At 38.4% G+C, this 121,896-nt stretch overlaps 3 protein-coding genes across 3 annotated transcripts in view; 1 reads left to right on the forward strand and 2 right to left on the reverse strand.

Moving 5' to 3' along the window:
• p2ry12 (purinergic receptor P2Y12) overlaps positions 1-6,917 on the reverse strand; it is an 8,136-nt gene extending 1,219 nt beyond the window's left edge. The window contains exons 1-2 of the mRNA XM_079885065.1: positions 6,807-6,917; positions 1-672 (exon numbers count right to left, since the gene is read on the reverse strand). The exon at positions 1-672 is cut by the window's left edge and continues 1,219 nt beyond it. Of these exons, the coding sequence (XP_079741191.1) occupies positions 1-672; positions 6,807-6,814 (680 nt within the window). The 5' untranslated portion in view covers positions 6,815-6,917. The remainder of the gene's footprint in view (positions 673-6,806) is intronic.
• Positions 6,918-20,221: 13,304 nt separating this feature from the next.
• LOC307167400 (uncharacterized protein) lies at positions 20,222-20,974 on the forward strand. Its single transcript, XM_079886463.1, has 3 exons — positions 20,222-20,455; positions 20,592-20,810; positions 20,899-20,974. The coding sequence occupies exons 1-3, from the start codon at positions 20,343-20,345 to the stop codon at positions 20,933-20,935; spliced, it is 369 nt and encodes a 122-aa protein (XP_079742589.1). The 5' UTR covers positions 20,222-20,342; the 3' UTR covers positions 20,936-20,974.
• Positions 20,975-48,184: 27,210 nt separating this feature from the next.
• igsf10 (immunoglobulin superfamily, member 10) lies at positions 48,185-110,455 on the reverse strand. The gene is made up of 7 exons (XM_079885710.1): positions 110,219-110,455; positions 109,307-109,575; positions 109,100-109,229; positions 57,699-58,089; positions 52,675-56,433; positions 51,596-52,496; positions 48,185-50,250 (listed from the first exon to the last, which is right to left on the reverse strand). The coding sequence occupies exons 2-7, from the start codon at positions 109,507-109,509 to the stop codon at positions 48,336-48,338; spliced, it is 7,299 nt and encodes a 2,432-aa protein (XP_079741836.1). The 5' UTR covers positions 109,510-109,575; positions 110,219-110,455; the 3' UTR covers positions 48,185-48,335.
• Positions 110,456-121,896: the final 11,441 nt, after the last annotated feature.

A 121,896-nucleotide genomic window follows, 5' to 3' on the forward strand; every position in this document is an offset into this window, starting at 1 on the left:
AGCGTGTAACATATTATCACGGTTACAAGGTTCCCCCAGAAGATCACCTGGCACACGTGGTTGACCACCTCATGCCACTTCAGTCCCAGCTCGGTCTTGAGGTCGCTGCATTTAATGCGGCCCGAAGTTTTGAGACGGCTCGTCAGGATTACGTTGGGCAGCACAAGAGCCACCAGAGAGATCCATATGACGGCCGAGAGGATCTTTCTGTGGAGCAGGCGTGTCCGGCTGGTGCCGACAAAGGGCCACATGGTCTTTCTGCAGCGATCGATGCTGATCAGGCCGAAGAACAAGATGCTGATATACATGGTGAGGTAGAACAGCACGGATGACACGCGGCACACAAACACACGCACGCCGACAGTTGCCAAGTTTGCATCGGCGAGGATCTTAAAGGGGAAGGTGAGGGTCATGATAATATCAGCCACGACGATGTTCTTCAGATAGATGATGAAGTGAGATTTACTGGGGATTCGGAGGAACACCCACGCTGCCAGGCCGTTGAGAGACGAGCCCAGGATGAAGAGGACGGTGTAGAGGACAGGGAACACGGTTGTCTTCAGAGCGCCCTCGCGTGAACAGGCCTCCAGAGACTGGTTCCCGCCGCTCTGGTTGGAGTAAGCGTCCGTGACTTCTGCCAGCGCTGTCGGGAGATCCATGGGTGTGTAATTCCTGTCACATAAAACACACACCGGCTAGATTTAGAATAGCAGACTACCATTATATTTGTGATTAAAGAATTGCAACATAGGCCACAATTTATTTGTATTTTTTCTTCTTGACTCATAAGTGTATAATACAAATGACAGATCATAGAATTATTTTTATATTAAGTGTCTTTAGCTACTATATACGACATTTAACCCTTGAAAACCCTGTAACACCTTTTGTGTTCCTTTTGAAAAATTGCTTGTAAATCAGTTATGCTATATTAATCACCAAATATTGGATTCAATCTTTTTGTCAACTTGTTTTCTTTCATTTAGGACAGGTTTGGTATTTCTTTTTGAAACTCATTGATCGTAGGCCTCATTGATCTGAGGATAAAGTTCATCTCTGTGAAAAAGAAAGCCTGTAATACTTAAAATAGTTTGTTTGTGTACATGAATGTGTGTGTGTGTGTGTGTGTATTTGATTTGATTTGATAAACTTTATTAATCCCCTGGGGGAAATTTACATGTCACAGCAGCACAAAAATACAATGAATAAATAGAAAACATACAACAACATTCACAACAGCAACAAATCTTGTTCTCCAGTATCAATTTCTCAAAGCATTGTGATTATATACTACCAAGTAAAAAGAAAATAATCTATCATCTTGTATAACACTGGTTGTAAAATCTAATTGCGGTTGGGAAAAAAGACCTTCTAAAACGCTCCTTGTAACAGCGGGGATGAATTAATCTTTAAGCTGTAATAATTCGTTACATTTATATAGCGCTTTTTCTGAGACCTCAAAGCGCTTTACACAGATGGGGGAATCTCCTCAACCACCACCAATGTGCAGCATCCACTTGGATGATGCGACGGCAGCCATATTGCGCCAGAACGCCCACCACACACCAGCTTATTGGTGGAGAGGAGAACTATTGAACTAGAACTAGGAGCCAACTATTGCAGAATCATCAGAAAATTAGGGACTGTAAGCTTGAGCTATTTCATTAAGAGGATGACAATCATGATTCATCATAAGAGAAAGTTTCCTGATCATTTTCTCCTGTAAGGTGGGTAACACACTCCCCACAACAGAGCCTACATCTTTATACGTTTATTTATCTTACACTTCTCCTTTTCCAACAGTGACAGAGTACAAGACCACAGATGAGACTACAGAGTCATAGAAGGTCTTAAATAGACATAACAAACCCCAAAATGAACACGACTTTGACCCTTCTTACAAACTTGCATCGTATTGTCAGACCAGTTGAGCTTGTTGTTCAAATATACACCCAGATACTTGTAAGTTATTACAATCGCAACTTCTGACCGTCTTAAATTTAGTGGTACCGCTTGCTGAGGAAGTGCTAAAATCAACCACAATTTCCTTCGTCTAACTAGCGTTTAGCCTGAGAACGTTTCTCTCACACCAGTCCACAAAACTCTTTATTAGCTCCCTATATTCACTCTCATCGTGGTCCGTTATACAGCCAACTATTGCAGAATCATCAGAACATTTCTGGAGATGACAAGATTTAGAGTTATACTGAAAATTCCATTGAAAATCTGATGTATAAAAAGTGAACAAAAATGGAGCTAAAACGGTTCCTTGAGGGACTCCAGTGCTGCACTTCACTACCCGAGACACACAGTCCTGCGTCCTCACACACTGGGGTCTATTAGAGAGATCATCAGTTATCCAGTTGACCATACCATGATGTACTCCAACATTTTCCATAGTGAAGGCTGAATAGTGTTAAATGCACTAGAGAAGTCAAAGAATGTAATTCAGACTGTGCTGTCCGGGGTCTCTAAGTGACTTGAGGATTTATGCAGGAGGAAAATAAGTGCATCATCTCCCCAACACCAGTTTTATAAGCAAACTGTAGTTTATCCTCCGCACCACACAATACTGACTAAGTGGTTTAATACCAGTCTCTCAAAAACCTTCATTAACTATGCTGTTAAAGCACTTGGCCTATAGTGCGAGAACTCCATGGGGTTTGTTAACTCAGGTACACTGTAAAAAGTGAACAGTTGGATCAACTTAAAAAAATTACTTCAATTGGTAACACCTAAAGAAATTAAGTTTTCTCAACTTACATGAAAAACGTGATAATGTGTCAAACTCCATGGGCACTACACATGATGTCTTCCATAAAACAGGTCATTTTTCTAAACGCAAACTCAAATTAGTTTAGTTTAGTTTAGTTTAGTTTATTTATTTATCTGAGCAGTAACAATTCTGTTCAAAAGGAGTGGGCCGAAGCAAAAGAGCTTATAAGCGCCCACCCCCAAAATTAATACAATAAAAATTCTCATTTCACAATTGTACAAAGGAACATAGTGCAAAAGCAACAAAACAACAACAAGGAAACAACAGCAAAAAAACAAACAAAAACAAAACAAAACAAAAACAAAACAAAAAATGGATTATATACACTTGCAGTATCTGATCATGGTAGAAATACCCCTAGTGGCAAATCATTTATTCTTCTCTATACTTTTCAAAAATCTTTTGTTTGTATTTATATTTGAACAGGTTGATGTTTGGACATCGTTTCATCTCCATCTCCAAATTATTCCACAATTGTACCCCATTAACTGTAGGGCTAAAACTTTTCAAGGTTGTTTCTGCGTCCTAAAGTTTAATTCATTACGTAATTCATAACAACCAGTACGTTCTTGGAACCTTCTTTGTATTTGGCTTGGTAACAATTTGTGCTTTGCTTTGTATAGCATCTGTACTGATTGGAACTCAACAATGTCATAAAACTTCATGATCTTTGATTTTAAAAATAATGAGTTTGTGTGGTCCAAAAACCCAACTTTATGAATTAGTCGGATAACTCTTTTTTGCAGCATTACTATTGGTTTTAATGTGCTTCTTTTTTTTTTTTTTTTTAAGTACTACCCCATACCACAGAACAATAATGTAAATAGGGCAAAATAAGAGAACAGTATAAAGTATGCAGAGCTTTGATGTTTAAAATATGCTTTACTTTTGCAATTACTAAAATGCTTCTTGAAATTTTAGTGATTATATATTTAATATGAGAGTTCCAAGTAATTCTATCATCTATAATAACTCCAAGGAATTTGATTTCATGCACCCGCTCTATAACAACACCTTCTCTCTGAATTGCTTCCTGAGCATTAGAATTACCATTGCCAAATATCATCATTTTGCATTTACTCAGATTTAGTGATAATTTATTTTGTTTGAATCACTTATTAACACGTTTGAGTTCCAAGGTAACAATTTGACACAGTTGTTGTAAATCGTCTCCAGATGCGGAAATATTTGTATCGTCTGCAAACAAGATATTTATTTATTTATTTAAGTATTTGAGATGTTTACAAATATCGTTTATATACATGTTAAACAATTTTGGGCCCAGAATGGAACCTTGAGGTAAGCCACACACAATTTCTTGACATCTCGACTGATAATCTCCTATTATCACACATTGTTTTCTATTTTTTAAACAACTGGTAACCCACTGTAGTGCTACCCCTCTAATCCCATACTGTTCTAGCTTATTTATTAATATATCATAATTGATTGTGTCAAATGCTTTACTTAGGTCAATAAATAACCCTATTGCATTTTTCTTGTTGTCTACAGCATTAGTTATTTCGTCAATTATATCAAAGAGTGCATGCGAAGTTGAACAATTATTCCTAAAAATATATTAATTAAAAATATAATGAACCACCCTGCAAATCTGATCAGCACAGGTGTTAAGAACTCTAGGATTAATACCATCCGGACCTGGAGATTTCTTCATCTTAATTCTCCTTAACCCACTTCTTACTTGTTAAATGGATATCAAAAAACCAGGAACATACTCACAAATGGGAGAAAAGGATGAATCCAAATCCATAGAGTCAATTTTAGCTATAACTGTAGTAATAAATTTTCACAAAATGTGTAGTTACTTTGTTTTGCCTAAGCAAGGCAGTGTAGACATAAAACACATAATGAATATGTAATGGGAAAAAAACAAAACAATTTTCATAACTTATTCCAGTCATGTGTTTCCCTCTGAAGCCTCCTTGAAACTCTCTGCTTCATTCACTCTCAACTCTAAATTCACTTCTGGCTCTGTCTATTGACAATAAAGAAATGTTTGAAATATGCAGATACTTCAGACTTTCTGGTTAGGCTTTTTCCAAGACAACTTAAAGTTTGTCTACAAAATGTTGTATCTAATTGTAAAGTGTTACCAAATTATATATGGTGAACATCATGTACACGTTACAACGCTGCCTGATTCAAGCAGATATATAGTGGCTGTTAATGCATGAAAATCCAAATTCAGCATTAACAATCACCATCTATATTCTAATTTGAAGGGTTTTGATAACATATCTGTGAAAATAAAAGACATTGCGAATAAAAAGAAAATAAGTGCACGTTTGTGCGGGTAGTGAATATTTTTAATTTCCAACAAAACTTGACCATGACCTGAACACAACATTAAATAAAAAAAATGATAAAAGTCGATTTTTGTGTACATACATGTTTCAACATTGTACTTGTACTATTTAAAAAAAAAAAAAATACTTGCACATAATTAAAGCTAATAGATTTCTGTAATTACATATATAATGATTAATGATATTTCTTCCTATCTTCCCTTACACCGTAACCCACTCATTCCTCTAAACCTGTCCGAGCCCGTATCTCATCTCAATAACAGCACAGTTTGCAGAGGAAAGCAATAAATACATTGCAGGGGAGAGCCAGGATGATTGAAACGCGGGACGGATGAAACACTGAGAGTTCCTTGAAAACCACTCACGTCATGTACGTCAAATTTCGTTAGCACGTACAGCACGCAATGCCTTCTAGACCCAAGAAAACATTTCTTCTTTACGTCGTGCCGTTTTGGAGTTAAAGCCGCAAAGCTGTTTTTGAGTGCGGTACTTTTTTTTGACTGCCAAGTATGGACTGTATTTATTGTTTCATGTGCCATTGGAATGATAATACGGCAGGAGTATTAGTACTGAAACACACCCTTAAGTGTGCATTATCAGAGTTTTTTTTTTTTTTTTAGTTTAAGGGCAAAAGAGATTTAAATGACAGGAGGCGCTGTCGGGACGTCCCGACAGTTAAACCTGGTCATAGCCTATACTGTTCATAGATTCATATACTGTTCCTAGACTTGTGTTTCTTTTCATGAAAATTCATTTTCAATTACGCAACACGTTATCTCTTTAATAATCATCAATTGCCCAATCTTCAGTACATTTAATTTATCGTCTTCTGGTTGACCTCATTTTCTTCATAATTACAGCTATTCAACTAGCAAACACTCAATATGCCTCAAGGAAGAAATGTAAGAAAATGAATTGTAAGCGGATGTGTCTATCTTCATCAAAATAGCCCATTAGAAAGATTACAAAATGCACATAGGCTTATCGCCTATTGTTTATTGGGCAGCAGAACAAAAATGGTTAATATGAACCTTTAAATTAAAATAAATTACAAAATATGTTTGTAACAATATGTACATAGGTTACTTGTCAGGTATTGTTGACAAAAACAAGCATTAGATGAATAGTTGCTGTTTAAACTGTTATGTTTCATCCGTGTTGCAATCGTCCCGCCTGAAGCACAACTGCCGTTCAAAGTCAAATTTGACTTAAATCATTCTATATTTGTACCGAATAACACATGATACTAAGAGAACACGTATGTGAGTTGTTGATCACAAAAAAATAAAAAATCTATCTGTAACCTTAACTTAGAAAACGATATTTATCTGAAAAGTGTTTCAACTGTCCCGGCTCTCCCCTACTTAAGATTTTTTTTTCATAGTAGTTAAAGACACCTAATATGAAGTGTGACTGATTTTTTTTATATAATTTTTTTTTTTTTTTTTATGAATTATTTAAAATATAACTTTCAATATTAACATTTAAGGTAACCAATAATTATAATGATTTCCTTTAAAAAACATCAACATTTAGAGTAGTGGAGAGTGAGAGATAGATTAATACATGTATTAATAAGTAAAGATAGCAAAACTCAATTGCACAATGTAAGACATTCTGTGATGGTTGACATAATTTAATATTATTTGCTTGTTTTGTAAATCACTTAAGTGTCAAAGTATTATGCAAAATGTAACACTTACCTCAACATGCCTCCGATGTGTTGAGTTTTCCTTGAGAAGAGTCACTTCATGGTTTTAGCAAGCAAGCTTTCTTTTGGACCTTTCTGAAAGGAAATGAATCTTACTCTCTCCCTTCTGCTTTTTACTTCCTGACATGCCATGCAGACACAAGAGGAAGTTTAAAGCTGTCTGAAATCTGCTATTATGTCAACTATGTTTTAGTTCAACACTGTTTGTGCTGACCAAGCCAAAAAGATCATGCATCAGAGTTTGTGACCCTAAAACCACTGAAAATACAAAGGTGAAACACGTTAGACCTTGAATTTAATGCATTTAAATAGTGTCGATGTTCATTTTCAAACATGTAGTGTTTTTCTCAATCCATGTTGTTTCAAAGCAGCTTTACAGAAGATTCTGCCTTAAAACACCCAGTGAGGAACCAGACTCTTCTAATATTATACACAGAATGTGGTACACAAGTCATGTTACTAGATTAAATTATCAGTTCTCACTGCACAAATTGGGTGCTATGGTTAGTTCACCCAAAAAATATTTTAATTATCCCATAATTTATCACCATCAAGCCATCCTAGGCGAACAGGAGACTACAGCAAATGTGTTTTTTTGTGATACTATTTGCTCCAATATCAAAATAAATTAAATCACAGCATTTCTATATTTACAGATGTGTATTTAGAATTCAGCTATACATAAACTCAGTAAATAAAAAAAGAAAAAAAAAAGCATAGTACCAACAAAATGTTTTAACGTGTAAGTATTTGCATGACCATTAAAAGTACGGTGGCCAAGAGAGCTCAATGTGCTGCAACTGAAGAAAATGCAGTAAATTAAGAAAACATCTTCATCAGTTTGACAACACATGTGCTGCAAATACTCACAACGCAACCAAATGTGGCAGAGCTGAAGAATTGAAGCCCAACTACTGTACTACTACTAGAATACAGTTCAGCTTTAAGAGAGTCATCACTCTGACATCACAGAGAGAATGACTGAAACTAAATTTGCACTGGTAAGGAATAGAAACATGAGTACCGTACAAAATGGTTAATCTTTATTAATTCAATTAATCACTTAAAAACCAAGCATACCAGGAAGAAACACCTTAAGCTCTGACCATAAAATGTTTCACACAAAAAAAGCAATGACACAGTCACTCGTCAGTAATAATCAATCAGCGGAGATAATAACAAAAATACAATGACATGACACTTTAAATAGAGCAATATGTAGGGATGAGGGCTGAAGGACAAGGAATACAACCAGTCAGTTCTGGGGAAAAGCTTCTAGTGTGATAGCCATGATGTGAATAAAAGCTTTATAACTTTTTTGGACTGGAAGAAGTGTCTTGGATTTGTTTCCTTAAAGTATATTTTTTAAAGCCACCCGAAGAGCACTTCTGGGATGAGTTCACAAGGCACTTCCAGCAAGTAGCGTTCCAAGATGCTTTCTTTGATCTGGGTCCTTTCTCTTGAAGGCAAGGCAAGTTTATTTATAAAGCACATTTGTCAGAGAGCTTCGGTTCACGAGACACACCAGTTGCAGCTTCCTTGTGACTCTCCTACCCCTCAATGTGGTTGAGTAATGTGATGGCCAATGATGTGGCCACACAAAAGGACGGTAAATTAATTGCATGTTTGTTTGTTTATTATAATCCTATTTATATTTTGTTGACTATAATTATTTGGGTAAATTACTTTGTTTATGACCCATTTCTTCAAGTTAATTACTTGTTTGTGGTGTTCCCCGTGTATGTGTAATGGACTAGTCCTTTGTGTAGATAAGTTCCCAGTGTGTGTCATTTGGGAGGTAATGTTGTTTTGTTTTGTTTCGTTTGGTTTGATTACTGTTAAGTTTGGTTCTGTTCAGTTGACCCTTTTTATGGGCCCAGACCTGACTTTATCTTGTTCAGTTTTCAAATTCTTTAATTTGTAACTTTGTTTGGCATTTAATAAATAGTTTTCTTTGTTTGGAAATTCTGCATTCTTTGCCCTTGACTGCTTGGTCCCTCACAAGTATAAAGATCACTGTCACACATACTGTCAAAAAAAGAAGAAAAAGCTGCAATGCAGAACACACAGAATGAATGCAGCGACACCACAACACATCCACGATTGAGAACCAATGCAAAAATGCTAAACACTTACATTTTTATTGTTATAATAATGATTTTATAATGTCTATAGATAAATGGAATGGCGTGTGAAAAGATGTGTACATATATGGAAAAGGCACCGAGCCGTTGAGTGATGCTCTGCAGACATTTCTCAATACCAAGTACACAAACTTCAGACTTGAGTCCTTGGTAGTTCGGACTTGACAAGTTCGACTCAGGAGAACAAACTCCCGAGGACGGGAGGACGCAAGTCCGATAATTCTGCAAATGAGACAGCGGCGTCCTTGATAGCATCACTCAGCTCGCTCTGGCTACTCCGGTTATCTCTTTATGTATATCTAGGCTACAATAAAACAAAATATGTTATAAAACACCACTCTGCCTCTTTTCATTTTCATTAAAAAAAATCTTAAACATATTAATGGCCACACAAATGTGGTTCAGGCAACGCAATTGATTATCTTCACTGCATATATTTATAACAACTCGAAATATAAAACACAACCCCGACTCTTTTTGTTTTCATTTTAAAAATATGATACATAAAAAACATTATAATATTGATCATTAAAACTGACATTTAGCAAAAAGAGACAGGGTTGTGTTATTTTATTTTATTATATATGTACATACAGTGAAGAGAATGTAGGCAACATGTATAATAAAATATTTTATGTTTTAAATATATAAAATAAAATGACATAACCTTTTTTGTTTTAATGATCAATAATAGCCATTATAAAAGTATAAGTAGCCTAAAAGGTATAAGAAGCTATACAATAATAAAGCAAACGATTCAGTCAAACATATACTGTAAGTCAGCTCTCTAGGCTACAACGTTAAAGTTAAATAGACTAAATAAAGCTATGAAACTTAACTTTGCCCTCAGCCAAAACGTTTTGCCAGGGAACAAATTATAGATTAATGAATAAATAAATAAATAAATAGCCCGTTAGATATACACAAGACGATTTATATCTCATGTTTAACCACTAGACTAGAGACATCGGAGCCAGCGGCAAACGTCAGCAGCACTAGCCGAGGAAAGGCTGTTCTCGGCGGGGTACATGAGTGCTGAGCGCCCGGAGATCGCCTGGATCTCACATCTCCGAAAACGTCAGATCAAATTTTCAAATAGATTTGAGCTTTAAACAATTACATTCTCACCTGAAAAACTCTTAAAACTACATTTCGTGGCACAATAACAGTAGCATTTTTAAATTACGCGGGTTTTCTAATCTGCTATTGACGCTTGCTGGTTGGTGTGAGATGCATTCTGGGATACCTGTCTGTCTCAAGTCCGCACAAGTCAGCTCTCGATGCATCCTCGGTAAAAGGGGCGGATCAAGAACACATCCGGGGATTTGAACTGGACTTAGCTAGATGTGAACTTTGATTTGGAACAGTACTTAGGCAGCGACTGATGATGTTTCACAAGTCCAGACAAGAACACATACTGAGAAACGGCCATAGTCCAAACACATCTGAACACTGGTTGAACAGACTTCCGGCGGAGAGGACACTGGCACATTTGGTTGCCGCTTCTTCACTCTGTATTTTTAATTCTCTATTGTTTACTTACTACTATACGTTATTGTTGGATTCCTTGTTATTTGGTCGTGTTTCTACATTCATGGACTGGATCTGACAACACTCTTTGCTGTGCCGTAATGCCGCTTTGACTGTTGGTAAGAAGTCTGCTGCGGAGTCCACATCAGTGTGGGCTCGGCAAAAGTGCGCATCGAGGGCACATATCGACCACAAAGGGGGCGCTCGCGAGCACCCTTCTGAGGCCTAAAATGACAAATCAGACACATCTACGGTCTCACGGACTTAACGGACATGCGCACGTGGCAGCAATTGTAAGTCCACAAGACCGAAAGTGCATATGAAGTGTGCCATTTGGGACAGGGCCTATGCGTCAAAATAGTCAGAGAGATTGAGAAGAAATGCAAGGAATGTGCAGAGAAATAGTGTGAAAAATAGATACAAGCAGAAGCTGTAAAATGTGTCAAAATATGTTTTCTGCAGCAGCAGGACCTTCATCAGCTCCAGTGATGATGATGATAGTGCGGAGGATCAGGAGAGATAAGTGAGTGTAGAGTCTGTGGTAAGCAGAACTACTTTCAAAAGACTTAGGCTATGTCATGAGTGTAGGAACCCATTACCCAGTTACGCATTATTTCCACATCTGCATAGATGACGATTACTGCAGTTTACTAGAAATTTAACGAGACGCGTTTGTAAACCATGTTTTCCACCAAAATAAAAGCTTGATGCAGTTTCTGTCAAAATAAAAGATCATGTGTTTATCTCTTTCAAGTATAGAAATTAGTACAAAACTAATTATGAAAGTTTCCTTTATTTTTCAGTGCATATGTTTTACAATATATGGCTATTACTGTCATAGGATTAATATTATAACTATTATTATGTAGTAGTGTAATGTAGACAGACACTGTAACTAAAAGAGGTTTGAATTTTTGGTAACACTTTATTTTGATAGTCCGTTTGTTGAGACTTTACTAGTTATTAGTAGCCATTCAGTAGCTTGTCAACAGTGCATCAGTTGACATTCAACAACACTGTTTCAACAGACAAGTAACATACGTTCAACTGACTGCCTATAGACTATAAGGTACAATTCAAGTGTTAATCTACAGATTTTACAAAAAAGTGCCTGTTGACTGTCAATGTTATTTTGCAACAGGTTATTAACCAATTGGTGACTAACTTTCAATTGTCAACTAACTTTCTGTAGATTGAGTACCAACAACTCAAGATCAATCTGTCAGTTAAAAGTCAACAGTCATGTCAGCATATGAAGTATATGATACTGTATATCCTACTCAAGGGGTCTCATATGCATCAAATTTATGATTATTTTAGCTGATTTAAACTGTTTTTAAAAATGTTTTAACCATTTGTAGATAATCTGTTGATAGTCAACTAAAGATTAGATATGTTGCTTGTCAACAAATAAATTGTTTATGATCAGTAGACTATTAATAGACATTATCCACCAAGTGTTAGTAGATACATTTTAGGACTATCTAATTAAAGTGAAAAACAGTTTATATCAGTAGAAAGTCTATAACCTATCAACAGATTGAAATATACTTTTTTGTACGTTTGGATTGATGCTGAAACGTATGATACAGACATGTCTGCAACGTAGAAATATTACGAATTCACAGCTACAAAACGTTTACGAATCATAAAGATATCTGTATCATTTCCCTTATACTGTTTTATAGATAAATGTAAGTTCCCTTAACCCGACTCCCAAACCTAAATATAAATTACTCATTTTATACAGAATATAAAAAGAATACAACACTTTATGGACAGAGATGTGTAGGGAAATGCCAGTTTTATTAATAGCATTAAAATATATTTTGAGCCACTAACATTAATCCTACTCCTGCCCCTAAACCTACCCATAACCATTTCTTAAAACTATGCAGGCTAAAATTATGAAGAAAAACAACAGATGTGTAATCATAATAATTTATTGCGAAAATGTAAATCGGTACCAAAAGGCGCTCAAATGACGATGTGTTGCAGTCCTCTCTGGCAGTATATAATAGTTTTGTATAAGGGACAGAGCGGAATTTAAGTTATTAAATCCATGAAAATGTTAACCCAGCTTCCCTCTGCGTGAAGACGGCGCGGGCGCGCTTCTGCATTTCAATGTTGTTTCAACTGAAACACGACATGCTGCAATCTGTGACGAAGCAGGCGAGAGCCAATGAGCGTTTGATATCACTGCCGTAAAACATGTCGTAACGCTTCTTGAGGGCGCGATTTTTGAATTTAAATTCATCACGAGCGCGAGATTTGACATTTACGGTCGCTGCTGAATGGAGATGGAAATCGCTGGATGTGGATGAAGGGCTGAATTTGGATCTGTTTCTTGCTTGCGTATGGATTATAAAGATTTGGATTACATCTAACGTTACGTTAGCTAATAAAAATTATGTATTTTGTTAATTTATATTGTGTTTTGGTGTATTTTGGTTCTATAGGAGAAAACGCCTTTTGTGTCTCACCGTAACGTTAAATAAACTAAATGTTACAAAATGGTTAAAACGATTAAAGAAGGTATTGTTAAGGGTTTAAACTATAGTCTTGTCTGTTAATCCTCCGAAGCGAGTTTGCAGCAGGAACAGAGATTATTTCTTAAATGTGTAACTGTTATAACGTTAAACTGCATTTAATAAATGCGATTTTCTGTAAAACTTACTGTCATGAAAGGCTAAATGTATTAATTAATAATTATTGTTATTTGTTGTTTATAACTTTTGATCTTGGCCTCGGGCATTTGAAATGATGTAGACTATTGAGAGTTTTCTCATTTGGAATGCTCAATATAATTTTTTTCACATAATCAGATGGTTCAGATGTGATCGTGATATCCTAGTAAATAATGGGTTGTATTATTTATTTTTTATTTAATAAAAGTGATTTTTTTTTTCTCTGATGTGCTGGCCATAGTGTTTGTTCTACTTCAGTCAGGTTAGGTATGCAATCTGTTGATAGGTTATAGACTTTCTACTGATATCAACTGTCTTTCACTTTAATTAGATAGTCCTAAAAGATATCTACTAACACTTAGTGGATAATGTCTACTAATAGTCAACTGATCATAAACAATATATTAATCTGTTGATAGGTTATAGACTTTCTACTGATATAAACTCTTTTTCACTTTAATTAGATAGTCCTAAAATATATCTACTAACGCTTAGTTGAGAATGTCTATTAATAGTCTACTGATCATAAACAATTTATTTGTTGACAAGCAACAAATAAGCAACTACATGTAATCTTTAGTTGACTATCAACAGATTATATACACATGGTTAAAACATTTTTAAAAACAGTTTTAAATCAGCTAAAATAATCATTAATTTGATGCATATGAGACCCCTTGAGTAGGATATACAGTATCATATACTTCATATGCTGACATGACTGTTGACTTTTAACTGACAGATTGATCTTGAGTTGTTGGTACTCAATCTACAGAAAGTTAGTTGACAATTGAAAGTTAGTCGCCAATTGGTTAATAACCTGTTGCAAAATAACATTGACAGTCAACAATCACTTTTTCGTAAAATCTGTAGATTAACACTTGAATTGTACCTTATAGTCTATAGGCAGTCAGCTGAACGTATGTTACTTGTCAGTTGAAACAGTGTTGTTGAATGTCAACTGATGCACTGTTGACAAGCTACTGAATGGCTACTAATAACTAGTATAGTCTCAACAAACGGACTATCAAAATAAAGTGTTACCGAATTTTTCTTTGTTTAATTTGCACACTGAATATGGGTTGGAGCTTTTAATTTTGAACTCTCAAAGTGCACCAGATTGATGAATTTAACATTAAAATGCACAAATTTTTCTTACCCCCCTACCCCCCTAGAAGGCCCGGGGTCCACCCACCAGTTTTACCAAACATCCTGTGAGAAACACTGGTATTGCTATGCCAATGCAGTTTATAGCTTGTTTTAGGATTCATCACTGTGGAGTATAGTTCAATTGTATTAATAAATGACAATTTTGTACTTATTTCATCTGTTAACTATCGCTCGTTCCTACTCACTCATTACATGGCATTAGTGGTTTTAAGGAGTTGGTATACATATTCAAGGGTGTGCAAAGATGGGTGGTGTTTATGATCATATGTAGTGGGCCGGTCTGGGCCAAAATGCCTGGGCCGATTTTTTGTCCCAGTCCAGTCCTGTCTGTGCCTGTGTACTCAAGTGGTGTGCCTGGATTTCTCACTCACTTGTGCTCTCCCTGTTCCCGTACAACAGCGTGTCAGAAGTTCTGTTTTATCATAAAACTGTGGATTTTCCCTGGACACTTTGGATTGAATCTAACCGTGTCTCGTGCAGCAGTGTGTGTAGCAGCCCTAGGCTCCTTAATAATGGCAGCGAGTCTCTAACGGGTGCAATTGTTTTTATTCTTCTAGATTCAGCATGAAAACTAGAAGTAAACACACAAATAGCTTGTTAATGAACCTTTGGCATGACACAAATTTACAAATAAAACCTCACCTCTTTTACAGTGCATCATTATGCATTTGTGGATATGTGCAATGCACAATAAAAGTAACAACACATAAAACAATAATTTGCTCACTCAACACATGCAGCTTTCCTGGTACAAGATACACAACAAAACAATTTCCAGTAACAGTCAATATAGACATTATACATCCTTAGAGCCTTTCCGTCTCTTATACATGGAGCCAAATAATACACACCTCGCTCCGCTCACCAAGGGTGCAAACTCTAGACTTGCTGCTTTCCTGAATTAGCCGCTATCTTGAAGGTCTCTGAACTGGAACAGCACACAAATGTGTGGACATAAGACAAAGCAACTTCACAAAAAAACATCATGAAAACGGAATTACATAACTAATAATATTGTAGAGTGAACAGCACAAGGAGTTAACTTACATATGTCCCTGAGCTTCTGAGATGAGAGAAATCAGGGGGGAGCAAAGCTGTTGATCGGCTCTACAGGTTCCTGGGCTCACAGCCTCATACATTGGTTGCAACTCATATTTAAATGTATACATTTTAGCTATCCTCAATATCTACAACAGCTTCTGGTGCTGTATTCTTCAATTCATAACCTTAGGCATTCTACACAGTATTTTTTTTTTCACTCCTATATTCTTATTCTATATTCTATATTCACTCCTATATTCTTCTTATTTTGAGCTAAATTGTTCTTGTTTCAGATGATGATATACCTGTATATAATTTACAAGTCACTATATTTTTTATCTATGTTATGTTTTTTTGTTGGCAAGTATTTGTTCACAGCCTCTGTGTGGCTATCAAGTGGTTGTATTCACCTAAATACTTATCTTTTTGATGTTTTGTTTTGTTGTTGTTGTTTTTATTGTAGTGTGTTGATTGTGGTATTGTTTATGTCTTATTATTCTATTGTAATGTGTTTGATTTGTCCCTTGTTCTGTATTGTATTGTAAATTAGGACCCCTCGAAAACTAGATGGTTCATCTCAAGGGGTTTTTCCTATTCAATAAACTTATATACAAACCCAGTCACATGATTGACCTGACTGTGAATGCAGTACCTCTAGCGGCCTCCAGTGGCCACTCACAGTGTGTCTCATCTTCGTCTCATCATAACGCCTTGGCTCTTATTTGGACTTTACTATGTGGGTTAGATTGCTGTTTGCTGTCACTGCCGATCACTTCACCTTCTACGTCGGTCTAAATATGTTCATAGGGGATCACAGTGGAACTTTAACATCACAGGGAGTGATATTAAGGTCTAATGTTCCCGTCCCACGTGTACTGATATTAAACAAAATATCTCTCGTGGTGTTTGCCCTGCGAACTTGTGCTAGCCACAAGTGTCTACTATACACTCTGACAAAGTATGTCCTGAATTCATCAGGTTCGCGCACCTCAATGTATGGTCATTAAACAAAAAGACTGATTTACTCTATGACATCATCTTGGACAAAAAAAGTTATGTCTTTTGTATTTCTGAAACTTGGCACCAACAAAATGTCTTTTTAAATCTCAATCTGTGTGGACTCCACCGGGATTTACATATCTTGACAAACCCAGAGCATCGGGTAAAGGGGGTGTCCTGCTGTTGTGTACAGTGCAGACATCTCTGTTTCTGAAATTGCTGTTCCTTCTGTTTTATCACTTGAGAGTATTGTTTTTAAAGTGAAAGGTTTTTCTCCTGTTCTGATCTTGTTTATCTATCGACCACCGAAACCTAACCCTCTGTTTTTTGATGAACTCACAGAGCTACTTGCATTTGTAAATTCCCTCTGTCCATCTATGATTCTTATTGGAGATATTAATATTCATGTTGATAATCCTAGTTGTAATCATACTGCAAATTTCACTGTCCATAAACTTATGTATGATGAGCATTTGGTTCAGTACAGAGATGCCCTCAAAATAGCAAGAACTGAATACTACTCTCAAAGTCATTAATGATGGTACTGCAAATCCAAATGAGATGTTTAAGGTAATCAACAAACTCCTTAAACCTTCCAATTCACTTATTTGTTCCTCTGTGCAGCAGTGCAATAAGTTTATGAAATTCTTTGCTGAAAAAATTGAGAATATTTATCAGTCTATTACTTCTGTCTCTTTGTGTGCACTTCCTGAGATTCATCTCTTAAATTGTACGCTAAATTGGTTTTCTAGTTTTAAAACGGTCACCATTGATTACATTTCTAAATTAATTATGACGATGAATTCCACTACCTGTACTTTGGACCCTATTCCAACGTATGTTCTCCTGAGTTAACTTACATATTCGCTTACATACACACTGAACATTGTCATCTATCAGTCCTCATTTTGAACAATGTTAACGCTTCCCTTATTACTGGACTTGTTCCCCAAGCCCTTAAGGTTGCTGCCATCACACCAGTTCTTTAAAAGCCTGGGTGTGATGTGTCTGATCGGTCTAACTACAGGCCTATATCTATATCCTATATAGACCAATATCTTCCTTTTATGGCGAAGGTTCTGGAAAGTGTTGTCGTGTCACAACTTCATTCTCACTTGTCCTTGAGCGAGCTTTTAGAACCTTTTCAATCTGGGTTTCGATCAGGACATAGTACTGAGACTGCATTGGTCCGAGTTATGAACAATCTCCTTGTCTCTGCTGACTCTGATGCCTTTACTATCTTGGTGCTGTTAGATTTGAGTGCAGCCTTTGACACGGTGTGAGACTTGGCTTGGTATTTCCTGTACAGTGTTGGAGTGTTTTAAATCTTACCTTACTGATCGTACACAGTTTGTTGTTTTAGAAAACAATAAATCTAACGTTGGACAGGTATGTCATGGTGTGTGCCATACCCATATGCTTAGGACCCTGCATTGGCTTCCGGCCCATGCCCGGATTGATTTTAAAATTCTTATTTTAACATATAAAGCCGTACTGCACCATCATGTATATGTGATTTAATTGCGCTATATATGCCCTCTCGATCTCTCCGCTCTGCCAACTCTTTTCTCCTTAAACAGCCTTCTTGCAGACTAAAACTATGGGTGAAAGAGCCTTCTCTGTGGCAGCCCCTGGGTTGTGGAATGCACTCCCTTTAACTGTTAGGAATGCCCCAATATTAAAGGAGAACTCTGGTCAATTTTAACATTGAGCTCATTTTTTTTGTAAATTTGGAGTGCTGTCAGTACAGAGAACAACGACAAAAATCGGTGTTGCCTACATCATGTTATCCTCTTTTTAAAATTGCAACCTGTTGACTTCAATGAGGCAAGTTTTAAACCTGCTTTTAGCCTCTTAACATCCTTGATGTGTCATTACAAGTGCACAGCCATGTGAGTGATTCCTTCAGAGTGATCACGGGTGAATCTGACTGCAGTAGATGTGAAAGATATGAATAAAAATGATGTTATTTCAGCCAGCGCTCATACCTGTATTTACATCCTGTTTTCGGTCGAAGGCCATAGTAATCGATTGTCGAGTTCACGCGCGTGATCATTGGTAACTAAACCTATGCGCGTGAACTCGACAATCGATTACTATGGCCTTCAACCGAAAACAGGATGAGAAACAGTTAAAAACCCATCTATTTAAGAAATGGTGGTACTGCAAAAAACACAGCCACAGCTGAGGAGCGAAGAGAACCAGCTGTCAAAAGGCCAGGTACCAGTCTGGACAGTGTTTTTGAAGAAATTGTAGATGCATCTCCATCTACGAGCAGATCTCCAACAGCTGCTACCATACAGCTGGAAGCAGACCTTGGAGAGACCACTGTGCATCGTTCAGACAAACCCTTCAAGTACTGGGCAGTTAATAATCTGCGATTTCCGGCTCTGGCTCAAATGGCACAAAAATATCTTTCAGCCCCTTGCAGTAGTGTGGAAAGTGAAAGATTGTTTAGCTCTGTGTCACACAGTCTGAATGAAAGCAGAAGCAGGCTTGTTGCTGAACATGCAGAGATGCTTCTGTTCCTCAAAAATAACCTGACACTTACTTTTGAAAAATAATCCTAATGGATTTACTGCCTTCTTCAAAAACAAAGTGTACAAATGCTGTGAGGAACATCCTTAGCTTATATTTCTTAATTCTTATGAACACTCTTCCTGCAGATATAGATTTAACAGTACATTATAATATTTCACGGCTGTGATTACATTGTTACACAGTGTTATTATGCTATTAACATTTGTTCTGTGATATTTCTTTGGCACTTTATGACAACTTTGTGACAGGCAGGTAAAAATGACATTTATTATGTTCTTGGTTATGCCCTTTGGAGGTTATTGGACACTGTGAAATTTGTGCTATTAAAATTTGTGATAAGCACATAAGAATGATTTATTTTTTCATAATATGAGTTGAAGTTGTTCGTAATAAAGATGCTGTCCTATATCCATTAGTCTCATTGTGTTGTTCTTAGAAAATTGCCACAAAAAACAACAACAAAAAAAAATATCGGTACTTGTACTCGATCCTTAAAAAGTCGTATCAGTGCATGCCTAATTATTACAAATATAGTTTGAGGCAAATACATTTAAAAATACCATAAATCTCCCCCAAAACACGCAACTGTACAGTAAAAACATTATTGAAGTGAGTGATATTATGTTTGTAAAATATATATATATATATATATATATATATATATTAATAATAATATCATTATTATGTTATAAAATCACATTTTACTGTCTAGGGCAGCAGTGGGCAATTAATTTTCCCAAGGGGCCACATGAGAAACTGGGGCGGTTGTAGCGGGCCGGACCAATACACTTAACTCAGTTCTGCCCAATATATCATTTCTCTTTTTAAAAATACAGTAAATGAAACATTACAATGGTACAATGAAAATGTGGAGAACACAATTATATCACTATTTATTACATGGCTTGGTTGAATTCTAATGTAGAATGCGGTGTGTTATTTCTTGATATCAGACCGCTGCGAAGTGTAACACACCGTTGCCATGAAAAACAGAGCGTTGCTATGGACGCAGGATTCTAACCGTAGAGATGGAATGGACTATTTAGCAGAAGCAATACAATTGTTTTTAAATCAATAAACTCCTTTTTAAATCAATATTTTGTGTCAAATTATTGATTTATTTAGTATTTAGTAGTAGGTAGCTATGTAATAAGCGGGATAATGTAGAGCGAGGCGGTTGTTATAGCGAATACAACCCCTTCAGGCTGAAGTGCTTAGTGGAGATCGTCCTCAACAAGCGCTGGCAGAAGGATCCCCACAAGTATCTGCGCTTCAGTCAAAGTGTGGGCACATGACAATTAAACAGAAATGTCACAGAACCGTAAGTCATGTGTGGGTGTGTGTATTTGGGTCTAATTTATTTTTTATTCATCCAGATCAACAGCACATCTCTAGTCATTTCAGAATCACATTCTGATGAATGTCAGCAAGCGCCAGGCCTTCACTCCCCAAGTGTATGACTCAAGAGTTGTGATCGCAGCTTTCCACCGCGAGCGGCCAACATACAGGACGGCTGAGGGCCAACAAGTGTATGTCAAACTCTCATCAAAAGATCTGTTGTATTCAAATAGTTGCATATTCACATTCTCTTACAAGAATGACAGTTTAGTTTACATAATAACGAAATGACTTATAATTATATATAATTGTCATTTTTTTATTTAGTCTTCGGAAGAAGTACAACAAAAATGCAAGAAGATATAGCCTTCACGCCAGAAAGTGTGATAAATCATATGGTTACGTCCCTGAGTTGCAAGCACGCATCTTCACACAAGCGGAGTTGGGATGCTGCGAAAGAGGACCCAAAGCGGCTTGGTGTTGTGCCCCCGATACCTCCACCACCGACATCAGAGTCGGTACAGACACAGGTCAGCAGAGGTCTGGGTAAGTGACAAACATTAGCTCATTACCTTTGCCTCTAACTGATACTGAATTGTGTGCACTTGACTAATGGCACTCATGTCTTTCACAGGATCAGCCGTCCATGCTGCTACCAACTGGCAGATTGAGCTGTTGTTTTGCTGGTATTTGAGGCGTAAATACATGAGCAAAAATGTTTGTAAATATGAATAAATCTACATTTGTGTTTTCAAACAACCTTCATTTCAATCTTTTTGTGTATCAAATTGTTATTGCACCTAATTTTGACATTTTTCTCAATCCCTAGTGTAACAAATACAGCACAGAGTCAAATAACAAATCTTTTATCCTTTGTAACAAAGTTAGAAGTCAACAGAACTCCAAAGAATACAAAATACATAAATAGATATAAATATAACTATTTACAATATTAACTACTCATGGCAATCTCTTAGATCCCTGGAATGTAGCCGGTGTCCCTGAGGGTCTGGGAATGTTTCCCTAATCCTGCAAACACAGCAGCTGGGAATGACTCTCCTGTTCCCCTGTCCTGATGCGCCATGCTGCCAGAAAATAATGTGTCTGTAAGCTGCATGCCTGTATTCACGGTTGTCATCACCGGGCTCCCTTACATTTCCAAATGCTGTGAGATCCTCCCGGTTCTGCCTATGTATCCGCAGATAACCCTCATCCAGCCAGTATTGTGTGAAATGTGGCAGGAGGGTCTCGTCCACAGCGTTTCCGCTGCCTGTCCGTCGGCATGTCTCTGCAGTGGCTACAGGCACACCAAGGTATCCCCGGTTCCTCCGCAGATGTAGGGCACCATGTCTTTGCTGATGCTCCATCAATAGATCAAAGATCAGACCCGGCTGCCTCTCCAACAGTCCAGCTGTGCATATCCTGCAGATATAACCTAGGGGCGGCAGTGGCTCAGTGGTTCATGTAGATTGTCTACAAACCGAAAGGTTGGTGGTTCAATCCCCGGTTCCACCTGACCAAGTGTCGAGGTGTCCATGAGCAAGACACCTAACCCCAGCTGCTCCTGACGAGCTGGATGGCGCCTTGCATGGCTGACACCGCCGTCAGTGTATGAATGAATGGGTGAATGTGAGGCTATATGTACAGCGCTTTGGTGGCCATAGGTCTGTGAAAGCGCTATATAAATGCAGTCCATTTACCATTTACCAGAAGTCTCTGAAGAAATTAAAGGAAATAATATAGTGATAGGCCATTAGATATACAGCTAGGTATTAGGAAGACCTCTATAGCCAACAGGTTGAACAACATGTTTTGCAGGATAGTGCACTGGAGGCAATGCAGGGATCTCATATATCAATGTTGACAAAAGAAAACTTTATTGGTGTGCAAAAGAAAACATTGCTCTCTATAACATTGTCTATAGGCCTTTTGTTTTCAAAAACAATCAAGTAGCTCACGTTGTGACTATTTCACTACGTGCACAGGATTGGGCTGAGAATGAAAATTCACAGCTTCTGCTAGCCACATAAATTGTACAAACCTCTGTCGCTTCTCTTCTCTGTCTTTGGAAACCTTCAATTCTTTCAAGATCATCTCTTGTAGCTGCCGGGCGTCTTTGTCGTCGTGGTTTTGACTCTCGCTCTCGCTCTCCTTCTCCTCTTCCTCGTCCTTGTCCTCCTCGCCGCGCTCCCACCGATCCACTGCCTCTCTGTCCTTTCGCTCTACCTCTATTTCTTCCTCTCCCTACCGTTGAATTACCTGATGATGATATCTAACAATGCACGAATATCAAAAAATAAACAAGTAAAGATTTTTTTTTTTTAAATATCAAAAAATAAACAAGTAAAGTTTGTTGTGTGTCAAGTTGCACTTTGTTTGAAATAACGAACCTCATCACCCGAAAGTAGTTGCAACACGCATTTGAAAAAGCGAGGCGCTAGAGAGCACTATTTGTTTGAATGCAAAATACAATTTCACCGCTAGACTGGAGAAGTTCCTACACAGTGTACCTTTAAAACAGGGTTGCGTCGAGTTTAGCGTTTATTCCCTTTGCGATGCAAAATAAGAAATACAGAATCTTATTCTTGCGACATTTTAAATTTGTATTGACAAAGAAATTGCAGCTTTGCTGTGTACAATTAAAACAGTACAAAATGAAAATAGTGCAACAGAAATTAAGATCGGGCATTTTTCTTTGCCTCTCTCTCGAAGACGCGCTGGATCTCTTTTTAGCAAGTTTCTTTGGTCTCCCTCACTACGCGCGCCGGGTCTCTGTTGAAATTAAATGTTACAGTGTAGAAACGGATCATACATCTAATAATACTGTATTTGTCGCTGCGTGTCATCAACACCAGTTACAAAAAACAACGTGAACGTTGGCATGAACGAGTTTCATCAACAGTTCATGTTTAGATAATGCCAGATTGTTGACAATAAGATAGGGCCTACATTTGGACAAATCGAGAGATTTATTGTGAAAGGAACTTTGCCTTTGCCTGCTCTGTATCATCAGGCTGGCTATCCGACACTCTCCATATGAAAGACGGGACATTAACACCTTTATTGTCCTGCGCCACTGAACTGCCCCTCCAAACCCCCCACAGGCTCTCTGAGAGGAGAGGAGCGTCTGAGACTGACATCTTTGTGACGCGCAGTTCCTGGAGAAAGAAACGACAGAAAAACTTTTGTCGTTAGCCTATTGTGAATGTACATGAATAAAGTTTACAGTTTTGAACGATGTACTCTAATCTGTATGACCAAAAAATTGCGGAGTATATTAAGTTCTTTTAGCTGTTATGAGAAAAATTAATCCAAATGAACGCGCCGCCGCGTCTGTCGAACACTAATTCAACATTCCAGAATTAAACCCAATTTTAGAACAATGCGTGGTGTGCCAAAATACTTAATTATAAACTTCAATATTTAATTCAAAACAATCCCAAAACGCTTTGTGACATTTTGAAAAGCCGTGCATGCATTAAGGCCACTGGAACCAGGATCGTAACAGAAAGGCACTGCGTGTTATTATCTCTCAACACAGGAGCAGAAGCGCTGGTTCTGTTTTTATTATTTGCTGTTTAAACGTGCGTGTTGCATATCTATATCTTATATGGTCTATTGGTGAAGTAGCATTGATTACTGTGGGGGATGGGGGATAATGTAGACCAGAAGGAAATCCCCGTCCCCCCAGCAAATCACACCTTGCTTACAATCATGTTTTTAAAAACTCTTTTTGTATAGGGAACCCCATAAAGGTTTTTTTTTTTTTTTTTTTTTTTCTGTTTATAACAGAACTGCTTTTGAAATTACGATTGGAATGATTGTACAGACGTAAATTCAGTCACTCTGTTGGAATTGTTTCTTAGTGTAAAATCGAAATGCATGGTAATTTTATTTTATAAATATAAGCAAAAAAAAAAAAAAAAGTGGTGTAACAGAGTTTTAGAACTAGACATTAATAATAATAAAAACTTACAGTAGCCCATGTTTGTTCGGGATTTTAACCTGTGTCATCTAAATGTAAATGATTGAAACGTAAGTTCTACCACTCGACCACGCATTTACTTGCTGACAACTGCTCAGATGTTGGGTTGTCCAGCAGTCAGTGTGTGCGCGCACACGAGATAGAAGCTCTCCTCATTTGTCTCATTCCGCAATAGAATAGTAACAATAATCAGAGTCATTCTGTTCTTCATTCTGTTCATCTTTTCTTCTGTTGCAAAACCTCTGACAGACTTGCTTAGTCCCGTAAAATAATTAGTTTGGTCAGCCGAGAGTCAGTGTGCTTTTGAAACCATTAAGTATTTGTTATGTAGCTCTCCTGTGTTGTCTGCCCCTAATTTTTCTGTACCCTTCAAGATAGAGTTGAACGCAAGCGCAGTTGGAGCAGGCGCTGTGCTGTTGCAAGAGGACGAGGAAGGGATCGATCACCCAGTTTCTTTTCTAAGAAATTTAACAAACATCAGTGTAACTACTCCACAATTGAGAAAGAGGCTTTGGCTTTGTTGTTGTCATTACACCATTTCGAAGTGTATGTTGGGTCGACCTCATATCCTGTAGTTGTGTACACAGATCACAACCCTCTTACATTCCTGTGTCGAATGTACAATCAAAACCAGAGGCTAATGCGATGGGCTCTTGTGGTTTAAAATTATATTATTGCGATTCGGCACAAAAAGGGAGTGGATAATGTGGTCGCGGATACCCTTTCTAGAGCGTAACTCCGGTGATGGGGTTGTTTTGTGTACATTATAAATATTATATGTATAATGTTCAGTGTTGTATAAAGTACTAGAAAGCAATACTTGAGTAAAAGTACAAGTATCATACTAGAAAAAGACTTTGGTAGAAGTGAAAGTTACCTTTTAGAATATTACTTAAGTAAAAGTCTTAAAGTATCTGATATATACTGTACTTAAGTATCAAAAGTAATTTTCTGATATTTAATGTACTTAAGTAATTGAAGTATAAGTAAAAGTTTTTTTTTTTTTTTTTTAAAAAGCAAACAGTTAGAACTTTGTGAACTTTATTGTGGCTTTATTGTGGGGTGGGTGGGGAGGTTGTTGGGATGTAAAAAAAAATAATCTTGCATCATAATATGCAATATTGACTAATTTGGATAAATATTAGGTGATAGAATAAATAGAGGTGATAGATAAAAGTGATAGAATCTGAGAGCTGAGGTTTTTTTCTATCATAACTAACCTGCTTGGTCTAGTCTGTCGGTCTCCGTGTCCTCTTTGCTTCGCGATTTTTCTGTGCGTGAGAAAATGGATGTGTGGCGTGAAAGCGTGTGAAAAGTGTCTATTGCGTGTGTCTCACGGTGAATGCGTGAGAGTTGGCAGCTCTGTGTCAGGGTGGTCGTCTACGATAACGGGAGGTCCTCCAGTAGGTGCTTGTGCTCACTGCTTCCATGGCGGTTTCAGTTGTGCTTCCTCCTCCTTTGGCATGGCAACAAACAACCATTACGCTGAAATAGAGCGCGCGCTGTGCGTAATGCAATCTAGGAGCAGTGATTCGCCAAACCTCCCTTATTACAGTCGCACACATTTCTTCTGATTTTATTTTGTAGTAATGAGTAACGAAGATGCTTTGTGGAAATATATCGGAGTAAAAGTATACATTTTATCTAGGAAATGTAGTGGAGTAAAAGTGAAAGTTGAAATAAATTTAAATAGCTACGTAAAGTACAGATACGTGAAATTTCTAGTTAAAGGAGACATATCATGTTTTTAAATTGTTCCTTTTTACATATAAATCATACATTTGTGGTCTATATAAAGCGGAACTGCAATGCTTGGGTCTGAATTCCTCATTATTATAGCTCCACAAGCCCCCTTTCTACCCCTTTTCTGATGTGCTTCTGAGAACAACTCGTTTTGGTGCGGTCTCTTTAAATACAATTGAGACACTTCATACCCCGCCCCCTCTCCAGGTTGCAGAGGTTCAACTCCACCCCGTTCGGCCATTTTTGTAGTCTGATAGCACAGATAGCATTATCTAGTGGCACAGAAACTTTTTATTCACACGTTATTAACAAAATGTCAACAACGGAAGACTTGTCCAGCCAGCCTTACATGTTCAAGCCAGAGTTGGAGCCGGAGCGAAATGAAAATGAAGACGACGAACCTGCAGAACAACGTCTTCATATGGATGTATCGCAATGGTGTGTTACTGTATTTACACATGAAACTTTGGTCTTCCGACCTTTTACCACCGTGTCGATTTATTTTGATTAATATGTGCGAGGGAGAGAGAGCAAGACAGCGTCTAGTTTGGAGACGGTGAAGTCTTGTTTACACTTTCGCCGGGCTCTGAAGAGAGAGAGTGAGCGTGCGCGCAACCGGGTCTCTCTCTCTCTGCTCGTTCTTTCAGTTAAACATGCGTCCTGTCACAAGCGAGGCAGTTCATCTACATTAGACGGTGTAATGAAGCGTGTGGGTTACTACATCCAACAACCGAACATTTTAACTTACCCTCATAACTTCTGCACCCTTTAGCTTGGACTACAAAATTGCAGCGAGAAATAATAATGGCGGATTGCTCGAAGTGTTGGGCTGGAAGTCGATGTCCTTATTTGGCAGTTCCGCTGCAAATACTGTGACGTAATAGTTCAAAAAACGTCATAGATAACAGAAAAATCTGAACCGGTTGAAAAATATGACCAAAACAGAATATAAAGATATCAACAAAGCACCTAAAGAGAATAATTTCATCTTTTCTGTACTTCTAAACACTCCAAATATACAACAAAATGCATTTAAGGGCTAAAAAAGTGCATTTAGCATGATATGTCCCCTTTAAGTACAGTAACGAAGTATTTGTACTCCGTTACATTACAACACTGATAATGTTTGATTTTAAGGGTGGGGGTGTTACGTGCTAGCATTTTTGTTCCCTCCCCTTTTTGTTATTGGTTGCTGTGTTTCTCCCCTCTGCTGTTGGTTTCTTCCTGTTTTCCCGCTCTCTGCTGTCTTCAAGTTTGTAGGTGCTGCTATTGGTCGGAGACAACCAATCATCGGCTGTGGTCCAGGATATAAGGCATTCTGGAGAACGGAAGAGGAGGAGCTTGGAGTGTTTGTTGACTGTACTGTTGTTGTTGTTGTTGTTGTTGTTGTTGAAAAGTACTGACTTTGTGGTGGTTCGCTTTGCTTATTTGATTGTGTTCAGAGGATTTCTTACCTGATCTAAACAGTACCAGTCCGGAGAGAAGAGAAAAAGAAAGTACGTCACGTAAGTTTGTTTGTTTTCATTTATGTAAATTATAATGTTCGTATTGTAAATAAAGCGAACCACCTGCTTGAAGTAATTTGTTTTCTTTGAGTCATTCGCCCACAGTACTTCCCAGAGACCAAAACTATAGGAGTGTGTTTCAATTTTATTATGTACGTCTTCCTCATACCTCTAGACCAGTGGTTCTCAAACCTGTCCTGGAGGACCCCCAACACTGCACGTTTTCTTTGTCTCCCTAATCAAACACACCTGATTCAACTCATCAGCTCATTATCACATGGGTTAATGAGCTGATGAGTTGAATCAGGTGCGTTTGATTAGGGAGACAAAGAAAACGTGCAGTCCTCCAGGAGCAGGGTTGAGAACCACTGCTCTAGACCAGTGGTTCTCAATCCTGGTCCTGGGGACCCACAGCTCTGCACATTTTATATGTCTCCTTTATCTGACACTCACAGTTCAGTTCATAGAGCTCTTTCCTAACGAGATGATGATCTGAATCAGGTGTGTTAAATGAGGGAGACATACAAACTGTGCAGAGCTGTGGGTCCCCAGGACCAGGATTGAGAACCACTGCTCTAGACCATCAGGGGACGTAACACTCCTCAACTTCCATTATGCAAGATATCAAGCGAGCAGTCCATTCCTCCAATAACTTTCTGACTAATGCCATTTCTCCTCAAACTGTCAAAATACACCAGTCAACATATTCACCATGTGGAGACGGATTACTGCTTGGCTCTTGTGCATGCAGTTGTTTTGCCATTTAATGAAGAAAATCCTATAATAGTGTGTATGCCATCTGGCAAAAGCAAAAAACCTGGGCAGATCTAAAATCAGCAACAGTTTTGCAGCTCACATCATTAAAGCTGTGTCTTCAGCTTTCAAAGGAATACAGAGGAGAACGGATTGCAAAATGTGGCAACATATGTTTTTTGCCAGGATGCAAAACACTGTTAAGCTGGATGATGCCCCTGCCATTTTTAGGCAATGTTAGTAAAAATGTTACAGACAGTCTTGAATATTTGAAGGGCCTCATTACAAAACAAGATGCTATTCTTCAAGACAGATCAGAAGATGTCTCAGAAAAGCTGGAGATGGATGAAAATTCATCGAAAACAATTGCTGGTGGTTCTCCATATTCCAAACTTTTCAGAAAGATCTGTGATGTCATGGCTGTCTTGGAAGATGAACAACATCATCAGAGTGCTGAAAGTCCTTATTATTGTCCATATATAATCACGTTCCTTCTGAATCTGGACAGTTACATGGGGATCTATCCACTTTGGAGCAGGGTTCTACTAGGAGATCTTAAAAGATTTGCATGTGACATGAGAGTCACTACTTCCTTCAGTAGAAAACTCCAAAACAAGAGACACGCACTCATGTGGAAAAATGGTTTGGTATTGTAAAAACATAAATTCTTTAAAAAAAAAACAACAACCAAAAACCTCCTCCGGCCAGCGCACTTCATTCAGAAAATGCACACATCCTTGAAGGGTCGTTACAGGGAATACATCATGAGGAACAATCTTCCAGAAGATATCCTCATTAGACCTCATAAGCCATCAGGTCATGTGGCTTCTGCGGAGGAGAGGTGGGGAAAACGGGCAACAACAAAAAAATAAACGTGCTGGTAAATCACACTTTTACAGAGCTCCACCTCAAATGCCCACACATGGGGTCCAAAAGAACAGCACAAACAACTTTTACTGACCCTGTAATACAGACATTACATGTAGAACTAAGCCTAAAAAATTGGTAGCAATGTGCAAAAAAAAAAAAAAAAAAAAAAATATATATATACAGTTGCAATCAAAATTATTCATCACCCATTTAAATTCAGGTTTATTTGCAAAATGTACAGACTTTCAGCTGTTTGCAATAAACAAATCAAACAAAGTGATTGAAATAGCTCAACAGAACAAATGCTTCAAGTGTTTTCCCCAAGTTCAACTGAAAATGCAACTTTTAATGACTTCTGCAGTCTCAAAATTATTCAACCCCTTCATTGCAAGCATTTTTAGCACTTAGTAGAGCACCCTTGCTTTTATGACCTGCTGCAAACAAGATGTATAACCAGACAGCAGCTTCTGGCAGCGTTTCTGAGGAATCTGAGCCCATTCCCAGAGCCGACCCTGACCTCCCTGGGGCCCTAAGCAATATTATGTTAAGGGGCCCTCCTACCTGACCCGTGAGCCATGTAAACCATTTGCCATTGCCACACAGTCGCACCTGAAACCCCAGGGCTCCCACTACAATGCCTGCTTTAACTAGTACTAATGGAAGTGTAAATCCTGATATCAGAAATAGACATTGTTACTAGAAAAAGTATATCCTTAATATCAAGAATTCACAATTTAAATTATTGATATCAAAAATGCATCCTGTGAATGAATAAAAGCTAAAATGGCTTGCCATAGCATGTCACTGTGTTTTAAATGATAAAAGCAATACTTGATGGTTATTATTTACTGAGGGATGTGCATCCATATTGACCAGTATGTCCAATCAACATTTTAAATGCAATATAGCCTATAAATCAATAGTCAATGTCAATACATTGCTTTCCATCTTGCTCTATTGCAGAGTTGTAACTAAACTCACTTGGAGAATAGATAATCATTGTATTGTTTTAAAAGTATGTGTGCCTATAATGAGGAGTGCCATCACGCCCATATTGTACTGGTCCCCACAGATGTTTTGCTGGAAATTGCACGTTTTATATCGTGCACATGCATATGAACACTCGACGCGGTTTTCTTTTCCGAGCTGCAGTTTATAAACAAACACGTTGCCCTTCGTCGTTTATCAAACGTAATAAATTGTTGTATTTCACTCTCACTTTTTTTGTCAGGCACAAAGTCACAGAACACAGCCCTGGAAGTGGCCGGCGTTAGCAAGCAGGACACAGAAAGACCAAAAGATGCCCAGCTAGGTTAGACAGACAGACCAGAGAGAGATCAACTTAACTTCACTGTTCTTTGCTGACATCAAACTTGGAGAGGAGAGAACAAGTCTGCCTGATTGCTGTTCCTGCAATTCACTCTCATGGTGTTTTTTTTCTCTCTTTTCGTGACCAGAAGGTTATTTCCGCTTAATTTTCTCATCGATGTTGTAAACTTTGATTGATGTGCTTTGACACGAGGGGGAGGTGGGGCCTTGAGTAATTGCATCTTGCGTAGTGTGCGTATAGGGCTGATCGGCTCTGCCCGTTCCTCATGATCAATGGCCTCTAGTTCAGGAATATTCTTGGGTTTGCATTCTGCAACCGCCTTCTTCAAATCCCACCAGAGATTTTCTATGGGGTTCAAGTCAGGTGACTGTGATGGCCACTGTAGACTCTTCCAGGACTTCTTCTGTGTTTAATACGCGCCTTACTGTGCAAGCTGAAACCTCAGTGCCTGTTGCCACCAAGTCTTGCTGCAGGTATTTTGCAGTCTCTCGAGGGTTTTTCTGAACCTGTCTTCTCAGAAATCTGGTTGCAACCGTTGATAGCTTCCTTTTCTGCCCCGTCCAGCTAGAGGAACCACTGTTCCTTTAACTTTGAACTTGCAAACTATGCTTCCAACTCTGTCTCTAGGAATATTTAGTGCCTTCCCTATCTTTTTGTATCATGTTCCTTGTTTGTGAAGGGCGATTCAGCCTATATGCAGCCATTGAGTACTATAGCCATCTAGTGGCTATTGATATTATTGCTTTTTGTTCATTTTATACCAACATAAGACACCAGGGGTGCGTTCTCCGAAACTACCTTAACGCTACGTCGTTCTTAAGTTGTACCTTAAGAAGTACCTTATCGTTAATACGTGGTTTCCGAAACCTTCTTAGTTAAGTATACCTTCTGTAAGTCATACGTTCGTAAGGTTGGTCTGGAGCGCTCTTAGCTATACCTTATCGCTGCTGACGGTTCATACCGCTAGTGGCCACCACTACGCAAAAAGCTTTTTTACATCGCAGTTTAATTACACATAGAAAATTGATTATGAACATTTAATATAAAATCTGATTTAGTATTAAAATTACATTTTTACTTTACTTTAAAATTTTACACATAAAATACTTGTTGTTATAGCCTACACCTAGTGTATAGTGTTTTCATTAATAAAGTTTCCATACACTAATGGTTGTTAGTTTTTTTAATTACTATCCTAAGGCACATCAGCTGGCGAACCATTTGACAGAAAAGGCTTAGGAGTCTATATAAAGAAAGATGAGTTGCACAAACTTTATAGCTATGGCAGCGAGACAGCGAGTACTTGTTTTAAATCAAAGACGGCGCCGTCCGCGGAGCCAGTTAGTGTATGTCAACTACATGGCTGGTGGATAATCAGCATACGTTGTGGAGAACATTAACACACTTATGGCCGTGAGGGTTTGGGATTGCACACTTGCTAAATTATAAACACATAGGACTACTCATATTTATTTCTGCATGTACATATTTCAATGAGCCCGATAAATGCAGTTTGTACTATTTCTAAAACGCTTCTTTATAAAGAACATTGTTTTCTCAATACTTTCCCTATACCGCTGTGAAGGAAAGAGCGCACAATCGATCATCGAGGCATCGATATCAACCTATTCAGCGCCTCCACCATGGACAGCGCCTGCTAAGGTCGAACTTAAGAAGGTTTACCTTAAGCAACATCCTAAGGTATAGTTCGGAGAACACACGTAGGAAAGGTATACCTGTAGTTAAGGTGTACCTTTTGAGTCTTCGTAGCGCGCTAAGAGACAACGTTATCGGAGAACGCACCCCAGATGACACCAAAGTCACCACATTTTTAGGTTTTGTCTATCTGAAATTACTGAAATGATTTATTTTATTTTATTGAAGTTAAAGAAATATTAAATATAACATAAAAATAAGCATAATTTACATAGAAAATAAGGTACTTTTAGAGGTAAATAAATTCAAAAATACCCCCCAAAAAAACACCATAAATTGATAGTTTTTATTTTATCGAAGACAGTGATATAACATTTATTTAAAAAACACATTTGTCCACGAATACGGAATTAAGGGCTGCAATGTGAATGCGGCTTGATAAGGTAGATCGCAATCCCACGGAGTGAAACTATATGTAAAATAAGATACAGCCGTGTTTTTGTCAAATGAGAAGTTTAATCTATGTATCAGCTTTTTTACTACTTTAATTCATTTTACTCTATTTCAATTTATAACTGTATCATTTATCTTTTTTCATTTCCTTTTATACAATTTTTAATTCTCCTTGCTTTTTATTTAGTGATTATTTGTATACCTTTCTATGTGAAGCACTTTGGATTGCCACAGTATATGTAATGTACTTTATAAATAAACTTGTTATGCATTGGTCTGCCTATATGACACAGACAAAGTTATATTTAATTTTCACACCAAAGACTTTTAAGCATATCATCTCTAGCACAGTTAGTTCCCAACACACAAACACACACACACACACACACACACACACACACAGTTTAACTGTAGCTGTCTGGGACCATTGTCATTATTCATCATCTGAGTTTGTGGACATTCTTACACTAGAAGTCTCATCAAAATTATTTATTTGGTTTCTAATTTTTATTATGTGCACAACCTAGTCATTGTTTGACATCTAGTGACTACATGGAATGCATTACTGAATACTAACGGCAACAAAAGGTTAATTTACTAATTGTTCACACATGCTTTTCCACTCTCTCTTAAATCGCAATGTTACTTAAAAATAAAGGTAGCCAAATCATTAAACTGCTGACTAAGCAGTAAACAGTCCGATTTTGCTAGGAAACCAGTTTCCTAATGGTTCTCAGACTTCCCAAGACAGTATTACCATCCCACACATGTGCAGTTTCTATTTGAACCAATGTCATTGTCGCAAATCTGTATTATAAAGTCATAATAAAATAATATCCCTCACAAATTTGATTGATCAATCTTTCCAAAATCTTGAATTTTGTTCATGAAAATTGAGCTGCATTTTTTTTTATTTTTTTTTATTGCGTGCACACACCAGTGTGAAACCAACACAACAAATGTCACAAAGAGAAAATAATAATACTTACCTAGATTTTTTGATTTTCTGAAGAAAATGTGAGTGGCCTGTGCAAAGTATAACATGGACTGACAGCTTATGCTCTTGGACACAATAAACAAGCTAAAAAGCTCTATATTATTCATTCACTTTGAATATAGAAACATTTCATTCTGTATATTTTAGGGTGTCAACAATCATTGTGGTGTTTGAAGTGCACAAGGGACCACAGAGTACACTGCAATAAAATGCTTTTCTCACTCAGTATTTTTGTCTTTCCAGTCCAAATATCTAAAAATTCTTAAATCAAGATGCGTTTACTAAAGTAGTAAAATGCCATAAGATATTATGTCTTGTTTTCTGAGGAAATAGACCAAAATTAAGTGAGTTTTTGCTTAAAACATGCACTATTATCTACGGAAGCCCTGAACCGCAACAAAAAAAAAAAAAAAAAAAAATTCTATAAAAAAAAAAAAAATTCTGAAAAAAAAAAAAAGCTATCATTTCGAGATTAAAGTCGAACCGCACCGTAAAAAAAAAAAAAATCTGTAAAAAAAAAAAAAAAAATTCTGAAAAAAAAAAAAAAATTCTGAGATTAAAGTAGAAATGTTTCGAGATTAAAGCCGAAACATTACGAGAATAAAATCGTAATTTTTTTTTAGGAAAGATCTGCGCTCGTGAAGTCGAACTGCTTCTGACATGGATCTAAACATAGCTTTTTTCTTTTATCTGGGCTTTCAACAAAAGGACATTCTACAGGTGCTAATCTACCAACATGCATTACCATTTGTCTTAGGACGTTACAAAATATACTGCGCCGGAATAGACTTTACAGGCGAAAACACTTTTCAGACTGGATGGAGGTAGCCAGCTTTATATCTGAGGAAACAATGGGATCCGGCCACATGATTGGATACAGAATGATGCACTTAAAATGTATCCAGAACGGTGAAGAGGGAATCAGTGCGGTTACTGTTAAGTGTTCTCGACCCAGATAGTGTTGCCTATTATAGACGAGCACGAAAACACGTCAAAAACACTGCCACATAAAGTTTCGATCAGATTGTGAACCTACTCCGGCGGATTCTGTGTGCTCGTCTATAGGCAACGCCATGGTAATGCATGTTGGTAGATTGGCACCTCGAATTTTCTTTTTGTTGAAAGCCCAGATAAAAGTAAAAAGCTACTATTTTGTGTAGATCCATGTCCGAGGCAGTTCGACTTCACAAGTGCATTTCTTTACACAGACACACACACACACACACACACACACACACAGACACACACAAAATTCAGAATTGGAAACACGCCCTATGCACCAGTGGACACGCACCGTTATGAATGCACACACACGCAACTTCTACAGAAGACTGTATTCTCTAAAAACGTTTCGACTTTATTCTCGAAACGTTTCGACTTTATTCTCGAAACGTTTCGACTTTAATCTCGAAATACTAGAAATACTTTTTTTTTTTGACAGATTTTTTTTTTTTTTTTTACGTACTAGATTATTTATTTTTTTGACAGATTTTTTTAAAAATTTTTTAAGGTACTAGAATTTATTTATTTTTTTACGGATTTTTTTTTTTTAAACGTTGCGTTTCAGGGCTTCCGTAATTATCTGCCAATGGGGTAAGAAAATAATCTTGTTTCTGTTTGAATTAATTATTTTTCTCACCTCATTGGCAGATAATTTTGCTTTTTTTAAGCAACAACTCACTTAATTTTGATTTATTACCTCAGAAAACAAGAGGCAGTATCTTATGGCATTTTACTCATCTAGTAAATGCATCTTGATTTAAGAATTTTTAGATATTTGGACTGGAAACAAGACAAGCATTTTTTTGCAGTGTATGACGTAAGAGGAAACTTGCGGTTAATCAAACATCAAATCAATCAAAATGATGGGGAGTAAAAGTAATGAAGTACTCCTCAGATGCCATGTTTGTTACAGCAGCATCACTGTGGACAGAAACAGCAGCCGACTGAACGAACTGAGATAATGTTCCTACGATCTCAGGAAACAGGCTTGACTATTTCTCCACAGATGTTTAATACTACAGTGGTTAAGCAGCGAGTTGCATCACTGTACGGGAAACACAGCCCTGGGTAGTTGCTAGACTGTGGCAACATATGGGTCTCTAGATATGGATATTTTGTCACCCATTTCATCATCCAACAGGGCAAAATTGTGTTATTACTACTAGCACATTTCTGGAGCATGTGCACTGACTAGGGCCTTGTCCACACTAATACGTTTTCGTTTGAAAACATATTTTTCTCTCAGTTTTGGCCTATTTTGCTAAATAAAATGATCCTGCCAGAAGAATTGCACACTAACTTTTTAATTTATTTTTCCGTCTGTATCAGTTCAGTGAGCTTTTATGCATGCGCAGGTAGGGGAATTTAGCATTTTCCAACGTTTCAGCATGTATGAGAAACTTCTGGAAAACGCCTGAAAACACTAGTGTGGACGAAGAGCGTTTTTAAACGATCACAATCTGCCAGATTAATTGTTTTAAAGTTTCTACAGAAAGGAAAGGAAACATTCAGACGGTGAGGAATGGAGGGTGAGTTTTGGAGGCGGAGCAATGAAGGCAGGGGTGTGTTTGTCTGGGTTGATTTCAGACATCAACAATGTTCGAGAATTAACACAGTGCAGCTTTAAGAGCACATTTTCTCTGGCAGACACTAGACTAGTAAAGGCACATGGAAAGCTGAATGAGTACGCAGGTCTGTGTTTGTTCAGTGTAGGGTTACTACTTCTGCAAAAATGTTGGCAGCTCACTCTATGAACAGATTTATTTTTCCAGAGACGCTTTTCTTTGCTCAACACAGACTGGGGTGTTGTGCTACAGATATTATTGAAGAAGAGTCTCAGTCCAACTAAAAACAGAAGGTAGAGCTCAAAATAAATCTTTACAACTTTACATTTATGAAACCCACCGAACCTCATTTTGGCTGAAATCCATACATATGGTCGTTCAGACTACTTGTAGACTTATGTAGAGTTGAGCTGACCACAGTGACAGCACATGAAGCTCAGAGCATATACACTGACTTCATTCCTCACTTCTATGGCAATTATATTATATTGCATATTATCTGGCTTATTTAACAGTATAAGTTCTATGACAAACACCAGTGTTTCCCAGTCCTGTTCCTGAAGGCACACCAAACACTCTTCCTAATCAAACACATCTGATTCAGCTCGTCAGCTTGTTAGTAGAGACTCAAGGCTATGTTCAGTCTGTCAGTCCAAATCTGATTTTTGTGCATATCCGATTGAAATCCGATCAGATTTAAGTGTAAACGGCAAAACATCACATGAAATGCCATTAGACACGCTGACTGAAAGTGCACATTCACTCTCTGACAGTAGATGACACTGAAGGAACAGCAGGAATTCAGCCATTACCCCACTAACCCATCAACCAAGCAGATGTGCTACTCTCTGTTTATGAACAGTAGGCTATGCCAATGTTTCAAACAGCTATTCAGTCATTTGATCAGTCACATACAGCTATGCATGTCAGATTTGAACTTTTACTAAGCACTGTTTCATGTTTTAAGATGTGACATGTTGTCATGTGTTTGCTAGTTTTATATTTTTAATATGAAGTACTGAGTTGAATACTGTTTACATGTTGCGTATAATACAGTGCATTTTGAGAATGGGTTTATTCTTTATGTGCATACGGTACTAATTTTCCTTTCTTTGGGTCTTAAAAAAAGTCTTTAAAAGTCTTAAATTTGATTTTTTTAAATGTACAACCCTGGTAGGCATAACCACGTATGTGACGAGGCTTTCAAAACGATGCAGGAGTAATGGAGGTGCATCCTCTCGCTCTTCTATAAGTAAAACAAGCGCCCTGTCGAGTTGTGGTGCAGAACACCTCAATCACACAGGAAAAAGCTCAAATCTTTGGACATACCATTTGAACACCTTATATGAATACTTCCGGCATGGATGGCCGGGCTAAATACACATACATAAATACAGAATAGTAAATAAAAATAAAGTGAGACTTATTAAAGTGTGACTTATTCATGTTTCTTTTTATTATTATTACAAATTTTATTACCTAAAGAGAAACCCGGCTCAATCGTGCCGCTGGGATTTAATGTGCGGATGAGTAACGTCATCTTCCCACCGTGTCTGATTTTAAAATCTGTGTGACACATTTTGCAAAAGGCGTGGGCATTGTTGTTATGGCTTCAAGATATGAAACGACATTCTTCCGTCCAGCTGTTGTTTAATTTATGAATAGTATTTTCGCCAGAGTACCACCTGAGTCTTCTCCAGTGATGCTTGATTCAACTGCTTGATCCCGCCTCTACCCCCTGTGCAGATATCAAGGGGATATGCGTGTGAAATACGGGAGTGTTGACCAGTCTGGAGGTCACAGCTCACTAGTGTGCGCTCATACTGTCAGACCACTGTGATATCATTGTTAAACTCTCATTCTGTTAGTTTAGTGTGAGTTCACTGTGATCTAACATTTCTCTAATATCGGTCAGTTATATCACAAACATGTTGAAGTTCACATTTTATTTCCATCAACCAAGTATTTCAAAAATGTAGTTTCCTTGTTTTGTTTTGCATTCTTTTCAGTCTGGTGTTGGCATTTGACACAACTATTTCTATTTGACAGATGCATTCAGATTCTGGTGTTGTTTTGGTGACTCCTTTTCGCTTCTAAACCTCGATTTATTTTTCCCCTGGAAAAGACTTGACACATCCTGAAACACAGAGAGCAGTTTGTCAATGCAATCAGTTTGATTACTGGTGTGATTCCTGAAGCCAGGTGATTCTGGTTCACAAATGCCAGTACTCTGCTAACACAGGCCAGGACACAGTGCATACTGGCATTATAATATCATATGAGCACATGTGAAGAGCAATTAAAGAGACTCACCATTTCTCCAGTGTAACAGTTCCACACTGAGTCCAAAGCACAAGTGCACAGCACAAACGGTTTGCTAACAAATCCTGCAGTTTCCACATTTTTCCAGTGTTGAGAAACAGGAGGTATAATGTCCCCCTGGTGACCGACATTTAAACGGCCTCCTCTCAACATTATGAGTTCACGATGAGCTCATTTATTACTCATGAGAATGGTGTTATGTCACTGTGATCATCAAATGATCTCACGTGTTGACTGGGAAGCAATGTCAGGAAAATACATTTAAACCAAGGGTCTCAAGAAGCTTTCTGAAATTTTTTTAAACCTCTTTTTTTTTTTAAATAATGCATTGTTCATTTGCAATTTGCAAACACAAAGGGCAGTTTGAGAGAAAATTCAGGGTAGTTCTCTTGCACCACAGGTCTAACAAAAAGATTCCAAAGAGTGTATGAAACTCAGAAGACTCGGTTGTTTCTTCAGCAGGACTCTTTATTGAGAACACAAGCTGTCGAGAGCTGCAGTCATCAAGTCTGTCTAAGGCAGTGTACATTGTAGTTTATATAGATTTTAGTGGGCAGTGCTTAGACACAGAGACAAAGCGCCTGGGTGACGACCTTAAACAAAGCATGCAAATGAAGTATACAGGTTTAGGAACCCGTGCTAGACTCTAGAGTTTTACCAATCCTAATCCAGTCAGCATAACTCTATAAAGGGTGAGAGTCTCAGTAATCTGACTCATTTGACTTACAATAAAGAGAACAGGACTGGCAGAAATTTCTTGCTGGAAACTTTAAGAGAATTATTCATCTGATGTCATCATCATAACCTTAAATGCTAAATTCAAAGCACTCTACCTTAGTTTTTCATGTTATGTAAGGACATAAAATCAGCAGATGTTAAACAGATTCTGAAATTTGTATTCCCACAAGAGCCTACGTCATATTCCACTCTGTTCCCATTTTGAGATCCTTTTTGGCTACTTTTTTTTACATCGGTAATGATTTTCTCACAAATGGACTCAGTAAATTTTCTCTTCCAAAACAGTAAGTGGCGCTACAGGTCAAATTATCCAAGCCTCCTCTTATTTGCCCTTCAGGCAGCTGGACATCACAGTAAATCATACTCGAGTTGTGTGGGGCAGGTAAAGCGTATGATAGAAGAGTTATATTCAGATTATTATTATTATTATTATTAGACTTTATTTTCCACCTTAATGGAAATTTGTCTTTGACTTCTCCGAACAGAAATACATCAGTGACACCACATTTAGACTTACATTAAAATACACACAGTTAAGAGTACAATACTACCACCATCCACATACAACAACAGAAAATGGAAAGCAGCGCAACCGATTAAACTAAGGTAGGTTTCAACCTACAATAACCACATTTTTAAAAACAATTTCAGTTTAAATTAAGTTTCTGTATGGCATGGGGAATAAAATATCTCTTATAGATGTTCCTGCTCGCCCTTGGGACCCTGAATCTACGGCCAGATGGAAGCAATTCAAACTCTAAGTTTAGTGGGTGTAGGGTGTCTGTTGATATCTGTCGGGCCTTCCTGAGTACCGCCTTATCAAATACATCCCCAAGCTGCCTTTGTGACTTGCCAATCACCTTCCCTGCCGTATTAACAATTTTAGAAAGCTTGTTTTTATCTTTCACATTCAGGTTACCATACCAAGCTGTTATATTAAACTGTAAAATACTTTCTACAAGGCCCCTATATGCCATCTCAAGAATATGCTGACTGACCCTGAAACTCCTCAATTTTCTAATTAAAAACAATCGCTGGTTAGCTCTCTTAAAAATACTCTCTGAGTTAACATTAAAACTTAAAGTGCGATCAATGATTGTACCCAAGTACTTAAAATTTTCAACTACTTCCACAGGCCGGCTGTTAAGTACAACAGGATTGATGTTACTGGCCCCTCTTGGTTTCGTTTGTATTATAAGTTCTTTTGTTTTAGTCACATTAATTTCCAATTTAACAGTCTGACACCAGTCCTGCAATAAAGTGACTTGGCTAAAATAAGCTTCCTCATGTGCTGCATTATTTTCTGTGAGAAGTCCTACCAAGGCCATGTCATCAGCATATTTAAGTAAACTAACATTGGTGCTGTGCACAGTCATATCATTTATATAAATTGAAAACAACAAAGGTGACAACACACAGCCTTGTGGTGCTCCAGTATTTATAACAATCTCATCTGAGTAGACCCCATTCATTAAGACTCTCTGAGGGCGGTCAGTTAAGAAACTTCTAATCCAGTGAATGAGCCCCCACCATTTACATTCATCCTAAGAAGTTGTTCTAAAAGAATGTCAATTTGCATAGTATTAAAAGTAGAAGTAAAATCAATAAAAAGAACCCGAGCAAGTGATTTTGGTTGTTGCAAATGTTTAGCTATTTGATTTACAAGAGTAAGAGTTGCGTCCTCTGTGCCCCTGTGTGACCTATAGGCAAATTGAAGGGGGTCAAGTTGATTCCCAACAGAAGACATAAGATGGGTGCTGACCACTCTCTCCATACACTTGGCTAAGAGTGGAGTGAGTGCCACTGGTCTAAAGTCTCCAAGGGCTATAGCCTTAGAGACTTTAGGCACAGGTATTATTGTGGATTTCTTCCATGAATTTGGAAAAACACCACAATTCAGCAAAATTTGAAACAGCTGAGTGAGAACACCTTTAAGCTGTTGAGAACATACCTTTAACACCCTTCCTTGGAGGCCATCAGGCCCAGGTGCTTTGTTTGGTCTAATTTTAGAGAGACACATGGCTACTTTTTCTTCAGAAAGCTGTATGTTCATAGCTACCAATCTGATCACAGGTAATACTACAGCCTATTTTTGGGTCTCTCACATCATATCTTCCATAGAAGATGTTTAAATCATTAACAAATTTACCACAATCTGCCACGTTTACACTTTGTTTTTTTCCTTCCCTACCCATTATTGTGTTTAATCCCTCCCATGCTTGTTTTGCATTGCCTGTACAGAATCTTTGTTCAACCTTATTCTTAAAGGTCCCATGACATGAAATTTTCACTTTCTGAGGTTTTTTAACATTAATATGAGTTCCCCTAGCCTGTATATGGTCCCCAAGTTTATAGAAATTTCAATCGGTGTAAATCGAGCTTTTGCTATCTTTCTCTGCCTTTGAGAAAATGGAAGCTCAATCGCGCTGATCTCGAATCTCCTCCTTGTGACGTTACAATGAGGAATGTTACCTCCCCTGTCTCTGCTTTGCCCGCCCAGAGAATATTTTCCACCCATGAGAAAATGAGCTAGGAAGTAGGAACGCGCGCGCGCGCGATTTTAGTTTGTCCACGAGAGATATCATGGCTTTTGAGCGAGCGAAGCATAACAATTGCTCAATAATTGGATGTACAAATGAACACCGAAGGGTTAATACAGAGCTGGGCTTGCTGAACGTCTGAAACTAAAGTCTGGATCACTCTCTTTGGCTCAGCTACACACCTCGGAACAGTAAGTCAACTAATGATATATAAGTGTGTTGCTTTACTGTTTATGGTTGCCTAGACTGTTACACGTAGAATGTGGCTGTCACATTAGCTATGCAGTTTATGTGTGTGAATACACACACTGTAACGCGAGTGTTGTACACTTCTTTGTTATTTGGATAACCGTTTTCCTGTTGGTTATACGGCGCGCGCGATATCCGCATTTCAAGATCGCAGAGCTTGATGATGTAATTGTAATAAGATAATTACAGACGTTACAGATCTCTCATGAAAAGGCAACAGTAGGTTAGCGTTAGCTACATGATAATAACTGTAAACCATCCGAATAAAGTACCGTATCCAGACATAATATTTTAAACTAACCATTCGGAAACGTCCTGCTGGAACCGCTGAGTTGTTGCTTCTCCATCCGGATCAGATTCTGGGTCAAACTGAAATGCTTGAACGACTGCGTGTCCTCGTGCCATTGCTATATCCAACGTAAACATGCACGCCACGGTACCGTCGCGCAAGATGGTCAAGGCCACACCCACCCTCCACCCTGCGCCGCCTTTCTCCTCCTCATTAGTATTTAAAGCTACAGACACCGAAACGGCCCGTCTGAAGGAAGCTCATTCTGGGACTGGCTTGTAGTGGCTATAATTCTGCACCGAGGCTGAATTTTTGAAAAGAGATTTCAGATACAGTACTAGGGACCACTAAGGCCTATATTAAAGCCTACAAAAAGTAGCATGTCATGGGACCTTTAAAATCTATTTTTGCTGTAAAAACCTTACGCTTAAATTTCTTCTCTTTCTCCTTTACTACATCATTTTCTCCTCTCAAAAATGCAGCCCTTTTCTCATTCAGACACGTTTTAAGATCCTTTGAGAGCCATGGCTTGTTATTACTAATCACCTGAACTATCTTAGAGGTGATAACAGATTTAACCGCATAATACATGTCGCTACCTCAATCTGTTTTCTTACACAGTTTATTGTATTATCATTGTCAGTTGTCTAAATCAGTGTTCTCCACACTAGTGTGCCGTGACAGGTTGTCAGGTGTGCCGTGGAAAATGGAAATTCCAAAAGATAAATAATTTGTTTGTTTTTTAATGAATGCTATTGGTCATCCTTTACTTCTGTATCTGGGTTTTGCAAATATTTAACTAATGAAAACCATGGTTGTGACTAAACATTTTTGCTCGATTGGATCAAACCTCATAAGTTGATGAAAGCGTAATGCGATGCACTGGCTGCCTGTCCTAGTGACGGACAAAATATCTCTATCAGTCACTGGTCACAAACCTCAACTCCATTTGAGCTTGATTTTCAAACACTTTTATTATTATGATGACACATGCAAGTGTCTGACCATATATAAATCCACAATAGCGGCGATATGTTGTGTTATCATCACCAGCATCATACCTACCCTTACCTTATTATGTCCCTACCCGACTCAACTTTCACATTAAATGTGAGTGCTACTTTTAATATTATATCCAGTTTTAATATGCCATTTGAAGCAATACATGTTTGTGCAATTTTGTTATATTTTAGTGCTTAGTGGTGTCCCGTGGGATTTTATACTTATCAAAACTGTGCTGTGGCAAAAAAAAGAAAAGAAAAAAGAGGTTGGGAAACACTGGTCCAAATGCAGGTTTCTGTGTTAACGTGAAATAATTTTTATTTTACTAAGGCTGAGCAATATTGGTAAATAATTTGGTTAATATTGATTTACATATCGGCATTTCCAAAAATGCCCTCAAGGTCCAACACTGGACGTGTGTGAACAGAGAGTATGTGTTTCCCTTTTCAGTCACAATGTGAAACACATGCATGTAAGATTAATGTGTTGGGGTTAGAAGGTTGAATGCATTCGTGATTTTATGTGTTATTATTGAAGCTTTAGGAAATGATGACAGGATGATGATACTCTTGTGGTTGTTCACGTTGGCCTTGTTTTCAATATTACTTGCTCATGCTAGTATTGCCAGAGGAAGATGAATGATAACACGACTTGAAACTGCTATATCGAGCAGAGTCTGCTGTTGGTCACACCTGTAGCTCTGCTGCTTTCTTTCACTTTGTGCACTACAATAAACACTCAGTAAACAGTTTACAGAAAATTCATGTCGTCACTCTATCATATGGACAAAGCACTGAATTTATAAGTAAGTGAAAGTTTAAGATATCGGTAAAGAAATCAGCTCTACAGTGAGAAGACTCTGCTCGAGTCGTGTAATCATTCAGCTTCCTCTGGTAATACTAGCATGAGTAAGTAATTAGTATTGAAGCTTATCCAGTGCATGGTTCTACAAGAGGTTTACTGACACACAAACACAGAGACTGCACACGCCATCGCAAAATACATTCTGTGAATTTTTTGACTCTTACTTCTTTGAGAAGCTTCAATGGTCAAATGTCCAGTACAGAGCACATCTAGTCAAGACATGCAAGGAACCTAACAAGCGTAAGTGGGGTGGTTAACATCTGCCTGATAGATGGAGTGAAAACATGACCTCCAACCACTGTAAACACGTACTGTGACCAAAGACAAACCTCACTGGAGATGGCAAGTTACACATACTCAGAGCTATACCCATGAAACAAAGATAGGCCTACTTCATCACTCAAATGAACCCGCAACTACAAAATTTTCAAGCTCTAAAAGCGCTACATTATCAGAGCTAGTAACATAGAGGATATAACAAAATTAATGGAATGTATTTAAAAATAATCGTATAAATCGCTGTAGTCTAACTAGATTTTTACATTTTCTGAAGAACATGTGAGTGATGCTTTACTGCTTACCCATGCAACTGTCCAATTTCCAGACAGTCACGACTCCAGTTCCCTTGGCAGGCAATAAATCTACACTTCACCACTTTAGTCCAACCACAAAGCCTGAGCGACCCACTGCGGCTCTAGAGGTGACCGGGTCACTCCAACAGTGAAGTCTGTCATGGACACATGTTTGTTGACTGTCTGTTATAGAATAATTGCTTGTGGTTTTTGAGAACTTTTTTGGAAGTTTAAGATTCAGCTCTTGATGGGAAAGAAATTTTTAGGATAAATTTATACATTTATAATTTACAGCACCTCATCCAAATCATAACAACTGGACTGGCAGGTTTAATCCCTAATAGGAACATCACATAGACTACACACTGAATCAGCATAATTACTGTAGCTCATCCTAGTGTGAATGTCTGTATTAGACTGCTGGAGTAGTCTGTACTCTACAAACAGGTTTTCAGTTTGGTAACACTTTAGAATACTGTTCCGTCCTTAATGAATAACTACACAAGAACAAATGAGTAATGCAATGTTAACATTCTAGTAACTACTATTAACTAACAAGATACTCTGATTACGAAATTAGTAAGTAATAGCGCTCAGTTGAATGAGGTGGTTCACTGTTAGCTAATCAACAACTACTAAGAACTACTAGGGTCTATATACAGGGTTATAATTAATGTGAATAATGCATAATGTATAATTAATTCTAAAGTGAAGATCATGGTAGCCCACTAGTAATGACTCAATTATTCCCGAATCCTTCAGAAGGAATTACTAATACTTTGGATCAGTATTCTAAAATGAAAAGCATGATAACTTTCTAATATCGACTGAAGTCATTGTGAGCTTTTGAGGTTTTTTGTAAGGTTTTAGATAGTAATGACTCAAGTGTTTCTACATACTTCTAAAGGAACTAGGGTCAGTTCAGGCTGAATGGGACATCTCAGTCCCAGTCATCTCAATGGCAAAAAGCGTCCCACTCAACCTGAATTCACCCCTACTAATTATTTGGATCAGTATTCAAAAATGAAGATCATGGTAACCCACTAGTAATTACTTGTTACCAAATCCATCGGAAGGAATTACTATCCAAAATTGACTTCAGTAATTAAGTAAGGGATAATGTACATCCAGCCGGTTGTTATCTCACACACACACACCAGAAGGGGTTTAATCTGAGATAACACACACACACACACACACACACACCTGAAGGGGTTTATTCTGAGATAACACACACACACACACACACACACACACACACCTGAAGGGGGTTTATTCTGAGATAACACACACACACACACACACACACACACACACACACACACACACACACACCTGAAGGGGTTTTTATTCTGAGAGAACAACCGCCTGGATGTACATTATTCTGCTTATTACACAGCTACTTCCCACATATGTAAATAATTAGGCATGAAATATGGACTCGAGTCGAAGTATTTTATTAGGTCATTAAACACAAAGCTTCCGCGGAGAGAGCAGTTGCTAGCAAGTGGCAAATTCAAACTAGACGGACATTTAAGGGATACGGTATACAGTCATACCATTTATAACAGCATTTCGCCTCATAAATAAATATGGGGATAAGAGATATTGATCTGAGATTAAACTGTTTTAAAATCTTACCTGTTTGTTATCTTATAATCCATTACAGTGCACAAAACAATTGTTGCAAAATGGCAGCAGATGCATTTTTATGAAACAAGAGAGCGAGTCAGCGATACCTGGATGACATAATTAAATATTTTGTACACAAAATATTGATTTGAGGTTTAATATTTTATTAGCTCACCAAACACAAAACTTCCACGAAGAAAAACCATTCCTAGCAAGCGTCCAGCGCTGCTGACTTCAGTAACTCGGATGAGCCGGTGTTATCAGTTTTTACAGGCTGTTATCCCGCTGGAGGGTGCGATTGACCAATCAGAATCAAGTATTCCACAGAGCCATGTAATAATAGAGTTACCATTATCTTCACTTTAGAATTAATTATAGGCTACATTATGCATTATTCACATTAATTATGAACCTCTATATAGTAGTTCTTAGTAATCCTCTAGGAGATGAGAAAAAAAAATAGTTGCTGATAATATCTCATTCAACTGAGCACTATTACTTACTAATTCATTAATCAGAGTTAATGTTAGTTAATAGCAGTTACTAGAATGTTAACAGTGTGTTACTCATTTGTTCCTGAGTAGTTATTCATTAATGAAGGAACAGTAATTGTGTTGGTGGCTTGACATGAAAATCTATCTACACGCCTGAAAACAATTCATTCAAAATGGATGTTAGTCCATAGTCAAAAAAAAGTGACCTGACTCGTCTAAGATTTAACTTACTTAATTACATGAACAAAATTATAATTTAAAGCTTATTCCCTTGTGTATCCTTATTAAGTCAACTCTAACATGTATATAAGACCTTAGACTTCATGAAGTAGGAAGAATTAGGTACTGAGTTAAAGATGAATCCATCCCTTGTGCCTGAAGAACAGAGGTGTGGATTTTAAAATCCTATCGTGAAATTCCAGGGGTGGTGGTGAAATGTGTTGATCTAAGCAAAGGTTGAAAAGTGGGAAGCCATGGAATGTTTTCTCGGGGAGAGGAAAACCTGGAGAGCCTTTAGTTTACACCAGAGTTTGGGCTTCATTCCTGCTCTTGGAATCATTCTCCTTCTGTCTGTGTGTGTGTGTGTGTGTGTGTGTGTGTGTGTGTGTGTGTGTGTGTGTGTGAATATGCGTATGTGTATGTGTATGCACGCATCCATCTGTTTTACATAACTGAACCTTTTGGTGAGAACACAAACTTTATAAATGTTTCTAAACTTAAAAGCAAGAGAGGAAAACTCAGTCATTAAGTTTCAACTCAACACTACTTGGCAGAACAAATTAATCTACAGAAATGAAGAAATAATATTAGTCAAAAGGAAAGCAGTTCAAGCTAACCCAAGAGGGCCATCATACACATTTTTCTGTGACAAGCCTGGCTGTTTGACCCCAGGACTCTTCTCAAAAGGGTAATAGGATCATTGCATGTTGAGGTCCCATTGTAAATAAACCTCAAAGCTGTGAACAGAAGCTTGTGTTTTCACAAATATGTTCCACATCCACAGTAAGGCATGCTTAATAATCTTGCCAACAATAACACTAAAACTACATAGAAAAAGAACAACATTATTATATTGTTACACTTATTGGCACATGAATAAACGTCCCAATACAATTGTACTAAATGGCATAGAACTTTCAATAAAAAGCGTAGTCATTTACTTATTACTTTTATACACTTTTATTTTATTTTAGTTTTAGTTAGTTAAAAAAACATGTCAATTAGGCAAAACATAATAATTTGATAACATTCACTCTGATATATTCTTCTACATGTTCATGACATACAATTACATTTTAATAATTCAATATGGATGTAATGTGTGTATATATATATATATATATATATATATATATATATATATATATATATAATGGAATCGTCAGAGTTCTTTGTTTTCCTCCCATACAGCATAATTACCCATGTTTTGTCAACCTTCACACAACCCATTCACACGGCTATTCCTTTTGAATAGTCACAGTGGTAAAGTCATGAAGTCATGACCCTCTACTTATCTTATTGTTATGTATGTTGTTCTGGTGTGTCTGCCCAGGTAATTAAAGGCTATACACTTGTAATTACCAGAATGTGCTCTTGTGGGATTTCGAATTATAAGTGTCCCTTGTGCATGGAGAAGCTCACCGCCTACAGGTCGCTCCTTTCCAGTCGTAGAAAGAACAGACCCATCTGGCAGCTCCCAGGTTATCTCTGGTGTAGGTATTCCATTAGCAATGCATTTAAGATGAACAGGAACTCCAGCCACTCCTCTCATAGTTGGTGGTGGTCCATTAGTGATTCGGGGTTGATATGCAATAATTATGACAGGCACAGCAAGAACTGCCTCACCAGCATCATTCTTTGCTCGGCACACATAATTCCCGCGATCATTCATGGTTGTATCATGTACAACAAGTGTCCCATTGTCCATTAAATGGTAGCGTCCACTCACCTGTGGACGTGCAAGAACAAAACCTCCTGGTGTGGTCCAAGAAACACTAGGCCGGATTTCATCTGTCAGGCAATGTAGGAAGAGGGTCTCTCCAGAAATACCTTGAATAACCCCCTTTGGCCGTGTTAGGATATAAGGCTGCTGAATCACCTCAAAAACAACCAGCTTCTCAATATAGCCCATTTTGTTTTTTGCAGCACAACGGTATTTACCTGTGTCCTCTATGCTGGAGTTATAAATAACAAACGTGCCATCCTTACCCAGATGATACCGTGAGCCCTCAAACCCAGGTCCTCCACTGAACCGAGTTCTATTGGGTAGTGTCCATATGATCTCAGGTGTGGGTTGCCCATCAGCAGAACAGTTTAGCATTGCAGTTCTCCCTACCCGAGTCACCACTCTCTCATTAAATGGGTTCTTAAAAATGGGCCTCCTGAGCTTGTCGGTCACTTCCAGTTGAACCACCATGACTGCTTCACCTCCATTATTCTGAGCCATACAAATAAATTCTGCTGTATCCGACGGCCGAACATTACGGATCTCTAGTGTACCATTGTGATGGACATTAATCCTGCTCCCATAATATGGAGCAGTAAGAAATATATTGTCAGGCATGATCCATGTGATCTTTGGTGCTGGATTCCCTTCAGCCTTGCAGTCTATTATCTTTCTAGTATGTTTGATCGCTGTATCTTTCATCACAGTTCTATTTTGTTTGAAGCCATTGATGATGGGTGGGTTACCATCAATATCCAGCTTGTATACTTTATTCTCCTCACCTGCAGCATTCCGAGCCATGCAGATATACTCCCCAGAATCAACTAATTTAACATTTCGTATATCAAGGGACCCATTAGCATGCACTAAGTAACGCTCATTTGATGCAGCAATCATGTCTTTGGAAGGCAGCATCCAAAGGACCTTTGGCTTGGGCTCACCTATAGCCTTACAGTCAAACAGAACGTTTCCACCTGGCTTCACTTTGGCATAGGAGAGCTTAGGGTGTTCAATGCGAGGCACTGCAGTTACCACACTTATGTGAACATGCATTTTGTCCTTACCCAGTTTGTTTTCAGCATAACAGGTATAGTCACCTTCCTCATCAGTACCCACTTTATTCAGGTACAGTGTTCCATTATTAAACAAGATGTAGCGTTTAAACTGATCCCCTTCTGTTCCATCTGCTTGCAGGGCACTATTCACCAAGGTACCATCAGGAAGTCCCCAAGATATCTCTGGCATGGGGACACCAGCAGCCATACAGTCCACTTTTAGGTCATTGCCATAAAGCACTTGCTTCCTACTAAAGATGTTTGGATCAATCCGAGCTGGCTTCATAGAAACTGACACCCCCATTAGCTGTGCATCATCCCCAACTTTGTTGCGTGCAACACAAAGGAAGTCCCCAGCATCTTTTTCATTGACTGATTCAATGATGAGGGTACCATTTTCCAGGACTTTGATACGACTGCCCATTCTGAAATGAGAATGTGATATTTTTAAATGCATGTTTACATCATGAATTTGGTTTGAGAACATTTACAGAATTGTTGATATAGGATATGCATTTATATACTCATATTTCATTATTTTATCATAATTGAGATGCAATCTAATCGTTAATTCCAGGGTTAAATTAGTTATGCAAAACATAAAATAAAATTAATAATAGTCATTGCATTAAAAAAAAAATCATTGTCCAGTACTCACAAATAAGTCAAACTCAAAAGTTGTGGGGAATCTCTTCCAGTGGCTATGTTTACATGCACAACTTTTTTTCAATCGGAATTAAATCATTCTGATCGATTCATTTTTTTTGACATGCGCACACTGCACAAATATACAGAGTTTCCCGCTGTTTGCACATACTATTCTCCTACATTGCCTCTTTTCCTTGTTTTAAAAAGCACACTTAATATTGATCTATTTTGGGTCCTGATTAGGAGACGACAAGCACATGAACCATTGTGCTGTGCTGCTTATATTTATCAATCAATAAAAACACCCCTTTCTGCGGCCAAAATAAAGTGTCTGTGGGTGAGACTATGTGTCACGATCAGGTTCAGATGAAGATGATGAAAAAGGTTCAAACAGGTTTCTACAAACAAAAAGTTCTTTAAAAAAAAAAAAAAAAAAAAAAAAAAACTCAGAGAAGGCAAAACCATCAAGTGCAGGTGAAGGAACAACTTAGGGAACACAAACCAGGATAATTAATCACATACACATATGAACAAATGATAACGGTAACCAAGGAGACAAATGAGTGGTGGGAATCTCAACAAATAAAAGAAAACTGAAAGTTCATAAAAACAAAACTAAACAACGGTGACAGTATGAAGTGAGGACTGATGGGACATAGTTCTGCTCCACTTCACAGATGATGAGTGGTAGGAGAATTTTAGAATAACACGACAGTCATTTTTATGACATTTTATTTAACAACGACTGCAGCGCGTTCCGAGTGTCATACGTCATTAAGCCATTTCTACGTCATTGCACAAGTGCAGTCCTTTCCAGTTTCGGTTTTCAATTCGATCAAGTGTTTACATGTCCCTTCGATCGGATTAGAAAAGGAATAAACCACCCCTTCCAATCCGATCGAAATTTCATTTGGATCAAGCTCGAATTGATTAAGGTGTCTACATGTAGGCTTTTCAGTCCGATTGAGCCGTCAATCCCATTACTAACGGATTATTTGTTTGCATATAAACTTAGCCATTCAGAGATAGTAAAGAGTATTTTGCAATTACAACATTACAAACTTCAGCTTTGTTTTTGCATTCAAACAATTGTTTTTAATGATAAAGTCTGTTATAGTCTACCTGTGCGATTGATCCACAAGAGCCTTGGAAGGAAGCCTCCAAATAATTTGAGGTTTTGGGTTCCCAACCGCAGAGCAGTTCAGATGAAGAAGATCACCATATATCACATCATTTCGCATTTGTGATGTCTCAATGATCTGAGGGGCAGTTTCTGTTGTCTTCACAGAAAGTGTGACAACACGCCGTTCTGATCCTGTAGAGCTTGTTGCAATACACTCATATTTTCCACTTTCAGTTATTTCTACGTTCCTGAGGTAAAGTGTTCCATTAACAAAAACTGAAACTTTGCTGAGTGAGTAAGTTAGAGGCCATACTATCCTGCCATCATGTAAGACCCAGTGTGTTGTGGGTTGCGGGTCACCATAAGTGGTACATGGAATAAGGAGATTCTGCCCAGTATCAGCTTTCACCAGCTGTCGCTTCTCTTCCAGTATTACTGGCGGTGCTGCTACCACCTGTAGATGCACAGTGGCAGTGGCAGTACCAGCTGGATTACTTGCAATACACTTATAATGTCCACGATCTAAAACCGACACCTTTTGAATGGTTAGTGTCCCCATTGTGGTTACTGTTATTCTGTCATGCTCAGTGTTCAGACCTTTAACTTCAGTGTGGTTAGGTAGAATCCATGACACAGTGGGCACTGGTCTGCCTTCTGTCCTGCAATCCATGTGTACAGTTTTCCCAGCAAGAATCTTGATTTCTCTCATCTTTTTCTCCAATATCCGGGTGGGATAGGCCACAACTGACAATGTAACTACAAGCTTGTCAGAACCATACTCGTTCTGGGCAAAACATATGTACTGTCCATGGTCTTTAATGTTTGTTCTTTGGATGAGCAATGTTCCATTCTTCAAAACTTCAAATTTACCCATTTTCCCCTTGATGGTCAACATATTACCTGATGATATAAAGGAGACAAAAAATGATCACCAAACATAAAAAGCCTTATTTTATTTTATGTTGTGACATACCAAAATGTAAAATAAAATAAATATGAAAATGTTCATGGTATAACAATAGAATCCTTTAAAAAAAAATCCTCTGTCAGGGTAGGCTTTGTGGTTTTAATTTTGTACCTGTGGTAGATAAGAATCGGTTCCAGCTGATGATGGGCTCAGGGTTGCCAGTGGCCTTGCAGGGGAGAAACGCATCAGAGTTGGACAGAACAGTAAAACTGGCAGCATTTCCACCATTAATCCTTGGCTTGGAGGTAATATCCCTAATAGATGAGGTGTCATACCTTGTGTTATCATGTGCATTTTCAGTACTACTGCTGTATGGAAATGGAGTGAACATGTTGGCTGTTGAATCAGTCATTGTGTCTGAAGTAACTGTTCTGCTCAGAGGAATACCAGAGGCATTTGGCTGAGGACACTCTAAACAATCCTTGTATTTCTGTTCATGTATGGTTGACTGAACTCTGATCATGGGGCTCTGTGTGGTATATCTCCAACCTCTTTCTGAGGCATTCCTCATATTTGTGTTTACTCTGGTTGTGGCCAATTTGTCAGCGGTTTTAGTCACTTTGATAATTGGGGGTTTTGTGGTTTCTTTTTTTATGGGCTTTCTCCTTCTGGAGCCTCGTCTGTGATAACCAGGCTTTTGGTTTCCCCACAATCCAGTTTGAGAACCTGAGAAGTTATTCTGACCAGTGTTTTGCTTTAGTGCAGTCCTCATTGTTGGTGGGACTGCTAGAGTGTGAGAAACCCATATTGACTCTGTGGTTGTGGACAGGTCATGGAAGGCTGGAAAACTGAAAAACTCAGGTGTTGTAGATGGTGTTACGATATTGTCAGGGAAATGTGTTTCTGTAAAAGAGGAAGAACCTGATGAGTCATCAAATGATGTCTCTGGAGTATTGATATTGTGTCTTGTCGCTGGAGGAGAGGCTATAATATGTGTAGGATGCACTTCTGTAGTAGGTGCTGCAGTTATTGCCTTGTAAGGTTCTGCTTTGGATGCTGAGGTCATCTGCTCCACATTAGTGGACAACGTAAATGGGTTTTGATGCTTGCTGAGGGTTTCTTTTAGTTCCCCCTTGTGTCCAAATGGTCTATGCCATGGAATCTTCCCATGTGTAATTTTAGAAGACATCACGGATGGGGATGTGGTTGTAGTTGTGAAAATTAGTTCTTTCTCTATTGAATTGAAATAACTTTTATAATCACTGGATTCTTCAGAAATGGTGTGCATTTGTGAATCAGTAACAGTGAAAGTCTTTCCAGAGACTGACAAATCAGTTGCCATGGCAGGTTTTTCTGTCACTCTCAAAGAGGAAGTTGGCATGTGATGCCTAGATGTAGGGTTGACAAGGCTTTGATCCACGGATGTTTTGCATTTATCTGTTGACACTCCAGATGTAACTCTTTTCCCATAGCCACAATTTGTGATTTTGTCCACAGCGTGTGAAAATGTGAGATTGTATTCCTTGTTTATAGAAAGATGTTTAAATTTATCAAGTAAATATTGTATGTCTGTAATTTTGCTGGGCCGAATGATCCTACGTCTTCCATGAAATTTACGTCTCTTTCCTGATTGCATCTTTTTGGATGGAACAATTTGGATCTGGTGTTTGGAAATGATGGTGGACCCAGGAAGGAGCTCTGACTTGATTCTTTGAGTGGTCTGAAATGTGATCTTTTCTCTGTCTTCTTCGGTTGTGGTGACTGCTGTTAATATGGCATGACTCTTTGGTTCAAAATAGGTGACATTTGGGCCCTGGAAGTTGTAAAGTGGTGTAGCTCTGGTAGTAACATCTTCTGAGTCCCCAGAGAACAGAAGCTCTGTAACTTCTGTCAGAAAAGGTTTGAGAGTAATGAGTTTCCCTAAGGGTCTATTTGTTGCTCTCTCATATATGAGGGTTTTACCATCAATATTACTTAACATATAATCTGACTTGGTTGTATTCAGGGTTGTCTCATCTTTTTGAGTCCCATAATTACTCAAAGTGTAACTTGCTGTAATCAGGGTGGCAGGTGTCTGAGTCTGAGTGTGTGATGTTGCTGTGACCAAATTCGTTTTTTCTTTTGCTCTTAAGATGTTTCTAGTTTTATTAGATATTACTTCAATGAAAGTACTGTTGACAGTTTTGTAAGTTTCTGTGATTTTAATATCTGTGGTTGTAATGGTGCTAACTGGTTTATGCTCAAGTGTTTGAGTAGTTGTCATTACAATAAATTCATCTTCAGATATACCATCCCCTGAGGTTGTGTCAATGTCATCAGAGGATTCTTTAAGTGTTTTAGACACATCTAAACTGGCTGTCTTTATAATTCCTCCTTTAATTTGAGAATTATCAATGAAAGTGGCACCTTCTTTCTTGTACTTTTTATTAAAAAATCTTCTAGAGTTCCCTCCTTTCCCTATTCTAACAGTGGGAATCTTATTAAATCTGGACCTTAGCCAAGTGTATGGTCTCCCTGAGGTAATTCTCCTTGACTCCTCACCAACCCTTTGTGAGAGATACATACTTCCAAGTTTCTGGCTATCATCAATTTGTACAACATGATCAACAGATTCCTTTACATAAGTTGGCCTTGTGCTATTTGACACATCATCAAGAATAGTTACTTGAGAAACTGTCATATCTACCCCTAGAAAATTTCCAGCTAAACATCTGTAAAACCCTGTGTCTCTGGATGTCAGTCCATGTATTACCAAAGTTCCATTTTTGTGGAGCTCTTTGTTGCCATAGGATTTGTCTAAAATTGTGTGGTCAGGAAGTATCCACTGAATGGAAGCCTGTGGATTACTGGCTGATGTACAATCAAGAAGTAGGTTCTGACCAAGGGTATGTGAGACTCTGATACCATTAATCTCTTCTTCTTCAGGATCCAGGGGCAGCACAGTTACCCTGAAGGCAAGAACATCTGCTTCCTGGTAGTTAGTTGTAATGCACTGATAGACACCTGTATCTGAGATTTCAACCGATTTTAAAGTAAGCCTTCCTTCATAAGTTACTACGAGCCTTTGATCCTCACTGTTGTATGGTGCACGTAATTTACTTCCATCTGGAAGAATCCATTCAACAATGGGTTTAGGATCCCCAACAGTCTGGCAATTCAATTCAGTCACACCACCAGCAAGGACTATGTGTTCAGTTCTGGTCTGGTTGTCCCTTCTTATCATTGCCCAGCTAGACTGGACTCTACTATCCTTGCTGCTGTCAACATCTACTTGAACATTGGATAAATACTTCATAGTAAGGGTTGGGAATGTTGTTTTAACACGGTCCAGCTGTAGCAGGACTGTGCCTTGCATTAACCATTCAGGATTGGCTTTGATTTTTGCTTCAACTTCTGTAAAAATATCATCTGCAGTGGGTTGTACTTGTTTGTATGTGTAAACTGTATCTGGTTTAAAAGAAAGTAATAATCCTCGCTCAAGTCTCATCGGGGAGTCGCTATAGGTAGCCAAAATGTTCCAAATCTGGCGTATATTGTCATAGTCAATGTTGCAGATCAGCGATGTAGAAACAATTGCACTCAGGGCAGTTAAATCTTTGCCATTCTGTCGAAAGGTTGCAGTCAAGTTTTCCATTCCTGTAGGTCTCTGCACAACACATGCTATCCTAGCATCATTGTGGAATTGATCTGTGATGTTCATTTCCAACATCCCAATGGGTGCAACAAAATCCTTAGGAGAGACTAAGGTATAGTCACCATCACCCAAGGTAAAATTCCTCTGTTTTAAGTGAGGATGAATCCATGGTCTGGTGCATGTGTAGCTATCACTTTGCAAATGCACAATGCTGCTTCCTCTGGAGGAAATTGGGAATTCACAGACGGGACACTGTTCTTTTATAAACTTCCTGTCTCTTTTGCATTTTAGAACACCTGCAAAAGTAAAATTAATTATCAGTATAACTATATGCATATATATATATATATATATATATATATATATATATATATATATATAATGCCATTTATTGGAAAAAGTCCAGTTCCTGATTTTTTTACACTTATGTTTGTCCTGCTTTTTAAAGTGCCCCTATTATGCAATTTTAAAGGCTCCTAACTTGTTTCGGGGGTCTCCTACAACAGGTTTACAAACAAACAGTTTTTTTTTATTTTATCATAAAATACATTGCACTTCACCACATTTTTCAATGATTCTCAAACGACTAGATGGATGAATCAGCTGCTGATTGGTCAAATGGCCCAGTCTGTTGTCATCAGTCTACCGCGTACAGCTCATGTTTCGGAAGCTAAACGGCCATTACCATAACTGTACTTCAGCTCCATCTGGAGGCGTCCTAAAGCTCAGCGATTGTACACACTGTACACACTGTAACGATGACGTTGATTTTAACATATTAATCCAAGCACGAGTCCGACGATGAAACATTGGAAGAACTAGTTATTCAACCTGATCCTCCATCGCAAGGACAACTCAAGCAGGACGTTTCTCAGTGATGCGCTATTCATTTTGAGGTACATTATGAGATGTTTCAACTGTAATTCCTCACCATCAGCATTAACAGGAGTATGTCCATTAAAAAAACAATGTTTATATTTCTAATTTTTTGCAGTGAACTGTATCAATAACAGTGCATTCGTTAGCCCAGCACTAATGTGAATGACTAATGAAACAAACGTTTGTAAAACAAATCTTGCTCCTTTATCTTTACTCAAAGTAGTAAGAACAACAGACAATCTGCATTAATAGACTCAGTTGGTAATAGTGGCCCACAACTGATTAGCAGAAGTATTTCAGTTAGACAGTAATAATGTGAATTAGCTGGAAACTTATACAATATAAAACACATATCTATGTATTTTGAACACCCGGTAGAAAATCTATATACATCAATAATTATTCATACTTACAGGTTGTGATTCTGAGGAGCAAGCTGGTCCAAAAAAAAGGGCATCTTTCAAGGGCAACTCAGAGATTTGAGAAGCAGTCATCAGTAAAATGACGTTTGAGGGCTGGTCAGGTTGTTTGCGGGCGGATATTTTTCATGCAATTTCGACTTTACAACTTTGCAGAACGTTTACATTCACATACAGCTATATTACACACTGCATGCAAGGGAATATTCGGAAAAAAAACATAATGGGGCACTTTAAAAAAGTTCAATATAGACCAATCTCACCTGGGTGTTTCTCTATCCAATGGACAAGCCAACCCATCCGACAATCACATGACCAGGGGTTTCCACTAAGGAAGAGATTCTCAATATTGTAGCAGCCAGCAAATATAGTTGCAGGCAATGTGGTTAAAGCATTGTCTGACAAGTAAATGGTCTTGAGAGATGACCATTTCAAAATCTGGCTGAACTGCAGTGATATAAATGTATCTGGATGAAGCTGTTGGAGTTGGTTTCCCTCAAGGTTGATCAACTGCAGCATTTTCAATCCATAAAAACTTTCTGGGTGTATGAAGTTAATGTGATTATGGTCCATATGAAGACGTAAAAGATTGTTCAGGCCTCTAAATGTGTTCTTGTCAAGCTTCTCAACTCTGTTATAACTCATTTTCAGAACCTAGACATGCAAATAAAAACAAATCGTTAAGACATGAAAATAAAGTGACTGTATATTATTTTTTAAATTGACTCCATTTCAGAGAGGCTTCAGACCTTTTCAATGGCCTCAGCTAAAAACACAAATTATAGAAACAAAACAACTTCAGTTATATCACAATTCCTATAAAATACACATTTTTTAATAAGTATCAAGTCCAGCACACAATTATAACAAATGTAATGTTAAAGTTATGTTAATGTAAATTTGGAAAAGTGCTCTTGAAATCATAAAACAATATATGTGACCCTGGACCACAAATATAGTTACTGGTCTGGAGAGACTGGATAAAAAGCTGTGGCCAGACCTGGAAAGACTGAGCGTGACCATTCTAAACCCCGATCTTCTGAATTATTGGAGTTATTTAATTGTGCAGAGCACATTTTTGAGTTTTGAATAAAAGTCTATTACATTGATTCACCAACCCTGTCCTTCCCCCAAACTTGAACCTTGTAACAAAGGCAATGTAGATATTAAGTGGCTCTAGTACCATTTAACATTTAATCATTTAGCAGACACTTTTATCTAAAGCTGCTTACAAATTGAGGAGAACAATAGAAGCAATCAAACCAACAATAGGGCAATAATCAGAGATGGGGACTCGAGTCACATGGCTTGACTCGAGTCGCAAATTTAAGGACTTGAGACTTGCTTGACTAAATTAAAGGGGGGGTGAATTGCTGTTTCATGCATACTGAGTTTTTTACACTGTTAAAGAGTTGGATTCCCATGCTAAACATGGACAAAGTTTCAAAAGTTAAGTTGTACGTTTGAAGGAGTATTTTTGTTCCAAAAATACTCCTTCCGGTTTGTCACAAGTTTCGGAAAGTTTTTTTCGAGTATGGCTCTGTCTTACGTAAGATAGAGCGGAATTTCCTTATATGGGTCCTAAGGGCACTTCTCCGCGGCCGCGCGCGCACTCGCAGACCAGAGAGAGAAGAGAGCGAAAGCAGTACGTTACCTCAAAGCGCTATGCTCGGCTTTTAGGGAAGTCAATGTCACCAAAGAAGTGGGTTTTTGGTTGGCAGGGCAAGACAACCCTGCACAGATTCCCAAAGAACCCAGCGTTAAGGGAATAGTGGATGGAGTTTGTTTTTTTCGAAGCATCAACGGAGGTTGTGCACGACTCTTTGTTCCCTGCATTTCGACGATGATTGTTTTATAAACAAAGCCCAGATCGACTTATTTGCAGATCGTCTAATGCTTAAGGATCGAGCAGTCACGGTGAGTAAACTACTTCAAATGTCTCTCTGTGTTGTTGTTAGATCAGTTAGCACAGCTATAGCACACCGCCCACACGGCCCGCCCCCAGCCGCTCGGTTTTTTCCGGAAAGACTCGGTACAGTCAATCTTTCACTTATAAATATAATAAAACTTATCATTGCAACGCAGTTTCTGCACTCTCACTAATGATTTCACCAATGCAAACATGAGGTAAGTACAGTAAGAGCTTCGTTGTGCAGTGTAACAGCGTCATTGATTTCAGAACGAGTTTTGGCAAGTGTCCAGATAAACTCGCGCTGTGTGATTGACAGTTTGGGCGATTGGAAAGGGATTGTTCTTTGATGGCTTTCTGTATATATTTTAATCACAGTTTAAATAAGATTATTTTCATCCTACCAAGAGAAACGATGTGAAGTTGATCGTTTAGTCACTGGCTTGATTTACTGATGCATAAACAGTATTGAACGATTTTGAGAGAAAGATTATCTGTCTGAACTTGAACAATTACACATCAGAAATTCACGTAACCCACTGGTTCTTCAGAGGCTCGGATGAAGGAACTAAAAAAATACTTTTGTGTTCATTTGTACATCCAAACACTGAGCAACTGCCATGATTCACTCGTTTGCAAGCCATGATGTCTCTTGAGGAAAAACCAATATCGCGTTTGCGCCGCTCATTTTCTCATGGGTGGCCAAATTCTCTTTGCATCAAAGAAGAGAAAGGGGAGGTGACCTTTCCCCTTATGACGACATAAAGGGAAGATTCTAGATTCGCCCGTCTGAGCTTTTATTTTCTCAAAAATACCCATGGCTTGGTTTACACCTATCAAAATATCTAGCCACTGGGGGACCATAGGCAGGCTAAGGGAATTCATATTAATGTTAAAAAAATGTCATGTCATGGGATCTTTAACCTGTTTGTTATAGAATTTGACTAATGTTAAATCTAGAGAGAATAGTGGTCAAAACAGCATGCCTGTAAAGTGATCCACTAGAGGCAAGTGTAAATGAGAACCCAAGTGCAGTTTATTATAAACAAAACCAAACATGAAACAAAAACATGGCATGGCATGACAAGACAACTCAAAACATGAACATGAACATGAACTCACAAACAATGGTTACAGGGAACAATACTAGACAAAGACACATGGCAAACATAAGGGCTTAACTACACACAAGACTAATGACAAGACAAGGGACACCTGTGAACAATGAAACAATGAACCAATGACAACATGACACATCAGACAAGGGAACACATGGCAGGATCACATGACTTACAAGGGATCACATGACAGACAAGGAAACATGACGTGAACAAACCCAAAAACAAAACCGTGACAATGCCTCTTTATACAAAATTGTGTTTTCATATGTAGCTTAAGGCTGTCAATAGATTAAAATGATAATTAGCCTAATGATGGCATATGTTTTGTAGCATTTATGTATGTTGCATAAATTCGCAGACATTTGCCACAGTTTCTTTCAAATCATAGTGCTTTACTGCCAAATATGTCACTCTTTCAAATGGCGAAAAATAACATACAAAACTGTTAATGTTTTGTTGTGTTTTATGCTTCTCTTAAAGCAGGGTCAGACGTTATCAGGGGGTTGGGGGGCAAAATGCCAGTAGAATTAATACAATGCACCCAAAATTCAAGATATGGTGGAAAAAATGGCCCTAGTATGAGTTATTGTTTACAACATATGATATTAATCAATATTTCTAGAATATTGAAGCGATAGCAAATGTGATAATGATTTTATACAACTGTTCAGTAAACATAGAGTCAATATTGTGATAATTGACATTTTAGACATGATATTGTCATTATTCTCTGTTTTTGCTTTATTTCTCCAATGACAATAATTCCAAACAAGTCACAGAAAAAGAGTTAGGAGTTACGTGTCTCTGAACGAATCCGGGGCTTTGTGATTCAGTGACCTATTTGCTTAGTTCCAGAATGAATCTGCCGTTTTGAACGAATCAGTTGAATGAATGCTTCTATGACTCGTTTATTAAGACGGTGATTTGCCGCCACCTACTGGCTGTTTTAATTTCATAATTAAAAATAATTTATAATTTTTTAGCATCTAATTAATTCTATATTAAAATTATTATATTTAAATAATTAATCTCATACAATTATGCTGTTGTAATTGCAGTGTAAATGCATGGTTAGAAAAAAATAGTAAGAACATAGAAAAAGAAATGCCCTTGGAAATCAATTTAAGGGGTCAATGTCATGGAGCCACCAGATCAGCACGCTCCGCCCACTCGTTCACTCTCCCCGGAATTCTATTTCACCGAACCTGCACTTCATCATCAACACACACTATAAAGATATACTTCTCCTTCACTTCCCTGTCTGGTCTCGTCCTTACGTGAACATATAGACTCTATTCGCATAATTACCGATTCCTACCTACCTCGAAGACTCCTCGCCTGAACTTTGTCTCCGATCATTCCGTCTTCCGTCTTCTGTCATCTGTCTCCTGCCATCAGCCTGCCGAATCCTCTTCCATCCCCTGCAAACTAGACATCAAGATTAAGTTCCTCATCAAGTTCTGATTCTCCAATACAGACTCACCAGTCTCCTCTGCTGTTCCACTCTGTGCCTCTGTTCAATAAAACTCTGTTTTGAACTCTTTACCTGTGTGCTTCTATCTGTATCGTGACTGTCAAACATTGGCCCTTAATGGGAAAGTTAATTTCTGCCGGTGATATTCCATAAAAAAATATATATAAGCAAAGTTAAACATATGACATTTACTGTAAAACCAATATAATTAATGCATCACACTTGTGAATTTACCTACAACTGTTTTATCTTCAACATTTTTCGTATAATTGTTATTATAAAATAATTCAATGATTATTATTAATATTACGATATAGATGGATAAAAAAGGTAATCATTTCTAAGGGGAAAATAAGGTTGAGGCCAATATAAACTTTACTTCTTTAATTCAGTTTGGTATTATAACTTGACTTCACTTGACCCTTAGCAGGATTCGACTTGACTTGCTTGAAGTGAGCCACTGACTTGACTTGACTTGCTTGGTTTGTGTGTACTGCGACTTGTGACTTAAACATTTGTAACTTGCTCCCACCTCTGGCAATAATATGTAAGAATAAACAGAATAGAAGTGAAGTGAGTTAAGCAAGTCATTCCATAAGCAGAGAACAGTCAAGGTAATGGTCTGTGAAAGTGATTTTGTGCCCGGATTTTGTCACTTGCAGAACGGCAGCTTCTGGAGGGCACATACTGTAAGTCTGAAATAGTGAGTTTATGTATAGGGGTGCAGAGCCAGTGGTTGTTCTGTAGGCAAATATCAGTGTCTTGAATTTGATGCGAGCTGCAATAGGCAACCAGTGCAAATAGTTGAAGAGAGGTGTGATGAGCGCTCTTTTCTGGCACATGAAAGACCACTCTCGCTGCTGCATTCTGGATCAGTTGCAGAGGTTTAACAGTAGGCCTGCTAAGAGAGCATTAAAATAGTCCAGTCTGGATAAGAACAAGAACTTGGACAAGAAGTTGTGTATCATGCTCAGATAGGAAGGACCTGATCTTCTGTATTTGGAATAAGAAAAATCTGCAGGACTGGGCATTTCCAACAATGTGGTTTTTGAAGTTTAACTGATCATCAATCACAATGGAGAAGTTGTGACAAAGTGTTGGGTTGGCTGAAAACACAAGCAGTTCTATCTTTGCAAGGTTGAGTTGAAGGTGGTGGACCTTCATTTAGAAAGAAATATCTGTCAGCCAGGCTGCGATGTGAGCAGCTTCATTCGGATCATCTGGCTGGAATGAGAGGTAGAGTTGTGTGTCATCAGCATAACAGTAATAGGAAAAGCCATGTTTCTGAATGACAGATGCTAGTGAGGATGTGTAGATAAGAGGTCCAAGCACTGAGCCCTGAGGCACTCCAGTAGCTAGATGTTGCGACTTAGACACCTCTCTCCTCCAAGACACCCTGAAGGACCTACCTGAGATGTAAGACTTGAACCATTGGAGTATGGTTCCTGAGAAGCCCTTTGTCATGTGGGTTGACAGGAGGATCTGGTAGTTGTCAAAAGCAGCAGAGAGATCCAGCAAGATGAGTACTGATGATTTGGAAGTAGTGTTGTCACAATACCAAAATTATTGTTTCGATACCGATACCAAGTCAAGAATTGTCATTTCGATACTTTTTCGATAATTTTCCTGAAAAGGGAGAAACACTCTCAAATATCATTGCTGTGCTTTATTTTAAAACCGGGACAACATTCTAATCATATAACACACTAATAAATGAACATATGAACAGCAGATATATTAAACATTTGAACAAAATATGAAATATCAAAATATAAAAAATAAATTAGAGCAATGACATTCAAGGTAAAAAAATGATAAATTTAGCAGCATTGTCTCAGTTATCATAAGTAACATAAGAGTTACCGGTAATAACTTTATCTTGATTCTGAACTTTGAATAAAAATATGAACAGCGATTATATTAAACAATGTTTAATATTGGTAACATATGATAAGCCTCATTGGTGATATATTTGACATATGGGGAGAGAGTTGTGGAAGGCCTATACTTCATGTTAAACATAAATAGCAGCAAAGACAACGTCGGCAGTGTTGACGGCAAAATAGGCTACATAATATTTCGTTCTGTATTGAGAGGTGCAGTATTTGAAAATCGATAATTTTTTTTTAAATTACATTTATATCTGCATTTTTGTCAAAACCTAGAGACTTTCAAACATCAAAATGTCATTTATTAATATGTATTCGTGTCAAAATGACATAGAAACATTTTTTCCTATTCTATTTTGCCTGGAAACACTTCCAACACGCTTGCGTGTCACGTGAAAAATAGGCGTCGGTTCTATTTCTAACATGCGCGCGTGTCACGCAGGCAGTGTGTTAGCCTACAGTCTATGGTGCTAGCTCTACCTGTTAACATGGGAGCCGAAATAAAAACGCTCACGCCACGCATCCAGTGTGTCGCCGGCCTTACAAATCTGGAACGCGGCCATTCTTAAAGGTATCGATAACTAATACATTTAGGAATCGTGACGTTTTTAATCGCGATACTTTTGAAGTATCGGTGCACCGTGCAACACTATTTGGAAGCTGCTCTTGCCAGTCTCAGAGCTTCAACGACCGAGAGCAGGGCAGTCTCAGTTGAGTTGGCTCTTTTGAAACAAGACTGGTTGTTATCCAGGAGGTTGTTCTGTGTGAAAAAGGTAGAGACTTTACATGATCACAACTCGTTGAAGTGTCTTAGCAATAAATACCGGATACCGGTCTGTAGTTTTCTAAAAGTGCTGGATTTGTTTTTTTGGGGGGGTTCCTCAAGCAGTGAGGTTATCTGAAACCAGCTTAAAGGGACACTTCACCCATTTGCATTAAGCTTTGTATTGTTAGAAAACCAGTCATATATTATAATGGTCGTGGATTTTTCCTTTATTTTTCCCTGAGATGGGAGAAATAAGAATTTAAGTGTTTCACTTCCTGCTTATAATGACGTAAAAATCGTCATTTTGCGTCATAATAAGCAGGAAGTCACATTTCATTGTATAGTGTATGAGACTACAAACACTAGCTCCTCATTATTCCAGGGGGTGGGACCCACTCACCCTACAGGCCTATTACAGATCAGTGGGTGGGACTAAACTTATAAACGCTTATGGAGTCAGATGGGAATTTACGAGAATGGCTGAAGGAACTACACATGATATGGAAGAAGAGGATTTTGAAAGTCTGTTGCTCGAAACAGATGTTCGTGGCTATCTGTACGAGCCGCAATATAGTGAAGAGCAGCTGAGGTTGAGGAACAGGAGGCTGCGGCTGCAGCCGAGGCAGGAGACCTGCCTGTCGCGACCGAGGAGCCTGGGCTTAGAGTCCTGCATGGGACGGGTGATCCGCAAATTTTGCTCAAACAGGTGAAAAATATCCAACTGTGTCGGATACGGGTGCGGGTCGGGTCGGACACGGGAGAAACACGGGTCTAAACACGGGTTTAAAACAATCACATGCAGGCGTAAAAATATATGCATAATTTTAGGAACACATCTACAAATACATGCCTGTATTTTAAGTTGATAAAATAATTTAAAATCCACATCAGTTTATTTGTGCCCACGCGCTATGCCCTCCCAGGAATCTATAACGTTACCTAGGCTACTTTCACTTTTAAAAATTCCTCATAACCGCGCGCGCGATCTGCTTGCAGTCATTGAGATGGATGCTCAGGAGTTGAAGAAAAGAATAGCTAGTAGAGATTGTAAAGTTGTCGACAATACGTCATCAAAAATCAAGTCCAGTGTGTGGGAGAAATTTGGAGTTTCTGAAGAAAATATTGTGAAAGACTTTGCTGCAAACATTTTCGTGTTGGATTATAGCCGCAAATGTGGAACTTCATCGCCGAGGAAGCACGCAGATAACTGTGGTAACAAAGCAGTTCTATCGAACGGTATTTTTCAAATTTAACACTGTTAAGTATGTGTGGTGTGCAGGGCGTGTTTGAACCCAAAATTGTCAGATGTAGGCTAGACGAAATTGCGTGGCAGAATAGTGTTGTAGCCGCGTCTGTTCGATTGGTAAAATGTTATAAGGCTACTCAGTTTTGTGGTAACGTTAGCCATGTTCTTCATGTACTTGTCTTTTGACAGCTTCGGCTGAAGTTGTCCTTGTGTTAATTGTCGTGTAATAACTTCTGTATGACCTGGCAATAAACATTTTTGTAATTGTGTCTAATGTGATTGGTTAAACATCGGTCGGGGGACTGAACATCCCGGTACCATGCAATAGTTCACCATTTCAAAATAAATAGTAACAAGGAATAATTCAATAATGAGTTCGCCAAACAACAATTTTTTTTATGTGAAATTAATTTCAAACTCAAGCGGTAGCTAGCCTAGTGCTTTCTCTGATAGGCGGATTTCTCATAGGCGGTGTTCTGGATTAATGGGAGTGGCTTGTGGAGCTGTGCAAATGTGTTGCATTGTGGGAGTTGTGGTTTTCCATACAAATGCGCCCTAAAGTTACTTTCTGTCATAACTCGGTCAAAAAGGCAACAAATTAGAAAATTTTAATACATTTCGACTACATATATGACCCACTTTCAACAAAGATCAATGTTCCCACGGGTGAAATGCTCCTTTAAATGCTGTGAGAAAGGAACCCGTGATAAGAGAGGTGTTGATGATGTGAGTGAGTGCAAGAATAACTGAAGAAATGGCTTGAAATAGATGAGTGGGGATAGGATCAAGCAGACAGGTAGGGTGACTCTAAAGAATGAGTTTGGAAACGTCTTGCCTCTGAGAGCAGAGAGAAGGGTTGGAATGTGTGTGTGTGTGTTTGCTGTTAAGATGTGTTTGTCAGGTTTTGGTGTGGATAATTGCCTGTTGGTGGTTGTTGTTTTATTTATGAAGAATGTGGCAAAGTCCTCAGCTGTTAGAGTTGATGAAGGAGGAGGAGGACAAAGAAGTGTAATGGTGTTCCCTTCCAAGGGAACTCAACGCTGCGTCATGGTGTTGATGCTATGGGAACAATTCCAGTGCCAGTGTCTGAAGCACATGTGAAATCATGCCAATTCTATTGACTGATGGAGGTCAGATTACGAAGTGTAGCATGTCATCAAGAAAAAGTGCCTGCATTAAAAGTCATCAGCTTCTCTGATATGAGAAAGCCACATATCTGTTTTTATTTGTGTGAATTATTTTTAAGATTGTTTTTCATAGTGTTTGTCTCACTCTGTTATAGATAGTATGGCTGGCAAGCTTTTTTGGAGTTGTGCATCACCTTGCCCTCACTTTTTTATGGGGGACATTCACGATATTTGTGCAATGTGTTTGGGAGCAGAGCATGCTCAGTCAGTCTTCGAGAGGGCTGACTGTCCTCATTGTGAGCATTTCACGATGAGAAAGCTCCATTTCTGCCTGGCTCTCTTCTCAAAGGATGGGAGTCTGGCATTAAGCCTGCATATAAGACTGCAAAGTCAAATTATTCAGACATCGTGGGGTTGGATGAGGATGGTTACAGGGCGATGCCAAGAGTTGAAGAGATGCTTGCTAGCTGGATCCCTGTAAAGATGATTTGAAACAATCTGTATTGTATAAAGCGCTATAGAACATAAAAGTGACTTGACTTGACTATCTATCTCCCCCTGTCTTCAGCATCATCCTGGATGCTTCTAAAATGTCTGCCAGATGGCAGTGGAACAAAAAGGTAGTGAGAAGGAAGCTTAGAGGATTATCAAGGACTGCAGCCACCCATGCAGTCCTTGATGATCCTCCAAGCTTGCTTCCTTACAACGTGAATGGTAAATGTCCTGTAAGGGTGGGAGTTTGCTGCTGTTGAGCTCTGCAGTTCTGACCACTCTGTAGTGCTTTACGGTCAAGGGCACAGCAGCTGCTATACAAAGTGGTGATGCAGCCAATCAGGATGCTCTATATGGTGTAGCGGTAGAAGTTTGGAGTCAACGCCAACATTCTTTTGCCTTCACAGGAAATAAAGAGGTTGTCAAGCTGCTCTTACTACTGTACAAACATCACTACACAATCTGTATGGTGGGACCAGGAAAGTTAATCAGAGTTAATTAATGTGCTGATTGTATTTAGGAAGAACTTTCCTCATGTTGGCTCTATTAAAATGCCCTACAACAATAAAAGGGAAGGGAATAAGATGCTGCATCTAGTGGCCATACTTCAATATTTGCATCTTCCTTCAGACAATTAGAATCTGATTAAATTTAATGCAGGCAGGGGTTAAGTATTTTTGAGGGGGCACCAGTTAAGGGGTTGAATGGTTTGTTTTTCATGGGGGAAGAAACAACCCCAAAATAAAAATGACAATTATTATTTATAAAAAAAAAAACTTTATTAAGCTTTCACTGCAATAGACAGTCTTCCAAGTATTCTGTAGCTTATTGAAAAAAATGAATTTGAAGCATATAAGCAGACACCGCAAGGCAAACTGCACCGTATCTCACCATTTGATTCAAGTATTTTGTGAATCAGAGGCTGCAGCTTTATTTTAAACAACTTAATGACAATGTGGTTCACCGGGATGAATGTTGTTTCGGGACATTTTGCATCCAGTTTCCAATGCTCTTAAATATAATGGACTATCACAGACATGTAGGGTGTCATATTTATGCGACAAAGTCAACCACTTTCAAATCTTTATCGATGATCTCCCTCGTTTTATTGTACAGATCAGGGATAGCCATTTCTGTGAAGTACTTGCGCCCCGGAAGCTAGTACTATTTGTCAAATGTCTGAAGTAGCTCTTCAAAACGTTCCTTTTCAACAGTATGAAGGGAAGTGATATACTTAGAAACAGTTGCCATACACCGGGCCCACCTTCACTGTTTTGTTTGTACTTAGTGCCTTTTGCAAAAGCTCTGACGATGGATGGATGACTTAGATCTTTGCCGACCGTCACAGCTTGTTTTGGTGCTAGTTTAGCAGTCTCAGCGGGGTGGTGAGTACGCAAATGTAGGAACGGGTTTGTTGTTTGAGACTCTCTTACAGACACAACTCTCTTGCAAAGTTTGCAGATTGCTTGAGTTATGTACTGGGGCTCCCCTTTCGCATCTGGTTTAAAACCAAAAAATTGCCAAATAGGCTTGCAGAATTATGGACAACAATTCAAATTTTTTGTGCGTAATTTCCAGAGATAAAAAGTAATGTATATTAAGTAGATAATGAATTAAGTTTGATAGATAGACAAGTAAATAAATAAGTAGATAAATTGTTAAATAAATGAGCAAATAAGTAAACTATTGCCCCGCCCCCATGTGATAATATGTTGTATCGCAATCTCACAGGCTGATCATATGGCAATCTGACTATGAAGCATATCGCCCAACACTCGGGTAGTCCCCCTCCAGCACAGTCAGTCTGGACGTGAAGTTGCAGCATCAGCACGCTTCCTTGCTGGAACCAAGATCAGAATAAGCTCTCATTAAGCCAAGGTATGGATTACTTTGCAGAAGAGTGGTGGATGCTGTTGTGTCCCACTCTCTCAGTTGCCCCCTCCAGTCTAGACAGATTGGAGGTAATAGCTTGACATGGTGAAATATGTTTATTAGGGGAGTAACCATTCTCTGTAAAAAATCAAACCGTACCGTTCTCCACCCACGATTCGGCAGGCACTTGCACAGCTGTTCATCTTAAATCTGACGGTGCATCTATAATATGGTTTGTTGGAAATAACGCGTAAAACAGACTATTGTAAGTTAGTCAATGGATATGCATTCTGGATTCCCCTGTGGACTGTGTTCAGTAGGAGTGCTGTATGTTCTAATATGACCAGTCATTTACGCCGTCATCACCTGGGTGTTGACAGCGCGCATGCACCGGGAAGACCTGAACAGCACATGTTGCTATTTGTTTAAACTTGAAACATTCAAGCGCAAGAAAACGTGAAAGATAACTTGCACAGACATCCTAGCTTTAAGTTTTACCACAGACATTTGAAGCTCAGACGCAAGTCCATCTAGCGTGCTTAGTTTAACTGTGCAGTGGAAAGACGCTGATTTTAAATTGCAAAACATTTTGCTTCACACGCACAAGTTTGCTGAAACTTTGAATTTTGAGCATTTCCTGTTTATTTGCATCTTCACGATGAATCACTTGCTTTATTCCTAATTTGTGGGTCGTTTGAATAAAAGTGTCTGCAAAATGAATAAATGTAAATGTGTACTGGATCTGTTCATTATGTCTTAAAGTGACAGCAGCCTAATATTCCTTACTGTCTGTGTTTTTAATGTTAGTCAAACAACAAAAGACAAGGAAATTACTCACTGCTCTTGACTGAATAGCTTTTGTAACTTTGATAATGATTAATCTTATTTAATTTATACAGTGAATATTATATGCAATGTTATTTTACATTTGATTACTTTATTAATTTTAATGTACCAGAAAACTACTGTTAGACCTACCTGAAAAGCACAATTTTAATTGTCTCTTTGCTCTATTGTATTTATTTGTGCTGTTGCTTGTAGTTTGATTATATGTCAGTAGTCCTTTTTTCCCTGAACATAGCACATACCTAACCATACCACCAGGGTGCGATTTGCCGGGGGGGATGCGTGGGATTTCCCCCTTTCTGGTCAATGTATCCCTGCCTCTGCTTACTTATTTTTATCCCCGGTGGGGATAAATTTATCCCCCCCTCAAAGTGATCAGTGCTACTACATAGTGGCGAGGCGGATCACAAAACTTATCACGGGTGACGGATCCGTGGTTTGATTAAAGTCCATTTTATTTAAAAATGCGCTACTTTGGCTGGCTCCGCAGCCTCTCTGTAATCACCACTCTGCAGACTTGCTCAATCTCAATGTCCCGCCCACGGCGCTGGTTACACCTCACGAGTAATAGCCTATCAACACTTGCGAGACGGTTGCAGGTCTTTTTTTATGCCGCATATTCAACATATTACTTAAGCGGGAATAAACATCACAATCTGATTATCTGTTTCTATGATGACGAGCAGAGTTAGTGTCCCAGTCACACCACTGAGAATGGCCGAAGTTACACACGGTGTTTTACTCAATTGAGACTAAAGCAAAGGTTTTTTTTATTACTCACTCACTTCTGAGTGTCTGGCGCGAGTGATTTCAATCAATGTAAAGACGCGTTTACGCGAGTCTAGAGGTCCTGCGGCGCGAAGGCGTTTCGCGCGGTGCGGTATCGCGAAGCCCGAATGAGGCGAATTGACTTTGTCGGTCCGGCCCGACACATTAACTGTAATCATGAGCCCGAGCCCGATTTAAACACGACCATTTTTTAAATACGTGGGCCGTTATAACCAGGGGTACGTGGCGCCAGGGAAGGAGAGATGAAGCAAAGATGAAGTTGACGATCGCCATCTCCGTGAATGCGCATATATGGAGAAATGCATGGATTACATCAGAGTGTTGCATATTTCTTTTCGTTTAGAATTGTTTCGTTTAAAGACATTTCAAGCTTTCTTTAGATATAGCCTATTTCTTAATATTCTCTGTTAATTTATGATGAGATGCACTCCAGTTAACGTGCAGTGCAAGTGACCGCGGCGCGCCTCCATGATTATAGCCTATTGTCTGCTATATTTGCTTCTTATTTATTAAATACATGCAATTCGTTGATGAAACATGTATTAAAATTAAGATACAATTTATACAAAACGAAATTCACTTTAAAGAAAGGCTTTCTGCAAAACAAAACTTAATGAAGTGGTCAAAATCATGTCTGACTAGTCTGACAAGTCTCCTGATATACTGCACATCTTATCTTACTCGTGCTGTTCACTTTTCATAAATCAACATAGATGGGGAAAAAAAAAACATTATAATATTTTAACAAATATGAAACTAAATTAGCTTATTTAATGGCTACAACACATATAGTAGGCCTACAGAATCTGAAAGGCAGAAGTTGAAAGGCAATTGTGCATAGTAAAACATATACATTTATCAAGTTCACGGGTAATTGAGCGTGCATTTATTAATTATTATCTTAATGAATAATGCAACCAGGACAAATCATGTAAACTGCCTTGTTTGTTTATTCAGAATGAAATGGATCGCAAATGGGTCCGAATGAAGAAACGTAAAAAAAAAAAAAAAAAAAAAAAACGTGAACAATGATGAACACAGAAAATGAACAAGAATGAACTTTGGATGGCCAAGTAGGCTACAACTCTAATTTAATTCAACAAGGTTTTAGAATATAGAATAATTTTTAAACAAAATAAATATTTTTAAAGTTTATTATCCCGGGCCGGTGTGATGCGTGCGAGTGGAGGAGACGCTCGCTGAGCATGACACGTGACGTGTTGCATTTTGTAACACAAGTGCTCGATCAAGGGCCCGGCCCGGGTGAAGTTCGGGCTCGGCCAGAGAATCTAAGCTCTGATTTATCTGATCCTGTCCATTAGCTTTGATCCATGTACGGCTTTTCAGAATGCCACCAAGTACAAATATTTATGTATTTTTTCAGCGCGAAAACTAGCTAGCTAGCTGGGAACAATGAAAAGGGTCCAGGGGTGCGTTTCCCGAAAGCATCATTAGCCAACTATGGTCGCAAGTTCCGTCGTTATCAGCATAGTTCAACGATTTGGTCTTTCCCGAAACCATCGTTCCAACGAACGTTCGCAAACAGCATCGCAAACTTGTGTGGTTGGAACGACAGCTCTCGAGCTGTCGTTAGAAGCATAGTTTCTAGTTTACATGAGATGTAGACTGAATAAATCCTTATCTTTAGCAAAATAAGCAAGCTGACATTCAGTAGGACCCGTGTTATTTATTTAGAATACATAAATGTAATTTACGTCTTTTAGTTTGTCAAGAGATTTAAAGCACCGTTTTTGAAGACTGCGCATGTGCGAACGTGCTCTACTATGTAAGAACGAGCCAAATATTGAGTCTGGTAATAAAGCAAAATAACAGAGAAAAATTAGAAATGGTCTTTATAGATGCCATGTCTGTAACTTATATGACAAAATCTAGCGTTAATTCGATCTCAAACAGATGAATTAAAATAAGTTATTAGTCCACCACGTGCGAGACGTCATAAACCAACGTGGTTGAACGATACTTTGCGACAGACGGTTTCGGGAAACAGTCGTGACTAGCTAGTTGATTTCTCCAACGATGCATCGTACTATGGTAGTTAAGCAGCGAACTATATAGTTGTACGGGAAACGCACCCCAGAGCAGCAAATGCAGTGAATGAAGTTCATGTTCTCATGATTTATTTTTATAAATAAATTTTTTTTTTTCGAAACATCCCCCCCTCTGTTTTTTTCACAAATCGCACCCTGCATACCACAGCCGCAACCCTAAAATCGCGATAAAAACCGAACCGTGAGTAATTTGAACCGTTTCACCCCTAATTTTTGTCATTGGACTTTCTTAAGGGACCTGCTAAAACGACAGAGCTAAAACGATCCATGGCGGATCGGAGGTAGAGGTTTTTCAGTTTGTGATGCCCAGGGAAGGGCAGTTTACAGCTTACAAAAAAAGCAGTGGAAGTGTAGACAAGATACGTCTGCATGCTTCCCCAATGGTCCACTAGAAGGTTTTTCCTTAAAGTACTTCTGCTATTCTCCTTCTTAAGGGTAGAGCAGACAGTTGTTAGAGCAGATGGTTGAGCGCTAGATGCCATCCCTCGCTTTCTTCTGCAGTCTTCCCATTTTTTTCACTGGAAAAGTTTACATGCTCTGCTTGGTTGGGTTTCTTTTAAGGAGCTGTACAATTGCTGAGGCCTGGGGATGTCTAATGTGGTGGAACAATAAACCACCCTCTTCCAGAGTGGACATTGTTGGCGCACACAACTGTAGCTTTGGTCTCCCTGCTCTGCCCCTGGTGCTGTTTCCAGGGGAATCGGAGCTGCAGTACGTTCTGGGCCTCTAGGTGTTAAGCTCTTGGTCACTTGTCATGCATCTACATATGGCAACCCAAGGCAATCTCAGGCTGAACTATGCTTGGTTTACCACTGTTTATTCAAAGTCACAGCTGGCAAGAAGGTATTTGTTCAGTATGGTGTAGCGTTGAGTTCCCTATGAAAGGGAATGTCTATGGCAGTGGTTCCCAAACTTTTTAGATTGGCGTAGGCCCTGAGACATTTAAAATCCTTCTGCATACTCCCACTCTTCTACTTAGACTGCAATTGCACCTTTTCAATTAAGAGAAAATATTTGCCCCCTTAAATTGATATTCAGGTGCATTTTTTACCCTTATAAAGGCAAAGTTTTCCTAACCCTATTAAAAGTATGTCATGTTGTCTGTCAAATTTTATTTTAATTCTTAATATAATAAATTAAGCAATAAATTAAACTAAATCAATAGAAATCTGTATCAACAAAGGCCATCTTTGCACTGCAGTGGTATGATCAAAAATGTATTGTATTTACTAGGGCTGGGTATTGACACAAATTTCACAATTCGATTCGATTTCGATTTGATTCGATTCAAAATTGATTATTTTGGATATCAGGTACAATACATGGCACATTTTCTCAAGGAAAACAAATCTCTTAACCAATGCTGTAAACTATGGGAGTCAGTTGTAGCCTATAGGCTTCATTAGCCTACTATAATATTGAAGGTAAAAATGAACTGATTTGTATACAAACACGTAAATTACACTTTTATTTATTTTTATAATAATAAAGTTATATGAAATATAAACATTTAAATGGTGGCTGTCATAAAAACATGCCAGATTTATTCAAACATGCATTAAAAATTGACGAACATTACAAATTATAATGAATATTTAATATGGTGCGTATATTTAGCAAAATGCTAAATGAGTTAATTTCTCTAGCTGACTGACGAGTTTATGATCACTGGACATGGTTTTTCTGAGGTAAATGTGACATTACATGACATTGTTTACAAGCTGATTTACTGACGTCTTTCCACGGTTGAAACACTGATTGAGCGATTCCATGTGACATGATACGGACTTCGATAAGTTGTACTCTACCTTTTAACATACTTTCAGAAGCTCATTCATGTTTATTTCGCGCTGTAACTGGCATTATCAAGGCGTAAGAGAAGATCATGTGCACGGTATATGTTTTTAAATTTCGTAAGAAAATGGACGTAATTTGAAATCTGAGACTTTGTTTCATATCAATAGTAACAAAGCACTAAGATTATTGTGATTTACTGGATGGGATGCGCGCTACGTTACATTCATTCATCAACTGAAAACAGGATGACTAATCGATTCTTGGGATTTAAGAATTTATATCGGTTCGTAAAAATGAGAATCGATTAAAATTGAGAAATCAATATTTTTTACCCAGCCCTAATATTTACCAATGTATTTGTAATGTATTGCTGATGTATTTACACAGTTTAATGCTGCTCAAAGGTGGCATGAATGTAATTACAATAGCATACTGTTATGAAATAATGTTCCATATAAAAAATGTTCAATTGAGAAATATAAAATGATGGTAAAACAAAATTATACTTTTAAATATTAAACTGGTGGAAAGTGACTGTCTTAATGAGTGAGTCATCAAGTCATTCATTCATTCGGTAACTAAGAAGGTGGCTGTATTTATAAATGGATCATTGAATCATTGACTCTCCCGATTCGTTCAAAGCCGCAGATTTGGTCACTAACGAATCACCACTGTGTGTTGTAGACGCACAACAGTTCTGTTGTGGCTTGTGTTGCAACTATTCTTTTGTTGCAAAATACAGCAAACAATATTGTCAATACTGTTTTTAAAACGTATGTCACTTAATATTATCTTTTTGTTTGTTTAAATGTAGCATAAAATCAATGTTACATTTCCAATAGTGTGGATATTCAAGAAAAATTGCAGTTATATGAAATTATGATTATGCACCTTCCCTGACCCTGTAGGTGCATTGACAAGTAGTATTGAGTGCTTTTATAAACATCAAAGTGCATACAGCACCAAGTTTGACAGTCAGGGCAAATTCTGCAAACACTGGTCTGAAAAATAATGGGGTTTTGTGTTTGTTTTGGGGCATAGAAGGACAGATTTCAAGACATTTCAAAGAGCAGTGAGGACCCTCTGGTATGGGAGGACAGTTGGACTGTCCTCATAAAAAAAAAAAAAAAAAAAAAAAAAAACTTATGAAACCTTTTCTCAGCATGTTTTAATTCCCAAAAAGTGGTTTTCTTAAAAGTCTTTGTGTACCAAAAACCTGACATATTTTTTATATTTGTGTGTCCGCCACTGCCCCCTATCTGTTGTCGTGGTCCCTGCATGTTGCGACACACATGCACGGGAAATTATACGCTAATTCAACACTGCGCATGCTCATATTTGCATTACTTATTTTGATTGGCTGGATAGGAGAGAGCTGATTCATTTTCCCAGGAGTTCTGGAAATGCACGTTGTGAAGAGCAGGTAAGAAATCAATAACAAAACGTTTTAATAGGTTCCAATGACAAGTATGGTTATGGTTATGGTTATGGTATTTAGCAGACACTTTTGTCCAAAGCGACATACAAATAACAACAATACAAAGTTAAACTTAACAGTAAAACAGGTCACTCCATGAAATCAGTGCCTTTTCAACTTTGACAAATTAAAAAATAAAATAAGTTTAATCGATTTGTATTAAATATCCATGAAATGAAGACAGCTTAAAGGGATACTTAACCTCTGGAAAGATGAATGTTTATTTAAAATAGGTCATTTATGTAGAAGAAATGTGAAGACATTTTTTAATTTGGAGCTTTCTAGACTGAGAAAAGCCAGAAAATTAATTTTTGGCTCATGTGGATGAAAGACAACAACTCTCAGAATGCACTTGCTTCGCTGCCCTAGGAGGCCACGCCTACTGGTAAGAGAGCGCAGTTTAATACAAGGTTAGGCTACCAGTGAGTCTCTGTGACGAGTCTGCCTGGGATTTCGGGATCACCCAAAATGTCCGGGATTCGGCTTTTGCGTTCTACAGTCGCCATTCATCATGTTTACTGTGGCGAGCAGGACGAGGCTGACGGCCGCGGGAGAACGGCGCGAGGCCGGTGGCGTCATTACTGAGACGCGCCGGTCTCGCAACGGAGGTGCGGGAATTTTCTTAGCAATGGTAAAACGCACATCAACCGATAACTTGTTTAGCGTTCATGTAAACACTACATTCAGATTCACCGATCGGAATGAATTCAGTTAGACTGAAACAAAAGGTGTGCATGTAAACAATGAATGGCGACTGCAGAAAGCAAAAGCCGAATCCCGGACATTTTGAACCATCTCGCCCGCCGGACAAGTCAGGGAAAAGGAGGATGGTAACCCCTACTTTCTCAGCTTTCTCCTAATACTCAGCTTTCTCCTACTATTCAGCTTTCTCCACAGAACAAGAGCCTGCTAGCTTAGCTTCCAAAGAAAGACGGCTGACACTGTGTGTACATTCTGTGAGTGAGATCCCACCCTGTATGGGCGGGCTGAAAACATGCGGAACAACGCCTTCTACTGGCTGTAGTCTTTAGCCTCTGGACAGAAAATCCTCCGATGACGCAAAATGACGATTTTTGCGTCATCGGAGGATTTTTTCCAGACAAAAAATACATAAATCTCTCCTCTCAGGGGGATATGAGGGTGGAAAGCATGGTAATTCGAAAATACTACAGGTTTTCTACTAATACAAAGCTTAATGCTAAATCCTGAAGTATCCCTTTTAAAGGACAAGAAATTGTTGTTACGACTGCTCCGAGACACGAAGTTTGAGGATCCAAATGCAGCTTTATTAAGGGGTAATCCAAATACGAAATCCAATAAACAGGCAATGGGTCAAAACACAAGTAGACAGTCCAAACAAACAAACAAACAAACAAAACAAAATAAAACAAAACAGGCAGGGGTCAGAGGCAAGAGAGTAATCCACAGAACAGGCAAGACATCCAAAAACCAAGAGACAAGAAAACCAGGGAAAGACGCTCAGAAGTGCAGTGCAACAACATACAAAACTTCGCAGTGAGTGAAGGGGTGAAACCAGGGCTGCGTTCAGCCCCGACAAAACGTTGCACAACGTTTTTTAAACAGAAACGGTGATGCGTTGAACACACTGTTCTGATGACGCAAGAGTTGCAACTATGGCAGCTGAGAAGGCCATTCTTTGTGTTCTTTGTGAAGAATTTTCGGAGCCTGATGAAGTCGGTATAAATATGTTTTTAATACTACAAAATATGCCCGATGTTACAGTTACTGCACTTGCCGCCCAGAACACAAGAGGACATCCCAATCGAGTGAAGGGATTGCTGAAACTGAAACTGAAGCAACACATCTTACCTAATTCAGACTAAAACACATCTATTTAGCCTCACATACTGACTTTATTTGTAGTTCATACTGTTTTAATACCATGTATTTTCTTTCTCATTTTTAGGAAAAGCACTTAATTACCATTGTTTATTTCTATACCAAATGTCATACACTTGCAATGAAGCTAAAAATATAAACAACTACTATCATGTTGATATCCTATATTTTTACAATAAAACTTACACAAACATGTCTTCTAATATCCTCAGTTGTTGCGTATACCGAGCTGCATCGAACACATTTGTAAATTACTTTCCTTGAACCCATTGTGCGAGTTCACTTTAATACTGCGTGCTTTTTATACATGTTGCTGCTGATTGGACTGCAGTTCTGACACAACCACCAAACAAGAGAAAATGTATCTCAAACCCCGTTGCACACCGGTGCACGCCGTTTCCAGGAAACATGACGTTCAACCCGGAAACCGTAGCAAAACGTTGCGCACCGTTTTGAACTTGAACGTGCCCCTGGCTTATATGGGGTGAACTAAACAAGAAGATGAGATACAGGTGAATGTGATAATGAGTGCTGATGAGTCCAGGCAGAGAATGATGGGAGATGTAGTCTGTGAGTGAACATGAGAGTCAGGTGTGGAGTGCCCTCTGGTGGCTCTCAAGGGCACTCCAGCTGGTGACTGTTACAATTGTATTGTGCCATCTCAGGCTATGCATTATTTTTATTTTATGACTATTTATCTACCTCATATTTTGATTTTTTTTTTTTTTTTCATGCTTGTTACAGACACATGCGTTACTATATACAATTTTTATTAGAACTATGTTATAGTTTTCACACATATGAGCAGTTTTTTAGTCCCTCTTTTTCACTGGGATTGTTTCAAATTTTAGATTTTTTTTCAATCTTACATTTGTCATTCAGATGACCAAGAACATACAAATTTTGGAGGGTGATCACATGTCAATTAAGACAAATATATATTTTTACAAGAGACATATTAAAAGAAGGGCTTGTCAAAAATACAATATAGATAGGGTTACAATGGAAAAACTTGGAAGACCATTACAAATTTTTTTTTTTTTACTTTTTATGAAATTAATGACAGTAACAGGGATGACAGGACACATTCTTCAGTATACACTGCACATATTTTTTTACATAATATTGTAAAATTTTACCTTTTTAAACTGCATTATATTGTTTTGCACTCTTATAGTTGTATTAGTGAAGCACATTACATTTCTAAGAGATCTAAAGCCCGGTTTCACAGACATGGTTTAGACTAATCCAGGATTAGGCCTTAGTTCAATTAGGACATTTAAGTAGCTTTTATAAATGTGCCTTAGAAAAATACATTACTGGTGTGCATCTTGAGATAAAACAATGACACTGACATATTTTAAGATATGTCAGTGCAAGTTGCTTTCAGTTAAAACAGCCATTTTAGTCTGGGACTAGCTTAAGCCTTGTCTGTGAAACCGGGAGCTAATGTTTTAGGATATTGAAATTGGACCCTTGTGTCCATCTGTTTGTCTGTGTACGTCCCCTCACAGAACTTAACATTTATTGATATACTGACAGCAGGGAAATGTTACGTGAATGTTATGAAAGCATAGAACTCAATTGAAACTGTTTGAATATCCATGGTATTAGTGAGATGAAAAGTAGTGAAGTTGTGTTGTTGTTTACATTGTTGTACTTAATTTTCTCCGCAAATTATGTCATGCCACGGAGAACTACTCCCCTTCAGGATGCCACTAATCACATCCTTGCAGGAAGAGACAAGAATTCAGTGTTAGAAATCAAATATATGAATCCAGTTAACCCTCAGAGGTCGGAGATCACGCCGGCGTGATCTGCTCGCTTTTTTCCTTATGAGTTGAATTGAGACCCCAAATACTCTTTTGACTTTGATTTTATAAAACAAGTTTCATACATCAATCGATTCTGTTAAATGTGTATTATTTTTGTGTATACTCACAATAAAAACAAAATGTTGTGCTTTTTGCCAAATAAAGAAAAATAAACACGAAGCGAGTTCTGCCTTCTCTCTGTCCGTGTAGTCCATTCTGAAACGCGTCCGAAAATGAATCATAACTCAGCGAATACGTCTTTATGAAGCTTGAAATCTCCTCTTTTAAATGAAGTAATTTATATAAAAAACAAATGTTTTTAACTCATGTAATCCCTTTGAAAGCAAGGAGAGGTACCGTTTTTCCTTCTCCCTTCATTATCTCTAAATGAGCTGCAGCCGCCCCGCCCCCGGCGCGATTCACATGTAAATAGTTTACCTGATCTAGTATGCATCGTATACGCCCCCCGATCAATGCCATAAAAACACAGTTTGTTCATCAGACTACTTACTGATAGTTCATCGCGTTTTGAGTATGACACGCTTCTCCGGTAATAAAGACTCCCTTCAGATGATTCTGGACAGCGAGGAAGAATGCACCTTTTCCTCAGAGGACGAACGGCAGCATTTTGAAGAGCGAATTCCGCCGAGAACACAATTTCGGAGTAAGTTTTACTTAAAAGTCTTTTGTCTTTTATTTTTCGTGTTCGCATTTATGAGGAAAAAACAATATTACGTGACAGTTCTCCATTATGGACGCGAGCGCTCTAAAAAAAGCACTAAAAGACTTTCAAACTTTCACAGAGACCTCAAAACAGAAAGTACAAATCCTTTCTTTAAAACGAATTTCGTTTTGTATCAATTGTATCTTAATTTTAATAATTTTTTCATTAACAAATTTCCTGGATTTAAAGTAAATATAGGCTAGCAATCACAACATAAGGTGCTTGAACTGGAGATCATCATGAACCAGACCGTATAGCCTACTCGCCTCACATGTCTAAAAAATGTGAAATATATTTACAGAAAGCTGGTTCTAAACAAACCATTCCAAAACACTAGCCTACTGCGAAGATCGCGAGTCAATAGCCTATCATCAACTTCATCTTTGCCAGAAGTTAAATTTAAATCGCGTGTGTGAATGAATGATGATGTTTTAGCAAACTGTATTGCTACTGAGATGAGTAAAAATCGACTGAAATATGAATACATAGATAAAATGTAGGCCTATAATGTAACCTTTTTAATAAAATAGCAAAACATATTTACAAGATAGATGTAAGCAAAATCTTAAATGGTCAATATAAGTCTTCTAAATATATCTGTTGTCCTTGTATTGTGGCTCAGTCAGTTTCACACCTGAGTGAATGGCTCATCATTATGCAAAGTGGGTGGGACACTGTAATCTAAGGTGTAAACTACTCCTCCCCCTCGCATATTGGCTTTCCAAGCAAAACCTGTTTTACATCAATTTAAATCAATGTATGGTTTTATGTGAACGATAAAGCAAGACTATTTTCACATAATTTTGAAGAAAAAACACTAGGCGAGGACATCCATTAGTCAAAAGTCTTATTGACACATATTTACTGTGTTTTGTGGCCTTATTTCAGAATTTTTATTTTTTAGTTTTTTCAATAACCACGCATAAACATTATTCTCTCAAAAATGAAAACATGTACATACACATGGCTCACATATTATGGTAGCCCTGTTTGTGCTTTATAGAGTGAATTTACACCTTTGCCATTAATATGTTTATAAGCAACTGAAAAAAGCACAAATGTCAGGGCATGTCAGAACATCTCAAGGGCCCCAAAAACAGCCCAGACCCCAGAGGGTTAAAGGTGAGTGACTTTGACACACTGTAGGCTAGACTGAGGGGTCACACATCACTGGTTCCAGAACTGATATTATGACCAGTGGTTTTTAGTCTATGACTATTAATTGTACAAACATCAATATAAATTAAAGTTGTAAATAGTATTTTAATAATATTTTAGTTAACAGTGCAAAGCACTGTGCCTTCATGTCCTGTGTTCTCTTCAACAGACACCGCATTGAGAGCAGAGTGTCAGTCATCCAGTCCCACACCAGACAGCCCTGAGCATGAGGTTAGTTTCAATTCAGCTGTTTATTTCGGGATGTATGAATGTTTAGAAATGATGTAGTTTTGTAAGGGACATATTTATCAATTAATTACAATTATACTGCAGATACAGTCTGAAAATATTTGTCGGTACAGATAGTCATCATTTAACATTTTGTTCCCCTGTCTACATCATTTTGAGTGTCATAAACTTAAAGGTTTGAGTGAGGGTGTCCCTCTTAGGTGAAATGGACAAGAATATTCCTGTCACACACAGATGTAGAAACTACAGCACGTGCTTGTAAAGTGGCTAGTTAAGGAATAGCGTTTTCTCTCTTTAATACACATTCTTCGTTGTGGCATCTGTGTACCTATATGGTGCACTGTCAGCTGTTTCCTGTGGCTTGATGCTGAAATTTGGTATGCAGTGACATGCCTCCCTTATACAAAATGGTTGCTAAATCTTGTTAAATATTCTGTCTTTGCACGTATGAAGTATTATCATCTGTACCAGTTGATGCCTGTTCATCTTTGCATATTGATGTTCTTTTTTTTTTTTTTTGGTGCACTGTGTCAGAGGTCAATGTGGCACTTCTGCGAAAGAGGGGATTGGAGAAGTTGGTGTCCAGCACCAGAAGGTGTCACCCCCTGTGTTCTCAACAGACCTTGCCAGTGCTCAGGTATAGTTTTGAGTGAATATTGTTAACTTCTGGCAATGCATGTCATGCCTGCTAAGGGTTTGCAGCATGAAAAACATGTGGCAATATCAGGCCATTTTTAGATGATTATTTTATGTCTTGATGGATATTTTGAGTAGAATTTTGTCTGTCAGGGATGTGAGTTGAGTATGTTATGCCTATATGTGGCTTTATGACTTGAGGAAAGCCAAGCACTGAATCTCCCTGTGTTCCCTTGTACAGAGACCGAATCGAGATCAGGGTGTCAATCATCCAGAGCCGCGCCAAATGACTCTGCTTGTGAGGTGAGTTTGAATTTACCTGTGTTTTGAAATTGACCAATGGTCAGAAGTATTGTGATGTTCCATGGAACACAATTTTCAGTGTTTTAGTACACATCTTGCAGCTACGGTGGAAATGTCCTCTATTCAGTATGGATGGTCTTTTCTAACCACGGTGTCCCCCCAACACTGGTGTTTTTCTGAGTGTGCCACACACTGGGAGTTCAATAGTGGAGGTCTTAAAGTTTGAACATGGATGTCATTAAAAGTCCAAAGGACAGTGTCCTTGCATATCTTGAGTTTGTCTGTGTCAAACACACGAACACAGATGTTCAATTTGTACTTTTTTACCTTTATTTTATACAAAATTACTTTCTTTGCTTACAATTGTTTTAACATTTCTGTGTTTTAAATCGCATAGGCACTCCAGTTCCCCAAATCATCAAAGGACCTTGAGAAATTCTGAAACCTTGGCAACTTCAAGCATAATTCAATTGTTAAAACCACAGGGTCAGGCTGTCTTAAAGTGAAAAGGAGTTCCAAACAGAGCAGCAGCTCTGAGACGTATGATTACTGCTTGTACAGTAAGGGTGTGTTATCCAGAAAATAACTTCCTCGACATATGAAAAGATGTGCTCTAAGACCCGAGAATAATGTTGAAGAGGGACCTAAGTTGAGAGAGAGAGTCATTGGTATAGCATCTGCTCAATCTACAATGTCCCAGCCAATTTCAAGTGAACTTTGATCAGTGCTGGGCAAAATGCACAAGGATCCATATGCATTTTGCCCAGCACTGACCAAAGTAACTACAATAAGGAATGATCATTATCTCATGCAGTTTGCCCAGACCCTCTTTAATAAGCATGGGAATGACAGATCAAAGCATGAGCATATAAGACAGAAAGTAAGGGAACTTGGGAGATTACTTGTGACTTTGTGCCACACAACTAGAATCCATAACATGGAAGAGGCAATAAAACCAGGCAACTTCTTTATTCTTACTAGTGCTGTCAAGAGAGTTTCAGGTTTTGATCACGAAAACAACACATTCAAAGCCCCAAGTTTGGCCCTGAAAATTGCCCTCATGGAAGAGGACCAAGAGGGTATCGATTCCATCAGGAGGTTTCATACACTTCATGAAACAAAGTGGTCTGAATTAGTTTCCCATTCTGGGGAAGGGAAGTGTGCACAACTTCTAGGTACATTAATTCGACCCCTGGTTGCAGCTTATTTTAAATTAGCTGCCAACTTTTGATGTCTTTGGCATGCTTTATCTAAAAGATTTTTTTTTTTTTTTTGTGAAAATGTTTTTTCTGTATTTTGCAGGACGTGGTCTATTTGCAAAAGGGGGCCTTTTGCAAAGGTGATTTTGTTGTTGAGTACAGGGGAGATATGATAAATGATACAGAACTACAGAGGAGAAGAAAATGTTACCACGCATCCTGTGCTGCATTTATGTTCGATTTCAAGTGGCGAGGTAAAACATGGTGGTAAGAAGTCAAGTTGCACCAAAGCTATATTCCTTATGCTAAACTATAGTAAAAAAGACACTGATTTGTAGTGGTATATTGTAATACTTGTATTCATCCTTTTCTCATGCTTTCATATTTAAGTATTGATGCCTCAAGAGAAGATGGATCGTTTGGGCGGATAATTAATGATGACCACAAACATCCAAATTGTAAGATGAAGAAAATTGACGTAAATGGAAAGCCTCACCTTTGTCTGTTTGCCCTGGATGACATTAAAGAAGGAGAAGAAATTGCCTATGATTATGGAGGAGAAGACTACCCATGGAGAACACTAGTATGTTGCAAAGCACACTATGTACAGAATAGCTCATATTGTTGCAACACGTGTCAAGAAAGTTTTTGGTTGAATAGATTAGAATTTGAATCTATTAGAAATCTATTAATCTAATTTATGTCTATTCCAATAAATGATATCCAAATCTCAGAAAGCTACAAGTTAAGTTACTTTTTATGTCAGTGTTTCACTGAACTTTTTAGGTTTTACGTTCACATTCATCACTAAAGATTTAGGTCTACTGTCTCTCTTTGTGATGATTTAGTGATTTTTAAGCATATTTTGATGCGTATCTGGTGTAAATTAGTACATTAACCCCCTGAGGTCGACAATCGCGCCGGTGCGATAGGCTCGCTTTTTTTTTATCAGTTCAAAAGAGATTCACTTTGCTCTGTTTACTTTGATATTACAAACAAGTTTCATACATCAATCGATTCTGTTAAATGTGTATTATTTTTGTGTATACTCACAATAAAAACAAAGTGTTGTGCTTTTTGCCAAATAAAGAAAAATAAACACAAAGCGAGTTCTGCCTTCTCTGTCAGTGTAGTCCATTCTGAAACGCGTCCGAAAATGAACAATAACTCGGCGAATACTCAGTCAAACAGACATACAGACACACAGGCATGAAGCTTGAATTCTCTTCTTTTAAATGAAGTAATTTATATAAAAAACAAATATTCTCATCTTGTGAAATCTGTATTAAAAGAGAGCGATTCCAGTCGAGCTCATTACAGCTGATTCAAATGTAATGTGACTCCGCCCACGGAGAGCGCGCGCTATTCAAACGCAAATGACTGAGGCAATCCACGCAAACCTGAGGAATAATAATAATGGAAAATGTACCTCAGAAGTGCGGGTATATCGAGGAGCGAGCTGAGGAATACTGTAATTTTTTTTCCTTCTCACGTGAATCGGGTTTCTGTTTATGAATGAATGAACGGCAGAGATGCGCGCTGTTTACCACAGCTCGCAAAAAGACAGTTTAAATTTAAATCGCGTTTGTGAATGAATGATGATGTTTTAGCAAACTGTATTGCTATACTGAGATGAGTAAAAATCGACTGAAATATGTTGAAATAAAATGTAGGCTATTTGTATAAGCAACGTATTAAACTGCAAATGAACCTTTATATGCCCTAATATTTCATAAAAACAACGTTACAGTCAGGCGAAATATGAAAGACAACATTTTGTTGACTAGATTTGGGTACAGTTTTTACTGTAGAATATACTGTAAGATTACACTTCAATTGTTGTTGTAATTGTAACCTTTTTAATAAAAAAATATATTTACAAGGTAGATGTAAACAAACTATTAAAAGGTAAATATAATTTTTTTCTTTAAATAATTTGTATTGTGTTTTATTAGTAACAAATTTGGGGAGAGGATAAATATTCCAAAACTGAAAATACAGTATGAGAATTAACTGCACAATTACTAGACATGTTTACCTTGGATATTATACAATTTGCAAGCACAATTTGTGAAAAAAAAAATATATATATATAAATAAAATTTATATTTGAGTACAAATATATACACATATATATATGTGTGTGTGTATGCATATATATATATATATATATATATATATATATATGTGTGTGTATATATATATATATATATGTGTGTGTGTGTGTGTGTGTGTATATATGAAGAGTTCAGATGCAAAAGCCTCTAAATGCCATCTGAAATTTTCTTCTAGAATGATCATTTTTATGAAGCTTGTATATTTAAGTTAGCTATAGGTGACACACCTGAATGAATGGCTCATTAAGTATGCAGGGGCATTGTCTCATCAGGTGTGAACTACTAAATATGCATGATCGTTTACGCCCCATCCGCATATTGCCTTTCCAAACTAAAAGTGTTTCACAAAACTTAAATCAATGTATCGTTTTATGTGAATGATTAGGCAGGATGATTTTCACATCATTTTGAAGAAAAAACTCTAGGCGACGACATCCATTAGTCTTATTGACATATATTGACAAAAGTCTTATTGACATATATTTAGTATGTGTTTTGTGGCCTTATTTCAGAAACTTTCATTTTTAGTTTTTTCAATAACCATGCATAAACATTATTCTCTCAAAAATGAAAACATGTACATACATGTGGCTCACATATCATGGTAGTCCTGTTTGTGCTAAATAGAGTGTAATTTTTTTTTTGCCATTGATATGTTTATAAGCAACTGAAAAAAGCACAAATGTCAGGGCATGTCAGAACATCTTAAGGACCCCAAAAACACCCCAGACCTCAGAGGGTTAAAAACATTCTGCTTACCCAGGCCTCAAGACACCAACTTATGCTGGCATATTATCTTGAAATGCCCAGCATTTTCAAGCCTGAGATTGAGACAGCAAAAGTGACTGATGTGTGCCTGGGAGTCTTATATGGTGGTCTTAGACTAGCAATCTTGAATAGATTCAGTGATGTTGACACAGTTGGACTGACCCCTAATGTCTTCTTAAATGGAACGCAGTATTCAAAGGGAATTATACTTTCTCTAGGAAGTACAAGTGGACTACCCAACTTCGGAAGGATTTTGGAAATATGCATTGTGCTGGCTGGTCATGTTTGTTTCTTCGCTGAACCTTTTTCGACTTACTATGTGGAGCATTTGAGGAGTTTCCATCTTGTGAAGAAAAGTCCTGCTGAATGTCTCTTGGTGAAACCAGAGGATCTCAATGACTACATGCCACTTGTGTCATACCTTGTCCAGGGTCGCCTGTTAACCACTCCTAGAACATTCTTGCTGAATTAAGGCTGCTGTAAGTTTGTGTTTTTCTACCCTGATGTAGAAGAATTAACCCTCTTGCAATGTTTCCCAAATCTCTCTAGGAGCAACCCAGGTGTTGGGTGTCCTGCAAAATATAATTTAACAGCCTGATCCAAAAGAATTAGCCCTCTTGAAGTGTTTTCCAAATCTTTTCAGTAGTAACCATTTGTTTGTATGTATACAATGAATTAAACCTTTTTTCTTCTCCAATTTCAGGCCGAAGTGATCCACGATGCTGCTGCGAGTTGTCCTCTCTGAGACGGATATAAAGGAAGACATCCTCCCAAGAAACCAGTGGCAGTTGGGGCGAGTAGTGGAAACCTTTATGGATAGTGATGGCTTAGTGCGAAGAGTCAAAATACGAGTTGGAGAACAGAAATCAGGAAAACATCAGTGTCCATCTAAACCTTCTGTTATAGAGAGGCCCATTCAAAAGTTGGTGCTGCTTCTTGAAAGCGAATAGTCATGAAGTATACTTTCACATACATACATGCTCAAACAAACATGCATACATAACCCATCATATTAACATAACTCTATGCTTATTTGCACAATTGTCCAATATTGGGATAGTAAGTGGTCTATAAGATCTTAAGAATCATGTAGGATTTATTTGGTGTTGCATTATCATGACATGATTGGTGGGAGTGTAAAGGACCACTTTGGAGTTTAATGTATGTTGTTGATTAAATGAAATATGGGTTGGGTTATTGGTAAAATATTTGTTTAATGTTTGTACTTTATTCAAATAATTCTATAATTTGTATGCGCTTTAATGTTATCTGTATGTGATTGACCGGAAATCCTATGCACCTGTGATGTTGAAATTTGTCCCTTTGGTGGCACCGTAGTTTGCACAAGAGAAGATGAGCTTTTAAAAGTTAGCTGGCGGGTGTGAATGGTACGCAACTGTGTTTGAGCCTACATGGATTTTATTTGAATTGTTTGTTCGTGAACTTAAATAATTCGACGCCCGTTTCATGACGGAAGAAAGGACTATCGTATATTGTTTGCATTCCTTGGTGAGCGCAGCGAGGTACGATATGTTTTATTCATATATAAATCTGAATATTGTTTGCACATATGTATGGTTTATTTTGCTGTGTAATTAATGTTTGTCATCCTAAATGTTTGTTTACGTAATGACGTCTGTAGCCGTGAAACCAAGTGTGTGAAATGTTTGTTGTATGTATGTTTTTTTTTTAATACAGTTTTCACGGTGCTAAGGTGAGGATGAATTGAAAGTTGAACGTCATGCTGGTTTGGCGAACTAAATAAAGAAACACCTTATGCATCAGTCGAGACTCTCTCTTTTGGATCCAAGGGCTGCTACACGCCTTTCCATTGAAATCACCCCCCCTAGTGTTGATGCACTGTGCCAGGTGCTGCGTGCAAACCTTGGTCTGAGAGGTGGATTTATTTTACAATTTGAGGACCCTGCGTTCAAGGATCAGCTGACCAATTTGACCGACATCCGAGACCTTCCTGAGGAGAGAGCAACATTGAAAGTGTTGTTCACAGCTGATGCAGCTTGCTCGGATTCCACATTGGACACAGACAGCCTTCCATCTCTCAGTAGTGGGGAATCTGACTCCCAGCACTGGCCTGAGCCCTTCCCGATTCCTAAAGGTATGAAAACTGATATCCTGGACACACTTGCAGACAGCATGTCAAAGATTAGTCCTTATCCTGAGAGGCAACACTATGAGAATGTTGCCAAAGCGCTTGTGGAGAAGCATCCCAGTCTAAAAGAGCCAGGGTCTGGAAAGGGTTGGTACGGCTGGTTCCACAGCCTGAAGTTTAACCCTCTGAGGTCTGGGGTGTTTTTGGGGTCCTTGAGATGTTCTGACATGCCCTGACATTTGTGCTTTTTTCAGTTGCTTATAAACATATCAATGGCAAAAAAAAAAAAACACTCTATTTAGCACAAACAGGACTACCATGATATGTGAGCCACATGTATGTACATGTTTTCATTTTTGAGAGAATAATGTTTATGCATGGTTATTGAAAAAACTAAAAATGAAAGTTTCTGAAATAAGGCCACAAAACACATACTAAATATATGTCAATAAGACTTTTGACTAATGGATGTCGTCGCCTAGAGTTTTTTCTTCAAAATGTGAAAATCATCCTGCCTAATCATTCACATAAAACGATACATTGATTTAAGTTTTGTGAAACACTTTTAGTATGGAAAGGCAATATGTGGATGGGGCGTAAACGATCATGCATATTTAGTAGTTCACACCTGATGAGACAATGCCCCTGCATACTTAATGAGCCATTCATTCAGGTGTGTCACCTATAGCTAACTTAAATATACAAGCTTCATAAAAATGATCATTCTAGAAGAAAATTTCAGATGGCACTTAGAGGCTTTTGCATCTGAACTCTTCATATATACACACACACACACACACATACATATATATATATGTGTACTAGGGTTGGGCGGTATTACGGTAATATCGGATACCGCGGGATCTTTAAATAGCACCGGTATCAGTTTCAATACCGTCATTACCGGCACTTATATATAGCATATAATATATATAATTTATTTATTGCCTAAAAAATGCTTATGTGTGGTTGCAGTTTGGCAATATTTCTGGTTCCAACCGAATGAGAAGGGAGAGGCGGTAAATACTGACGAGGCAATTTGTAAATTGTTCCATAAAAAGGTGACCGCGAGAGATGTAAACACCTCTAACCTAATGTCGCATCTCCGAAACTACCACCCACTCACTGCTGCCAGGATGCATTTTGTTCTCGAGTTCATTAAATAAGCGCATTAAGTTTCGTATTTGTTAAAATATTATTATGTTATTTTTTCCATCTTTCTTGATTATGAAAAGTGAACAGCACAAATAAGATGGGATGCATCGGGAGTCAGACGATTTGACCACTTCAATAAATTTAGTTTTGTAAAAGGCCTCTTTAAAACGAATTTCGTTTTGTATAAATTGTATCTTAATTTTAATAAATTTTTCATCAACCAATTGCCTATATATTTAATATAATCATGACATGATGGGCGATGGCATGCCGCGGTCACTTGCATTGAAATCTCATAAATTAACCGAAACTTGGAGATGGCGATCGTCAATTTCTTTAAACAAAACAATTCAAAACGAAAAGAAATATAGGGTAGCCTACTCTCTGATTAATCCATGATGTGCATTTCTCTCTATGGCGTTCACAGAGATGGCGATCGTCAATTTCTCAAAACGAAAAGACAAAGGCCACTCTGATTATTTAATCCATGATGTGCATTTCTCTCTAGGCGCGTTCATACGGAGATGTGATCATCAATTTCAGCAAACGAAACCATACAAACCGAAAAGAAATAGACTAGCCTACTCTCTGTAATCCATGATGTGCATTTCTCTCTATCGTTCACTATGGAGATGGTGATCGTCAATTTCTTTAAACGAAACAATTCAAAACGAAAAGAAATATAGTCTGATTAATCAATGATGTGCATTTCTCTCTATATGCGCGCTCACTACAGAGATGGCGATCGTCAACTTCCACCTTTGCAGAAAAGCTTTATTAATAAAAATCAAATGGACACGCGTCACCGGATTACAAAGGCACTTCTTGCTTGTTGCACGCACACAGTATTATGTTGAATAATGGTGGGCTCGGGCTCATAATAACAGTTAATGCCGTCGACCGGACTCAGACACAACGTGCACGGCTTGATTTGTTTTTTTTGCCCGATCTGGCATTCAGTTTCTGAACTGTGTAGGCACAAACCAACAGTTTGGTGACGCCGTCTGAGCCCATTATGTCATAATTTTTAATTACTCACGGTAATACCGTATACCCCGGTAAAATAGGGAGGGGGTTTGACGGTATCAAAATTCGAATACCGCCCAAGCCTAATGTGTACAGGGGTTAAAGTGAAAAAAATTCCTGAGCCTGAACTTTTTTGTGGGGTGGGGTGGGGTGGGGGGGGGGGGTGAGGCTGGTTGGAGAGAAACTGCACGGACTTACTTCAAATATTGACGTTAATAACAAAAATATAGTAACAAGCTTAAAGTGCTTAAAAAATGGTAAACTGAGACTGAGATAGACATGACTCTTCAACGATGACTCTCTTTGCACCATTTATTTAAAAGTAATATGTCAAATAAAGTGTTTTCTTCTAAACAATAACAAGTGCTTAAAGTGCTTAAATAACAAGTGCTTAAAGTGCTTAAATAACAAGTGCTTAGTGCTTAAATAAAAAGTGCTCAAAGTGCTAAAGAACTGAACTGCTAAACTGAAGATTAGAAGTGAAATCAAGGCCTGGCCATTATCACTTATTTTTTCTTTTTTTCTGGGTTGTAAGCAAAGTCCTGCAAACTCTTTCTTTTTAAGACATTTGGACCAGAAGATGAAGCTGGTACATTGGAGGAGGGTCTGGCTGGTCTAGAGGAGGAGGAGGAGGAGGAGGCTTTGGATGGTCCAGAGGATGAGGATGATGCTTTGGCTGGTCCAGATGGAGGGAGAAAGAGTTTGGCTAGTCCAGAAGAGGTTTTGTCTGGTCCAGAGGATGAGAATGATGCTTTGGCTGGTCCAGAGGATGAAGATGAGGCTTTGGCTGGTCCAGAGGGAGGGAGAAAGAGTTTGGCTAGTCCAGAAGAGGTTTTGTCTGGTCCAGAGAATGAGGATGATGCTTTGGCTGGTCCAGAGGATGAAGATGGGGCTTTGGCTGGTCCAGAGGATGAAGATGGGGCTTTGGCTGGTCCAGAGGATGAGAATGATGCTTTGGCTGGTCCAGAGGATGAAGATGAGGCTTTGTCTGGTCCAGATGGAGGGAGAAAGAGTTTGGCTAGTCCAGAAGAGGTTTTGTCTGGTCCAGAAGATGAGGATGAGGCTTTGGCTGGTCCAGAGGATGAAGATGAGGCTTTGGCTGGTCCAGAGGATGAAGATGAGGCTTTGGCTGGTCCAGAGGGTGGGAGAAAGAATTTGGCTAGTCCAGAAGAGGTTGAAAAGGGTCTGAATAGTCCAGAGGAGGAGGCTGAGGGTCTGGCTGGTCCAGAGCAGGTTGGTGAGGCTCTTGATGGTCCAGTGGAGGAGGATGAGGGTCTGGCTGGTCCAGTGGAGGTTGTTGAGGGTCTTGCTGGTCCAGTGGAGGAGGATGAGGGTCTGGCTGGTCCAGTGGAGGTTGGTGAGGGTCTGGCTGGTCCAGTGGAGGAGGATGTGGGTCTGGCTGGTCCAGTGGAAGTTGAAGAGGGTCTGGATGGTCCAGAGAGGGTTGAAGAGGGTCTGGCTGGTCCAGTGGAGGAGGATGAGGGTCTGGCTGGTCCAGTGGAAGTTGAAGAGGGTCTGGATGGTCCAGAGAGGGTTGAAGAGGGTCTGGCTGGTCCAGTGGAGGAGGATGAGGGTCTGGCTGGTCCAGTGGAGGAGGCTGAGGGTCTGGCTGGTCCAGTGGAGGAGGATGAGGGTCTGGCTGGTCCAGTGGAGGAGGATGAGGGTCTGGCTGGTCCAGTGGAAGTTGAAGAGGGTCTGGATGGTCCAGAGCGGGTTGAAGAGGGTCTGGCTGGTCCAGTGGAGGAGGATGAGGGTCTGGATGGTCCAGTGGAGGAGGCTGAGGGTCTGGCTGGTCCAGTGGAGGAGGATGAGGGTCTGGATGGTCCAGTGGAGGTTGGTGAGGGTCTGGATGGTCCAGTGGAGGAGGCTGAGGGTCTGACTGGTCCAGTGGAGGAGGATGAGGGTCTGGTTGGTCCAGTGGAAGTTGAAGAGGGTCTGGATGGTCCAGTGGAGGTTGGTGAGGGTCTGGATGGTCCAGTGGAGGAGGATGAGGGCCTGGCTGGTCCAGTGGAAGTTGAAGAGGGTCTGGATGGTCCAGAGGAGGTTGAAGAGGGTCTGGATGGTCCAGAGGAGGTTGAAGAGGGTCTGGATGGTCCAGAGGAGGAGGATGAGTGTTTGGCTCGTCTAGAGGAGGCTTTGGCTGATCCAGCGATATTCCTGGCCTGCCGTATGAGTTTGTTTGCCATCTCTGATGGCCGAATCCTTGCTGCCTCACTCACCCTTTTCTTCTTTTGTGCCTGTTGTGCCTCTTTCTTTTTCTGCAGATGTTTTTGATATGTTTGATACGATGACAGGCAAGACCACCTTAATGGCTGGTCTATTGTCATTGTCGATGCTGTCCACTCCCTTGCTTTAATCGTGGATTTTACAATTGCAAGGCTCTCATAAGTTTCAACATTCATGGAGCATCTGTCTGCTTCAAGAATATCATCCATGAGATTAAATGATCCCTCAACCAGGGGGCCTGTGAAAATGCTAAGTAGTGCTTTGACCAGTTGACCCAGAATGGGAAATCTCACACCTCTCTCTGGATTTTTCATGGATACAACTCTGCTTCACCAGTCTACATCAACTCGGCCTTCCTCTTCAATGTAGTTCTGGGCACACGTTACCAGGTCCACCTCTATTTGGTATGCCCGTATCTCTTCCTCTAGTTGACCAATCTGTTCTGGTGCGATCACATTAGGCAAGGCCTCTCCTAATGTGATAAAAGCCCCACAGATGGAGTCATCTTGAATCAGAGAGGGAGTGAGTGCAGAAAGTGAGGTGATTATCTTGTTGTCCAGAGGAAGGTTTTTGAGAAGGAACTCTGATGACTTCATGTATCCTTCTCTGAGAGAGTCGTAAATGTTTCTCACCCATATCTTCCTCTCCACACGGGCCTTGTTCAGTGCAGAGTAGCAGTATCTTCCAACAGACAACCTTTTGTCTGATAGTTGCAAATCTCTACTCCGGACATCAACCTTGATGATATCCTTTGCACTCAGTGGGATGGCTTCCGGCTTCATAAATTTGCTGAGGAGCTCTCGAACTAGGGCCACCATCTCCACGTGCAGCAAGTGCGCCATTGGTTTTTCATGTTGCATTTTTTTCAAAAATCCCTGAAATGTTGAAAGTACGCCTGCAAAAAAAAAAAAAAATGTTACTTTGATTTGACATTTTCACATGCGTAAAAAAAAAATTGTCACAACAAGAAAACAGAATTAAATACAACAGTTACATAGAGTTCAAATAAATAGCAGTGTGTTTTAAAAAGAGTGAATAAAGTATAAATACTTTTAATAGCTTTTATTTCCATATATCAGATGTAAAGGAAAAATTACTCCAAATCAAATTATTAACGAATTTGACCAGGTCTGCATTTTTCTGCATTTTTACTGGAAGCAAAGGAAACGAAATATGAATCTGTTCCCAAAAAAAAAAAAAAAAAAAAAAAAAAAAAAAAACAATTGTTCGCAAAAACAAAATCGCAGTGTTGAGATTTTTCTCTTCAACCTCAAACACTTGACATAAACTTAAGGCATTTTTCAAGATTTAACTTAACTTAACAAAGTAATATTATGGTGCATAATCATTGTTTTTGTCAGATGTTAATCAGATCATAATCAGATGTTATCATCAGTTAAATCTTTAAAATGTTATAAGTGTATGTGAATGTTTGTGGCTGAAGAGAAAAGAAAATACAATTCTCATTACTGCTATTTTTTTTTCTTAAGATAAATATTCCTTTTCTTTATTTCCTGTTAAAAAAATGCAGACTTCATAAAGTATTTTAATAGTTTGCCTTGGAATTGAATGTCTAATCTTTCCATTACATTTGAAATATGGAAATAACATACTGATTAAAATAATTTCACTTTATTCACTTGTTTTGAACAATAAACTGCTATTTATTTGAACACTTCTATATAACTCTGTATAACTTCTAAAGCTGGTTATGTTTGCTATAGTAGAGACCTGGCTGTTCTCTTTGTAAAAAACAACAACTGTTATTAACTTTCATTACATTTAGCCTAAAGTTTTTGCCTACACAAGTTAGCCTACTACAAGATACCTCTGAACATGTCGACCATGACTTTGAATCGATCAAACTCTGTAAAGAGCACAGAGATTCGTGCCTTCCGGTTAAGGTTGACTTGTGTTCCCATTCGGGATGCTGTGGCTTGTTCTTGTTGAAGAATTTCTACTCTGGTCTTTTCCTCAACTGTTAGTGCGTATCTCGTCAGCACTTCGTTAAGAAGCCTTCTGTATCACACAAACACACACATATATATACACTTGCACACACACACACACACCACTGTGGCTATTTTCATTGCTTATTCCTACATAAAACCTAACCACACCCTAAACTAGCACATCACTCTACATGCAATATAATACAATAAAAATGGTTAACTAACTGCAGAGACAGCACATTAAAAAATACTTAATTTATACTACAAAATTATTAGCTTTACCTGTATTTGTGTTCTTCATTTGGATCCAGAACATAGTAGTAATGCACCACCAGCACATCCATGAGTTCATTCAGCCTGGTGCACACCTCCAGCATCTGAAGAAATCTGTTGCTAATTGGTCTTATCAAGCTCTTGGAAGGAAGATGGAGCAGACTCTGAAACTCTGAGAAAATCTCCTTCTGTTTTGGTGACTTCTCAATATCATAATAGACATCGGAGCAGAAATTTTCCACTTCTGAGCTGAACGGACTCATGAGGGCCTTGGCAGCATTGGAAACCATGTGCACAGTGTCTCCAGATACGTCAAGGAGGTATGGGTTTTCCTTCCTTGCTTGAGTTTCAAGGCCAGACTTTTTTCCTCTCATGACTGCACAGTTGTCAAGGAGGATGCTGGTAACTTGTCTCCACTCAAGACCATAAGTCTGCATGACATCTTTAAGTTCCAGCATAAGGTTTGGGGCATTGGCAATGTTGACTTTTCTGCTTGCCAGATGTTGTGTTATTACTCTGTTGCTTTCATCATCAAAAAAGCGAACAAGCACATTGAGTATTTTATCCATATTCAAGGTTGTTGCTTCATCAACATTGAGTGAGAACATGCATTTTTTTAGCTTCTCAGACAAACATTTTTTGAACTGTAGAGCAATGCCATGAGTGTTTATGTAACTCGCATGTTGATTTGACACCGACAGGCTAGTTAACGCTTTATTGTCTTCTGCCAGTTTTTTACACAGGGTGACCAAGTGGCTGCGAAATTCTGAATGACAAATCATGTTCTGCTATAAATGTGCACAAACGTATTTTTAAATCGCAGACACGGTCAGTCATAGACAACGGTGTGTCAGCTGTAACAGTTGCTCCCGGCAACGTCGTGGTGAGTTTGAGTGCACGGGCAGCGGCTCTATGACCGGAGTCTAAATCATGACGAGCAAGCACTTTCTTACCGCTGCTAGCATACAGTAGCTTCCTCAAGCAAATTGTGCAGAAACAAGCCCCGGGCTCTTTCAGTTTCTTGCACCAGCTGCCAAAAGGCTCACCATCTCTACTTTCTTCAATCCACGCCCAGCGCCATTTATTTTTGAGTCCTTTATCTATTGCTAGGACATCATCACCAGACTTCATAAACTTGCGCTCCATTTTTTTTTCTCCGACAACGCTAACGTGACATTGATGTATGGGTGTCAATCATACTGTGTTGCAAGGGCCCGCCCTTCTCTGCTTCTGATAGGCTTGTAACGTTAGTTAAAGCTGCGTTCCTCTCATATGATTGGTAGGTGAAATAAATTGGCTCGAAAATATTAAACCGCATCTCAAATATATATATATTTTTTTTCCCTCACGGCCGCACGCCGGAGATCCGGCACGGTGCCGGAATACTTTAAGCCCTGTGTGTATATATTTATACACAAATATAAATTTTATTTATATTTTTTTATATACATAATTTATTTATTTATTTTTTTCACAAATTGTGCTTGCAAATTGTATAATATCCAAGGTAAACATGTCTAGTAATTGTGCAGTTAATTATAATACTGTATTTTCAGTTTTGGAATATGTATCCTCTCCCCAAATTTGTTACTAATAAAACACAATACAAATTATTAAAAGAAAAAAATTATATTTACCTTTTAATAGTTTGTTTACATCTACCTTGTAAATATATATATTTTATTAAAAAGGCTACAATTACAACAACAATTCAAGTGTAATCTTACAGTATATTCTAAAGTAAAAACTGTACCCAAATCTAGTCAACAAAATGTTGTCTTTCATATTTCGCCTGACTGTAACGTTGTTTTTATGAAATATTAGGGCATATAAATGTTAATTTGCAGTTTAATACGTTGCTTATACAAATAGCCTACATTTTATTTCAACATATTTCAGTCGATTTTTACTCATCTCAGTATAGCAATACAGTTTGCTAAAACATCATCATTCATTCACAAACGCGATTTAAATTTAAACTGTCTTTTGCGAGCTGTGGTAAACAGCGCGCATCTCTGCTGTTCATTCATTCATAAACAGAAACCCGATTCACGTGAGAAGGAAAAAAAACTTAGCCTACTACTGTATTCCTCAGCTCAGTCTGATCCTTGCTCCTCGAAATACCCGCACTTCTGAGGTATTTTCCATTATTATTATTCCTCACAGCGCTGCGAGACGGTGTAAACAAGTAATGATCTGAATAAACTTGTGTTTTCTCGAGCTGATATGGGGGCGTTCACAGGTTTGCGTGGATTGCCTCAATCATTTGCGTTTGAATAGCGCGTGCTCTCCGTGGGCGGAGTCACATTACATTTGAATCAGCTGTAATGAGCTCGACTGGAATCGCTCTCTTTTAATACAGATTTCACAAGATGAGAATATTTGTTTTTTATATAAATTACTTTATTTAAAAGAAGAGAATTCAAGCTTCATGCCTGTGTGTCTGTATGTCTGTTTGACTGAGTATTCGCTGAGTTATTGTTAATTTTCGGATGCGTTTCACAATGGACTACACTGACAGAGAGAAGGCAGAACTCGCTTCGTGTTTATTTTTCTTTATTTGTCAAAAAGCACAACACTTTGTTTTTATTGTGAGTATACACAAAAATAATACACATTTAACAGAATCGATTGATGTATGAAACTTGTTTGTAAAATCAAAGTCAAAAGAGTATTTCGGGTCTCAATTCAACTGATAAGGAAAAAAGCGAGCAGATCACGCCGGCGTGATTGTCGACCTCAGAGGGTTAAGCTCGGAAACTATCGACAGAAGTGAAGTGCAGCTGGATGCCCAGAGGTGAGGGTCAACAAAAGAAAAGGAGAAGAAGCCAAGGGACCACGTATGAAGAAGTCAAAGAAGGGTGAGGTCCACTACTGTCCAGATCCCCCTGAAGGACTGAGTGATGAAGGCATGGAAGAAAAGCGGAGGATGATGGAGGTACATCATACACACACATGCACATCACACATACACATCATACCTGTCTAATATTACTGCATACATACCTGCCTATATTATACTAACTATATCATGCATAACAGCCCATATACGAACGCACCCACCCACATATACACTTACGCGCGCACACACATACACACACCCCACTCACCTCACTACAACAAACACACACACACACACACACACACACACACACACACACACACACACAACCTTTAACACAGAGATTGGATTAGATACACTCATGGGTGTTGATAAAGTCCTGTGGCAGCAAAATAGAGATGATGCAGGGAGGAGTGAGGGGCAGAATAGTGATGGGGAGGATGAGGGTTGGGTGGAATAGTGGTGATGGGAGGAGGGAGGGGTAGAACAATGTTGGGGGAGGAGAAAGGAGGGGTAGAATAGTGATGGGGAGAGGACCCAGTGCAACATACACTTCCCCAGATCTGAGAGGACACTGAAGTTTTCACCCTTGCAGTAACCTTCCAACATTGCACCTACAAACATGCACACTCACAACTGAAAGCCCAAGAAGACTATTTTATTAGCCTGAAAACAAGGTTTATGATCACTGAGACTTAAGTAGCTTTGCAGAGCATGTACTTCTTGACCCAAACATTCACACTTTTTTTTTTTTTTTTGCTTTTCAAGGCCCATGGTGAGACTCTGGCTGCAGCCATGGAGGGGATGCAACTTGGCCTGTTGATAGGCTATGAAGGTGACAACCAGGATGCCTTTCCACGTGAGGTCTTCAATGTGGCAGTTGTGGTTGAGGAGACTGTTGTGCTTCACAACTTCAAGGATGTGCCATCCAGCTTTGCCATGCTTTTGGGGATCATCTACTGCGTTAACCTTGAGTATCCACGAGCCATGAAGTATTCCTTTGAGTTCCTTCAGAGGGTAGTGATGAAGATCAAACCAGATCAAGCCTCTGCCAGAGTCCACGGCATCCGAAACAAGCTCCTGAGGTATAATTTGTAAACCATGCCCCACCCGAGAATAGGATTGTAATTATTTTTTTTCATTTGTTTCTGTTGACATGCACACCAAAGTTGAAGGCAAAAGCACTTAAGCAAACAGGAGAGGAGCCCTGATTTTTTGTTGGACTTGATACATTTACTTTTGTTGGACTGAATACATTTAATGCTGAATATTGTTCAAATAATGGGGTCAAAGTATACTGTATTCAAGTTTCAAATATTTGAAAACAACCAGCTGCAGTCTGAAGTTTTAGTTTGTTTGTGTTTGGGGTTCAGCACAGCTTTTGGTATAAGTCAGCTGGATCTGTGAGATTAATGTTAAAAGGTTTTTTAAATGTTTACATTTAAAATCTGTTCAATATTTCAGTGTTGTGTAAGGAAAAAAGCTAATGCTTTTAAAGGTATGTATTTTCTATTGGGTGAATATGAATAGTGTTCAGTACAGCTTTGGGTGACCTAATGGGGATATGACAAGCAGAGGGGTGTGCACGCGCATATAGAAGGTGAGATGTTTCCTGCAGTAATCATCAGTCAACTTAACCTCATTAGGTCACACACCAATAACAATGATAAACAACTTAGATGACGGGCTGTGATTTTTTATTTTTTCGAAGGTGCTGCTGAATATAGATATCTATACTGCTGTATGTGTCTATTGGTCTATCTAGCCTACATTCAGCATGACCAATTTCTTGGTTGACAACAGGCAGTGCAGACAACTGCAGGAAACACTTCCCATCATCCACCTTGGGATACCCCCTCATAGTGTAAGCTCACACACAACCCTTCTATTTATCTTAGCCTCATTATGTGACCCACACCCAACTGAAGTTTGGTACCGAAAAAAGTATTGATTACAAGTTTGAGATGATTGCATGAGTTTTAATAAAAAAAAATGTTTTGTACTCAAATTTGTGTTTTTATAATTAATTAAGTTAAAACAAGACATTCTTTTAGATCATCTTAACTTGATACCCTAATTCAAAGACATTACTTAATGGAAATTACTAAGTTGAACCCACTAATGGGGATAAGTGAACAGAATGCTCATTAATGAGTTCACTTTATTTTGAACTTGCATAGCAAAGTTGAAACAACAATAATTGTATAGTCATGTTGACTCGCAGAAGGCAATTCACAGCTTAACAAGACTCAAAATAATGAGCTAAAACAATTCATTAATCCATTTTGTTTTTACTTGAAATTTTGAGGCAGCTGCTTAATTTATGATTTTAAGTAGAACCAAGTAGATATTTTTTACAGTGCAGGTCTGCCCCAAAAACTTTTCCAATTGTCTATGAATTCTATATTATTTTGCGGACACCACTTAGACAACCAGCCATTGAGTGAGGACAGTCTACTAAGTATCTCATCACTCCTGTGAACAGGAAGGGGGCCAGAGCAAATTACAGAGCCTGACATCGTACTTGTGAGTTCACACACCTCTTTAACATTAATTTTGATGATCTCCGACTGGCGGAGTCGAACATCATTAGTGCCGACGTGAATAATAATCTTTATTAAAATAATGCTAATTTACGATTGATGTCAGGCGCTCTGGCTCCCGGCAAACATGTGACTATGGTGGCTGGAGTCTTTATTTTCATGTTCCGTGTAATAGAATCACCAATAACTAGGGCACATTCAACAGGATTCTCAGTGGGTGTTTCACTGAGTGGGGAGAATCTTTTTGAAATTGTAATCGGAACGGAAGAGCGGTGTTTTTTCCCGCGACTACAGCGCCGCACCGTCACCCAATTGCCCTGCTGCACAGGGTCTACTTCAGCCGGAACCGAACAATGTACAGAGTTCACTAAACTAATCGCATCCAAAGCAGTATCTAAAGCCCTTGCGCTCTTACAATTAACCTCGATTAAAGCTTGGATGCGTGTCTCTAGTTCTGAAATCTTCCCCGTCAGCTTGACTATCTCCCTGCATTTATCACATGTAAATCCTGTGCTGACAGAGAAGGATATGCTAAACATGTTGCATGAGGTGCAAGTGACAATAAGAGATGACATGACTTACCGTGTTTGTTGACTGATCCTACTCACCTAAGTTGTTTGATGAACTTGTAAAAGGCACAAGCGCATGAGAGAAAAATAAATAAAGAGCGCACAGATGGCACGCTAACAGGCTAGCGAATTACTAGCTTGTTGTGCTAGCAATAATGATTTAGATTGAAGCTAGCAATGTCAGGTTAATGTGTGATGTTGAGTAAGTTATATTTAGCAGTATAAACAACAAGGAATGATAGTAAATAATGATTCAAAACAGAAAGATATATGAAGCTTACAGACGCAAACCAACGCAACAGCAGCAGAAGCAACGAGGCAGACAGGAGCAATCGATCCTACTCCTATTTAGCACCAAAACTTTGGAACAGTCTTCCTAACATTGTCCGGGAAGCAGACACACTCTGTCAGTTCAAAGCTAGACTAAAAACACATCTCTTTGACCTAGCATACACATAAGCAGTGTTGGGGAGTAACGGAATACATGTATCGGCGTTACGTATTCAGAATACAAATTATGAGTAACTGTATTCCGTTACAGTTACCATTTAAATAGTTGCTATTTAGAATACAGTTACATTGTTGAAATCAATGGATTACATGACGATACTTCTCTGTTTCACAAGTTTATTCACTCTCTAAATAAATTAAGGCAACTCCATGCATTTCCCAGAAGCCCCAATATGAAAACAAAAAAATGCGCGGTTTGCATGACCAGTCACAATGGAGTCGGAAGAGGAGCAGCGGGAGCTAGAGGTAGAGATGGAGCCGGAACAACAGAGCCAGGGCAAGAATGCATTTGTATCTTGGAAATTCAAACAGCATTTCACATTAAAGAAAGAGAAGGGAGAACGAAATATAACTGTGCAGGGAAACCTCTGCTTGCCAGCAACCAACCTCCTTTCAGCGTCCAAAGACTCCACCTCAAACCTGAAGAAGCATCTTAAAGTAGGCTACGTTTTTTTTTTCAAATACGTGCAATATAAATTCTCAGAAAATGCATTAATACGAATAGTGAGACGTCTATATATATATATATATATATATATATATATATATATATATATATATATATATATATATATATATGTAATTCTGTGAATTACTCTGCGCAAACCAAAAGTAATACTACTCACCGGATAAAGAAGGGTTGGCTCTCCACAGAACATAAAATATTAATTTATTTTATTTTTCGTATTTGCATTTATGAGGAAAAAAAACTATTTCAAAATGTAAAAAAAACAGTTCTCCGTTACGGACATGAGCGCTCTGAAAGCGGCACAAAAAGACTGCTTTAAAACTTTCACAGAAACCTCAAACAAAAAGCACAAAGCCTTTCTTTAAAGTGAATTTCATTTTGTATTAATTGTATCTTAATTTTAATCAATGTTTCATCAACCAATTGCCTGGATTTAATAAGAAGTAAATATAGCAGACAATAATCACGGAGGCGCCAGCGCGTTGTTGTAAAGTTTTTCTTTCTTCAAAGCAGAGACCAGGAGACTTGAGATGGATCTTATAAGCTGAAGAGATTTATTCTTCCAAGTAGTCTGTAGTTCATCATCATCATCAAGACTAACTCAAGAGAGTTGCCTTGCAAATTTATAGACATTTAGGGGGAGGGATTTACATTGAGGTTGAACAAAGTATGCAAATTAGGTATACAGGTTAAGGTAACACTCTAGACTGTAAGGGTCTGGCCAATCCTAATTCAATCAGCATAAGGCTCCAAGAGCCATTTGGGTCCGTAAGCCATTTGCAGAACAAAAGGTGAGATTCTCAGTGAATCATTCGTGTGCTAATCCCATCAGTCTGAGTGAAACTGGGGCTCGAAGAGCCATTAAAGAAAACAGGAAATGCAACTTTGCTGAGATCTTAACCTTAACCCTCTGGGGTCTGGGGTGTTTTTGGGGTCCTTGAGATGTTCTGACATGCCCTGACATTTGTGCTTGTTTCAGTTGCTTATAAACATATTAATGGCAAAGGTGTAAATTCACTCTATATAGCACAAACAGGACTTCCATAATATGTGAGCCACATGTATGTACATGTTTTCATTTTTGAGAGAATAATGTTTATGCATTATTATCGAAAAAACTAAAAATTAAAGTTTCTGAAATAAGGCCACAAAACACATACTAAATATGTGGCAATAAGACTTTTGACTAATGGATTTCATCGCCTAGTGTTTTTTCTTCAAAATTATATGAAAATCATCCTGCCTAATCATTCACAAAAAAACGATACATTGATTTTAGTTTTGTGAAACACTTTTAGTTTGGAAAGCCAATATGCGGATGGGGCGTTTACGCTCCAACAGCATCATGCATATGTAGTAGTTCACACCTGGTGAGACTACGTCCCTGCATACTTAATGAGCCATTCATTTAGGTGTGTCACTATAGCTAACTTAAATATACAAGCTTCATAAAAATGATCATTCTAGGAGAAAATTTCAGATGGCATTTAGAGGCTTTTGCATCTGAACTCTTCATATATACACACACACATATATATATATGCATGTACATACATACTTTATAATCTTTTCAAAACTAGTCAACGTCTTTCAAAACTAAAGTATACATTTTATCATACGTATTTCAAAGTAAAGGATTCATTAGTTAGTTGATGACTTTATTTTTGACAAAACACATACAGTATATATTCCTCATCTCAGTATAGCAATAGAGTTTGCTAAAAGCTGTTCATTCAATACAGCAGTATTTGAAAATCGATCATATTTTGTAAAATTACATTTATATTTGCATTTATGTCAAAACCTAGACACTTTTAAACATCAAAAGGACATTTATTAATATGTATTCGTGTCAAAATGACAAATAAACAGATTTTCCTATTCAATTTTGCATGGAAACGCTTCCAAGACGCTTGCGTGTCGCGTGAAAAATAGGCGTCGGTTCTATTTCTAGAATGCACGCGTTTTCCACGCGGCTCGTGCCGCGCCTGAGACGCGCGTCTCACACAGGCAGTGTGCAAACTCTAAACTGTTAACATGGATGGGAGCCGAAATAAAAACGGACACGCCACGCAGCTGAGACGCTTACGCCACGCATCCAGTGTTTCACCGGCCTTATCCAGCGGATGTGGGCGTTTCACAGGTTTGTATGGATCGCCTCACATTTGCGTTTGAATAGCGCGGTCTCCGTAGGCGGAGTCACATTAAAACTTAATTAGCTGAGATGAGAACGACTGACATCTCTCTCTTTACATACATATTATATAAACTGTGAATATTTGTTTTTTATAAAAATTACTTCATTTGAAAGAAGATAATTCAAGCTTCATGCCTGTGTGACTGTATGCCTGTTTGACTGAGTATTCGCTGAGTTACAGTTCATTTTCGGACGCGTTTCAGAATTGACTTCACTGACGGAGAGTAGGCAGAACTCGCATCATGTTTATTTTTCTTTATTTGGCGAAAAGCACAACACTTTGTTTTTATTATGAGCATACACAAAAAAAATACACACTAAACAGGATCGATTGATGTATAACACAAGCATATAAGATAAAAATTAATATATTTTTTTAATTTTTTTTTTGCACTCATACGGAAAAAAACGAGCCTATCGCGCCGGCGCGATAGCCGACCTCAGGGGGTTAAAAGCTAAAATCAGTATTCTTCACTGTGATGTTATGTAAGGATGCATATCTGAAAACATATTCTTAAATTTTAACCCTTCAGCGTGAACTGGAGCTGGTCTCATAAATGAACGGCCGTTTCACACATACTCTGTTTGCATTGCGTATGCGGTGCGTTTTTTTTTTTCCCCGTACCCATGTTAACAGGTTAGAGCTTTCACACTGCGGTCCGTTTATCCGTCCCAGTTGTGGTGTGTTGGCTATACAGCAGTGCAGCGATCGTTTCCGCACCGAGTCTATTTCTGCTGTGCCGCAAACGCTGAATTAAAGTGACAGCGTGGTCAAAATGAACACAGATTGAGCTGAAAATGTAGTAATTTCACCATAAATGCATTTAATTAAATAAAATGTAGCCTAGTAATACCATCATAAATGTATTTAATTAAATAGGCCTACTGCTTTTTTTTCACAGTCATCTTTTTACTTTAAGACCGGGGTAAAACAATGAAAACTAGGCCTACAGTTTACTTTAACAAGGCGAAATAATGAACAACACTCGCCTGATTCGTGGAGGTTGAAAAACAAGTTATTTGTGGCATGCAAGATTTATTGTATTAAAATTTAAATGCAAAAGAAAAGGCATGAGAGTCGGCTGTTTTTGTCAATTTTAAGTTTTAATTTAAAATGTTTGCGATTTTAAAAGCCTACATGTTAAATATGTTACCACTTGCTTGAACAACTTAATCTATATAGAAGTAATGCATTGATTAATAAGTTGTTTAAATTGTTTAAACTTGAATACGTCTATTAAAGAGTGTATATGTGTAGGCTACAAAGAAAATTGCACCGGTGACAAAACTTTTTTTAAATAAAAGTTGCTGAAAACTTCTGGATTTGAAATACAAATATTGTGTATGTGTTTGTGGTATCAGTGGATCATTTGCACACTGCAAATGCATCATATGTGAAAGCACTATAGCGCGTGCTGCTCCTGTACCACATACGCACCGCAACACGCAGCGCATACGCACTGCACACTGAGTATGTGTGAAACGGGCGCTCAGCGTATAAGGTAGTAGGCCCTACTTGCCTCACAGACATGTCTACTTTTAAACAGAACAATTCAAGACGAAAGAACTGCTCTCTGCATATGTAATCCGTATGAAATGTGCATTTCTCTCTGGCGCGTTCACTAGGCTACTGCGAAGATCGCGAGTCAGCATCGTCAACTTCATCTTTGTAGCCGACACTGACAAAGAAAACACTTGTTTATTAATAAACAATTAAAATATCTCCTTTCTATATTTGACATATTCATAATTATTACTTTTGCCGGTTCTTTGTGACAGCTTTTAGGTGCTTTATTGGCATACGCATCACCACCGCATCACCGCACCCCCACCCCACAAGAATAGGCCTGTTTATTAAGCAGGATTTGATGTCCGACACGTATAAAATGCAATTCAATGTGGAAGTAATCCAAGTATTCAGAATACGTTACTCAGATTGAGTAACGTAATGGAATACGTTACAAATTACATTTTTGGGCATGTATTCTGTATTCTGTAACGGAATACATTTTGAAAGTATCCTTCCCAACACTGCACATAACACATTATAGACTTCTATAATTCAATATTAGGCTGCATAGATCAGGTCAGCCGGAACCGGGAACACTTCCCATAAATCCTGATGTACTTGTTACATCATAAGAAGAATGGCATCAATGCTAATATTAGTCTCTCTGTTTACTGCAGTCCGCCGGATCCAGGCCGTATCCAGATCTGATGAAGGACCTGCGCCTGGACACGACGACAACGCAGTCCTAAAGTGTCAACTAGTATCTCCCCTGTGAAGGCCTCCCTCCCCTCCCTTTACCTCTCTACAGATAAAGCATTGTTGGGATAATTCCGGTTATATAATCAAACGCGCATATCTATAGACTGAACTTGTAATATGCATGTGCATGCCATCGGCGTTCCCACATGTTTTTGAAGTTTTCGCAGAAAGAACTTAAGAGTTTTCTGTTAAAACGGTGTCGTGTTAGCGGCCACTAAGTTAATAGCTAATGACCGTTGCGACCGAAGTGAATCAATCAAACTAACTTTAGCTGGACAATAACTTTATCCTAGAGCTGCTATAAAGCCAAAAAATCTCTGTTACTTTAATTTCCTATTATCAATGTAAATCCGCTTTGGAACAATCTACATTGTTAAAAGCGCTATATAAATGAAGATGACTTGACTTGATCTGTTAAACCTTAAAGACTGATACAGCCGCCCACGGCTAAAAATAACTATTGTTCTTAAATGTTTAATAACTTTTAACCGCTAATCCAATTTGTATGCTTTAAAAAGTCTGATAAAGAGTTGATTCACGGCTGAATCTGGTATTGAGTTTTTCACGTTTGGACATTCAGAGGCTTTGTAGTGAATGTGATTGCGTCATCAAGTTTTGATCAGCATTGATTCGTCAAAGAAACCCATGCGGTTTGTTCCTCTGAGCCAAACTGGAACTATTGTTGATGCTTAGTCCCACCCCTGTCCCTAGATCGGTTGAAATTATCATCTACTCAACCAATAAACATAGGTTTTGTTTTTTTGCACCACCAATTAGCAACTTTCTTTGGAAATTTGAACTGAGGCAAAGTGAAAGTAGTTGCGTGAGCACATGCGTGCATGCATGAAAACAAACACAAAATAACAGATACATTTATAAATTTGTAAATACTACTTATAGTTTGTGAAAAGCATTTGCACTGTTTGTATTTTCACAAGAAAATTCACAAGACAAAAAAAAAAAGTCACTTTTGCTTCAGTGTTCTATTATAATATAACAATGTTTTCTATTTACTTTACTTCCTGAACTTTTCTGGACACATCTACATTATCAGTAAATAAAAAACACCAGATTTTCACTGAAAATCATAAACCTATAATAATGTTGTAATAAATGGCTATAACTTGCTTAGGGATTGTTACATGTAGACAAAATTTCATCTGGAAATCTAGAATATCCAAGTATAACTTTCTTGGTTAACAAAACTTGTTTGCTGCCGTCTTTCTTAAATCTGATAAATTAACGATTCTAATACAAAATAACTGTAAATTTGGACATTTTAAATGAGATGACACTTGTTTAAAATGGTATATGGCACTTGATGCTGACTGCTATAATGGTTTAGAAAAACAAAGAAAAGAATAGGTGAGTCAGGTTCCCCAAAACTGTTCTTTAAGGGTTAAGTATTTTCATAAAAGTGCACTAAGTAATATTTCACTCATGCTGCTGGTATAGTAGCCGTGACATACTACCATCTATTGTTGTGGATGCAGCATCACACAAAGCAAATGTTTTCAGTTTCCAGATGCCTCTGTACACATGCCCTGTTCACAGTGTGTGATTATTTATTCCACAATGGAAAATTGGGGTGTTACAGAGATAAAGTGATTAGAATTTGCCTGGTCATGTGATCTCAACATGACATACATGATATGGATGAATAGCCCTTGTGTTTAATAAAACAGCTTTTTTTTTAGACCAGTGATATGACTGAAGTCGCTATCTCTTAATCATTTTTTAATATGGAGAAAAAAATAGCATACCTTAAATACAGAAACTTTTAATAATGTTGCTTCCAAAGTAGTGAGTTCAGTATTTTACCTGCAGAGATGTGAGGTCATGGAACGTGTTGTCCTCAACAATCTTGATGATGTTACTATGCAGCATTAATAGTTCCAGGTGTTTTAGTCCAGAGAGGTCGTTAACTTTAAGAGTTGATAAACTGTTGTACCTGAAACACAAAATTACAAATGTCGGAATCGGCCTTTATAGAAAGTTTCATGCTAGTTTGACTGTGATATGTTTTACCCCAGGTTAATCCGTTCCACAGCTGGCTGAATGTCCCTGGGTATTTGACTCAGGTATCTGAATGTGCAGTGCACTTCTGATGGAGCGTAACAGGCACAGGATTCGGGACAGCCGCTGCTTCTGTGTGTTATATCGGCCAAAACACACAGCAGCACCAGGAATCTCCACAGCAAACATGACTCTGGTGCTGTTGGGCCACGCATTCTGGAGAAGAGCTGTGTTTCTTCCCTATTTATGACCAGCTCAAGCTGCCATTAATCATTAGCTTTCTGTAAGAAGAAAACAATGAATCATTTCTACAGTACTATTCACTGCCGTTAACAAAGTTCTACATGCAAAGTAGGCTACCTTTTAGATATTTCAAGCATACCTTTTTAAAATTATAATAAAATGCGTAAGAAACATTACACAAGTTTGTTTATTAAACATTAAAAAGGTAATATTAATAATATATTAAAATATGACATATTTCATGTTTATTAATTCAGTTCACATTTATTCACAATACATCATTTCAAAGCAGTATATGTTTCTACGAAATCTGTTATCAGAGGTGTCTGTCACAGTAATGTCCTTATGGCAGAAATTTACATTTATAAGACAATAGTTCAGCCGAAACAATGCACGTTAAAGCAATGTGATCATAATGATTACAATACAGGGAAAATTTGACAGTTTTGAATGTATGTAGCTAAATATTACAGAAGATGTTCTTACGAATATTATTATAAGACTTATTATATGAATTGGGCTATATGTCATGACCACATCCAAACTTATAGTAAAACAGAACTTGTATTTGACGCGTTCTGAAAATCCGTGTCAGCAACATCTCGATTTAACTGCAGAGATGCCGACGAATTAGCAATAAATGAATTAATACCACAGAAAGAGTATATGAAGCACACTTACCTAATACGCAGACTATTTAGATAAATATTCACATGAAACACTGTCCACATGGCATGCTGAAATTAATAATCCATCAGTCGTATCCTTCGCTTTGTCCCCTCAGGTTTAGAACATCGAGTGTGATCAGGTCAGCTTTCGTTGAGAGAGAAACTGAGCGATTGAAACCTCCTCCTCTCGGTCTGTAGTGCGAGAGGTTCACACGGAGTAAAAGGAAAACATTCTCATGGACAGATATGAACTGCCATATCACAGCAATGATTTGTGAAAAGATGCATCACTTCATGTATTCACTCGAAGAAAAGTCCGTAAAAATACAGCCAGGCTATGTTCCGTGTTAATATGACTGAACTTTCCGTATTCATTTTTTTTACAGGTGTTTAAGCTACAACGGGGCTAAATAAGGCACACCTTAAGAATTTTTTTTTTTAAATAATGTCTTAACTAATACTTGTTCAAAGCAATTACTATAGCAAAGTTTGCATTTCTGTTTATTTTGATAAAATTACTAATTTTTGTTCAATAAATATACTGTCATTAAAATAGAGTTTTTAAATAAAATTAAATGTATTAAATACAGAAACAATTATTATTATTTTAAAAAGTAAATATTATAAAAAGCAATGAATGAGATCGCATAATAATTTAATATAGATTTACAGTAGTAACAATAAACGCTATTTTATGATATGATTAATGTCATATTCTTAAATAGGATGGTTTCATTATATGGTGATTATCTCTAAGGCCACATTTACACATAGCCGGGTATTTAGAGAAACGAATATTTCTCCCCCTCCGTTTTCAAAAATAACATTGTGCACACAACATCGTTTTCAAAAAAAGTTGTCGTTTACATCAACCCGCATAGATACAATGGGCGGCAGTGTAGGGAGAAGGATAAAGCCATGCAAGCCAATCAGAATCCTCAAAATCGACAACAACGAATAGCACGAGCGACTTCCTGTTCCTTTAAAAAAAACAGACATGGCGCGAGGTTCGTTCGTGTGGACTAGTCTCGCGTAGCCAGACCTTCAGACTGACGGCAGAAGGTCTGGACTCTATCGCAGCTTTTCTTGGCCAAGAGGACGTTTGACTGACATATAACGCAACCAATCACAGTTCGTTTTGTTCCGCGTCATGTTTAGGGCCGTGCCAATATAATGTCGATGTCCCTACAATAACAGACCGGCGTGCATTTCATAAATTATTCATTCAAGAACGTTGTGCAAGTTTACTGCAACAATGGATCCGCAAACTTCACATACTTTTGAAAATCCAGCGTTTAGTTGATCCTGGTAAGCGCTCATTTGTCTCAGTTGTAAACACAACGGCTTTCTTCTTCCACGAGGGGTTTTGGCGTCACGGCATTTGTTTCCAGACGGACCGTTAAAGAACGCGACACACACGTCTCGCGGACATCCTGTAGAATTCAACCAATCAGGTCGCGACTTCGAAACTCCTGAAGTGTTTCCAGAAAAGTGTGCCATATGCATCAGACGTTTAGCCAACGTTCCGTGGGCGTGACGTCTGAGGCTGAGACTACGTGTGGACAGACAGCGAAGCAAATGCAAACAGGCCAAAAGCGTTTGCACAAAAGTAAAAATGAGTACCACCTTAACAGCATCCATGATCAAATAGTAGCCAAACAAACTATAAACATAGGGCGCTCACATGACGTAAGCATTTTCTGGCGCATAATGTGACGTTTGAGAACCTAAAACCCCGTTTCTCCCAGTTGACACGGCAACACATAACCGGCGTTTTCAGAAATCTCCACTTTGGCCGGAGTTTTTAGAAATAATCGTTTTCTGGGATAAAAACGGCGTTTTCGTGTAAATGACAGGCCAAAACGCAGGGAAATATCTGCGTTTTCCCATCGTGTAAACGGGGCCTAAGATGGACTCCCAACTTAATATATGATATTTACTATCCTAATCTGACCATTTCATGTCAACAAATGAAAAAGTCAGTCAGGTATTTATTATCATGTTAATTGTTGTGCCTTTTACCTCAAATACCATACTTTTACATATTCTTCTGTTATTAAAAAAATGTTACTTTAATTGCACCTTAAACAAAACTGAAAATCATTAACAAGACCTTTGTCTCAAAATATATTCAATAATTGTATCGATTCTCATTTGCTATTTAAATCTACAACATTTCGTCAAATATTAGATCAAATTAGCACAGAATCAACTTTGCACTTCTGCTCATTTTCACAAATTTCCACGTGCATCTTGAAAAGCGGATGTTTTGAAAAGTGCTGCGGCAAGTTTTTGTGCATCAAATGCGTGTTTTTCCCCCGTGGAGCCTTTAGCCCTCATTATCCGTTTTTCTATGGATTTTTTGTTACAGCACATGTTGCAGCAAACAACTAAATACATTTTTATGAAATTTCATATCAAATTATGTCTTGTTTATATTTACGTAACAAAACATGACTCTAAATAGGTTAGCCTATTACATAATTGTTTGCACAAAGCCAATAAATGTCCAGTTTTTTTAAATGAACCAGATCAAAGCCATTTTAATAACTGACGTAGCCTATTTCTGTTTTAATTGTCATATTTTTTATTGGAACAATCCATTTGCAAACTACAGCATACTGTCAAAAGTTTTAAGAAAAATGTTGTCATCCATCCATCCATCCATCCACTTATCCTCTGTAGTCCCAGGTCTGCTGGAGTCAAGGGCAAGGAGAACATGGATGCCATGATGTAAAGTAAAAAAAAAATGTCATGAAGACTGTTTATTTATTTAATTTATTTATGATAACTTCTATGAAGTATCAAATCAATATTTGTTATGACTATCCTTTGGCTTTAAGGCAATCTGCAGGTCATTTTGAGCATCATGAAGTTGCCATAGTTATATGAATTTAGTGTTTTTAGTGTCTTCATGTAGTGCCAGATGTGACCGATGATGTTCAGACATCTTTGAGTATCTGTGTGGGTCATGCCATCTGTTGCAGGGCTCATGGTTGATAATAATCTCACTGCATTATTACAATGTTTGCAAAAGGAATGCTTGGACATCTAAAATATAGGTTTTTCTTGACACTGTATGTCTCTCCTGTAATGAGTTTTGCATCAGTTATGACTCAACGAGCGCTGATTCCGTCTAGGGCTGTCAATCATCTTGCGTGGTATAATTCCTGCTTTCTGAATGACCACGTCCTGTGTAAACTTTAGTGATGGGTCGGTCATGAACGATTCGTTCATTTTGTGCTGACCGTTTATGCGCATTGCGCAACATAGGTTCATTACTGGAAAGAGAAATGATTAGTTCATCTCTCGAGTCTTCGGGTCTGATTCTTCTGAGTCTTTCGTTCTTTTGTCACGTGATGAACGAATGACTCGAACACAAAGTCGATAGACTCGAAACGTGAATTAATCAATTCTGTATCCGGCTCTACAGACTGCATAGCTCAGTTTATGAGGATGTCATGGGATGAACGAACGACTCAGATCGGGAGGTGAGGTAAACTAACAGACTGCATGGCCTTAAGACCCAGATAAATGAATGAATCATTTCTGTTTCTCATAATTTGGCCTTTTCCTTGCATTGCAATTTTTTTTCTTATTCAAAATGCGATTAACATTTGATGTGTTTGGGGAATTTGGCTAACATGTAACATTTTAAATACATTCTGCTGAAATGAACGAAATGACTCGAAAAAAGATTTGTTTATTTTGATAAACGAGATTCAAAGTCAGTAAAATGATCCGAACTTCTCACTACAAGTAAACTTCCTCCTTCACAGCTCTGTGAAAAACAAATCAAAATAAACATTTCTACACATTCAAAATGGAGAATAAACACGATTATGATAGTATATGATTTGTGTCCGATATTCATGCGATTTGGGGTATTTTCATATGAATAAAGAATGTTTACAGTATACATGCTAAGCAGGTTTAGCGATTAGCTCCATACAGGGTTCTAAATGAACAGAACAGGGTTCGCCAAATGCGGGTTAAAATTCATTTTGGCGGGTGTTAATATAAACTTACTAGTCAGTTTGGCCGGTGATGCATGAGGCATTACATGCATGATATTATCCCCTTGGCAGTACTTCCTACATTTCCCATAAACACTGTGCCATAATGCTACGTGATGATGTTTCATACGCCCACTGGCTGCGAGATTAGACCTTCCTTAACATAATGCCGAAAACCCGAAGTCTCTAGGTGGTCTGGTTGAGGAGTAGATAGAAGTGCAAGATTGGTGCGCACAGACGCACAGAACAGAAATCATGAGTTAACAATCGCAATTTGTCCGGTGGAAAATTGCGCTAAAAACAAGGTAGAAGAAGAATGAACGGAGCCAGAGCAGGGAGCATAGACTGAAAGAGGAGGGAGTTAGCTAGTAAAGTAAAGTAAAAAGTTAAGATTAAACTAAATGTGGTTGTGGTTGGGACAGACTTCTGGGGGCGAGAAGAGGAACGAGGCAGGGGATGAGTAGCCTGGTAATCCCAGACTCTGCTACTTCACTTTGCTTCGTAGACAGAGTCTGGAATGGCATAATAGAGAAGTGTTTTCTCTCTCGCGGGGGGGCGCTTGTCTGAAGTTTAAAATCATTGGTTACCCGTAAGCCAATCACATAACGTTTGGTTATGGCATGTGTTATGCGCCGGCTCAGCCGCATCTAACTTCCACTGTAAACACATGTATGATGCGAAAACAAAACCATCGAGCGAAATACCGGAGTGAACATGGCTGTGCGCGACTTTTGCAGATTATGTGAAGTAAAAATCTACGCATCCACGGTACAATCAGTGTCTACGTCACGGCTCTCAGCCCGCCCTCTGTTCGTTGATTGGCCCGGCTGTTTTCAGGCCGGAAGAAAACTGAAAGATACGCTGCTATCTCAGACTGACTACAGAAGCGGAATGAAATTGAGCGGAAGTAGGAAGTCTGACGTAGTCAGGCTAGGGGATGAGGATATCGACAGAGAAACTAAGAAAACAGAATTTAATGCCAAATGGCTTACGGGTCGTGAATGGCTTGTGTTTGATCACGAAAATGTCGTCATGTTTTGTCAGGATTGCCGCATGTACACGAAAGAAGAAAAAAAAATGAACAATTTTGTAGTGGGAACTAATAATTTTAAAGTTGAGGTAGTAAAGGACCCAGAGAGTGCCCGAAGTCATCAGGAGTGCCTAAGGATTAACCCATTTAATCCCAATTTTTTCCCAGACACAAAAATATCCAAATCATGTGTCATTAGTATCCCTTTGAAACAATCAATCATAATTTTTTGAAATTTTCATGGAAAAGTGTGTGAAAAAGTGTGTTTTATGATCGGTCACAATTGTGACCGGTGGGATACTGTGTTGTATCAACCACTGTATTGATTTAATATAGGTCTATTTGACCTGTGCAGTGTGTTTGTGTGTGTTTTTGTGTGTGTGTGTATGTTTTGTTTCTGTGTGTGTTTTTGTGTGTCTGTGTGTGTGTGGGTGTGTGTGTGTGTGGAGATCAGACATCAGAGGAGACGTGACCATGTGTGAGTGTGTGTGTGTGTGTGTTTGTGTATGTGTGTTTGTGTGTGTGTGTGTTTCTGTGTGTGTCTGTGTGTGTGTGGAGATCAGACATCAGAGAAGACGTGACCGTGACCGTGACCGTGTGTGTGTGTGTGTGTGTGTGTGTTTATGTGTGTGTTTATGTGTGTGTGTGTGTGTGTGTGTGTGTGTGTGGAGATCAGACATCAGAGGAGACGTGACCGTGTGTGTGTGTGTGTGTGTGTGTGTGTGTGTGTGTGTGTGTGTGTGTGTGTGAGTTTCTGTCTGTGTGTGTGTGTGTGTGTGTGTGTGTGTGTGTGTGTGTGTGTAAAATTAGGTAGAAAGTAAGGTAGAACAGTTAGCCTATGTGTATTAGTATGTAGATACAATGGGTTATCCCACCGGTCACTATTGTTGCCGTTGACATGTTTGTGAGTTCTATGACCACATTAAACAAAGTTGAGTAATTGCAAATGCATATATCAATACTAGACACCTTAAACATGATGTGTACCAAAAATCTATGTCCTATCTTTATGTTAACATACTTTACCACCCTTTTCTTTGGGAGCTTTCTTGCTGCCATCCTCTTCTCTTGGCGCAAACAGGAAGTAAACAGCTCTGGTCATGTGACAATTTACAGTAAACATGCGACACTGCACATATTTCATTGAGACCCTTTATTATTTCAATATCTGCTGGAAATGCATTGATAGATCATTCAGTAACATTTTTATAGCCTTAGAAATGAAACATTTTTTTACTGTCACTATTGTGACCGGTGGGATTAAATGACAGGTCGTATTGAAGAGAGCCTTGCTGGGGAGAAGCCTCCATCCAGCTTATTGGTGCATTTCCACCACCTTCTGCTCCAGAGTGTGAATCAGAAAATAGGTTTACAGACTTAGGGTGTATTCACACCTGCCTTGTTTGGTTCGTTTGAATCAAACTCAAGTTCGTTTCCCCCCTTGGTGCGGATCTTTTGGGCAGGTGTGAATACAGCAATCGGACTCGGGTGCGGACCAAACAACCGAACCGAGACCCAGCTGAAGAGGTGGTCTCTGTACGGTTCCAAACGAACTCTGGTACGGTTCGTTTAAGGTGTGAACATGAACCGACCCAATTGCTGAAAATAACGGATAAAAATACTGATGTGTTCAGCAAGTTTAGCGAACGGATGAAGGAGAGGGGATATGAGCGGTCTCCCGCACAGTCCGGCGCGCTGTCTGTGCACACGATACTGTTGCGTGTCTTTCTACATGTCGTGTGTGCATCAGGACATCCACAGACAGAGCGTTCTCTTTTGTCTTATCACGCTTAAGGTTTAAAAGCATTTGCATGAATAGGAGCGTGATCATATAATGTAACGGTAGTTTAAAAATCCTATTACAACATTGTATAGACGACATTTTATCATATGATGCTCATTAGATTCTTCATATTGCGTTCGTAGAGAATAACACCAAATCAGTAAAAGAACAAATATTGCATAATGAAATATCTCCATGCTGAGCCTTTTTTGCACTTCCTGCTTTTCCCTGCTTGAGAATTCCTGTCCAATGAATGGACGACCTTAGCACACGTGTGGTTTTGTTTACACATTTTGATTCACTTGCAAAAAGAGCAGTGTGAAAGCGAACCGTACCAAAAAAAAAAAAAATCAACATTGTATTTGGTCCGGACCAAAGCAAGTGAACTATCTGACTTTCCTGGTGTGAAAACACCCTAAATCTCCTAAATATTTAATAAACAATGTCCCAATCTTAACCTAGATATCACAATTTCTTCTCTCCCATTTGCTTGCTGTCTCTCTTTCTCTCTCTCTACTTGCTCTCAGTCCTAATCATCAGCACCTGTAACTGGTTTGTGAAGTGTGCCTGAGATGGAGAGTATAATGGGGCAGTCCAGTGTTTGCAGCAGTGAGACGCACTTCTCCCCTGCTCCAGATTGAACTCTATTGTGAAATATGTTTGCTTCTGACATTCAGAGACAGTAGTTGTGAGTTAGCTGTGGCTAGCAGTGACCTGTGTTAAGTGATCTTGATATCACTAAAGCTAAAAATTAAGCAGAAGGTATGTTGTTCTTGTTAACCTGTTTAGTAGTTACTGTTGTGAGGGAAGCTGTAGGGGGTGAGTGCCTTTTTCTTTTAATACTGTTTTTGTCTCTGTTTTTGTATAGCAAGGGAGTTGAGGGAAGTTTATGTTGTTTGCCTTTTTGTTTAACCTTTCTTAGGTTAGTTAGGACTCCTCCCAAAATTAGTTAGTGGGCTGTTTTGTTTGTTATTTTAGGTCTTGCTCTCCCCTGAACCATTGCTCCCTAGTAACCCATGTTCTGGCCTTTTTTTGTAAATAAAATCCTTTCTTTGGTGTATATCATCTGGTGTCGCCTTTACTCTGGGACAGAGGATTGAAGTGTGTTCTCGCCCTCCTCCTTTTTTTTTTTACCTCCCCTCCCGACCCCTAGGTGGTTAGGGGAACGTAACGCATTGATTCTGCATCATTTTTGCTGTTATGATAAACGTTTTTCTTATGCTGGATATGTGTAGCTGCAAAATGTGCATGTAGTTGTGCTTATAGTTACAGCTGTTGCTCCTAACTCCCTTTTTTAGATTCAATATATCAAAAGAAAGAACAGACCCATTCAGTCTTCATTTAGAAAGAGGACATTTTGGGCTAGCCATGCTTTAACCTCCTCTGAGCATAGCAGAAGAGAATTAGTCATTACAGAGTTGTTTCTCTTGATTGGAATATGAAATTGGGTGTCATCCATGGAAAAATGAAATGATACACCATGTTTCCTTAGAATAGCGCCCAGAGGTAGCATGTAGAGAAAAAAGAGAAGGAGTCAAAATACGACAGGTCAGAGGTGCAATGGAGCTGGAGAAATTAGCCATCTTTACTAAACACTTTCTGTCAGACAGGTATGACTGAAACCATGTCAGAACAGAAGCTTTTAGACCCACCCAAGACTCTAGTTTAGATAAAAGAGTAGGGTGGTCAGTGGTTTCAAAAGCTGCCGAAAGATCTAAGAGAACAAGAACCGAAGAAGATGTTGATCTGCATCCAGGTCAGATAATGGTTGATCCAATTGCAAGTGTGAGCATACTTCAGCAAAGCACAGATGGAAGTTTGTGCTAAACTGTGGAGAGTAGAACCGTGACAATGTCACAGGTGCAAACAGTGTTACAGGTGCAATAGTGAGCTGAGAGAGCTCTGGAAGAGAAGGTGAGAATAATATAGGCTTATGATCGGAGAGCACAATATCAGTGACATCGAGCCCATAGGAGAGAACAAGATCCAACGTGTGGCCCTAAATATGAGTAGAGTTTTTGATCCACTGCGATAGATTAAAATCATCTATTAGATTAAGAAACTCAAGGAATTTGACAAACAGCAAACATGAATATAAAAATCGACCACCAGTAGAAAGCGATCATAATTTGTGGCAATTGACGATAAGCTCAGTAAATTGCTGTATAAAATCCTTAGTAGAATGTGAAGGGTGGTATATCACCCCTAGACCAGGGGTGCAAACACATGTATGGTCAAAAAAGAGAGAGGTAATCGAAGCCCTCGTCCCGCGGCAAATATCCAGATACTACATTGCCACCATCCCCAACCCACCCCTATAGACACATAGAGTCAAATGAAATTTAAAAAAACTATCTTCCACTTCTTCTTCTTGCTTTACTGCTACTTCCTGAAAACAATTTCACCTGATGATTTGAATAGCTCTTTTTGTAAAGAATTAACAATTCTAGGATGATTTGGGGTAATTGTGTAGGGTAGGCCTAGTGCATCTGCATAGAAACTAATAAACAAAATACAAATATAAATACAATAAAACACAAATACACGAGAAATAAAGCAATGCTTTATGTTTTTCAGGTAAATTAACTGTATTAAGTATTAATACAGTTTATCTTTTGACAAAACGTGATTTTTCTCTTTCTCTTTTGTTGTTTGATTAACTTTGGTGACACAAACAGCTGCAGGTATATTGGGTGCTGTCCCTTTAAGACGAATGCACGTATCTAATACCGGTAATGACACGCATCCGTTTTATTTTGACTGCGTTTACGGGGAAACTCGTTGAGACGGACACTGGCTTATTTAAGACAACGTCGGCAGTATTGACGGCAAAATAGGCTACTGAATATTTCGTTCTGTAGGCCTATTGACAGGGGCAATATTTGAAAATCGATAATTAGGCCTATTTTTTAAATTATAATTATATATGCATTTGTCAAAACCGAGAGACTTTCAAGCATCAAAATGTAATTTATTAATATGTATTTGCGCCTTCTATTTTGTCTGAAAACTTCCAACACTCTTGCGTGTCGCGTGAAAAATAGGCGTCGGTTGCGGTTCTATTTCTAGCACGCGGTTTCGGCGCGGCTCGAGAAGTGTGTGTGTCACGCAGGCATTGTGCTCTAACACAAGCTCTAACCAGTAAACATGAGAGCCGACATTAAAATGGACACTCCACGCCACGCAGAGAGAAATGTGATGCAGTGGCAGATCCAGAGTGAGACAGAAACACTAGTGGTTCACGCTTGCGCACATACTGCTGGTTTGGCGCGCAGTGTTCTGATTCGCTTATTTCCTATTTACTTGTTGGTGGACGCAATCCAGAATTACTGTTGGTTAAATTATAATCAGACCCTCTCAAACCACCCCCCCCCCCCCCCCTCCTCCTTAAAAAAAACTATTCGGATCTGCACGATTCACACAAGTCACCCAAACTGACGTGAAAAAAGCGGGAGGCGCCGAAAAGCGCGCTGTTTGCACCCCTGCTAGACAGACAGGACCATTTTCAGTTTAGGTGGAGAAGCTGAACATTCAAAACTGGGGAAGGCCGTAACAGGGACAAGCCGGCAGTGTGAGGAGAGAGTTATTTAAAATTGTTATTATCCCACCCCGCGTCCATTCGGACGAGGAGAGTTAAAAAATGTACAGTCAGCTGGAACCAGTTCTGAGAGGGGTGTTAAATCACCAACCTTTATCCAGGATTCTGTGATGAACATAAAATCCAGGTTATGAGATGAGTAGAAGTCATTTAATAAAAAGGTCTTTTTCACCAGTTTCTTTTTCACGTCGTTTAGGGCTTCTTCGCCCGAAAACGGGCGAAAACTTGAACGTTTCGATTTGTTTAATTTTTTTGCTTCATCGGATGGGGGTGAAACTTGGTGACCTTTGTTTTATTACCTATATGAACACAAAAAAATCAAGGAGATGATTCTGATATGTTAAAGGGTCGTAAAAAAAAAGTCACACTTAGCTTCCTCCCGCCCGAAAACGGGCGACATAGGAAATTAATGGGAAATACGAAAAAATAGGAAAACTCAGAGAAACTTTTGGTGGTACAAGCTACAGATCAGCCACTGTGCTGAAAAAAAGTGTACAGCAATGAAGGGGTGACACTCTAAAACATCAAGAGTGCAAATAAGACACCCCCCCCCCCCACACACACACACACACAGAGAGAGAAATTAACTGGTAAGACTGAAACAGCAAATTTTGCCCCAAACTATATAAAAATTATATAATCATAATAACTCCAAAACTATAGCAAGGAGAGTCAAAAGGTAGGTATCGTTTGAATGAACTCTTTTTATATTTTTTGAAAATATAAATTACATTACATTTGGACATTGTCCTGCCAAGAAACAGCGGATAAAAGACAATATATATATATATAATTTTTATTTTGATCTTATTTGTCATGGAATAACTCAGGAAGGAAATAAGGTAGGAGGAAAATTCTTTTTTAGTGAAGTCCCCCTACATGTTAGCTACATCTGGATAACAAAAAATAATAATTTTTGGATAAAGGAATCAAAAGTTACAGCATTTGGAAAAGAGACAGCCTTTTTGTACAGTCGTTGACACCCCCTCATGGGCAATCTTTTCTCCATGAAGAATATCTTGTCATAAAAGCAATAGATTGTTAATTTTGGGCTCATTTTAATTGTAATAATATGCTGTAAAAAATGAAGTGCCATTTTCAATTATCTGAGAATGTTTCATGAGCTGTATGATGTTTTTGACACATTGCAGTACATTTTATAGATTATGAAAAAAAAGAAATTCTATTTATCAGCAAATAACTCAGCAATACTTAAGAGTTTTTCAAAGTGGATACATTCACTGTAAAGTTCAGACTCTAAGCT

Source organism: Squalius cephalus (genome assembly GCF_949319135.1).
Source record: "Squalius cephalus genome assembly, chromosome: 11".
Lineage (NCBI taxonomy): Eukaryota > Metazoa > Chordata > Actinopteri > Cypriniformes > Leuciscidae > Squalius > Squalius cephalus.

What these genes read in the sequence shown, in the direction of transcription:
- igsf10 (XM_079885710.1), bottom strand. Translation starts at nt 109,509, where the DNA reads ATGCGTGGCCCAACAGCACCAGAGTCATGTTTGCTGTGGAGATTCCTG. An exon ending in GTGGAACGGATTAACCTGGG is followed by an intron (nt 109,230 to 109,306) that starts GTAAAACATATC and finishes TTTGTGTTTCAG; the next exon opens with GTACAACAGTTTATCAACTC. An exon ending in CTTGTGGATCAATCGCACAG is followed by an intron (nt 50,251 to 51,595) that starts GTAGACTATAAC and finishes TTCTCATTTCAG; the next exon opens with AATGGGCAGTCGTATCAAAG.
- LOC307167400 (XM_079886463.1), top strand. Translation starts at nt 20,343, where the DNA reads ATGAATGTCAGCAAGCGCCAGGCCTTCACTCCCCAAGTGTATGACTCA. An exon ending in ACGGCTGAGGGCCAACAAGT is followed by an intron (nt 20,456 to 20,591) that starts GTATGTCAAACT and finishes TTTTTTATTTAG; the next exon opens with TCTTCGGAAGAAGTACAACA. An exon ending in ACAGGTCAGCAGAGGTCTGG is followed by an intron (nt 20,811 to 20,898) that starts GTAAGTGACAAA and finishes TGTCTTTCACAG; the next exon opens with GATCAGCCGTCCATGCTGCT.